The sequence below is a fragment of the Stomoxys calcitrans genome, chromosome 4 (genome assembly GCF_963082655.1).
Source record: "Stomoxys calcitrans chromosome 4, idStoCalc2.1, whole genome shotgun sequence".
NCBI lineage: Eukaryota > Metazoa > Arthropoda > Insecta > Diptera > Muscidae > Stomoxys > Stomoxys calcitrans.
The window spans coordinates 20480937-20592839 of record NC_081555.1 but is presented as its reverse complement, the minus strand read 5'-3'; the positions used below and the strand labels follow the sequence as shown (position 1 = coordinate 20592839).

The 111903-nt window shown below is 39.3% G+C and overlaps 2 protein-coding genes across 2 annotated transcripts in view; one reads left to right on the top strand and one right to left on the bottom strand.

The window, feature by feature from the left end:
• Positions 1-962: 962 nt before the first annotated feature.
• On the top strand, positions 963-95649 carry LOC106089444 (synaptotagmin-like protein 5). Its single transcript, XM_013255294.2, has 4 exons — positions 963-1254; positions 87900-89304; positions 92024-92238; positions 92324-95649. The coding sequence occupies exons 1-4, from the start codon at positions 1163-1165 to the stop codon at positions 92625-92627; spliced, it is 2016 nt and encodes a 671-aa protein (XP_013110748.2). The 5' UTR covers positions 963-1162; the 3' UTR covers positions 92628-95649.
• Positions 95650-103924: 8275 nt separating this feature from the next.
• Positions 103925-111903, bottom strand: part of LOC106089447 (vacuole membrane protein 1) — a 36928-nt gene continuing 28949 nt past the window's right edge. The window contains exons 2-5 of the mRNA XM_013255298.2: positions 109249-110166; positions 108888-109169; positions 105159-105465; positions 103925-105090 (exon numbers count right to left, since the gene is read on the bottom strand). Coding sequence (XP_013110752.2) covers positions 104584-105090; positions 105159-105465; positions 108888-109169; positions 109249-109655 — 1503 coding nt within the window. The 5' untranslated portion in view covers positions 109656-110166 and the 3' untranslated portion in view covers positions 103925-104583. The remainder of the gene's footprint in view (positions 105091-105158; positions 105466-108887; positions 109170-109248; positions 110167-111903) is intronic.

The following is a 111903-nucleotide window of genomic DNA, read 5'->3' as shown; positions in this document are numbered from 1 at the left end:
CGCGTTCGACCGCTTTCGTGATTTCGACAGACGTAAGGGTGGGCGGACATGGCTAAATCGAGACGATCCAGAATATATATATCGTATTTTGCACAGACCAAAAAAAAAACAAGGTTAATAAAGTCAATTGAAAGTCATGAGAGAAATCATTGTACTAAACGTTGCAATGTATCTTAAAGAATACATTCAGTGTCGGATTGCTTATTTTTGTTTAGTTAAAAAAAAAAAATGCGATAGTATCCATCGGCTGAATATCCATCAATATCAAAAGATGGTATCGATAGTGCCATCGATAGTTTGCTAGGGCATAACCACCGCTGAAAATTGTTTTCTGATGTTCCCGCCAGGATTTGAACCCAGATGTTCTGTCATGCTAACCTCTACGCCACGGTGGCCTCCTCTGAGTAGTCTTCCGAATTTTATTTTAGTTTTGACCTTTCTTTGACATTTTTAAAACTTCTTTTGAAACTTCTTTTTTTCCATGTTTCGTTTGTGTGTGTTGGCAACACTGTTTTTGTTACTGTTATCATCATTTGGGGGGGTGTGAGTAAGGAGGGGGCATTGTTGTGGAGAAAACGGATTTTTTTTGTGTGCAGACAGACGGCTGTAACTACCAAGCAGCAACAGGCAGAATTTTGTGATTTTCAGTCTGAAATCAACCATTAAACAGGGCGTAACATGCCATGTAGATACGCGGCATTAAAAAATCGAAAAAAAAAACAACAACGCTAAGCCAATTTTTTTTATCTCCCAGAGTTTAAGCTTCTGAAAGCAGTGAAATATATTTAATATCAGTTTTGGAAAAAAGTGTAGTTTGTTTATATGCTCCAAAACCAAAGCATTATAGCCTATCAAGTTGTTAAGCCTAAAAATAGGCTTTAAATTACCACAGTTGTAATATTAAACCTAAAAATATGTTAATCTATAGTCAAGTTTCATGTGAAATATATTTCGTATAAATTGAATTTGATATTTTTTTTGTGCTCGCCACAAATCATAATAGAATTATTACACCAATAAATTCTTATTAAACTCTAAATTATCTTTGACTGATAATTTTACGGTGTTTGTGTATGTTCGTAAGTTTGAGTGTGTAAGTGTCAGTGAGTGTTTGTTTGGAGTAAATTTTGCCTTTGTTGACTTCTGGCTACTGCATTTGGCCATGGATTTTCGAAGCCTTAACAATGGTGTCGGCGGCAGCAGTGGAAACAGATTTGTCTGTCCCAGCGATAGACAATTGGCATTGAGAGCAAAGTAAATATAAGCAAAAACAAAAACAAAATTATGAACCATATTTCTATATATACATATGTATGTTTATATCTTCATACTCGTATTCCTGTATGCATTATTGCATATGTTATACACTTACCACAGAAAGTTTACGTTAAATGAGGAGTTGCAAACAAAAAACTAAACTAATTGTTATTACACAGAATTCGCATAAAATTTAATAATAAACTTGGTCCTAGTACCAATTGGTGGTCTACACTGAAAGAAATTAGCTGGTAAATAGTTCATATATGTCTTATCAGTGGCCAATAATAAGACTTGTGGGATTTTTTATTACTTTTAGGAAAGAAATACTTTTAAATTTATTTTAAAACTGATAGGTTTTCAGAAACTTTGAAAACATAGTCTTATTAAGTTTGGGGACATGTATTAGTTTCACATTTTGGGGACCTACATTTTAAGATAGGTTTAAAATACCCTTAACTTTTAAGAGCTATAGGAAAGTTTGGGGACATGCATTAGTTTTACATTTTGGGGACCTACATGTTAAGATAGGTTTAAAATACCCTTAACAACAGATTTTGATAATTTTGAAATATTTTGATGAGAATATTTTTTTTCTAAATAAGATGGGGAAAATACTTACAATTTTGTTCGGGTTTGACGGCTTAGAATTTATTTTAAACGATTACTTATATTCTCACAATCTGTAGAGTTTGGGGACATCATTCAATTTGAACGATTTTGGGGACATGTTTAAAGGCTGTGAGCTTAGCCATAAACTGTTCTGCCAAAATGACTTTTTAAGTCCCTAAAGGGCGCAACCGCTATATTAAAGGTAATTTTGCACAATGACAATTAATATAGCTTCTAAAGGGTGATTTTTTAAGAGCTATAGGAAAGTTTGGGGACATGTATTAGTTTCACATTTTGGGGACCTACATGTTAAGATAGGTTAAAAATACCCTTAACAGATTTTGATAATTTTGAAATATTTTGATGAAAATATTTTTTATCTAAATAAGAAGGGGAAAATACTTACAATTTTGTTCCGGTTTGATGGCTCAGAATTTATTTTAAACGATTACTTATATTCTCATAATCTGTTGAGTTTGGGGACATCATTCAATTTGAACGATTTTGGGGACATGTTTAAAGGCTTTAAGCTTAGCCTAAACTGATCTGCCGATATGACTTTTTAAGTCCCTAAAGGGCGTAAACGCTATATTAAAGGTCATTTTGCACAATAACCATTAATATAGCTTCTAAAGGGTGATTTTTTAAGAGCTATAGGAAAGTTTAAAAAAAAAAAAAAGTTTTTACAGGGCATTTTGGGGACATGTTTAAAGGCTGTAAGCTTAGCCATAAACTGATCTGGCGATATGACTTTTTAAGTCCCCAAAGTGCGCAACCGCTTTATTAAAGATCATTTTGCGCAATGACCATTAATATAGCTTCTAAAGGGCGATTTTTTAAGAGCTATAGTAAAGTTTTTCAAAAAAAAAAAGTTTTTACATGGCATAGTACCTCACAAACGTTAGGAGGGGAAAACCACAGCTGAACATTTTTTCTGATGTTCTCGCTAGGATTCTAAACCACTTGTTCAGGTGTTCTATAGTCTCTTCTTCTTCGATGTCCTCACAGCTTCTGCAAAAGTCGTTGCTGGCAAACTTCAGTCTGTCAGCATGTTTTCCGATTAGACAGTGAGCTGTCATCACGGACGCCATGACTGAGACGTCTGTTCTAGCCAATGGTAGCAAAGCGGCAGACCCCTTCAAGTCTAGTCTCAAGGCCACATAGTTTTGGAATGCTCGCAGCCCCCTTTGGGACCATCTATTGTTCGTTACCCTTGGGGCCAGATCCTTTAAACTTAGCTTACATGTCCCTAGAGGCATACCCATAGATTCCAGTTTCCCTGGAATGTGTAAGGTTGTTCATAGTCTCGCATGCTTGTCCGTCTTAAAAATCCCTGGGATGGCCCGATACCCAAAACAATTGAATTTTGAACCGTTCAGCCATCTCGTTAAGAGATCTGAGACAGCCGAGGGTGATTTTTGTGTTCAGATATAGGTTCTTCAGGGATTTAATGGCTGCATGGCTGTTTGAGAAAATATTTATGCCAATCGTCCTTATGACATTATATCTTAGCCATTTCGCTTTTTCCTTATGCAAGGATCTCCGCTTGATACACACTGCAGTGGTCGGGTAATCTTTTCGATTTGACCATTTCTAGATCTTTAGAGTACACCCCAAAGCCCACCTGGTCGTCTAGTTTGGAACCATCCGTATAAAAGTCCACGTAACTTCTATTACCAGGGATACCGTAGTTCCAATCGGTTCTACCAGGAATAGTGGTAGAGTACTTTTTTATCAAAAAGCGGCTCAGGCAGGGTGTAATCCACACTGCCTGGAACATCTGACATTGTATCAAGGATAACACAGTGCCGTAGTCGCCACATGACCAAAGAGAAAATTCTCTTAGACTCACGGCAGTGGTCGCTGCAATTTATCTAGTTACAATGTCCAGAGGCATTAGATGTAGCCTTAAATTCAGTGCATCAAATCTATTCCTTGGATCGGGTTGAGTATTGAACAGTAGGTGGACTTTTGAAGCGCCAGACCACAACACTATATAGCATTGTGGGCCTGACAACTGCAGTATATTCGGTCTAAACCCCCAACCTCAAGGGGCTCAGAATGTCAAATTGGGAGATCGGTTTTTATGGCAGCTACATCAAGTTGTGAACTGATTTAGACCATACTTGGTACAGTTGTTGGAAGTCATAACAAAACACCTCACGCAAATTTTTAACCACATTGGATAACAATTGCGCCCTCTAGGGGCTCAAGAAGACAAATAAGGAGGTCGGTTTATATGGCGGCTTAATCAGGATATGGACCGATTTAGACCATACTTCACACAGTTGTTGGAAGTCATACCAAAACGATATGTGTAAAATTTCAACCAAATCGGTTAAGAAGTGCGCCCTCTAGAAGCTCAAAAAGTAAAATCGGGAGATCGGTTTATATGGCGGCTATATCGGGTTATGGACTGATTTAGACCATACATAGCACAGTTGTTGGAAGTCATACCAAAATGATATATGCAAAATTTCAACCAAATCGGTTAAGAATTGCGCCCTATAGAATCTCAAGAAGTATAATCGGGAGATCGGTTTATATGGCGGCTATATCAGGTTATGGGCTGAATTAATCCATACTTAGCATAGTTGTTGGAGGTCAAAACAAAACACGTCATGCTAAATTTCAGCCAAATCGGATAAGAATTGCGTCCTCTAGAAGCTCAAGAAGTCAAGACCCCAGATGGGTTTATATGACAGCTATATCAGGTTAAGGACCGATTTCCACCATACTTAGCACAGTTTTTAGAAATCATAACAAACCACCTCATGCAAAATTTCAACCAAAATTTATGAGAATTGCGACCTCTAGTGGCTCAAAAAGTCAAGGTCCAAGATAGGTTTATATGATAGGTATATCAAAACATGGACCGATATGGCCCATTTAGAATTCGAACCGACCTACATTAATAAAAAGTGTTCGTGCAAAATTTCAAGTTGCTGGTTTTAGCGTGCTATCGACAGACAGATGGACGGACATGACTAAAGGGTGATTTTTTTGAGGTTAGGATTTTTATGCATTAGTATTTGACAGATCACGTGGGATTTCAGACATGGTGTCAAAGAGAAAGATGCTCAGTATGCTTTGACATTTCATCATGAATAGACTTACTAACGAGCAACGCTTGCAAATCATTGAATTTTATTACCAAAATCAGTGTTCGGTTCGAAATGTGTTCATTCACCGTAACGTTGCGTCCAACAGCATCTTTGAAAAAATACGGTCCAATGATCCCACCAGCGTACAAACCACACCAAACAGTGCATTTTTCGGGATGCATGGGCAGTTCTTGAACGGCTTCTGGTTGCTCTTCACTCCAAATGCGGCAATTTTGCTTATTTACGTAGCCATTAAACCAGAAATGAGCCTCATCGCTGAACAAAATTTGTCAAAATTTGAACACATTTCGAACCGAACACTGATTTTGGTAATAAAATTCAATGATTTGCAAGCGTTGCTCGTTAGTAAGTCTATTCATGATGAAATGTCAAAGCATACTGAGCATCTTTCTCTTTGACACCATGTCTGAAATCCCACGTGATCTGTCAAATACTAATGCATGAAAATCCTAACCTCAAAAAAATCACCCTTTAGATCGACTTAAAATGCCATGATGATCCAAAATATATACAGTTTATGGGGTCTTAGACGCATATTTCGAGGTGTTACAAACGGAATGGGGAGGCCACCGTGGCGCAGAGGTCCGCCTATGACGCTGAACGCCTAGGTTCGAATCCTGGCGAGACCATCAGAAAATATTCTAATGCTGGCAACATTTGTGAGGTACTATGCCATGTAAAACTTCTCTCCAAAGAGGTGTCGTACTGCGGCACGTCGTTCGGACTCGGCTATAAAAAGGGGCCCCTTATCATTGTGCTTTAACTTGAATCGGACTGCACTCATTGATATGTGAGAAGTTTGCTCCTGTTCCTTAGTGGAATGTTCATGGGCAAAATTAGCATTTTACAAACGGAATGACGAAATTAGTATACCCCCATCCTAAGGTGGACGATATAAAAATGAAACAACATCTGAAATGGTTCGGCGAGTTATGGCTCGAAATCGTAGCTGTAGTGGCAATAAATTTCCGGTGAATTTTCATACATCGTGTTTTCTAACGAGAAAAATTTCCCAATTGAGAAATTCGTTTAACTCAAAAATAATGTTGTGTTTACTTAATCGAGCGTACGAACGAGAATTCGAGCCCACGAACGGCCACACGAAGTAATTTTCCACCACAGAGTCTAAGAGTCATGGGATTTTCATGCCGCTTGCCTCTGACGCTGGCGTCAGCAGTTTTATGGCTCCCATATGAAATGTATGTAAGCAAATTGACGCTGACTCTCGACTGTTTGATTGGGTTTAGACTCTCAGGTGATGGTATGGGCAACTGTGACCTCCGATGGCTGCTCTCTATCCGTTTTTTTTTCGCCTGGCGTCATAGTAAATGCGACATTTTTGAAGCTGCCTTGGAATCGAGGGCATGCAAAAATTTCGCTTGTACAACATGGACGTACCAACAAGACTCTACATCGACACATAAGTCAAGAATGGCTAAAAAAATCATGTTTCTCACTTTGTTTTGTGGCTGTCCAATTCGCCAAATTTCAATGCGATTGTCTTTTCCATGTGGGCCATTTTAGAGAGCAAAGTAGGTTAGGTTAGACGTTTTCGTTCATTGTGATACTACAGTAACAGAAGAAAGAAGATGCCTTCTAGTTCTTACCGTGTAACCATCCAAATCGCTTTAAAAAGCCCAACAACTTGCAAAATTTTGGATTTGAGATTCAGTTTCCTGTGCAGCATGACGTCCAGGTATTTTGCGCTTTCTGTAAATGGAACATTCCCTCCTGCCAAGCAAAAAGTTGCCACTGTAGATAACTTGTATTGAAAAGAACGGATTTACACCTAGACCACTTTCGGTAGTCGCGTAGAGCAAGGCAAGAACCAAGGAGCAAGTTAAGAACTTAACAAGTAAAAAGGCGTTAAATTCGGCCGGGCCGAACTTTGGATACCCACCATCTCGGGTATATATGTGAACCACATTTCGTCAAAATCCAGTGAAAAATGCATACCTTATGCCCCAGATATCATCCGATTTACACCAAATGCTTATAAGTACAAGTCATTGTGCAACCGAGAGATCGGTCTATATGGCAGCTATGTCCAAATCTGGACCGATCTGAGCCAAATTGAAGACAAATATCGAAGGGCCCAACACAACTCATTGTCCCAAATTTCGGCGATATCGGACAATAAATGCGCTTTTTATGGGCCCAAAACCTTAAATCGAGAGATCGGTCTACATGGCAGCTATATCCAAATCTGAACCGATCAGGGCCAAATAGAAGAAAGATGTCGAAGGGCCTAAGGCAACTCACTGTCCCAAATTTCAGCAAAATCGGATAATAAATGTGGCTTTTATGGGCCTATGACCATAAATCGGAGGATCGGTCTATATGGCAGCTATATCCAAATTTGGACCGATCTGAGCAAAATTGACGAAGGATGTCGAAGGGCTCAACGCAACTCACTGTCTCAAATTTCAGCAAATTCGGATAATAAATGTGGCTTTTATGGGCCTAAGACCATAAATCGGAGGATCGGTCTATATGGCAGCTATATCCAAATTTCGACCGATCTGGACCAAATTGACGAAGGATGTCGAAGGGCTCAACGCAACTCACTGTCTCAAATTTCAGCAAAATCGGATAATAAATGTGGCTTTTATGGGCCTAAGACCATAAATCGGAGGATCGGTCTATATGGCAGCTACATCCAAATTTTGACCGATCTGGGCCAAATTGACGAAGGATGTCGAAGGGCTCAACGCAACTCACTGTCCCAAATTTCAGCAAAATCGGATAATAAATGTGGCTTTTATGGGCCTAAGACCATAAATCGGAGGATCGGTCTATATGGCAGCTATATCCAAATTTGGACCGATCTGGGCCAAATTGACGAAGAATGTTGAAGGGCCTAACACAACTCACTGTGGCAAATTTCAGCAAAATCGGATAATAAATGTGCCTTTTATGGACCTAAGACCGTAAATCGGCGGATCGGTTTATATGGGGGCTATATCAAGATATAGTCCGATATATCCCATCTTCGAACTTAACCTGCTTATGGACAAAAAAAAGAATGACCAAGAATATATATATTTTATGGGGTCGGAAATGGATATTTCGATGTGTTGCAAACGGAATGACAAAATGAATATACCCCCATCCTTCGGTGGTGGGTATAAAAATGTGCCAGTATGGATGCGCTGAAGAAAGCCATTTTACGGAAATGGCTAAGTTATAATGGTCCAAAATACCGGCAGATTTGTAATTAATTTTTTGACTGATATTTAAAGAAAAAGGGAATTTAGATTCCTTTCACAGATTTTTATCATTTGAATCAATAAAAATTTTTTTCCAAAAAAAATTTTGGTCCTTTGCATTGGTAATTCTTTGTGTCAGCTACCTCGTATGTACCAATATTTCGAAGTTAGTAAACCACCTTCCTATAGTAGAGGGTATAAAAAGTGCAACCAAATACATTCATACATCTACATGCTCTTAATGTTCATGTTCACTTTCTGCCCTTATGAAAGCGGTTAAATGTAACATTGTCTGGCATAGACGGCTACATTAGAATTTACCATTAAATAAACTCATATTGCAACTTAATACCCTCTTTCTCTCTCTCTCTGTCTCTCCCTCACCAAGAAATCCCCTTCGCAATATCGCAACAAGCAATCAAATCACAATCACACACATATTTACATATGCATGAGATGAAGTCGATGTGACGACAATTCACACAATCGCTTGTTGTTGGTAGTATGCATGTAAATAAAGACGCACACATTTAAATTCATACATTCTTACCTACAGACATACCTTACGATACAAGTATGGGCAGACGTTTGTAGCTACAACAACATGTAAGGGATTGTAGGAAATATGTACATACTTGAACTTCAACTTCAGTACTCAATGCAGCGGCAAACGAATAACGAACGATAACAAGCGAAAGAAATAGCCGCAAATATTATTACGGTTATTTTCAAAAATGTTTGGCTTGCAGAAAACAAAATTATGTGTTGTGGTCTCACATCCATGGTGGGTTGGTTTGTCCATACATACAGGGGCAGAGAACAAACATATTTTTTTCAATGTATATTAAGGTGGTTCGAGTTCTTTCATGGTGATATATAAGTGTGTGTAGTAATATATTGAAGTAAAACCATAAAAAGGTGTGTGTGTTTGGTATGAGTGTTGCGTGCAAGTTTTGTGGTTTTATGAGCCGAACAATCATCTAAGTTTTAATTGCAAGCAACTAAAGCAATTTCGGCTTTTACTAAGGAAGGTGTGGAAAATCTTCAAACTTTTTTTTTCCTTACGCTCCCATATAAACACACAAACACACCCAGGCTTTCCCAGAAAATTCAACGGCTTAACGTACAATAAAAAAAGCCATGCACATACATTTCTTTTTATGTTTTTTTTTTGTAATAACAAACACATGTGTGTGTGTGTGTCTGATGCATGCATAATTTGGTTTTAGCCTCAACTCTCTCACACACACACAAACCAGGATTATTTCATTAACATTGAATACAAACTCTGACACACACACACACATTCCCCTACACTGGAATTTCTTATGAAATAATCATAACGGTGGAAGTACACCATGGCTTAATGTCGGCCATAGCATGTGGTTTTGCTGAGTGTGACAATTTGGTTAAAGTCCACAGTCACTCACGTGTTGCGCTTGCATTTAAAGGTCCCATCGAGGTTTTGTTCGAATGCTAGTTGTAGGAAGTTAAAAATGTAAATGGCCATAATATGAGGAAATGGTAAGCAAATGGTTTTGGTAACATTGAAATTATACAAATTAAAAATTGTTATACGAAAAAAACTTTAATAGAGTTGTAAAAATTAAAAAAATAATGGTAAACAGAACCTATAATCTATTAAACGAGGACACTGTGAAACAAAAACAAGTAAAAGCGTGCTATGTTCGGCAGAGGAACCCACCACCATGGATTCTGCTAAACTATGGGAGCTATATCTGATTATAGACCCATTTGGACCGTACTTGGCACAGTTGTAGAGAGTCATAACATAAAATTTCAGACAATTTGGATAAAAATCGCTGCTTGTAAGGGCTCAAGAAGTCAAATCGGGCGATCGGTTAATATGGGAGCTATATCATGTTCTTGACCGATTTGGACCGTACTTGGCACAGCTGTTGGGAATCATAACAGAACACTATGTGCCAAATTGGACAAAAATTGCGGCTTCCAGGTGCTCAAGAAGTGAAAGCGGGAGATCGGCTTATATGGGAGCTATATCAGGATGTAAACTGATTTAAACCGTACTTGGCACAGTTGTTGTAAGTCATAACAGAACACCACATGCAAAAATTCAGCTAATTTAGATGAAAATTAAGGCTTTCAGAGGCTCAAGAAGTCAAATCAGGAGATCGGTTAATATGGGAGCTATATAAGTTTATTGGCCGATTCTAACCGTACTTGGCACAGTTGCGGGAAGTCATAACAGAACACCGCATGCAAATTTTCAGCGTAATCAGATGAAAATTGAGGTTTCCAGGGGCTCAAGAAGTCAATGTATCGACCGATTTGCATTTAAATGGCCGTAGTGGCTATAATTTTCTATCGATCTGCACAAAATATGGCACGGACTGTTTTGTTACTGATCTTAAAATATGTGCAAGATTTCATCAAAATCGGTTCAGATTTATATATAGCTCCCATGTATATGTAGCTCCCATATATACGTATCGCCCGATTTGCACTTAAATGGCTGTAGTACCTAAAATTTTCAACCGATCTGCATAAAGTTTGGCACGAATTGTTTTGCTACCGATCTTAACATATCTGCGACATTTCATCAATATAGGTTCAGATTTGGATATAGCTCCCATATATATTTATAGCCGGATTTGCACTTACATGGCCGTAGTTATAACAATTATCAAACGATCTGTTCGAAAAAGTTGGGTTAGTTTTAGACATAGCTCTAATATACATATATCTATTGCCCTAATTGATTGAATTGAATATTGAAGGGTAGGTGTAGGGTATTATATAGTCGGTGCCGCCCGACTTTTGCCTTTCCTTACTGGTTGTACAATGGAATTCTTCAGCGCATTCATATTGGCATATTTTTGTACCCCCCACCGTAGGATGGGGGTATACTTATTTCGTCATTCGATGTCTAACACCTTGAAATATTCGTTTAAGACCTCATAAAGTACATATAGTCCATGTTTTGATGTAGCTGCTATATGAACTGATCTTAGGTATTGACTTTTTGAGCTTCTAGAGGGCGAAATTCTTATCCGATTTAGCTGAAATTGAAATTAACAATGATGTGTTTTGTGTTGACTTCCAACAACTGTGCTAAGTATGGCTCAAATCTGTCTAAAACCTGATATAGCAGCCATATAAACCGATCTTGAATTCTTGAGCCTGTAGAGGGCTCAATTCTTATCCGAATTGGCTGAAATTTTGCATGAAGTGTTTTGTTATGACTTCCAACAATTGTGCTATGGATGATTCAAATCGGTGTATAACCTGGTATAGCTGCCATATAAACCGATTTTGGATCTTGACTTCTTAAGCCACTAGAGGGCGCAATTCTCATCCGATTTGGCCGAAACTTTGCTTGAAGTGTTTTGTTATGACTGCCAACAATTGTGCTAAGGATGATTCAAATCGGTACATATCTTGATATAGCTGTTATGTAAACCAAACTGGGATCTTGACTTCTTGAGCCACTAGTGGGCGCAATTTTCATCCAATTTGGCTGAAATTGTGCATGAAGTGTTTTATGGTTCAAATCGGTGCATAACTTGATATAGCCAATAAACCGATCTTGGATCTTGACTTCTTGAGCCTCTAGAGGGCGCAATTTTCATCCGATTTGGCTAAAGTTTTCTACAACGGCTTCTTACGTGACCTTCAACATGCGTGTTCAAAATGGTCTGAATCGATCTATAGCCTAATACAGCTCCCATATAAACTGATTTCCCGATTATGCTTCTTAAGCCCCTACAAGGCGCAATTCTTATCTGAATGGACTAAAATATTACCCAATGACTTCTACTATGATCTTCAACATTCAATTCATTTATGATGCCAATCGGACTTAAACTTGATATAACTCCAATAGCATAACAGTTCTTATCCATTATTCTTTGTTTGCCTGAAGAGAGTTATCGTGAAATACTATCCATGGTGGATGGTATATAAGATTCGGCCCGGCCGAAGTTAGCACGCTCTTACTTGTTAAGTCCTTACCTTGCTCTCTAAAATACCGCATTAGAAAAGCCCATCCGATTGACATTTGGCGCATAGAGCAGCCTCCGTGTGGACATAATAGAATGTGGAACATGATTTTTTAGCCATTTACACGTGCTTTATGTGATGTGGCTATGTGTTGTTGGTACATATATGGTCTACGACCTAAATGTTTTAGTGTCCACGGCTTCAAAACAGATCCCAAAATATTTTCCCTATAATAAGTCAGATTTTATATGACTCTAGGCTCGGTGAAAACCATTGAAGAGCGGCCATGGGTGGTTACAGCTGGCAATATCATCACTTGAGTAGAAAAATTATTACCTACGCTCAGTTTTGGTAGTTTACGAATTGCTCAATTGGTAAATTTTTCTCGTCAGAGAAACCCAATATTCGGAAATTTCCAGGGCAGCAACTCCTTTGTTATTTGAAGTTTTTCTCTTTTTGTCAAAATTTTATGTTTATAGAAAATTTTGTAAAAAAAAAGTGAATTCTATATATAAGATTTAGGTCAAAATTTTTCTTCTAAAGAAAATTTTGTCAAAATTTTATTTTTTTCTTTGTAAAATTTTGTCTTCACAAAAAATTTTTTGAAAACCATGTACTAAAATTTAAAAGATCCACTTTAATTGTTTTTTTTTAATTTTTTTGAAAAATATTCTATTAAACTTTTTTTCTATTATATTGAGTTTCAAGTTTCCATTTGGCTTTTCAAATGATTTATTATAGCAATTCCATCCGTGCGTATGATTACTATTAACTGTTATTGATTGATGGGACCATGTTGCGTATGATTGCTATAAACTGTAAATGGGCTGTTGATTATCAACTGGTTGCTTCTATTTGTGCGTTTAAGTTTCAATTATCTGGTGAAAAATGAATCGCATTAATTCAGATTCACTAAGTGATACAATCATTTGTGCGTTTTATTACAATTAAGTGTTGATTGATAGAACTAAGCAAGCTCCATAGCTATTAAATTGAAAAAAATATAGGCCACACACAGTGAAATAGAGTCGAAAAAAAACTGGTAAAAAATCTGACGTTTGAGAATGGCTAGATAGATCTAGCCATTTTGAAATTTTTAAATGATTAGAGCTGTTAGGAGATCATATGCAAAATGTCAAGGATTTAGATGATCCAGGCGCCTCTTGTGAGGCCCCTAAAGTTGGTCACCTCGGTATTTCGAAAAGTTGTTTGGGCTGCCAAATCTTTCTTTTTTGATTATTAAAATCCGATTTTCAAAATTCTTTTTTGTTTTTGTTGGATAGCTCTCAAAAATCCCTGCAAAAATATCGGATGAGGTCTAAAATATCTATTGTGGTCTCGGAGATTTGCGACTTTTATTTATTTTTTATACCCTCTACCATAGGATGGGGGGTATACTAATTTCGTCATTCTGTTTGTAACAACTCGAAATATTCGTCTGAGGCCCCATAAAGTATATATATTCTTGATCGTCGCGACATTTTATGTCGATCTAGCCATGTCCGTCCGTCTGTCCGTCCATCCGTCCGTCTGTCTGTCGAAAGCACGCTAACTTCCGAAGGATTAAAACTAGCCGCTTGAAATTTTGTAAAAATACTTCTTATTAGTGTAGGTCGGTTGGAATTGTAAATGGGCCATATCGGTCCATGTTTTGATATAGCTGTCATATAAACCGATCTTGGGTCTTGACTTCTTGAGCCTCTAGAGGGCGCAATTCTTATCCGATTGGAATGAAATTGTGCTCGACGTGTTTTGTTATGATATCCAACAACTGTGCCAAGTAGGGTTCAAATCGGTTCATAACCTGATATAGCTGTCATATAAACCGGTCTGGGATCTTGACTTCTTGAGCCTCTAAAGTGCGCAATTCTTATCAGATTGGAATGAAATTTTGCACGATGTGTTTTGTTATGATATCCAATAACTGTGCCAAGTATGGTTCAAATCGGTCCATAACCCGATATAGGTGTCATCTAAACCTATCTTGGGTCTTGACTTCTTGAGCCTCTAGAGGGCGCAATTCTTATCCGATTTGAATGAAATTTTGCATGTAGTATTTTGTTATGATATCCAACAACTGTGCCAAGTATGGTTCAAATCGGTTCATCACCTGATATAGCTGTCATATAAACCGGTCTGGGATCTTGACTTCTTGAGCCTCTAGAGGACGCAATTATTATTCGATTTGCCTGAAATTTTGTACGACGGATTCTCTCATGACCATCAACATACGTGTTTATTATGGTCTGAATCGGTCTATAGCCCGATACAGCTCCCATATAAATCGATCTCTCTATTTTACTTTTTGAGCCCCCAAAGGGTGCAATTCTTATTCGAATCGGCTGACATTTTACACAGGTCTCCAAAATATAATTTAATTGTGATCCAAACCGGACCATATCTTGATATCGCTCTAATAGCAGAGCAAATCTTTTCTTATATCCTTTTTTTTGCCTAAGAAGAGATGCCGGGAAAAAAACTCGACAAATGCGGTCCATGGTGGAGGGTATATAAGATTCGGCCCGGCCGAACTTAGCACGCTTACACTATTTTTTTTTTTTGAAATTTGACCGAGATAGTCTTTGTATTTTACAAAGGCAGTTGTGTGTTTGAATTTCGACTTTTGTTGTACTATATTTCGATATAGCTGCCATATAGACCGACCTCTTAATTTAGGGTATTGTTCGGTTTCTTGAAGTTTGGTATGTCGAATTGTGTTATGCTCCTCGACATCCCTCTTCAATACGGTCCAGATCGCTCCAGATTTGGATATACACTTATGGAGATCGGACTATATCTAGATATAGCTGCTGTGGATTCATAAAAGATGCATTTTTCATCGCATTATGACGAAAGGTGGTTAGTATATATCTTTATCCGAGTTGGTGGGTATCCAATGTTCGGCCCGGCGGAACTCACTAATTTCGTCATTCCGTTTGTAACTCCTCGATATATTCGTCTAAGATCCCATAAGGTATATATATTCTTGATCGGCATGACATTATAAGTCGATCTAGCCATGTCTGTCCGTCTGTCTTTCGAAAGCACGCTAACATTCGAAGGAGTAAAGCTAGCCGCATGAAATTTTACACAAATACTTCTCATTAGTGTAGTGCCGGTGGGGATTGTCAATGGGCCTTATCGGTCCTTGTTTTGATATAGCTGCCATATAAATGATCTTGGATCTATATTTCTTGAGCCAATGAAGGGCGCAATTCTTATCCGATTTGGCTGACATTTTGCACGAAATGTTTCGTCATGACTTCCAACAACTCTGTCAAGAAAGGCTCAAATCGGTTCATAACCTGATAAAGCTGTCATATTAAACGATCTTTGATCTTGGCTTCTTCAGTTTTTAGAGGGCGCAATTCGTTTCCGATTTGGCTGTAATTTTGCACGTGGTATTTTGGTGTCACTTCCAACCACTGTGCTAAGTACGACTTAAATCGGATAATAAACTGGCATAGCTGCCATATAAACCGATCTGGACTTCTTGAGCCGCTAGAGGGCGCATTTCTCATCCGATTTGGTTGAAATTTTGCATGAGATGCTTTGCTATGACATCCAACAACTGTGCTAAGTATGGCGCAAATCAATACATAACCAGATATAGCTGCCATATAAACCCATCTGGGATCATGACTTCTTGAGAGCCTCTTTTGATTTTGAACATCGGCTTCTCCCATGACCTTCAGCATACATGTTAAATATGGTCTGAATCGCTTTATAGCTTGATACAACTCCCATATAAACCGATCTTCCGATTTTGCTTCTTGAGCCCCTACAAGGTGCAATTCTCAGTCGGTAGGACGGTGAAAATCCTATGGGTTGATCTGGATCGTGAGAGGACGTAGCAATTAATTTTTTTCACGAAACCAACACGCAGGGGATGTCCCCTACATAAGCAGTGCATTGCGTTGGCAGTTAGGAAAGTTAAGGGTTGGAGGGGGGATAGAGAGAGTAGTGTTTATTGATATTAGTCTTAAATTTCTGAACGTCAATGTCGGTGAGAAAGGCATTAGCCGGAAGTGGATTCCACATACGAATGGTTCGGGCGAAAAATAAATTTTCTCGGTAATGCACTGACCAATCAATTACAAACGGGTGTGAGTTCCTGGCAAATCTTGTATTCCCGGTAAACATCCTAACGTCAGGGATATGTAGACGAATATCCTTGGAGCACACGCCATGAAAGTAACGATACAGCAATACAACGCTTCCCACATTTCGACGAAGTTCAAGAGAAGCAATAGAGTTGGATAATCCACTGTTCTCAATCAACACCATAGCTGGCCGTTGAACCCGGTCGAGTAGCTCAAAGGATGACTTTTGCAGCTCCTGCCCATGTATGAGATGTAGGTAGTATAGATATTAAGAAGATCAGAAGAGGTGAAATACTTCTAGCACTGCTTAAGAAAATCCAAACACTTGAATGCTTCTTTCGACACTTCGAATATGTGTTTTTACCAACGGACATCACATTGTGTGTTCATGCCCAGAACATCAAGAGCATCTGACTGCTCAATATCTATAGCGTCGATAGATATCGACGATTGTAGTGGGTCAGTGAATCGTTTGTGAGACAAGAAACAGCACTGCGTCTTATGTTCGTTAAAGTCTACTCTGATCATACTACCTCACTCGGAAATGACCAACAAATCCTGGGAGAGCATCTGAACCATAATGCGCCCCCTGCCCCACAATTTCTTGAGGACTGGGCCTTTTGTCGAATGAATATGAATGACTCAGACTACTGTCATCGGCAAATGAGTAGACTGATTTAAAAGTCTGACTCAATAAATCGTCAAAGAAAATAAGTTAAAGGGAAGGGGAAAGGACAGAGCCTTGTGGCACACCCTCGGTCAATTTATACTCATCGGTTGAGAACCCATCTATTACAACAACTCGTATAGTGCGATCTCTGAGAAAGCTCGATATAAATCGATCGAAGTTATTACCGACTCAAAAAGCGACAAGCTTTGATTAAAGTGCACCGTTCCAGACCCTGTCAAATGTCTTGGAGATATCCAGAGCCATGACCTTACTCTCACCAAACTGGTGGAAAGAGCGACTTCAATGTTCCAACAAAAAAGCCATTAGATCTCCCATAGAGCGATTTCTGCGGAACCCATACTGTCTATCGCCAAGTATCTCACAAGATGATGGTCAAACATACTCTCCATATCCTTGGAGAGCTAGGAGCATATCACAATTTGCCGCAAAATTCGCAGGGTTGTTCGCACCACCCTTTTTGGGGATGGGCTGAACGTTCGCAACCATCCAACGTGCCGCGAAATCTCCCGCACGGTAGGCAAGTTTGAAAAGGTTGCGTAGTGGACGAGTAAGCGTCGAAAAACATTTACAAAGGACAAGTGTTGATATACCACCCGGGCTTGGAGATTTAGTAACGATCTGGGATCTTGACTTTTTTGGCCACTAGAGGGCGCCATTCTTATCCAATTTGGCTGAAATTTTGCATGAGGTATTTCGTTATGCCTTCCAACAACTGTGTCAAATATAGTCTGAATCGGTCCATAAACTGATATAGCTGCCATATAAACTGATCCAAGATCTTGACTTCTTGACCCTCTAGAGGGCGCAATTACTATCCGATATGGCTGAAAATTTGTACAACGTCTTCTCTCATAACCTTCAACTTACGTGTCAAATATGGTCTGAGTCGGTCTATAGCCTGATACAGATCCCATAAAAACCGGGAAGACCAGAAGCCCAATGGCTTTTGGTGTCGGAGATTTTAGAATGAGCGCAGAAAATTGAGGCGCTTGGAACGCTATTCTACGTTCAGCAAAGTAAGTAAGTAACCAGCAAAAAAAAAGAATTTTAGAACTTGGACCACAAATGAAGTTTTGGCAGCCCGCACAAGTTTTTGAAATGCGGAGGTTCCCAAATTAAGGGGCCTGCCAAAAAGCGCCTGGACCACCAAGGGTCTTTAAATGTTGCTTATGGTATCTTTATTACCTCAGCTCTTACCATTTAAAATTTCAAAGAGATATAGCTACCCATTCTGAAACGGCAGTTTTTTTTCTCGCTTTTTTCGTTTATATGCCATAGTGTAATGGTTCCCAACTTAAGGGGCCTGTCAAAAAGCGCCTGGACCATCAAGGGTCTTTAAATTTTGCTTATGCTCTCTTTATTACCTCAGCTCTTACCATTTAAAATTTGAAAGAGACATAGCTACCCATTGTGAAACGGCAGATTGTTTTTACTGGCTTTTTTCGTTTATATGCCATAGTGCAATGGATTATTCCTTGAGATTTGGAAAATAAAGCATATTTATATGACTTTTGCTAAAGAAAATCTTTTAATGGGTTTTTTTTAAAAGATTTTTATTTACCAAAATTACTTAGAAACTTTCCTCTATTTGCACATATTAATGGAGAGTAAAGAGTGAGAGAGTGAGAGAGACAGCCTGTTGCCTCAAATGGGGTCACTAATTAAGCAAACATTCACATTTTCACTTACTCACACCAGAGGCAAAACAGCAAAGAAAACATGACTCTAGTCCTCTCATCTTTTGCACATACATACATACACACACACACACATAACCACATACAGCTACACTGTGCTGCTGTCATTGCTGAATGTAGGATGCGATAAAGACGACGCCATTATAGTCGTCAATGACGGGGATGCTGATGCGGTCACTGACGCTGTGTTTAGCAACAACAACAACAACATTGTTGTTGTTATTATGTTTTTGTCGCCGTTACCCATTGTGTAATGGGCGAGTTGTCGTTGTCTAATGTTAGTTGTTGTTGTTGTTGATAGCCATTGATTTTGGCTTATTTAATGCCAGCATTATGGACACTCTAACCTCCTTGGGTGGCTGCGTGGGTGGTTGTGTGTTTATGTTTGCCTTCTTATATTTCTGTTATTAACAGACCTTTGGCATTTTTATATTCAATAACTTTTAATTGTATTTTTGTTGATGTTTTCCTTTCTTTGCCCATTGCGAAACAAAAGAGAAGAAGTTGCTGTTGCTCTGTTTATCTCTTGAGCACCATAAACAGTTTACAATCTTCAATTAACATCATTAGTAATTAATTAGAATTTAATTAGCCACAACTATGTGGAGAAAATATTGTAATAGCAGGGGTGGGAAAGAGCTCTTAAATATGACATTAATACCATTAATGAAGCAACATGTTTTACACTGGGAAGAAAAAGAATAAAAATGACATAAATACCCATTTAGAAGGGAAAATGTTTTACGCTCAAAATATAAATAAAAATAATAAAAAAAAAATTATTCAAAAATGTTTAACGCTCAAAATATAAATAAAAATAATAAAAAAAAAATTATTCAAAAATGTTTTACGCTCAAAATATAAATAAAAATAATAAAAAAAAATTATTTTATCTGATCCCTATACTGGCACGGTCAGGAAAAAAGTCCTTTTTGGGGGTGTTCGATATTTCAGATATTTCGCCTCAAAGTGTGGATATCATATTGGTGTTCTACTCTCAAATTCCCTTCATTTGAGCCTTATATTGGTGTTTGAGCTGGTACACCATGTATCAGATTCGTGCTCTAGTCTCAAATATCTTTCATTTGAACCCAATATTGTCATTATTGATTTAAATTTCCATTTGGCGGGCTTTGGAGATGGGGCGGTCGCCCCAATTTTTGAGTTATTATAAATGTACTAAATTTCGCGTAAATCGCCCCATCCATCTCCGAGATCTGGCGCTTTTGAAAAAAGGGTAAGGGTAGGGTCGGCCCATTAAAGTTTGGATGTTAGATCTACTTCATTCGCTTGGTTTTGGTGGTGGATTGGAGAAGATAAACCCTTTGCCCCGAAAGTGGATATCATATTCATACTCTACTCCCAAAACACCACATTTGAGATATATAGCTCAAATGTGGTGTTGTTATAGTCGGTATATATGAGTGATTGAAGGGGAGTTTATGAGATGAATCGTCCCTGAAACATTTGGCCTTAAAACGGATATCAGATTTGAACCCAGTCCAGTTTGAGGGGTAAGCAGATTTGGGGAGCCACCCACACACTTAGCCCTGAAAAAATATCAGCATCAGCCATGCCCTTTTTGGGGGTTTTTGGGGTTGGATAGGCCCCGTTGGAGAGGCACCTTGGACGGAATTCTTATAACAGATGTGTACTCAAGTTTCAAACACCTTTCATGTGATACCCATATTGTCCGATTCGGGAAATATGTCCTATTGAGGGTTTTTTGGGGGTGGGGGGGCACCTCAGACACCAAGGAATACATTTTTATATTAGCTTTTTATATCCACCACCTATGGATGAGGTCATATTCATGTTGTCATTCCCTTTGCAACACAGCGAAATATCCATTTCCGGCCCTATATATTCTTGATCACCTTAAAAATCTAAGACGATCTAGCCATGTCCGTCCGTCTGTCTGTTGAAAACACGCTACAGTCTTTAAAAATAGAGATATTGAGCTGAAACTTTGCACAGATTCTTTTTTTTTTGTCCTTAAACAGGTTAAGTTCGAAGATGGACTATATCGGATTATATCTTGATATAGCCCCCATATAGACCGATCCGCCGATTTAGGGTTTTAGATCCATAAAAGCCACATTTATTATCGGATTTAGCTGAAATTTGTCACAGTGAGTTAAGTAAGGACGCTCTACATTTTTCTGCAATATGACCTACATCGGTCCAGATTTGGACTTAACTGCCATATAGACCGATCTCCCGATTTAAGGTTTTCGACCCATAATAGGCGCATTTATTGTTCGATGTCGCTGAAATGTAAGACAGCAAATTAAGTTAAGACCCTCGATATCTTTTTGCAATATGACCTACAACGGTCCAGATTTGGATATAGCTGCCATATAGACCGATCTCTCGATTTAATGTCTTGGGCCGATAAAAGGCGCATTTATTGTCCAATTTTGCCAAAATTTAGGACAGTGAGTTGTGTTAGGCCCCTCGACATCCTTCTTCAATTTGATTGAGATCGGTCCAGATTTGGATATAGCTGCTATATAGACCGATCTCTCGATTTAAGGTCTTGGCCCCATAAAAGGCGCATTTATTGTCCGATTTTGCCAGTGAGCTTTGTTAGCCCACTCGAAATTCTTCTTCAATTTGGCCCAGATCGGTCCAGATTTGGATCTTTCAATTTAAGGTTTTCGACCCATAAAAGGCGCATTTATTGTTCGATGTCGCTGAAATTTAAAACAGTGAGTTAGGTTAGGACCCTCGACATTTTTCTGCAATATGGCCTAGATCGGTCCAGATTTGGCTATAGCTGCCATATAGACAGATCTCTCCATTTAAGGTTTTGGGCCCATAAAAGGCGCATTTATCGTCCGATATCGCCGAAATTTGGGACAGTAAGTTGTGTAAGGCCCATCGACATCCCTCTTCAATTTGGCCTAGATCGGTTTAGAATTGGATATAGCTGTCATATAGACCTATCTCTCGATTTAAAGTCTTGGCCCCATAAAAGGCACATTTATAATCGATTTCGCTGAAGTTTGACACAGTGACTTATGTTAGGCTTTTCGACATCCGTGTCGTAAATGTTTTAGATCGGCCTATATTTGGATATGGCTACCAAAAATACCAATATTTTGTTCTATAAGGAGTGCATTTTTATGTCAGATTTGTACTCTACTTTTAAATACCTTTCATTTGATACCCATTTTGCCCAAAGCGGTACAAGTGTTCTGTTGGGAGGTGTTTTTAGGAGTGCGGGACCCCCCGACACTAATGGTGAAATTTGTATGCCAAGTTCGTACTCTACTCTTTAATACCTTTCATTTGATATCCATATTGTCCCAATCGGTAAACATGTCCGTTCGGGTGGGTTTTGAGATGGGGCGAACCCCTCCAGGGTAGTTGACCCCAAACTTTTATAACAATATCGTGTTTTTGGGTTACCATGAGGTGGCATACCAAATTTTGCTTAAATCGGTTTACGCAGAGATCTGTAGTTTTTGAAAAATGGCGTAAGGGGGAGGGTCCGCTCCCTTCGGATATCAAAAATTTATTACCCTATTTTCACCAGAGGCTCAACCTCTACCATCTGTGAAAATTTCATGAAAATCGGTTCAGCCGTTCTTGAGCCTATACGGAACAGATAAACTAAAAAAACAAACAAACAAAGCGCAATAATTTCATTTTTATATAATAGACTAGCTGAGCCCGTGCCGCTCTACTGCGCCCGATAATGCTATGTTGGAGAGGAGTACTCCTAATTTGGAAATCTCTGCCTAATATCAGATGAAAATGTGTTCCAATTTTCCTGTGGATTTTTCTACACTCAAATACCTCTTAAACCTCAATAAGTGAAAGTCCTGTTTAAGGGTTTGGTAGATCCCAGAGACTTGGTCTCAAAAGTGAAAGTCAATTTCGTGCTCTACTCCCAAAGACCTTTCATTTAAGATCCGTACTGCCATGGTCGATAAATATGTCCGAATTGAGGGGTGGGGTGACCCACGAAACAATTAGTCCCACAATTGGATATCAGATTTGCTTAATACTTTCAAATACCTTTAATTTGATACCTATTGGGTTGCCCAAAAAGTAATTGCGGATTTTTTAAAGAAAGTAAATGCATTTTTAGTAAAATTTAGAATGAACTTTAATCAAATAAACTTTTTTTACACTTTTTTTCTAAAGCAAGCTAAAAGTAACAGCTGATAACTGACAGAAGAAAGAATGCAATTACAGAGTCACAAGCTGTGAAAAAATTTGTCAACGCCGACTATATGAAAAATCCGCAATAACTTTTTGGACAAACCTCTATATTCTGGTGATTGGTCTATAAATCCGTTTGGCGGGTTTTGGGGGTGGGCGGCCCTCCTAGGCGTCCCACCTCAGATTCTAATACCAAATTTTTGATGTTAGGTTAATGTAAGTGTGCCAACAAAATTTCACTTAAATCGCCCTACCCATCTCCGAGATCTGGTGTTTTTGAACATTTTTGTAAGGCCCATCTTAGTGGGGGGAAATTAAAAAATAATACCGCAAACAACCGCAACCGAAGTCATAGCGAAGATAACTGCTGTATGATCAATTTTGACCACTCTGCCCTCTTTCTGTTCATGTTGGCTTCTCCAAATTAGCGCCATTTACTGGCTTTTTTTCAAATGGGTCAATTAAATCCAGCCTTTGAAAACAGTCGGTAGATGGCGCTAACTTAAATGTTAGTGCTACTACTCACTTGGAGTGGCTCAACGCCTATAACTTTGATCATCATGTGGTAGTTGTCTCTAAGTGACCATATGACTTCCTATTAAATGGTCATCATTTGGTATTTTTTTTAATCAAATCAAACTGCCATATTAAATGATTTTCTGTGGTAAACATCAAATTTGCCAGTCTATATATTTGGTGCGGTGGCTATAGTTCTTACCTGTAAAACTTAAACCCTGTAAAACTTTTGGATAAAAAAGTGTTGCCCAGCAGCACGTCGTTGCAATCTTAATGTTAAGGTTTGCAACTCCTCCTATCACGGCGAACGTCATAATTTTTGGGGTATGGCGGCCTACATTTATTTGTGTCCCCTGTTAAACTTTTGGATAAAAAAGTGTTGCCCAACAGCACGTCGTTTGGTCTTGTCTATCGATGAGCTAAAAATGGTTGCAATCTTAACGTTAAGGTTTGCAACTCCTCCCAACACTCTGAACGTCATAATTTTTGGGGTATGACGGCCTACATTTATTTGTGTCCCCACACATTAATTAAATCACACAGTGTTCTGTTAGATTATGGGGTGAGGTGGTCCGCTAGATATGTGAAGATATCAGATTCGCAGTCCACAACCTTATACCTTTAATTTAACCCCATAGTGTCACGATTGGTGTAAACAGTCGTTTGTTGGAGGGTGTCTATATGAGGGTTGTACGCCACACTCTATCTGCCACTTGAACACATTTGAATGACGCACTCTACTCAAAAATATCTATCATTTGATCCTCCGTTGTTTTAATTGGTCAACTAATCTTTTGGAGGCGATTTTTGGAGGTAAAACGCCACCTAATTCTTGGACACAAAGTTTAATTCGTAATCAACTCTCAAATACCTTTCATTTGAGTCTTATATGGCTCTGATTGAATGAAATTCCCATTTGAGGGGCCCGCAAATACTTAGCCATAATTTTTTATGTCATATTCATAATCTTCTCCCGAATACCTTTCATTTGAGTCCCATATTGATATGTACGTCCAATATGTTTGTTTGGGGAATTTTTGGGGTTGGAGTAGCCTTTTGGTTCCTTGAAACCCATACCGTTATTTGTTATTTGAAACCCATACCGTCCTGATCGGTCACCCTTAATTTTGGGTGGTGTTTTTGGGGTAACGGAGGAGGGTGCGCACCCTTCCAATATTAACAAATTATATAGCCTATTCCTCTTTCCTGACCATATTCGTAATCTATTTCCGGATACCTTTCATTCGAGTCCCATATTGTCAGTATCGTTCAATATGCGTATTTGAAGGGGTTTTGGAGTTGGGGCAGCTCCCTAGGTACTTGGACCAAAATTTTAATGTCAAATTTGTATTCTAATCCCGAATGCCTTTCATTTGAGTCCCATATTGACCCGATCGGTCCACTTTTATTTTTGGGCGGTACTTTTGAGGTAAGGGGGAAGGGTCCGCCCCTTTGGGTAAGGGGAGGGTCCGCCCCCAAAAAATTATATAGCCGCTTGCTCCTTCTGGACTACCCCCCCACAATCTGTGAAAATTGAAAAAAATCTGTGAAAATTTAAGTAAACGGTTCAGCCGTTTTTGAGTCTATAAGGAACAAACAAATTTACAAACCCACAAACAAACAAACATACAAACAAACAAACAATCAAACAAACAAACATACAAACAATCAAACAAACAAACATACAAACAAACTTATATAGAAAGAAACAAACACAAATTCATTATATATAAATATAGATGGATAGATATATTGGGTTGCCCAAAAAGTAATTGCGGATTTTTTCAAAGAAAGTAAATGCATTTTTAATAAAACTTAGAATGAACTTTAATCAAATATACTTTTTTTACACTTTTTTTCTAAAGCAAGCTAAAGTAACAGCTGATAACTGACAGAAGAAAAATTGCAATTACAGAGTCACAAGCTGTGAAAAAATTTGTCAACGCCGACTATATGAAAAATCCGCAATTACTTTTTGGGCAACCCATAGTTACCTTCAATGACTACTACCAACGAAAATATTTTGAAAAGCTTAGTCATAAATAACTTTTGGCTTTTTTTGCCCGCACATTCAAGAAATTGGCCCAAGCCAAGGATTTAAACAGCATCAATTTCCTCTATATTTAGAAATAGTTTTTGTGTATCCTCTTTTCCCCCAGTGTATGCCAACCCACATTGTTAAAATATTGCCCTTATTAAAATTTTTCAATTTCACCAAATTTTCCAAAAGGTTAAAGTAGCATACCACTTAAGCCCTCATTTCCTTATTACTCTCAATTAAAAGTTGTAACTGCTAGCTGTCCCTGCCCCACCTCCCACCTTGTCGACCATTAAGCCCACGTTTTCATTTGTTTAGGTACATATTTTCTTTTCAATTTCGGGGAATTTTATTATATTATTTGTCACCTGTGCTTTCCTACAGGATGTTCGTTCTTCTCAAAGGATTGATATTCCATGTTCCAAATACCACCATCTCAGCAGATGGGACTTGAAGTTAATTTGCATATTATTCTCTCAAAGGAAATGTCGTTTATATTTGGCAAGGCTTTTAAGGGTGTTTGGGAAAAATGCTGTCATTTATCAATGAAAGATTTGAATAAATAACACATACATACACATACACACACGCACATATACAGTGCAACATTTAAGCAGACTTAAGTACTTCTGGGAAAATGGAGACAATATTTATTGTTTATGGTCCTAAGTAAATCGTACTCTTGGCGGAATAAGAAGGAAGGGCGTAAAAATATTTTAAGCAATCAAAATAGAATTTTTAAGTGATTTAATATTTTAAACCTATATAGAAAAAAAATCAAAAAGCAGTAATCTGACAAACGAAATCACTTGGAGCGAAGATAAGCCAACCAATATGGAACTTTTTTTTATAAGAAAATCCAGTCACAATTTAGACTCCATAGAAAACGTTGTCAACATTTTTTTCTTTAGAAAAGGATGACAGGGTATCCAGGAACTTCCCGGTGTCTATTATAACTAGGTCGTCAGCATAAGCGCATACCTTGACCCATAGGGACAGAATCTCGTGGACCACAAAAATTCATAGCAGTGAAGAAATAACCCCACCCTGTGGCGTACCCATGGTCGCATTCACCTTCACCGAAGTAGCCCCAATGCTGGCTGTGATCTCTCTATGCAGAAGCATACTCTTTATCCACCCAGTAATTCCATTCTCCAAACCCGCATTCACCTTCACTGAAGTGGCCCCAGTGCTGGCCGTGATCTCCCTATGCAGAAGCATACTCTTTATCCATACAGTAAAACCATTCACCACACCCGCATTACTAAGGGCCGCTCCTATGGCAGACGGATGAACATATTGGGTTGCCCAAAAAGTAATTGCGGATTTTTTAAAAGAAAGTAAATGCATTTTTAATAAAACTTAGAATGTACTTTAATCAAATATACTTTTTTTACACTTTTTTTCTAAAGCAAGCTAAAAGTAGCAGCTGATAACTGACAGAAGAAAAAATGCAATTACAGAGTCACAAGCTGTGAAAAAAATTGTCAACGCCGACTTTATGAAAAATCCGCAATTACTTTTTGGGCAACCCAATAGTTAAACGCCCTTTCCATAACCAGAAACGTCGCCAATACAAGAGAGTTTTCTCCAGATGATGCCCGACACTTTGAAGTGCAGTATCAACCGACCTGCCCTTAGTAAAAGCATGCTGACACCTGGAAGAGAAATCTCCTCCTAGCCTATACCATATGTGGAAGTCAAGAATTCTCTCTAACGTCTTCACGAAGAAACAAGAGAGACTAATCGGCCTTAAATCCTTGACTAAAATCCACTGCAACTTCCCAATCCTCGGTATAAATACCACTCTTACCCTCCTCCACATACGAATACCTGATACATGCCCGAAACAATGCGACGTACCTGTCTACTAGACAGTCATAGCCCACCAAACACAAATTTTATATGTATATGAAAACGTGGTTGCCCAAAAAGTAATTGCGGATTTTTTAAAAGAAAGTAAATGCATTTTTAATAAAACTTAGAATGAACTTCAAATATATAATTGTCATTTTGTTCGATCCCTTTTGCCATCTTCCTGGCAAATTTAGTATTCCACGCTCATAAAACTTCTGGCCTTTATCTGCAAAAAACTGAACCAAGTGCGATTTTATAGCCTCATCATTGCCGAAAGTTTTACCATTTAAGGAGTTCTGCAAAGATCGAAATAAATGGTAGTCTGATGGTGCAAGGTCAGGGCTATATGGTGGATGCATCAAAAGTTCCCAGCCAAGCTCACTCAGTTTTTGGCGAGTGACCAAAGATGTGTGTGGTCTAGCGTTGTCCTGGTAGAATGTGACACCTTTACGATTGACCAATTCTGGTCGCTTCTCCTTGATGGCTGTATTCAATTTGTCCAATTGTTGACAGTAAACATCCGAATTAATCGTTTGGTTCCTTGGAAGCAGCTCAAAATATACCACACCCTTCCAGTCCCACCAAACATACAGCATATCAGCCTTTGAAGTGGTTTGAGCTGGTTCACCATGCTTGGACCATGATCGTTTTCGACTAACGTTGTTGTAAACAATCCATTTTTCATCTCCAGTTATGATTCGTTTTAAAAACGGATCGAATTCATTGCGTTTAAGGTGCATATCACAAGCGTTGATTCGGTTTGTTAAATGAATTTCTTTCAAAAGCAACCTGCTCCGCGCTCACTTTTTCCTTAACGGAAATAATAAAGTAGAATATGACGAAAATGAAAAATCGACTATATGAAAAATCCGCAATTACTTTTTGGGCAACCATCTGGACCCAAAGACTTATACGGTTCAAATGTGCCCAATGCTCAAAGAACACTCTAATGGGACATCAAATCCTCAGCCAAGGCGGCTAAGCCATTGCTCTCCACCGCCTCTAGCTCCCTTCCATCCTGGCCTGTCAACATTTTCTTAACTTTTTATTTTTATAAAAATTTTTATCAATATTTCACTTTTATAGGAAATTTTTTGAAAATTTTATTGCTATACCAAGCCTTCTCAGCTCTATCAATCAACAGTTAATGGTAATAAACCGCACATAAGATTGTATCACTTTCTGTATCTGAGCTAGTGCGATTCATTTTTCACCAGATAATTGAAACTTAAGCGAAAGAACCGAAGCAACTAGTTGATAGTCAATAGCCATTTACAATTTATAACAATCATACGCAACATGGTCCCATAGAGCAACAACAGTCAATAGTAATCATACGCACTGATGGATTTGATATAATAAATCATTTGAAAGCCAAATGGTAACATGAATCTCAATATAATAAGAAAAAAAAGTAAAATGCGTGGTAAGTTCGGCCGGGCCAGAATCTTGTAAACCCTCCACCATGGATTGCATTTGTCAAATTCTTTGGCAGATATCTCTTTATAGACCAACAAAGGATAATGGATAAGAATTTCTATGCTATTTCGGCTATACCAAGTTATGAAGCGATTGGGGCCACACTTAGTTTGGCTGTTGGAGATCAAAGTGGAATTTATTGTGCAAAATTTCAGCCAAATCGGATAAGAATTGCGCCATATAGTGGCGCAAGAAATATAATGGGAGATCGGTTAACAAGAAGTCGTTGTGCAAAATTTCAGCCAAATCGGATAAAAATTGCTACCTTTAGAGGCTCCGTAAGTACAATCGGGAGATCGGTTTATATGGGAGCTGTATCAGGTTGTGAACCGATTTGGGCCATACTTGGAGGAGTTAGTGACGGTCAAACCAAAAGACATCATGCAAAATTTCAGCCAAATGGGATAATAATTGCGCCCTCTAGCGGCTGAAGAAGTCAAGATCGGAAATAAGTTTAGATGGGAGCTATATCATGTTGTGAACCAACTTGGACCATATGTAACACAGTGTTGGTAGTCAAACCAAAACACTTCATGCAAAGTTTTAGCCAAATCGGATAATATTTGCGCCCTCTAGCGGCTCAAGAAGTCAAGATCCGAAATAGGTTTACATGGGAGCTATATCAGGTTGTGAATCGGTTTGGACCATACTTCCAAAATTATTGACTGTCATACCAAAACACTTCATGCAAAGTTTCAGCCAAATCGGATAATAATTGCGCCCTCTAGCGGCTCAAAAAGTCAAGATCCGAAATCGGTTTATATTGGAGCTAGATCAGGTTACGAACCGATTTGGGCCATACTAACTGCATTGGTCGGCGGTCAAACCAAAACACTTCATACAAAGTTTCAACCAAATCGGATAATAATTGCGCCCTCTAGCGGCTCAAGAAGTCATGATCCGAAATTGGATTATATGGGATCTATACAGGTTGTGAATCGGTTTGGAACATACTTATCAAAATTATTGACGGTTATACCAGCCAACACTTCATGCACAATTTCAGCCAAATCGAATAATAATTGCGCCCTCTAGCGACTCAAGAAGTCAAGATTCGAAATCGGTTTATATGGGTTTATATCAGGATATAAACCGATTTGGACCATACGGAACACAGTGTTGAGAGTCAAACCAAAACACTTCACGCTAAATTTCAGCCAAATCGGATAATATTAGCGCCCTCTAGCGGCTCAAGAAGTCAAGATCCAAAATCGGATTATATGGGAGCTATACCAGGTTGTGAATCGGTTTGAACCATACTTCCAAAATTATTGACCGTCATACCAAAACACTTCATGCAAAGTTTCAGCCAAATCGGATAATAATTGCGCCCTCTAGCGGCTCAAAAAGGTCAAGATCCGAAATCGGTTTATATTGGAGCCAGATCAGGTTACGAACCGATTTGGCTCATACTTAATAGAGTTCTTGATAGTCAAACCAAAAGACTTCATGCAAAATTTCAGCCAAATCGGATAATATTTGCGCCCTCTAGCGGCTCAAGAAGTCAAGATCCGAATTCGGTTTATATGGGAGCTTTATCATATATATGAACCGATTTGGACCATAAGTAACAAAGCGTTGATAGTCAAACCAAAACACTTCACGCTAAATTTCACCTAAATCGGATAATAATAGCGCCCTCTAGCGGCTCAAGAAGTGAAGATTCGAAATCGGATTATTCGAAATTGGGAGCTATATCGGGTTATGCACTGATTTAGACCATACATTGCGCAGTTGTTGATAGTCAAACCAAAACACTTGGTCAAAATTTGTTCCGTATAGGTTTGTTTGTTCCGTATAGACTCGAAAACAACTGAACCGATTACCTCGAAAATTTCACAGATTATGTAGGTTGGTCTTGAAGGAAACATAGGCTATATAATTTTTTGATATCTAAACATCCTATCAATATGGGACTCAAATGAAAAGTATTTGGCAGTAGAACAATTATGGCATAAAAATTAGGGTCCAAATAATGGGATATTAAATGCCCTAAATTGAAAAATCGGTCTATATGGCAGCTATATCTATATAGTCTGATTGACTCATTTTTGGGTCGGATGTCGGGAGGCTTAAAACAACTGACTATTGAAAATTTTAATGAAATCAGGTAATAAATAAAGTTTTTATGAACTTCAGACCCATAATCGGCATATTTGTCTATATGGCAGCTATATCTACAGACAGATCGACAGATCGGTCTATATGACAGATATATCTAAATATAGTCCGATCAAAACTATATTTGGGTCCTATGTTGGGGGACACAAATTACTCACAGTTTCAAATTTCAGCAAAATCGAGTAATAAATAAAGCTTTAATGGGCTTCAGACCCTTTATCGGCAGATCGGTCTATATGACAGCTATATCTAAATATAGTGCGATGTAATCCATATTTGGTCAGATGTGGGGACGCTTTAAATAACCCACTGTTTCAAATTTCATCGAAATCGGGACCGAAAAGACCCTTTATCGGCAGATCGGTCTTTATGGCAGCTATATCTAAATGTAGTCTGATCTGAACCAAATTTAGGTCGTATATCAGGAGGCCTAAAACTGTTCCCTGTTTCAAATTACAGCGAAATCAGATAAAAAATAAGACATTTGTGGGCTTCAGACCCTTTATCGCCAGATCGGTCTATATAGCAGCTATAACCAAATATGGTCCGATTTGGCCCGTTTAAGAACTTAACCAGCGTGCATCAAAAATACGTATCTGTGCCAAATTTCAGCCCGATATTCTCATGATGTCTGATTTAGTGGTGTTTTCGGGGGAGAGGTGGTGCCCCAGATACTTGGCCCTGAAAAAATATCAGCATCGTGCTCTTCTCTCAAATACCATTTATTTAAACCCCATATTGCCATTGGCTTAAGAGGAGTTTACAGGATGAGGCGTCCCTCAAACACATGACCCCAAAATAGGTTATCAAATTCGTTTTCTTCTCCCAAATATCTTAATTTGAGCCCCATATTGCGATGGTCACTAAAAAATTCCTGTTTGTGGGATATTTTGGGAAAGGGGTAGACCCCCAGAAAATTGGTCCCGAAAATGGGTATCAATTCTTGCTCTACCCTCCAATACCTTTCATTTAAGCTCCACATTGACATGGTCGGTAAATATGCCCGATTAAGGGGTGTTTTGGGCATTGGGGTGGTCCCCCACACACTAAGCCCAGAAAATATATCAGCAAGGTGCTTTATTCTCATATATCTATATATGATTTATTTGAACCCCATATTGCCATTGCCCTCAAAATTGGATATCAAATTCATTTTCTAATCTCATTTAAACTCCTTGTTGCAAAAGTTAACAAATATGTCCGGTTTGTGGTATTGGCCCTAAAAACTGTAAATATTTTGTTACACTCTCTTTAAGACCCAAATTGTCTTGGTGAGCAAATACTTCCTATTTGGGGGTTGCTATGGTGGTGGGGCGTCCCCTGGACAGTTGTTCCCTAATGTTGATATCAGATACGTGCTCTACTCCCAAATACCTTTAATTTGAGCCCCATATTCCCATAGTCGGCAAACATGACCGGCTTGGGGGGTGTTTTGGGGGATGGGAGGCCACTCAGTTGGCCTTGACAATATATATCGGATTCGTGTTATGCTCTAAAAACCTTCTTATTTGAGCCTCATATTGCAATAGTAAGCAAATACTTACTATTTGGGTGGTTTTTTGGGGTGGCCCCATAGACACTTTTCCCGAATATTGTTATCAAATTCGTGCTTTACTTCCAAAGACCTTTCATTTCAGTCCCATATTGCTATGGTCGTAAATTTGTCCCCTTTGGGGGATGTTTTTGGGGAGATGCAGCCCCCCAAACACTTGGTGCCGTATTTGGATATCAGATTCTAATTCTTCACTCAAATACCTTTTATTTAAGCCCCATATTCCCATGGTCAGTAAATAAGTCCTGTTTGGGGGGTGTTTTGGGAAAGGTGTGGACCCCCAGAAACGTGGTCCCATATTTGGATATCAGATTCGTATTCTACTTGCAAATACCTTTCATTTAAGTCCCATATTGGCATGGTCGGTAAATATATCCGATTTAGGGGTGTTTTGGGGCTTGGGGTGGTCCCCTAGCTCTTGGTTCGACAATTGGATATTAGATACGTTTTCTTATCCTAAATACCTTTCATTTGAGTCCCATATTGTCGTGATTGGTCTAAATATATGTTTGGTAGGTTTTAGGGTGGGGCGGCCCCCCCTAGGTACCCCATCTGAAATTTGGGTACCAAATTTTTATTTTTAGGGTACTATATGAGAGTGCAAAAAATTTCGCTTAAATCGCACCACCCATCTCCGAGATCTGGCGTTTCTGGAAATTAGGGTAAGGGGGAGGGTACGCCCCCCCCCCCCCCCCTTCAGAAATCCAAAAATTTAGTACCCTATTTTCACCACGGGGTCATTATGCACAATTTGTGAAAATTTCAAGAAAGGAACACACAAACATACAAACAAACAAACCTACAAACAAACACAAATTGATTTTTATACCCTCTACCATAAGAGGGGGGTATACTAATTTCGTCATTCTGTTTGTAACTACTCGAAATATTCGTCTGAGACCCTATAAAGTATATATATTCTTAATCGTCGCGACATTTTATGTCGATCTAGCCATGTCCGTCCGTCTGTCCGTCTGTCCGACCGTCCGTCCGTCTGTCTGTCGAAAGCACGCTAACTTCCGAAGGAGTAAAGCTAGCCGCTTGAAATTTTGCACAAATACTTCTTATTAATGTAGGTCGGTTGGTATTGCAAATGGGCCATATCGGTTCATGTTTTGATGTAGCTGCCATATAAACCGATCTTGGGTCTTCACTTCTTTAGCCTCTAGAATGCGCAATTCTTATCCGATTGGAATGAAATTTTGCACGACGTGTTTTGTTATGATATCCAACAACTTTGCCAAGTGTGGTTCAAATCGGTCCTTGTTTTGATATAGCTGCCATATAAACCGATCTTGGGTCTTGACTTCTTGAGCCTCTAAAGTGCGCAATTCCTTTCCGATTGGAATGAAATTTTGCACGACGTGTTTTGTTATGATATCCAACAACTTTGCCAAGTATGGTTCAAATCGGTCCATAACCTGATATAGCTGCCATATAAACCGATCTTGGGTCTTGACTTCTTGAGCCTCTAGAGTGCGCAATTCTTATCCGATTGGAATGAAATTTTGCACGACGTGTTTTGTTATAATATCCAACAACTGTGCTAAGTATGGTTCAAATCGGTCCATAACCTGATATAGCTGCCATATAAACCGATCTGGGATCTTGACTTCTTGAGCCACTAGAGGCCGCAATTCTTATCCGATTTGGCTGAAATTTTGTACAACGGCTTAAACCATGACCTTCAATATACGTGTCAAATATGGTCTGAATCGGTCTTCAGCCTCATACAGATCCCCTATAAACCGATCTCCCTATTTTAATTTTTGAGCCCCTAAAAAGCCCAATTCTTTTTCGATTTCGCTGAAATTTTACACATAGACTTCTACTAAGGTCTCCAACACTCTATTCAATTAGCATAGCAATCATTTTCTTTTATCCTTTGTTTGTCTAAAAAGAGATACCGGGAAAGAACTCGTCAAATGCGATCAATGGTGGAGGGTATATAAGATTCGGCCCGGTCGAACTTAGCACGCACAAAAAACCTACCAACCTACCAAGAGAATAAAACCCTACCAAAAACGCCAACACTGCTCTTAACAGTGTTTTTGTTGTTTTGTTTTGAAATAGAAGCAAGAAATTGAAACAAATTGGTCTAAGCTGGTTAATCCTACAACAAAATGAAAATTTTCCAAAATTTAATTTTTTTTTTAATTTTTTCCAAAATTGTATTTTTACAAAATGTTTCAAAATTTTATTTCTCTAGAAAATGTTTAATATTTATAGAATATTTTTTAGAAAATGTATTAAAAATATTTAAAATTTATTTTTAAAGAAAAATTACAATGTGACAAAATTTTATAAAAAATTTTCAATCGAAATAAAATTTTGACAAAATTTTCTATAGAAATAAAATTTTGACAAAATTTTCTATAGAAATAAAAGAAAGTTTTCTCAAAAAAAAATTTTAAAAAAATTTATTTCTCCAAAAAGTTAAATAAAATTTTTTTTTAATAAAATTTTGTAAATTTTTTTTTTAATTTTGTCAAAATTTTATTTTTAATAAAAGTTTTGTTAAAATTATATTTGTATAGAAAATTTTGTTAAAATTTTATTTCAATAGAAATTTTTTTAAAATTTTTTTCTACAGAAAATTTTGTTCGAATTTTTTTTTACAGAAAATTTTTTCCAAATTTTATTCTATAGAAAATGTTTTCAAAATTTTATAACTATAGAAGAGTATGTCATAAATTTTAAAAAATTTCATTTGTCAAATGTTTTAAGTGTTTATCATGGTTAATTGTTATATGATATTGATATTTGTTTCCCCACACAGGGGAATACGCATTGCTTTCCCTCCCTTAGGAAAAGAAAAATATAAAATTTTCAATGTCAGCTTCAGTTGAAGCCTTAAGCGGCAATTCATTCGTTTTTGTTTAGATTGTGCCTATATAGGCTTTGAAGTCTTTACCTTTCAGAAACAAAATTAAAAATTATTATGTTACATATTTAATTTTTGTACCCAACAACTTGGCATTTTAATAACGTTTTTCTGGCGTTTTGTATTTTTTTTTTGCGTAAACTTCAAACAGGCCGTGGTTCTTCGTGCAAATTAAACAAATATACAAACACAACCAAAAAACGATACGAAAACCATTCACTTTACAAAACTCCCCGGGGAACATGATGGAGTTTCCCCCACGCCACACTTTCTTTAGTTGAGAGACTGTGGAATTTTGATTTCATTTCGTTACGGAACAAATCTGCTCTGCAATAAGAAATTTTTGTTTTTTGCTTCTCAAATATTTGCAGGGGATTCTTTTGGGTGATGTTTGTTTTTTTTTTTATCATGTAGACGGTAAGCTTTAGATTCCAATGTGAATAACAAATCAAAAAAAAAAAAAAAGATACGAAAATTCTTTGGAATGTAATGCGAAGCGGTTAATATAAACTGGCAGACCGGCTGAGAAATAAATCTTCATGCATTTATATATAAAGGAGGCTTATTTTATTTTAAGCAAAAAAAAAAGAAAAACCTTAAGGGTGAAGTAAAACCTTAAAATTTTGGTTTTTTATAGAATGAAATAAAGATTTAACAAAAAGGTGTATAGAAATATAGGTTAGGCTAGGTTAAAGTGGCAGTCTGCCATCAGACTCACTTAGACATTTTCGTCCATTGTGATATCACAGGAACAGAAGAAGGAAGATGCCTTCCAGTTTCTACCGTTGAACCATCCAGATTGCCTAAAAAAGTCCAATAACTTGCGAATGTTCACATTCGCCAAATCAGACAGGTGCTCAAAGAAATGTGAACCTCCTTCTGACTGCTAGTGCGGGACACCCACACAAAAGGTGTTCTCTAGTCTATTCTTCTTCGATGTCCTCACGGCTTCTGCAAAAGTCGTTGCTGGCAACCTTCAGTCTGTCAGCATGTTTTCCGATAAGACAGTGACCTGTCATGACGGACACAATGACTGAGACGTCTGTTCTAGCTAATGACAGCAAAGCAGTACACCACATAATTTTGGAATGCTCACAGTCCCCTCATTGTGACCATTTATCATTCGTTGCCCTTAGGGCCTGAGCCTGAAAACTTAGTTTACATGTCTCTAGAGGCATACCCATAGATTCCACTTTCCCTGAAATGTCAATGACTGAGACATCTGTTCCAGCCAGTGACAGCAAAGCGGTAGACCTATTCAAGTCTGGATTAGGCCACAGCCCCCTCATTGTGCCCATTTATCATTCGTTGCCCTTAGGGACTGATCCTGAAAACTTAGTTTACATGTCGCTAGAGGCATACCCATAGATTCCACTTTTCCTGAAATGTCAATGACTGAGACCTCTGTTCTAGCCAATGACGGCAAAGCAGTAGACCTCTTCAAGTCTGGATTAGGCCACAGGTCTTGGAATGATCACAGCCCCCTATTTGTAACCATCTATCATTCGTTGCCCTAAGGGCCTGATCCTTAAAACTTAGCTTACATGTCGCTAGAGGCATACCCATAGATTCCACTTTCTCCGAAATGTCAATGACTGAGACATCTGTTCCAGCCTGTGACAGCAAAGCAGTAGACCTCTTCAATTCTAGATTAGGCCACATAATTTTGGAATGCTCACGGCCCCCTCATTGTGACCATTTATCATTCGCTGTCCTTCGGGCCTGATCCGGAAAACTTAGCTTACATGTCGCTAGAGGCATACCCATAGATTCCACTTTCCCTGAAATGTCAATGACTGAGACATCTGTTCCAGCCAGTGACAGCAAAGCGGTAGACCTATTCAAGTCTGGATTAGGCCACAGGTCTTGGAATGCTCACAGCCCCCTCTTTGTGACCATCTATCATTCGTTGTCCTTCGGGCCAGATCCTGAAAACTTAGTTTACATGTCGCTAGAGGCATACCCATAGATTCCACTTTCCCTGAAATGTCAATGACTGAGACGTCTGTTCTAGCCAATTAGCCTGGATTAGACCACAGGTCTTGGAATGCTCACAGCCCCCTCTTTGTGACCATCTATCATTCGTTGTCCTTCGGGCCTGGTCCTGAAAACTTAGCTTACTTGTTGCTAGAGGCATACGCACAGATTCCCGTATCCCGGGAATGAGTAGGGTAGTTCCTAGTCTCGCAAGCTCGTCCGCTTTACAATTCCCTGGAATATCTCTGTGGCCCGGTACCCATTCAGCCATCTCGTTGAGAGATCTGCAACAATCGACAGCGGTTTTGTGTTCAGAAAAACGTTCTCCAGGGATTTAATGGCTGCCTGGCTATCTGAGAAGATGTTTATGCCAATCGTCGTTATGACATTAAATCTTAGCCATTCCCCACCATTTCTTAATTGCAAGGATCTCCGCTTGATACACGCTGCAGCGGTCGGGTAACCTTTTCGCTATGACCAGTTCTATATCTTTAGAGTACACCCCATAGCTTAGCTGGTCGTCTAGTTCAGAACCATCCGTATAGAAGTCTATGTAACTTCTGTTACCAAGGGTATCGTAGTTCCAATCGGTTCTATCAGCTGGTCGTCTAGTTTGTAACCATCCGTATAGAAGTCCATATAACTTCTGTTACCAGGTATAGCGTACTTCCAATCGGTTCTATCAGGAATAGTGGTACAGTACTTTTTTATTAAAAAGCGGCTCAGGCAGGCTCACTGCCTGGAACATGCGATATTATATCAAGGATAACACAGTGTCCGTAGCCGCCACATGACCAAAGAGAAAGCTCCTTTAACCTCACGGCAGTGGTCGCTGCAATTTGGGTAGCCACAATGTCCAGAGGCATTAGATGTAGCATTAAATTCAGTGCATCAGATGGTGTCGTCCTCAGTGCGGCTGTGATGCACAAGCAAGCCACCCTTTGGATCCGGTTAATATTGAGCAGTAGGTGGATTTTTGAAGCGCAGTTCACCAGACCACAGCACCATATAGCACAATAGGTCTGACAACTGCAGTATATACCCAATGCATGACACGTGGTCTAAATCCCCTACTTTTGCCAATGGCTCTCTTGTAGGTGTATAGGGCAGGAGTTGCCTTTCTTGCCCTTTCCAAAATGTTGGATTTGAAGTTAAATTTCCTGTCCAGCCAAACAACCACGTGTATTGCGCTTTCTGTAAATAGAACATTCTCTCCACCCAAGATCACTGTAGGCAACTTGTATCTCCTGCTGAAAAGAACTACTTCTGTCTTGCACGGATTTATACCCAGACTACTTTCGGTAGCCCACTGGAGGTCACCGCAGCGCAGAGCTTAGCATGTCCGCCTATGACGCAGAACGCCTGGGTTCGAATCCTGGCGAAACCATCAAATTTCAGCGGTGGTTTTCCCCTCCTCATGCTGGCAACATTTGTGAGGTACTATGCCATGTAAAACTTCTCTCCAAAGAGGTTTCGCACTGCGGCACGCCTTTCGGACTCGGCTATAAAAAAGGAGGCCCCTTATCATTGAGCTTAAACTTGAATCGGACTGCACTCATTGATATAGGAGAAGTTTACCCCTGTTCCTTAGTGAAATGTTCATGGAAAAAATTTGCAAAATTTCCGGTAGCCCACTTTGCTGTTGCACGTAGAGAATCCTGAAGTATATCTCTTAGAGTGCTGGGAAACTTTCCCCTAACCCCAATTGCCACATCATCAGCATACGCCACCACTTTAAACCTTTTTCTTCCAGAGACAATACTATATCATTAATGGCTATATTCCAAAGTAGAGGAAACAGTACACCTCCCGGAGGAGTTCCTCTGCTGACCCATCTTTTTAGGTCCCAAGCCTGCCGTAATGCTTCTTTTGGCAAGTAAGTTATAAATAAACCTTCTTACGATAGAGTTGATGCCTAGAAACTCCAACTCCTTCATGATTGACGTCAGTTTTACATTATTGAAAGCACCTTCAATGTCAAGAAATGCTACCATTGTATATTCCTTGACAGCGAGAGAACCCTCTATGTAGCCGACTAGGTAGTGAAGGGCTGTTTCAGGGGATTTGCCTTTACTATATGCATGCTGCTGCCGCGACAGGCGATCTCCAGGGATATTTGCCCTAAGTTATGTTTCTATCAACCTCTCAAGAGTCTTCAGGATAAAGGATAACAGACTAAAAGGACGAAAATCTTTCGCCCTCGTGTGGTAGGGTTTTCCTGCTTTCGAAATGAAAATTACCTTCGTGTCATTCCATCCCACAGCAGAGTATATCTCCCTAAGCTCCCTATCAGACAAAGCTTGTAATTCAACCGGTGATACATCATCAGGGCCTGACGACTTAGAGAAGTCGTAACTTTGTATCGCCCGAAGGATTTTCGGCTCGGACATAATTTCCCTAATAACCTTCGACGAATGCGTTCCAGTGACAACCTCTTCTGTGAAATGTATATCAACGAGTAGTTCTAGTATTTCCTCGCTAGACATTGTCCATACATTCTCTGACTTCTGGTTATACCCCACCGTAATAGGTCTCGAGGACGGAATCTTCTTTAGCCTAGAAGCCTCAGATATATCCTCCAGGGAGCTGCAGAATTCTACCCAGGATTTGTTCTGAGCTTTTCTCAGCTCGTCCTTCTATTTTCCTAGCTCAGCCTTTAAGAAGTCCCAATCGTGTGGTGCTCTTATGGTTTTCGCTCTGTTGAAGAGTTCTCTGCGGTCCTTCCTTAGATCCACCAGCTCTGGGATCCACCATGGTGGTCGCTGTTTGCCCCTTGGCTTGGCACTAGGACATGCTGACACAAGCGAGTCATTTAGGGCCTTCGTGATTAGCTTGGCCACCATGTCTATATCCTCCGCAGTTTCCACTTCTTTTTCTGGTCTAGAAGGGATAGACGTGCAAAATTTGTGCCGAAATTTATACCAATCCGCTGAAACTAAATTTTCTCCAAGGCTGAAACTAATATAACGATGATCAGAGAAGCTGACCATAGAACCATAGTAAGGATTCAGAACTTCCACCACTGTTGCGTTAGCCTCGTCTTCTGATTCCCCCTGGAGTTATTTTCACAAGATTCGTTAGATCTTGTCATGATGAGCTTCCGTACGCATCCAGGGTCAGGTGAGAAAGCAGTGGAACCACTCTTCCTCAGGACACTAAATACTTGCGGTGTGAACGATTCCTCCTTAGATGTCGAAGTACTTTTTGAGTTCCTGTCGAAGTACTTTTTGAGTTCCGTTCTTCCCCGCTGGCGTACACCTTGTGCCAAGTCTAACTGGATGACCCACTCATGCCTTCCTTTCCTGTTTCGATCGTGGCAGGGGGATTTTCAGTCTCCTGCATTCCGCCAGACTTTAGCGATGCGGTCGATAGTTCCTCAGGCAAGTGGTCCTCTGGCAAGTGATCATCTCCAGATTCCCACCGCTTCTACAGACCTGCAGTTTCAACTTGTTGAATCCGTAGGATACAACTCCTTCAGGCCTGTCGAGGTCTTCGAGACAACCGGAGTTTAGTACGAATACTGAATGTCTCCGGTCACCATCAGCCTCGTTCAATCTACCAATCTTCCAGTCGGTGGTTGAAAGATTGGGAGTACATTCCCTTAGTCTTCCAAGAACCCTGGTATCCAACCATGTGCCATTGGTCCAGACGGATTATCTTCCTTCTTGACTAAATCTAGTGCTGCGCCTGGCCAGATCTCATCAATTGAGCATTGATCCCCGAAGGCAATTAGTCTGTGTCGGCCCCGATACCTGCCTGCATCGTCACAAACTGGAGGAGATCCAGAAAATTCCATAAGAACATCAGAGTATACCGATGACAGTCCGTTGACTATCCCACTCCAATTATTCCTAGGTAAGCAGCCCTGTTCTTCTCCCTTGTCGACAACTGCCACAACCAAACTGTCCCTAGCGACATTAGCATAGGTTCTTGGACCCATCTTACTATTGTTCGCCCTAGTTGTTTTAGGCATGGGAAGCCTTCCAGGTGACCGCAGCCTTTTACCTGACTACGGTGCAGTTTCTGAATCTAGACGTGTAATCTTTTGGGGTAGCCTATACAGCGAATCCCTGAGCCCAATTTTGGTAGTCTCTCTCCCTTTTAGTGAGAGTTTTAGGATCATTCGCATCATGCCTCTCAATAAACCTGAGAGCGATGCGCTTCCTATTATTCCAACCTCTTAAAGTGGGTGTTGGTTTGCGGGGAAAGCCGATGGCCTAGGCAATTTATAGGTATGCGAAGAAAGAATAGGTTCGGCCTTGCTCTTGAGACTCGAACCAGGTGTCTTCGTCAAAAGCCCCTGCTCATCAGTCGTCTGTCGGCTAGTGGAGCCTGAAGCAACCGCTCCATCAGTCGAAGTTTCAGTAGCAGACAATATGCTGCGGTCTGATACCACCACCGCGGCTATTGGGTCCATTCTAAGCCTACTCCCGGGTTCTAGTTCCGCCGCTCCGCTCCCGCAGATCACCAACCACCTAATGGATACAACTATCGCAGCTATCCTTGAGTGACTTAAATTTTTCTTCCCAAAATTAATGACCTATTACGAGTTACAGGAAAATTCTTGCGGAGTGAAATAACAAAACGTCCTCCCCACTCTACGGTTCAAAAAAAAAAATTCGTCCATATAATTTAGAGTTTGAAGATTGTTTCATGTAAATGTTGACCGTGAGTGCGCCTCAAATGGTCCATCCGCTTAGTCCAATTTTCCAACATTTCGGCCGGTATCCAACGAATAAATGCTTCAATTTCGTCTTCCGCCCCACTCAACGGTTCAAACAAGAATTCGTCCATATAATTTAGAGTTTGAAGATTGTTTCATGCAAATGTTGACCGTGACTGCGCCTCAAACGGCCCATCCGCTTAGTCCAATTTTCCAACATTTCGGCCGGTATCCAAAAAATATTTCGTCTTCCAATGCTTCAATTGAAGCGGGCTTGTCTGTATAGACATGAGCTTTAACATCGCCCCAGAAAAAATAGTCTAAAGGCGTTAAATCGCACGATCTAGGCTGCCAATTGTCCGGTCCCCAACGTGGATAAAATGTTCACCGAACTCGCATCTCAATAAATCCATTGTTACACATGCTATGTGGCATCGTCTTGTTAAAACCATATGTCATACAAGTTAAGCTCTTGCATTTTGGGCAAAAAAAAAATTGGATATCATCTCACGATAGCGCTCACCATTCACAGTTACGTTACGATGCGCATCATCTTTGAAGAAGTACGGTCCAATGATGCCACCAGCCTATAAACCGCACCAAATTGTAACTTTTTCTGGATGTATTGGTAGCTCTGGCAATGCTTCTGGCTGATGTTCACTCCAAAATCGACAATTCTGCTTATTTACGTACCCATTGAGCCAAAAATGAGCTACGTCCTAAAATGGAAGAAGCGCGCGATGAACTTTCGCAACAGAGCACGCATTTTGATAATAAAATTCAATAATTTGCAAGCGTTGTTAGTTTGTAAAACAATTTATGGTTAAATTATAGATCAAACCAGTGTTGCCAAAGAGATAATTGCTTAAAAAACACCCTTTATAATGGCATGACACGATATATAAATTTTTTTCACTTATTTTATTGGGTTGCCCAAAAAGTAATTGCGGATTTTTTAAAAGAAAGTAAATGCATTTTTAATAAAACTTAGAATGAACTTTACTCAAATATACATTTTTTACACTTTTTTTCTAAAGCAAGCTTAAAGTAACAGCTGATAACTGACAAAAGAAAGAATGCAATTACAGAGTCACAAGCTGTGAAAAAATTTGTCAACGCCGACTATATGAAAAATCCGCAATTACTTTTTGGGCAACCCAATATATCCTTTTTATTTTTTCATTTTATTACCCCTCATAGACGATATCTTTAAACACCCAAACTTAAATATAATTATAGATTTTCAAAAGTCTTAACTCTTGCGCCTACGCCTTAATAATTGCAAATTTTTTAAGCTATTGAAAAATTTTAGAAGAAAACTGTTTTGTCCTCCCTGATCATTACAAAGCAACTTATTAATATTAATCATACGCTTAGACTTCCTACATAACATTATCGTTTATCACACGCCAACGCCCCCTCCCCCTCAACTATAAGATTGTTTTATTTATGTTAATTGTTTTCAATTCATTGGAAAATTTATTTTGCCTTTTTGGGGAAAAGCAAAGTTTAGAATTCTATGTTCGATTTTCCAAGAATTCCATAAAAACTTTATGACTTACAAACAGAAACCGCAAAATATCATATTTCAATATATGCTGTTGTTCAGTGCTGCTGTTATTTTTAGCCATTGGGGAAGTTATTAAAGTTGTAGCATATTTTCCTACAAGGATTTCTCCTTGCCGATTACTTGCATAGGCCATGTTGCTAAAAAAAAGGAAAAAAGAAACATCACCCATTTCCCATAAATAATCATCCTTGGTCAATATGCCACAAAGTTGGCCTTGGGAGTGTGTCAAGGGGCTTTAAGGCAACAAGGTTCAATTGCTTAGCTCTAGGAATGAGAGGATAATAACGTTGTCTCTGGATGCTGTCAAACCTTGAACATCTGTGATTTATAATGAAATTAATAAAACAACAACCAGAAGAATAAAGTAAAACGGAAAAGGAAATGAAAGCCCAAGGTTTTTTTTAAGTGATTTTAGACACAGCTGGAATTCTTTTTATTTCTCTCTGTGACACACCCCTTCAAAACTCTGTGAATGTCATTTTGTTGTTTGTGATTAAAGATAAACAAATGGACTGCTTAGCTTTCTGGCATTGATGATATTTAGGTTGCATTTATCAGCATGCATTTATGTTTGTTTACCTTGAGTTGTCTACTCGAAGCTTTAAAGCGTCCAAAAAATTTGATTGTTTTCGCATTTCCCCAAGAAAGAGAATCGTTGCTGAATACCTTACAGCCATTTGGTTATCAATGTCTGTGTCACAAAATATTTCAACTGTCCATTATCCATAAGAATCGGTTGTAATGGCGCTACTACATAGATAATTTATATTTTGTGGAAGAATTGGTTGAGATGAGCTTAGATTTACTTTGTTTTTTATGAATATGCGACCATTTTTCAGAAGAATCTTAAAATAAAATCATTTGATTAAATATTTATTTAGAAAATTTCAAAAGAAAGTTCAATTAAAGCAAGTAATAGCAGATGAGTGCTAGAGTCGCTTAACGGTAAACTGACTCAATGAGAGAGAGAAAGAGGGACGAGGGTAACCGAACACAGTTATAGGAAATGCAGAAGCCAAACCTTTTATGACGTTGTGTTACATAGAGGCCTGTCAATTAACTGATTTAAGGAGATAGAAAGAGAGAGAGAATGTAAAAGATCTCAGTTCTAGTGAGTGGTGAAGTAGAGAGAAGAAGAAGAGAAAGAGAGAGAGAGTAAAAGATCTCAGTAGTAGTAAGTGGTGAAGAGTGTTGATGGTTGTGTATTAGTAGAGATGGGAGATGGGTAAATACCCAAAAGGTATTTACCCGGTAAGTTGGGTAAATACCCGGGTATTAACCCATTTATACCCAAAAGCTGGGTTTATATAATTTTGCAGATATCTTGAGTGAAGTAGAGAGAAGAAGAAGAGAAAGAGAGAGAGAGTAAAAGATCTCAGTAGTAGTAAGTGGTAAAGAGTGTTGATGGTTGTGTATTAGTAGAGATGGGCGATGGGTAAATACCCAAAAGGTATTTACCCGGTAAGTTGGGTAAATACCCGGGTATTTACCCATTTATACCCAAAAGCTGGGTTTATATAATTTTGCAGATATCTTGAGTATAAAAAGATTTTCCAAACAATTTTTGAAGATTTCGAATACTTTGTACATAAATCTGATCTTCTGATCTCATTAAATCGAATTTTAGTTATATATAGCTGCTATATAGACCGATCTTCAGATTTAAAGTCTTGAGGCAGTAAATTGGTAATTTTTCATACGATTTCGATAAAATTTGACATAGTGAGTTCGGTAGACCTATATCCATTTCTGTGAAGTGCAGTTCAGGTCGGACTACGTTTGGATATAGTTGCCCTATAGACCGACCGTCCGATCTCCCGAAATATGGTATTGAGGCCATAAAAGATACATTTATTACCCAAATTCGATGAAATTGGCACAGTGTGTTCTGGTAGACCCCTACCCATTCTTGTCAAATGTGGTCCAGATCGGACCATATCTAGATATAGCTGCCATATAGACCGATCTATCAGGATATAGTGTATAAAACGAGCATTTTTCATCCGTTTTGGATGAAACTTGAAACAGTACGTTCTGGTACCCCTCTAAACCTTTTTTTTAATATCGTCGAGATTGGACCATATTTGGATAAAGCTGCCATAAAGACCGATCTCCCGATATAGAGTATTGAGCTCATAAAAGGAGCATTTTTCATTCGATTTTGATTAAATTTGAAACAGTGCGTTCTGATACCCCTCTAAACCTTTTTGTTGAATATCGCTCAGATCGAAATCGGATGAAAAATTACCAATTTATTGCCTCAAGACTAAGTTCGGAGATCGATCTATATAGCGGCTATATATAACTAAAATCCGATTTTATAAGATTAGAAGGACAGATTTATATATCAAAAATTGTTTGAAAAATGTTTTTATACCGCAAATATCTGCAAAATTATAAATACCCAAACAAATACCCAAACAAATACCCAAAAAAGGTTTCTTTTTGGGAGCTAGAGTCGCTTAATGATAACATTAAGCTGACTCAATGTGTGAGAGAGAGAGAGAAAGAGGGTATCCGAACACAGCTATAGTAAATGGAGAAGCCTTACCTTTTATGACGTTCTGTTACATAGAGGTCTGTCAATTAACTGATTTAGGGGGATAGAGAGAGAGAGAGAGAGAGTAAAAGATCTCAGTTTCAGTGAGTGGTGAAGAAGAGAGAAGAAGAAGAGAGAGAGTAAAACAATCTCAGTTCAAGTAAGTGGTGAAAAGTGTTAATGGTTGTTTTTTACTTCTTCTTCTTAATAAAAGGTGACTGATCCACCAGATCCATGATGCCACCTTTTCTGGGATTTATAGTTGGGGAGGTTGTGTATTATATAGAATGTTCCAATTGTTTTCAAAAGACAATTTGCCCATGGACATTTCATTAAGAAACAGCGGTAAACTTCTTACATATCATTGAGTGCTTTCCGATTCATGTTTAAGTTCAATGATAAGGGGCTTAGAAAGTCATCCTTATTTTGTTAACAAAAATAATAGCCGTCGCTCTTCGTCGTTTTGGCGAAGTATGACTGTCCAGGGTTAAAAGCCGGGTCCGAATGACGTGCCGCAGTGCGACATCTTTGGAGAGAAGTCTTACCGTTGAAAATTTTTTTCCTGGCGCTCAGCATCATAGGCAAACATCCTAACCTCTGTAATACGACCTCTGTGTAGCTTAATCACTTCGCTTTTCTTTTGGTTGACGTAAGTCATTCAGTGGACGAAGCTTTATTATTATTGGAAGGTGGTCTGAAGAGAGGGAGAAATTCGTTCGTTTATCAGACCTGCCCCGACTATAATGCTGTAAGGCGAACCCGAGCAAAGTGCCATTAACCTGATTGAGGTGTCGTCATTTAACGTACAGAAAGTGGAGTCGTCTTTTTGTTCTGTTAGTGATGCGCCTATTTCGTCGTGCCGTAGTCCATGATGAGCTCTGATGAGCGACACCACTTAGTAGAGAAATATTTTACATTGCAGGATAACTCATAGCTAATTAAAGTAAGTAAAGTAAAGTAAGGATACCTCATAAATGTAGCCAGCACTAGTAAGGGAATAACCACAGACGAAAAATTTTCTATGTTCACGCCGGAATTTGGACCCAGGCTTCGTTCGTCTTCACAGGCGGACATGCTAACCTCTATGCCACGGTGTCAATTAGTCTCTCCAAAGTCTTAAAAATTAAGAATGAGATGCTTATTGGCCTGTAGTCCTTGGTAGAGAATGGCTAGGTTTTCCCGCTTTCGGGATAAAAATCACCTCGCGCCATTCAGTCGGTACAAAGCCCAGCAAAACGCAGCTCTTATAATCATCTCAAGAAATGGTGTGACAATCGGTACTGCCCTTTGCATCATACGCCATCCGGTCCCATTGACTTTTAGGGTTCAAACGAATTCCCCGCCTATTCTAGTCTTTCCCTTCGTTATCATGTCCTCAATCAAGGACAGTGACTCGGCACTATGTTGTATCACAGGGACATTGATACTATCTGGGTTAAATGAACTACTGGCCACGTACGAGCATTCCTGTCACCTGATTCGCTATCAATTCAAGCTCCTTTTTAACACTTAGCAGTAAGGTGCTTATAGCCCGAAGTTTTGTTTCAACGCTCTTCACATAGCGGTCTTAGTTGGGTTTTTCTGAGGTTCCTGTATGGTGGGTATACTAATCTAGTCATTCCGTTGGTAACACCTCGAAATATTGATCTAGGACCCCATTAAGCATATACATTCTTGATCGTCCCGAAATTCTGATTCCAACTAGCCATGTCCGTCCTTCTGTCGAAATCACGATAGCGGTCGAACGCGTAGAGCTAGCCGCTTGAAATTTTGCACAGATACTTTATATTGATGTAGGTCGTTGGGGATTGCAAATGGGCCATATCGTTTCAGATTTGGATATAGCTCCCATATAAACCGATCTACCGATTTGTCCAATTTTGCTGAAATTTTGCATGGGGTGTTCTGTTATGACTAACAACAACTGTGCCAAGTACGATCCAAATCGGTCAAGAACCTGATATAGCTCCCATATAAACCGATCTCCCGATTTGACTTCTTGAGCCCCTGGAAGCCGCAATTTTCATCCGATTTGGCTGCAATTTTGTACATAGTGTTCTTTTATGACTTTCAACAAATGTGCTGAGTACCATTCAAATCGGTTTATAACCTGATATAACTCCCATATACACCGATCTCCCAATTTGAATTTCTGAGCCCCTGGAAGCCCCAATTTTCATCCGATTCGGCAGAAATTTTGTACATGGTTTTATGTTTTAACTCTTAACAACTGTGCCAAGTACGGTCCAAATCGGTCAAGAACCTGATATAGCTCCCATATAAACCAGTCTCCCGATTTAACTTTCTGAGCCCCTGGAAGCCGCAATTTTCATCCGATTTGGCTGAAATGTTGCATGCGGTGTTCTGTTATGACTTCCAACAACTGTGCCAAGTATCGTTCAAATCGGTCAATAACCTGATATAGCTCGCATATAAACCGATCCCCCGATTTGACATCTTGAGCCCCTGGAAGCCCCAATTTTCATCCGATTCGGCAGAAATTTTGTACATGGTTTTCTGTTTTAACTCTTAACAACTGTGCCAAGTACGGTCCAAATCGGTCAAGAACCTGATATAGCTCCCATATAAACCGATCCCCCAGTTTGACTTCTTGAGCCCCTGGAAGCCTCAATTTTTGTCCGATTTGGCTGAAATTTTTCAAATAGTGTTCTTTTATGACTCTCAACAACTGTGCTGAGTACCGTTCAAATCGGTTTATAACCTGATATAGCTCCCATATAAACCGATCTCCCGATATGACTTTCTGAGCCCCTGGAAGCCGCAATTTTCATCCGTTTTGGCTGAAATTTTGCACATGGTGTTCTGTTATGACTCTCAACAACTGCGCCAAGTACGGTCCAATGCGATCTATAACTAGCTATAGCTCCCATATTTTAGCTGAATCCATGGTGGTGGGTTCCCAAGATTCGGTCCGGCCGAACTTAGCACGCTTTTACTCGTTATCATTCCTTTAATGTCATTGGCTTAAGGCATTTTAATTACTTTACATATTTTACATTTATAATTTGTGTTATAAGGCGTTTGACAGATGCCCAAGTGCAAAGAGAAACAGAATATCAGTCCTTACGTTTATCTCTTCTAATAACAAAAGATATAAAACATTACTATTATCATAGCAAAGTCCCTTTATCGGTATGAACATTACATACAAATATTTCTGACGCATTCGTTGAGCACATTTTATACCCACACACACACACACACACACACTTACGCAAAATAAAGAGAGGACACAGCACAGAAAAAATAAAACAACCAACAACAAAAAGGCACCACATCGTTGTGAACACAAATGAATATTCCTGACAATTTAATGACAGTTTACAGTTGAGAACATTTCAACAGACTCACGTGTTTTTATCATAAGACAAGTGGCAGTGGATGTAGCAGTGGAAGTTAAGTGAAAGGAAATGGAAATGTTGTAGAATGAGCACAAGAATCAGTATGGTAATGATATGGACAAAATCTTTACCATAACATCTATGCTAAAGCATAAAAAAGAATGCTGAGAATGAAAAGGATTGGAGAAAACCCAAGATATAATTACAGTTTAAAAAGATATTCGGAATGTGCCAAGGATAATGGATGCTAAGTCTAAAGGTTTTATAATTTAAATGAAGATAGACAATGAGTTATATGGACAATATGGCCATAGCAGCCAGATTTCTGTAAAATAAACTAGAGAATATTTGTATGAGTCGCAAAACAGAATGAAAATCCGGTTGAAAAACGATTCTTACAAAGCTAAAATATAAAATCCTTGCATGAACATAATCTTACCTTTGTGTAGAGTGGAAAAAGTAAGAAATTAACCTAAAACAAGTTCTTTCAATAAATTCTCATATTAGGAAATTTTATTTATAATAATTGAGCATCCTAGAGGCTCAAGAAGCCAAATCGGGTGATCGGTTTATATGGGAGCTATATCTAGTGGCTCTGGATGCCATCATATGGCAGAGGTTAGATTCGAATCCTGGCGAGCATCGTCAAATGCTGGCGATATTTGAGGGGTACAATGCCATGTAAAAACTTCGCCCAAAGAGGTGTTGCATTGCGGCACGCCGTTCGGTCTCGGCTATATTTCCGTTTTCAACACATTGAAATATCCATTTCTGACCCTATAAAGTATATATAGTCGTGATCAGCGTAAAAATCTAAGACGATCTAACCATGTCCGTACGTCTGTTCGTCTGTCCGTCTAAATCTGAACCGATATGAACCGAAATTCATAGCATTTGTCTTTGTGATATGTGCAAATTTTCATGATGATTGGATAATAAATGCGATCTCTACCTTAATTAAAGAGGGTAAAAGCATTCTAAGTTCGGCCGAGCCGAATCTTGGGACCGTTCTTAGTACAGTTGTTAGATTTGGACCGTTCTTAGTACAGTTGTTAGAAGTCATAACAGAACACTTTGTGCAAAATTTCAGCCAAATCTGATGGAAATTGAGGCTTCCAGGGGCTCAAGAAGTAAAATCGGGTAGATCGGTTTATATGGGAGCTATATCAGGTTATATACCGATTCGGACCTTACTTGTCTCAGTTGTTAGAAGTCGCAGCAGAAAACTATGTGCAAAATTTCAGCCAATTTGGATGAAAGTTGAGGCTTCCAGAGTCTCAAGTAATCAAATTGGGAGATCGGTTTATATGGGTGCTATATCAGGTTATAGACCGATTCGGTTCGTACTTGGCATAATTGTTAAAAGTCATAACAGAACACTGTGTGCAAAATTTCAGCGAAATCGGACAGAAATTGTGGCTTCCAGGGGCTCAAGAAGTCGAAACGGAAGATCGGTTTATATGGGAGCTATACCAGGTTATAGACCGATTTGGACCGTACTTGGCACAATTGTTGAAAGTCATAACAGAACACTGTGTGCAAAATTTCAGCCAAATCGGACAAAAATTGCGGTTTCCAGGGGCTCAAGAAGTCAAAACGGGAGATCGGTTTATATGGGAGCTATATCAGGTTATTGACCGATTCGGGGCATACTTGGCACAGTTGTTAAAAGTCATAACAGAACACTGTGTGCAAAATTTCAGCGAAATCGGACAAAAATTGCGGTTTCCAGGGGCTCAAGAAGTCAAAACGGGAGATCGGTTTATATGGGTGCTATATCAGGTTATAGTCTGATTTGAACCGTACTTGGCACAATTGTTGGAAGTCATAATAAAACACTACGTGCAAAATTTTAGCCAAATCGAACAGTAATTAGGACCTTCAGAGGCTAAAGAAGTCAATTTGGGAGATCGGTTTATATGGGAGCTATACCAGGTTATAGTCCGATTTGGACCATACTTGGTACAGTTGTTGAAAGTCTTAATAGATCATCACATGCAAAATTTCAGCCAAATCGGACAAAAATTGCGGCTTCCAGGGGCTTAACAAGTCAAATCGGGAGATCGGTTAAGATGGGGGCTATATCAGGTTTTTGACCGAGTTGGACCATACTTGGCAAATATGTTTCAGCCAAAGATGTTTGCGGCTTCCAGGGGCTCAAGAAGTCAAATCGGGAGATCGGTTTAGATGGGGTCTATATCAGGTTATTGACCGTACTTGACAAAGTTGTTTCAGCCAAATGAGATAAAAATTACGACTTCCAGGGACTCAAGAAATCAAATCGGGAGATCGGTTTATATGGAGGCTATATCCAAATCTGAACCGATATGGCCCATTTGCAATCACCAACGACCTACATCAATATAAAGTATCTGTGCAAAATTTCAAGCGGCTAGCTTTACGTGTTCGACCGCAATCGTTATTTCAACGGACGGATGGACGGACATGGCTAGATCAAATCAGAATGTCGAGAGGATCCAGAATATATATAATTTATGGGGTCGCATATCAATATTTCGAGGTGTTACCAACGGAATGACTAGATTAGTATATCCCCATCCTATGGTGGTGGGTATAACAAAATGAAATATTTTAGGGGTGTGCGGCCAAAAATGATTTTTTAAACCACCCTAATGTATACGCATGTACGCTTCTGTATGCCTCTTAAAAGGCCAGGAATAGTTTTTGGATTCAGTTAAATCCAGATCATACAAATTTTAATGTAAACCTGCTATTAGTGGCCTATCGTTTGTTTGTCCATAATCGTCTGGTTCTAAATTTCCCATGAATATTTCTTTAAGGAAAAGGGGCAAACTTCTTACTTATCAACGAGTGCTGTCCGATTAAATTTTAGTTCAATGACAAGGGAGGTACCACTTTTTTACAGCCTATTCAGAACGGCATGCTGCGATGCGACACCTCTTTGGGGAGAAGTTTTTACATGGATAGTATCTCACAAATGTCGCCAGCATCAAGAGAGGATAACATCCGCTGAAATTTTTTTCTGGTGGTCTCGTCAGGATTCGCAGACAGGCGCACAGAGTCATAGGCGGATATTGTAAAATCTGGCTTTGCTGGGTTGTCATAGGGTTTTATAGTGGACACCGCCCGGCTTTGGCCTTTTCTTACTTGTGTGAGTTATTTCTGGCATTTAAGTAAAGTTTTGAGTGTTGATACATTCAAGGACCCAAAGTAAAATTTTATGGGAAAGATTTTTTGTAGAATATTTTGTTCTGCTGCAGTGCCATATTAAAGGAGTTTTTAGACCTTTTTAGGGTTAAACAAAAATATATTTGACAGTTTTACGAGTACTATAGGCAAAGTTACTATGTGCCTATAATGCCATGTTTCCGAGAAATCTTAAGCCGAATATTTACAAACATTTGCAATGGGAAACAAAATTCCCCTCCTTTTAAGGACATTTTTGGGATGCAAACTTTTGAAACACCAAAACCTGTGGGTTTCTATTTTTAACTCCTCTGTTATAATCCTCTTAGTTTTCCTCCTTAATTTTTCAAAAAAAAAAACAGAATGTTGTTCCCCAGTGTAATTTTTTTCTGAGTGTATTGTAAAAAAATTTTAATTTTATTCATACTTTCCTCAGGTTGATTGAATACTTAGAGCATATTTCTATTTTAAACTCCTCTGTTATAATCCTCTTAGTTTTCCTTCTTAATTAAAAAAAAAAAACAGAATATTATTCCCTAGTGTAATTTTTTTTCTGAGTGTATTGTAAAAAAATTTTAATTTTATTCATACCTAAGCTTGATTGAATACTTAGAGCATATTTTCTCTTGCCTTGCCAATTATTTATTTTTTCAATTTCCTTTACTAATTTGCAATCAGTTTGATTAAGATAAAAATTATTTCACTTCCGGCCACAGAGAAAGGAAACCCCATCTACACACACACACACATACATGCATACAAAATTTTGTTTTGATTATTTTTATGTGGTTATTGGAAATGTGCAGCTATCCCGCATCGATAGATAGATAGATAGATAACTCAATGAATATTTTATGGCTGTTCATCAAACTACTTGAAATCGGCAAAGTATATTTACCTTATCCACCAGGGATGCAGGAACTATGAGTATGTATAGGGAAAAGTGGAAATGGATTACTGGCTGGTAACTCACAATGTGTTCATCAAGTGGAACAAATAACAAGTATTGCCAGTAGGGTCGTGTCTTAGGAAAATGGGCATTGAAGAAGATTTCTTTTGTTCTTTGTCAGCATTGTCTTGGGAACGAGGGAACAGTATGTGGATTGCTCTAGCTCTTAAAAATCTTATAATCAGACCGGAAACCACTATGTAGGTGAATGCCTACATTTGAATACTTCCAAAGACATTGGAAAATTATGGAAAGGCATTTCAAAAAAAAATGTTAAAGACTTTAGAAATGATGTTTATATGATGCAGCGTATCTAGCCTATCATAGCTAATATTCTATGCCATAGGAATTCAATGAAAGTTTTCTATTACAATATATTCTACGAGTATAAACCTCCACCATGGATCGCATTAGAATATTGAATAAGAATATGCTATTGTGTAATATTTCAGTTCATTCGGATAAGAATTGGGCCTTGTAGGGGCTCAAGAAGCAAAATCGGGAGATCGGTTTATATGGGAGCTGTATCAAGCTATTGATCGATTCAGACCATATTAGACACGTATGTTGAAGGTTTTGAGAGAAAACGTTGTACAAAATTTCTTCCAAATCGTATGAGAATTGCGCCCTCTAGAGGCTCAAGAAGTCAAGATCACAGATCGGTTTATATGGCAGCTATATCGTACCGATTTGCGTCATACTTAGCACAGTTATTGAAAGTCATAACAAAACACCTCATGCTAAATTTCAGTCAAATCAGATGAGAATTGCGCCCTCTAGAGGCTCAAGAAGTCAAGACCCAAGATCGGTTTATATGGCAGCTATATCAAAACATGGACCGATTTGAACCATACTTAGCGCAGTTGTTGGGAGTGATACCAAAACACCACATGCAAAATTTCAGTCAAATCGGACGACAATCGCGCCCTCTAGAGGCTCCAGAAGTCAAGACCCAAGATCGGTTTATATGGCAGCTATATCAAAACATGGACCGATTTAAGCCATACTTAGCGCAGTTGTTGGAAGTTATACCAAAACACTACGTGCAAAATTTCAGCCAAATCGGATGAGAATTTCGCCCTCTAGAGGCTCCAGAAGTCAAGACCCAAGATCGGTTTATATGGCAGCTATATAAAAATATGGACCGATTTGAAACATACTTAGCGCAGTTATTGGAAGTGATACCAAAACACCAGGTGCAAAATTTCAGTCAAATCGGATGAGAATTGCGCCCTCTAGAGGCTCAAGAAGTCAAGATCACAGATCGGTTTATATGACAGCTATATCAGATTATGTACCGAATTGAATCATACTTAACACAGTTATTGGAAAAGATACCAAAACACAAGGTGCAAAATTTCAAATCGGACTAGAATTGCGCCCTCTAGAGGCTAAAGAAGTCAAGACCCATGATCGAATTATATGGCAGCTATATCAAAACATGGACCGATTTGAACCATACCTGGCGCAGTTGTTGGAAGTAATACCAAAACACCAGGTGCAAAATTTCAATCAAATCGGACAAGAATTGCGCCCTCTAGAGGCTGAAGAAGTCAAGACCCAAGATCGGTTTATATGGCAGCTATATCAAAACATGAACCGATTTGAACCATACTTAACACAGTTATTGGAAAAGATACCAAAACACCAGGTGCAAAATTTCAATCAAATCGGACGAGAATTGCGCCCTCTAGAAGCTCAAGAAGTCAAGACCCAAGATCGAATTATATGGCAGCTATATCAAAACATGGACCGATTTGAACCATACTTAGCGCAGTTATTGGAAGTGATACCAAAACACCACGTGCAAAATTTCAATCAAATCGGACAAGAATTGCGCCCTCTAGAGGCTGAAGAAGTCAAGACCCAAGATCGGTTTATATGGCAGCTATATCAAAACATGAACCGATTTGAACCATACTTAACACAGTTATTGGAAAAGATACCAAAATACCACGTGCAAAATTTCAATCAAATCGGACAAGAATTGCGCCCTCTAGAGGCTGAAGAAGTCAAGACCCAAGATCGAATTATATGGCAGTTATATCAAAACATTGACCGATTTGAACCATACTTAGCGCAGTTGTTGGAAGTGATACCAAAACGCCAGGTGCAAAATTTCAGTTAAATCGGACAAGAATTGCGCCCTCTAGAGGCTCAAAAAGTCAAGACCCAAGATCGGTTTATATGGCAGCTATATCAAAACATGGGCCAATTTCGCCCATTTACAATCCCAATCCACCTACACTAATAAAAAGTATTTGTGAAAAATTTCAAGCGGCTAGCTTAACTCCTTCGAAAGTTAGCGTGTTTTCGACAAACAGACGGACGGACGGACGGACAGACAGACGGATGGACGGACGGACGGACATGGCTAGATCAACTTAAAGTGACATGACGATCAAGAATATATACACTTTATGGGGTCTCAGAAGCATATTTCAAGGTGTCATTCAAACGGAATGACGAAATTAGTACACCCCCCATCCTATGGTGGTGGGTATAAAAACAAAAAAGGCAACCCTAGACCCCCTTGCCAGTACGGGGGTTAATGGCTTTGCCTTGTTATTTTCCACTTACACCAAGATACCCATAACTCATCTAACCGAGAAGCATACGGAGTTTGAGCATTTAGGTAAGTGGGAAGCTGTAGCAAGAACAAGAAAAAAATGCAAAAAAGGGATGATGACAACATGTCTAGAAGATAGAAAAAAAAGAGAAGCCACTTACACACACACTCACCTAAATACATGGCACATGATATCCTTAGGCTTTTAGTTCCTACTCGTTATACTTGTCATAAAAACTCTGCCAAAGGATAAGAAAAGGACAGTTGTTTTTGTACACTACACCAAAGAGTGGGTATATGCTGAAGTCATCGTGGAGCGTGGAACAATTCAAAAATTGTTTGCCCACTGTATGGGCTTGCAACTTCCACGAAAAGGATAGGAGACGGCTTCGTCGTGTCAGGAACCAGGACGAGTTTTTTGCCCTAACGCAACGAAGTGACGGCACAGAAGTGCAGTGGGTTCAGTCTAGTGATGAGGAAGAGTTGGATTTCAGCAAGAAGATGGTGTGAGCCGAGGTCAACCCATTACAAATTTTCTTAAAAAAAAAAAAATTTTTTTTTTTAAAAAATGTACTACGTTAATATAAATGCTCTATAACGAAGGGTATCAAGGTCAGGCGCTAAGGGTGGCCTGCGGGAGCACGGCGTTGAAAATAATGATCGACTTCGCAGCCTGTGGTCGACTTCGCACTGTGACACATGGATAAAGCTCACGCGAATGGAGATAACAGAGAGGGAGAGAGAGAGAGAGGGAGAGGGAGAGGGAGAGAGAGAGAGAGGGAGAGAGAGAGAGAGAGAGAAACAGAAACGAAACGTCGGCCCACTAACATAGTAATTGACATAGAAACTGAAAAACCGCATATACGGTAGTTCCGCCATAATAATGATTCAGGCTAAAGGCAAGTGTCTCTTACGGCGTATATTAGGATGGAAGGCACTGGCGATTCATAATTACAACAGGCACGAACACGAAGGCGAATATTGTTCTCGGTCACAGAAGGCTTGCGTAAGCATACCGGAGAACGTAGTGCATTTTGTATAGCAGCGTGATCACTGTGAGCCACTGTAAAAAGAATGTTGTGTACCAAAGCCCCTAGTGGGCTGTGTAAGGATACTGGTAAAAAAAGCATGCTTTACGAAATGTCAAACTTATAGGGATTCACGATCACGGCGAGTCACAGGTATGGTCAAGAAGGCATACATAAATCACTGTTGGCTGTTAGTGGGGTCACGGTCACGAAGATGGACGTTTACCGGGTCAAGGTGATACACAATCACTGCCAATCAAGAGAATGGCTTGTATTGAAGGTACTTGTGGACAGCGTATGACACAGGTGAAAAAAGCACTGCTGGCTGTTAGTGGGGTCACGGCAAATCACGGCCACGAAGGTGGAAGTTTACCGAATCAAGGTGATTCACGTTCACGGCCAATCACGGTCATGACGTTCACTCACGAGAATGGAATGTATTGAAGCCACTGGTGGACTGTGCAGGGACACCGATGAAAAAAGCATGCTTTACAAAATCGCAAACTCATAGGGACTCACGATCACGGCGAGTCACAGTAACTGCTGGCGTTTAGTGGGGTCACGGCGAGACACAGTCACTTAGGTTAACCTTTACCGAGTCAAGGCGATTCACGTTCATGGCTATCACGGTACGAGAATGACGTCTATTGAAGCCACTTGTGGGCTGCGTATGACACTGGTGAAAAAAGCACCGGCGGCTGTTAGTGAGGTCACAGCGCGTAAGGACACTGGTGAAAACATCGTGGGGGTTTACAATCATAATCAGCCAGCAGTGTCCGGGACACAAATCTCGGACCCTGCTGGCTGTTAGCGAGCGGGTTGACGGTGATTCCCGTTCACTGCAAGTCACAGGCAATAAAAAAAAAATAAGACAAAAAAGGAGGTCAATCACGATCATTGGGGTCATGTCGGTCACAGTCACGAGAATGACGTGTATTAAAGCCACTGGTAGACTGCTTACAAAATTGCTAAAAAAAAAGCATGCTTTAAGAAACCACAAAATTGTGGGAATTCACGATCACTGCGATTCATGATCACGAAGTCAGACATGAATAACGGTCACTGCTGAACGGTAGCGGGGTCCCACTGATTCACGTTCACGGCGAGTCACAGCCATGAAGGTGTATGTTAACCGCGTCCATGTTATTCATGTTCATGGCGTTGACTGTCTTGAAAATGGAGTCTATCGAAGCCACTGGTGGGCTCGTAAGGACACTGGTGAAAAAAACATGGCTAACAAAACTTTAATGTCATGGGGATTCACGAATCACGCGGAGTCACGGAATTTCACGTTCACAACGAGTCACAGCCACGTAGGAAAACGTCTACCGGGTGAATGACTTTTTCGATGCTGATGATGAAAAAAGCGGGTGGGATTCAAGATCACGGCAAATCACTGTCACGAACGCGGACTTGAATCCCGGTCACTGCTGGCTGATAGCGGGCTCACGATGATTCATCTTCATGACGAGTCACCATCAAGAAGGTTGACTTTACCAGGTCAAGGCGATTAACGGTCAATCATGATTGCGAGGGTCACGTCGGTCCCCACTGGTGGGCACGTAAGGACACTGGTGAAAAAAAGCATTCCTTACGTCAAACCCATAAGGATTCACGGCAAGTCACGGTTATGAAGGCGGACATGAATCGCAGTCACTGCTGCCTGGTGGTGGCCTACTGTGACTCACACTCATGACGAGTCATGGTCACGAAGCACAGTGGGACAAAATCGAAAAAACTGCTAAAAAATATGTCCCACTGTGCTAAGATGGTTAGAGCTTTTAAAAAAAAAATTAAAAGAAGTATCCCAATAATTATTTTTTAATTTCGAAATATTGGGTTGCCCAAAAGATAATTGCGGATTTTTCATATAGTCGGCGTTGACAATTTTTTTCGCAGCTTGTGACTCTGTAATTGCATTCTTTCTTCTGTCAGTTATCAGCTGTTACTTTTAGCTTGCTTTAGAAAAAAAGTGTAAAAAAAAGTATATTTGATTAAAGTTCATTCTAAGTTTTATTAAAAATGCATTTACTTTCTTTTAAAAAATCCGCAATTACTTTTTGGGCAACCCAATATATATGTCTTTAAAAAAGCAAAAATAAATTCTGGCCGAGTTTTTTTTACAAAAATCCCCAAAATACCCCCTTCGGGCAAAGATGGTTTCAAAATCGGAATTTTTTTGTAAATTTGCTGTGAAGGCTTCAAATATTGTTAGGTGCAAAAGATTTTTTCATGGATTTTGGTGGCATATGGGGTAAACCATATGACACTCGAGGGGTTTTTCCAATTTTTTAATAAAAAATTGCCTATTTTGAAGTACATATAGCGACCGTTTAAGTTGACATATTTAGTTCAAATTTTACTTAAAAATCATCGACAGTACATCCTCTTCACAAACAAAAAAGAAAAACTTAAGGTATAAAACCATTTTTTTTTATGAAAATCAATGAAAATAAATTTTTTGACCAAAAAATTCAAAAATTCGCTTTTTTCACCTCTTTTATCTTTCAAACTGTAGAACTTTTAACGGAGTTATCAGATGTGGACACTTTTTGAATTTTCTTACGATTCCAAATCATGCATTAAAATGAAAATCGAACCACAATTGCCTTCGCAAATTGCAAAATACCAAGCCAATCTCGGCCAAAATTTCAACAAATAAAAACTTAAACTCACATATCCCCTAAACCAGTGGAGATATAGTACACCACATGCGGACTTGAAGGGATTTTTGAGCACTATTCAGAAAAAGAATTTTGAAAATCATATCACAAATAAAGATTTGGCAGCGCAAACAATTTTTCGAAATACCGAAGTGACCAACTTTGGGTGTCTGCCAAGAGGGGCCGGGACCACCTATGCCCTTGAAATTTTGCACATGACCTTGATGACACCTTAGATTTAACCATCCCATGTCTCAAGTCTCTCAGCCATAATACCCATCAGTACTCCATGTAGGCCCAAAAGCCTAAAAGCATTGTTATCACCCAGTTTATGCCTACATAACTCAATCTCCAGGGTCACCTGTTGAATTTGACTTGAAGTGAAGGATGTTTAATATTCTCCTTAACCGAAGATGTATGGGTTTGTTCTTATTTCTATCTTCTGTTTCCACTTCATCTTGGTTTTTTGCCATCTGCCTGCAAAATTAAGTTAGTTTGATTTTTCTAAGAAAGACTAGCAGGTAGATAGGCCGACGTATAGTCATTCAACCTGCAAGCCTAAGCAAATACAGGTAGAAAACTGTAGGCAGGACAAAGGAAAAACATTTTCATTTTCCAGACAAGGAAATGAGCAAAGTTTTTCCTTGTGAATACTTGCTGCAGAACTCCATTCGCCAAGTGGCTATGGCGGAACAACACCCTCAAAGAGGGTAAAGTTGAAGCAATGCAAAGCGAAGCGTAAATGAAAACTTTATGCCAGCCTTAATGCCTTGGGGAGGTGAATTGAGCATTGAGAAGTATGATAAAGAAGTGCTTGTAAAAATTCTGAAGTTGAACGATGTATAAAATGACAATTTCATTTGGTATTTCCACGTCTGTTGGCATTTATCCATAACGAACTATGAGACTCTGAGGTAGGATTACGGGGCGTCTGTCTTGGTATAAGTTTTGATTGCTGGGCTTATTTAAATTTCAAATATTGTGTGAATTTGAGAACTTTTTTTTTGAAGGGGAAGAGAGTGGGTTATAGAGAAGGTGAGAAGAGGGTAAGAAAGGAAGTGTAGCCAGTTGATTGACCAGTAGGTTGATTTAGTTTGGTAGGAGTAAGTAGTAAAAAACTTAGCTTTCATTTGATGACTTAGTGTAGTTTTCGTTTCGCCTTGTCTTTGCTTCTTGCAGTGATGATAGCGGCTGTCAACTGCACAGACCGTCATGAAAAGTTTTTTATAGATCGAATAGAAATCGGGGCTAAAATTTGCATAAACGGGTATATATAAGGCTATATGGGAGCAATATCTACATATGAACCGATTTTGTTGAAATTTTGCACACGATCAGAGCAAAAATGTGGCAAGTATAGCCATTATAGCTCATATCGGATGAAAGATATATATGGGAGCTACATCTAAATATGAACGGATTTTATTTAAATTTTGCAAACAAGTTGGGATATCAGAAAGAACAGCTTGTGTAAAATTTCGTAAAGGTCGGAGCAAATTTGTGGGGTCTGCAGCCACAATAAGACATATCGGATGAAAGATATATATGGGAGCTATATCTAAACCTTGACCGATTTTTATGAAATTTTGCACACATTTTGGAGTACCAAAAAGAACAGATTGTGCAAAATTTTGTAAACGTTCGAGCAAAATTATGACTACCGCAGCCACAATAGGGCATATCGGATAAAGATATATATGGGAGCTATATCTAAACCTTGACCGATTTTTATGAAATTTTGCACGCATGTTGGAGCACCAAAAATAATAACTTGTGCAAAATTTTGTAAACGTTCGAGTAAAATTATGGCTACCGCAGCCACAATAGGGCATATCGGATGAAAGATATATATGGGAGCTATATCTAAACCTTGACCGATTTTCATGAAATTTTTCACACATGTTGGAGCACCAAAAAGAACAGCTTGTGCAAAATTTTGTAAAGGTTGGAGCAGATTTGAGGCGTCAGCAGCCATAATAGGTCATATCGGTTAAAAGATATATATGAGAGCTATATCTAAACCTTGACCGATTTTTATGAAATTTTGCACACATGTTGGAGCACCAAAAAGAACAGCTTGTGCAAAATTATGTAAACGTTCGAGCAAAATTATGGCTACCGCAGCCACAATAGGGCATATCGGATAAAAAATATATATTGGAGCTATACCTAAAATTTGACGGATTTTTATGAAATTTTTCACACATGTTGAAGCACCAAAAAGAACAGCTTGTGCAAAATTTTGTAAACGTTCGAGCAAAATTATGGCTACCGCAGCCACAATAGGGCATATCGGATAAAAGATATATATGGGAGCTATACCTAAAATTTGACCGATTTTTATGAAATTTGCCAACCATGTTGCGATATTAGAAAGAACAGCTTTTGCAAAATTTGGTAAAAAACTGAACAAAATTGGGGCGTCCGCAGCCACAATAGGGCATATCGGATGAAAGATATATATGGGAGCGATATCTACATCCAAACCGATTTTGATGAAATTTTGCCCACGTTCTGCAACATCAAAAATAACATATTGTGCAAAATTTCGTAAAGGTCGGAGCAAATTTATGGCGTCTGCAGCCATAATAGGGCATATCGGATAAAAGATATATATGGGAGCTATATCAAAATCTTGATCTAGTTTTACGAAATTTTGCACACATGTTGGGGCATCAAAAAGAACAGCTTGTGCAAAATATTGTAAACGTTCGAGCAAAATTATGCCTACCGCAGCCACAATAGGGCATATCGGATAAAAGATATATATGGGAGCTATATCTACATCTAAACCAATTTTGATGAAATTTTGCACACGTTCTGAAACACCAAAAAGAACAAATAGGGAAAATTTTTGTAAAGATCGGAGTAAGTTTGTGGCGTCTGCAGCCATAATAGGGCATATCGGATGAAAGATATATATGGGAGCTATATCTAAAGCTTGACCGATTTTTATGAAATTTTGCAATCATGTCGGGACATAAAAAAGAACAGCTTGTGCAAAATTTTGTAAACATCTGAACAAAATTGTGGCTACCGCATCCACTATAGGGCAAATCGGATAAAAGATATATTGGAGCTTTATCTTAGGTTAGGTAAGGTTAGGTTGAGTGGGTTGCCCACCAATGGTGAGTTCACTCGGAGGCCAGTTAAAGGGCCATTGTGGTACCCTAGAAGTAAAGGGAAGAGAAAGAAGATGTGAGACCTCGAACTAGTGGTTAGTTATACACGAATAAAAGTAGAACAGGAGGAATAGAACCCGTGCGGGGGGGTAAAGAGTGCCCATCCCCACACAAGGACGGATGTACCTATGCTGGAGCTTAAGGCAACCCCCGTCGAAAACATTCTGTTCCATCAACAAATCTCAGGAGACCTACCAGAGGAACGCTCACAAGTTAACCCAGATCGCTGAAGAAACGGCTCGCTCAATAGTCTACTGCTCATCCTTATCGAGGCAACTCCTGCTGAAGTCATTGTGTGGTATTTCCATGCAAGCCGCCATACGGCCTATGATACAGGAGAATTACCAGAGGTACGCTCGCAAGTTAACCCAGATCGCAGAAGAAATGGCTCCCCAGAAAGGAGAGCCTGCGTCTCTGCAGACTCAAACATGAACACAGCAAGTGCTCAATAGTCTCCTCCTCATCTACATCGAGCAACTCCTACCAAGTCATTGTGTGGTATTTCCATGCAAGCCGCCATACGGCCTATGACACAGTGCCCGGTTATGATCCCTGTTAAGGTACTCGTCAACCTCTTATCGAAAGCCAGCAATTCCCTTGTCCTCCTCCGGTCGATGACAGGCTTGACAGGCAACCATCCACCGGGTCCTATCTTTCCACCGACAGGGATGGAAAATACAAATTATAAAATGGTACTAAAAAGGTACTTTTTGGACCGAGAGAGTACTTTTTGCGTAATGGTTTCAGTAAGTCAAATAAGGCGACTTGTGCATGAGGCATATGTTTCTAAATATTACCCATGATATGGCCCTTACAATCTCCAAGCGATTTGCTTGGCTAACAATTGAATATCCCTATTTTATCGTGGCAAATTTCTTTATGTGAGAAATTCTCGCCTCTTTGCCAAAAAAGGTTCGAAAACATACGAACTGTTTGAAAAATTTTTGTGCTTGAAAAGGTACTCAATCCGGCGCGGGGGTAGTACGGTACTCCACGGGTGGAAAAAGTACTGAAGAAAGTACTAAAGTACTGACTTTTCCATCCCTGGCCACCGACTCCGCCCTGGCCATACCCTCTTCTGTGTTCAGTAGGTCCACAAATGGCACATAGGCAAGACCGGTGGCGCACTCGTCCGCTTTCTCATTCCCTGGAATCCCCTCATGTCCAGGAACCCATGTCAGCGTCACATCGTGGACCCGGAGCCTATCCAGGGACTCCAAACAATCCGCCACGCATCTCGACCTCACCATCTTCGACCCCAAGGCCTAGAGTGCCCCCATACTGTCCACATACATCATGAGTTTTGAGGGCGGTAATTCCCTTACCAGAATTTCTCTTGCGGCTACTTTAATGACACAGACCTCTGCCTAAAAGACCGTACACTTGTCTGGCAGTCTCAGAGACATACCTATATTAGATGCGTCAGAGTAGACTCCCAATCCAGTCCCTGACTCCATCTTGGAGCCATCGATTATAGATTGATGTCTCATTCTCTTCAACTACAACATTCCCTTTCTATTCATCTCTCCCAGGAAAACGATTCGCGAAAGCCCTCACCCCAGTCGGCACTGGTGCCCAGTAGTCTGAGATCCTTCTCAGTCTACTCTCCGCATCCCTCACACCCGGAATCGAACTGTGGCCTCAAACGTCCTTCCTCAGCATGCCGAGCTCATTTAGGTCGCCAAAGTATACTCTTTCTGTCGGAGAGATGTCTCGACCTCCTGTACCACCTCGTGATGGGCCGTCTCCACCAAACTGCCTTTGAGGTATGCGAGTTGTGTTCCACTGAAGTTTTCTGGCGTGAGTCCCCCTCTCACCATAGGGTCAATCAGTGTTTTCAGCAAAAACGATGATAAACTCGTAGGCCTATAATCCATCGTCGTAATTGGAAATTTGCCCAAGAACTTTCCACTAAGGAACTGGGGCAAACTTCCCACATATCATTGAGTGTTGTCCGATTCAAATTTTAAGCTCAATGATAGGGGGCTTTCTTTTTATAGCCGGGCCCGAACAACGTGCCGCAATGCGAAACCTTTTTTGGGGAGAAGTTTTAACATGGCATAGTACCTCACAAATGTCGCCAGCGTTAAGAGGGGATAATCACCGATGAAATTTTTTTCTGATGTTCTTGCCAGGATTCGACCCCAGTCGTTCAGCGTCATAGGTGGACATGGAGATAAAGGCCATCTTGACCTCCTCCCTACATGCCCTTGTTATGTAGGATCCTGCCAGGCTCGCTCAGAAAATCCGCTCAAGCCAGAGCAGGGTGACTTCAAGGGACTCTTGCAGCTGTGCAGGGATAAGTCCGCCAGACTTAAATGGTCGGAAAGTGCGGACTACCCACACTTGGGTTAAAAAAATGACTTCTAGCTCTTCTCCTTCTTAGTTAGAATAATAACAAGTAACCGTTGAGTGGACCGGACTATTTTCATTTCGTAATCGATTACTGGCTTAGGCATCCATCCGCACCCTCTTTTCAACCTCACCTACGCAAAAAAAAATGTCTGTATCCCGGAATAGGTACTACGTATTACGCAAAAAATGTTAAAGCCATAAGACCGTAGCATATTGTCCGCCCCTCCTATAGGTGTTGGTGCTTTGGCTCTAAGCGCACAACCAGTCGTCTGACTAACAAATGAGGAGAAGACGGATAAACCAATGGGATGCGTAGTTCGGCCCCAGCCTTTAAGTAAAGTTGGTGTTTCCGATTCAGATTCAGACAGTGACTGTGTCAATGACAACAGTCATCGCAGCCGAATCGAGAGATGAGGTCAACGGGATGACGGCAATAGTAGGCGAGAGCTTCACTAAGCTCACAAGAAGACCGGGAGTATGCACCGGCAGCGCATTCGGGAGAAAGTGCAGAATGATGGTAGGTATAGAAATGCCATTCCAAGCACTTCTACGAAAGCTGGAAAGAGAATCAGTTGTCCTGAAGAGCATAACACTGCTAAAATGCTGAAAAAGAAAAAAGAGCTCTCCGCTTTCAAGTACTTTGGGAAGACCAAGCCTTCCCTCCCTGCGGGGGGTGACAAAGTTGAACCAGGATCGAAGGGAGCGCGCACGGCCCCTAAGTCTTCATGGAGGACTGTGACTTTCAAAAGGACGGCACAGCCCTCACGGAAAGGGAAGATGGTCGCTGAGAATGGTAAGGAGCCGCCCCCTTAAGCCAGAGTTGCAGGGAAGCACAACAGAGACGAGCTGATGTCTAAGTCAGGAATTCCATGCTAATTTCAAAATTCCTAATGGTTTTTTTTTGCTACGAATAGCATAGGTGTTGCCAAAAACTTCAACTGAAAAGGCTTGAGCCTTCGTCCTTGAGCTTCCCCTGTAAACAAGTTTTAATTATTGACACTTCAAATTGGTTTGAATCTTTCGCTCACCTACATCTATGGACCAAATCTTCAATTACTTAGGACGTTTGCAATAACCAACCGCCCATGCCAGAACATAAACTACACATTCATTAATTTTTCCCCACACACATTAAGGCAAACACAAAAAGGAAAACCATTAGTGGCAACTATTGGGTTGCCCAAAAAGTAATTGCGGATTTTTCATATTGTCGGCGTTGACAAATTTTTTCACAGCTTGTGACTCTGTAATTGCTTTCTCTCTTTTGTCAGTTATCAGCTGTTACTTTTAGCCTGCTTTAGAAAAAAAGTGTAAAAAAAGTATATTTGATTAAAGTTCATTCTAAGTTTTATTAAAAATGCATTTACTTTCTTTTAAAAAATCCGCAATTACTTTTTGGGCAACCCATACTTCTTAACGAAAATAAACAAAATCATTTAGTTATGCATAAGAGCTACCCATCTCGTTCTCTTCATCTTTCTCTCTCTCAATCGCCCCCCCAGCCTTTAGATCTTCATTTGGTGTAAACCTTGGTTAAGATATGACGACTTTGAGGTTTTTTTTTTTCCTAATGGCATCCATCATATGCATGCCATCGTTTTCGCAAACACTTCTTGATTGTTTTCCATATTTTTTGCCTTTGCCCTGGCTTTGATATACCCATACTCTTATGTATGTACTTTGTATCTATGAGTTGGATGTGGATGCATACCAGGGATTTTGGGCTTCAGCATAGGTGTGCGCTTTTTCTTTCTTTTGGATGTATGGCTGTTTTTTTTTATGATGACTACTCAGCAATAATGGCCACGTTTTGCCATTTGTTGAAGGACCACTGAAGTGTTGGAAGTTTATGTTCATCAGCATAAGTTTCATGACTGACAAGCAGACATATATATAGAGACAGACAGATGAGAGCTCTGGATTATACGCCCTCACACATACATGTGTACATGGAGGTGCTTTGTGCGTTGCCTTTAAAGGTGAAAAGTTGTTATACTGCCGCTTGGTTTAAGGTCGTTCGTTGATAGCTGGTGTTGTTGTTTGGCCTAAGGTAGCTACTTGGAGGAGGGGTAGAGGTAAAGTGTATGTTGTTGCCTTTTGTTTGCTTTTACTTACTTACACACATGTCTGTATGAACAGGCATGTATGTGTATCTAATAAAATGATGGCTTACAACTGTTGCTGTTTACCTAACCTTTATGTGCCGTTATCATCAATTTAAATTTTTGAAAACAAAGAAACTTTTGCCAACAAAAAGAAAAAAACACACACACACGCGCGCTCACACACATTGACACCCACAAAGCACTGAAATGAATTAATTAAGTTTGATATACTCTCACTGGCAATGGTGGCAGCAAAAAAAAAAAAAAAAAGCAAAAACAATCAAACACGTGTGCTTTGTGTATTATCCATTTTGGTGTTATTGATGGGAAAATACTTTGCATGCCCTCTTTGCCAAAGTGTTTAAGCCAAAACAAAAGTCCCCAAAGTCCACTTTAATCAACTTAAATGTTTGACTTCTTTTAAGTGATTTGTCATTATTGTAGGGTTGTCGTATACAGATACCAGAAGGTAGTTTAGGGATGCCAGTAACACAACGTTTGCTCCATTATCGATGAATGGGTAGAAAAATACCCTGCAAAACAGCTGTCTTACAAAAACTCTATTTCGAGTTAGAAAAGAGTTAGTTTAGGGATGCCAGTAACACAACGTTTGCTCCATTATCGACGAATGAGTAGAAAAATACCCTACAAAACAGCTGTCTTACAAAAACCCTATTTCGAGTTAGAAAAGAGTTATCCTAATGAAATTTGGATTGACGTATAGTAGACGAATGAATCTTGCTAAAACAAAATGTTGTCTTCACCTAAGGTCATGTTTTGGGAAAAAATTGGAGGCCACCGTAGCGCAGAGGTTAGCATGTCCGCCTATGACACTGAACGCCTGGGTTCGAATCCTGACGAGACCATCAGAAAAAATTTTCAGCAATGGTTTTCCCCTCCCAATGCTGGCAACATTTGTGAGGTACTATGCCATGTATTGAATTGCCTAAGAAGTAATTGCGGATTTTTTAAAAGAAAGTAAATGGATTTTTAATAAAACTTAGAATGAACTTTAATCAAATATACTTTTTTTACACTTTTTTTCTAAAGCAAGCTAAAAGTAACAGCTGATAACTGACAGAAGAAAGAATGCAATTACAGAGTCACAAGCTGTGAAAAAATTTGTCAACGCCGACTATATGAAAAATCCGCAATTACTTTTTGGGCAACCCAAAAAAACTTCTCTCCAAAGAGGTGTCGCACTGTGGCACGCCGTTCGGACTCGGCTATAAAAAGTAGGCCCTTGTCATTGAGCTTAAACTTGAATCGGACTGCACTCAGAAGTTTGCCGTTCCCTAGTGGAATGTTCATGGGCAAAATTTGCTTTTTTTTTTCAAAGAAATTGGGTTGTTAAAATTCGGCAATTTTTTATATCCAAAAAAAAAAGCAAACAAAATAGTTTTCTTTAAATTCCAAGGGGTGAGGTCTGGAAACCTTTTTAGTTGTTGTTGTTGTAGCAATTTGTTGTGTTCTATCTTTCGTTTGCTTCATTGTGTTGAGTGTCCAGATCGAGGAACTCTTCCACTAAGATGGGGTGCATCCAGAGGGATCTGGGTCTAAGTCGAGTGGGTCTGGCTGTGCAGTTAAACAGGTGCCTTGTGTCGTGTGATCCCTGGTAACGATCGGGACATACATCTCTCACGTCGGCCTCAATCCTTGACTGTAGGAGTTGCGGCGGCTGCATCTGCCGGAACGTAATTGAGCCAGAATCACTCTGGTTTGCTGGGGGAGGTCAATCTCTTCAGGTGCAATGGGAGGCGGTCGCCCTCCAAGGACTACATTCAACCGGTAGCTATTTACCGCATCTGCCATCGTGTCGGCATGAATGTTGTCTAGACCCGCTTGATCTAGAGGTTCTCTCTTGTAGCGCTGAACCTCATGCTCTAGATCATGTAGATCTACCTTAAGGCTTCTGGGCGGTGGATACCTATCCACAAGATGATGATTTGGATGGTCTCTGCGATAACAGCCCAAAAGCTATTGCATAGACAGCATGTATTGGTTGCCCAAAAAGTAATTGCGGATTTTTCATATAGTCAGCGTTGACAAATTTTTTCACAGCTTGTGACTCTGTAATTGCATTCTTTTTTCTGTCAGTTATCAGCTGCAACTTTGACTTGCTTTAGAAAAAAGTGTAAAAGAAGTATATTTAATTAAAGTTCATTCTAAGTAATATTAAAAATGCATTTACTTTCTTTTAAAAAATCCGCAATTACTTTTTGGGCAACCCAATAGTTATGTCTTTGCACTGGTAAGATCTTTGTCTCCTGATGGATGTGGTCCACATGAGAACTGAGTAGATAGCCCTTTGCATTTTAAAGGGCGGCATTCTGACAGATCTGAATATTATTCCACTGCGTGTCACAGAAGTGACGAGACCACACGGCAAGGTGTCTCCCACCACTTAATCTTTCCATCGGGCTTTTGGTCGCCCCGATTTGCGGGTACCACCGTGATTGTCTTTAAAAGACTTTTTTGCTGGAGCTTCTTCATCCGTTCTGACAACATGACCTAGCTAACGCAGCCGTTGTATTTTGATACGTGTAACTATGCTATCGTCGTCATACAGCTCATCCAGCTCGTGGTTCATACGATTCTCCATTAACGCAAACTGGTCCATATATTTGACCAAGAATCTTTTTCTCAAACACTCCAAGCACTGCCTCGTTTGCTATCACAAGTTTCAGTGTCTTGTATAGTGTAATCTTCGTCTGTCAAGAGGTGGCCTTGTTTCTAAACTGCCTACTTAATCCAAAGAAGCATCCGTTTGCCAATATTACTCTTCGATTTATTTCAAAACTGGTGTCATTCGTTTCTGACTATCTCAAACCTGTGGTTCCCAATTTTCTCCATTTTCTTTATCTGATCGGTTGCAGAGGGCGTTTTGGGATATCATCCATTTCGTTTTATCTCCATTTACTGCCAGACCCATTTTCACTGACTCTGTTTCGATGCTTTCAAAGGCTGCAGTTACTACTTCCGGTGACCGACCTATGATATCGATGTCGTCGGCATAGGCGAGTAGCATGTGATCCATATCTATTCATATCTGCATCTCATGTAATCTTCTCCAGCAGCATATAAGTTGTCTTCTTGTCTGAAACCTCGTTTGGTATTGAATGGTCCGGAGAGATTTTTTCTTGTTCTTACTGAGGAAAGTGCATCAGCAAGTGCCATCCTGCAGAGTCCTATTAATTTTGCAGGGATACCAAACTCAGACATGGCTTAAAATACCTTTGAACGTAAAGGGGTATCAAAAGCGGCTTTGTAGTCAACAAAGTGATGGTAGGTGTTGATTTGTCCTTCTCGGGTCTTTTCCTGGATTTGACGCAGTGTGAATATCTGGTCTAGGATGGATTTACCAGTTCTAAAGCCGCATTGATAGGACTCAATTATCGCATTGACTTTAGGTTTTAATCTTTCACACAGTACGCTTGAGGGTATCTTGTACTATGCTATGGGGAGGAGACTTATTCCTCTGTATTTGGCACATTCAGTCTTGTCACCTTTCTTTTGTAGGGGACATAGTATGCTGAGCTTACAATCATCGGATATGCGTTCTTCTAGCAAGATCGCGCAAACAAACTGATGCATACGCCATTTGGCGTATTTTGGTCTTAAATAGTTCAGCGGGCAACCCGTCGGCTCCTGCTGCCTTGTTGTTCTCCAGCCGGGTGACAGCTAATTGGACCTCATTCTGACTAGAAGAGAAACATTCTATATCACCATCAGAGATTGGTTCTGCGGCATTCTCTTCGCCGCCAACGTCGAAAACTTGCAGTTGGGTAAAATGTTCTTTCCATATCCTCAGCATGCTATCTGTGCCAGTTACCAGATTTTCTTCTTTGTCTCTGCAGGAGAATGTGACTGCACCAAAGCCATTGGTTTGATGTTTAATTCTTTGGTACAATTTTTGGAATTCATTCTGACTCTTGTACATCTCAATTCGCTCACACTCACGTCTTTCCATTTCCTTTTTCTTTCTGCGGAATAGACGTTTCTCTTCTATCCTTTTCTCCCAATACCTCTTCTTCTTCGTTGCTACTGATTGCAGGGTTGCTCTATATGCTGCATTCTTGGCTTCAGTGGCATCTCGATACACTTGGTCGTACCATGGGTTTCTTGGTGGAGGCTTCCGGTACCCAAGTACAGATTTCGCGGCATTCTCTATGGAGTGGACAATGGTTTGCCACTGTGCCTTAATATCATTGGGTGAATCAGTGTGAATCCTTGGATTTTGAAATCTGATGCTGCTAACTGCCATGTTCTTTGCCGAGTCGAAATCTATTACCATCAATCCATTATGGGAAGTTTCTTCGAGTAGGCTTAACCTTTCCGACTGTTGGACCAAGGATATTTTTCTTCCCTATCTTTGCATTGAAATCTCCCAGAACGGTTTTTAATATCATGTGCGGCAAACCGGTCATATTCTCTCTCTAGGCGCTCATAGAAAATATCCTTGGTCTCCTCGTCCTTGTGGTTCGTAAGGGCATGGCCACAAAAAAGGCTAATGTTGAAGAATTTGGCTTTTATGCGAATTGTGGCTAGCCTCTCATCCTACTAAATTTCCCGTGCACATTCCAATAGGGAACAGGGAATACTTCTCTCATATTAATGAGGGCAGTCTGATTCAAGTTTAAACTTAATGATAAGGGGCCTCCTTTTTTATGCCGAGTCCGAACGGCGTGCCGCGACACCACTTGGTAGAGCAGTTTTAACATGCCAGGATAACTCACAAATGTAGCCAGCATTAGGAAGGCGATAACCACCGCTGAAAATGTTTTGATGTTCACGCCGGGATTTGAACCCAGGCGTTCAGCGTCATAGGCGGACATGCTAACCTTTGGGCCACGGTGGCCTCCATCCACTGGAGTAAAACTGGATGTAATGTTTTTCAGTCTCCGACTAACTACAAATCCACAGCCAAATTCCTGCCTCTAGTTATGGCAGCTATAATACAGCTCGTCACCATTTGGTGTGGTGGTGACGTCATTTCCGGTCCCTAGCACTTCCTGTAAGGCCGTAATATCTGCCTTGTACTTCACTAATACATCCGCCAGTGCGTATACTGCACCTTTTCTATAAAGAGTGCGGACATTCCAGGTGCAAATCCGCAAATCATGGTCCTTTTTTGTTTGCGTGAGTCGTCAACGTTGGGGGGTCCATTTTTTCTATTATTTCGGTTCTCAGAGTATTATTAATTTCACCCGGAGGGGTTACTGGCCCAGCGCCCCGCATGGGTTTTATGGTATCGCACATGCATCCCTGGGTATCGCAAGCCGTTTGCTCCAAATCCGACGCTCGCCTCCAGCCTCCCCTAACCTGGGAACAGACGCTGATGTTGGCTATTGGTTATTTGGAGGCGCCAATAACTCGCCTTGTCTTCTCGAGCATAATGGGCATTCAGTATTTAATTAAGAGCCAGTGCCACCTGACCCCTCTCTGAGACTCTCCTCTCGAAAATCGCTGACTGCCCGCGGCCGCATTTGCAGTTACTCCGCATAAAAACGAAGCTTTCCACTATCCGCATCCTGTGGACGCACGCGGTAGCTTTTAGCTAAGCTTCCTGTGATAACGATGGACACCACACAAGTCGGAGCTCAAAGTTCCAGCCTGTGTGGTGCTCATAGTTATCCCGTGTCGGCCGGACCCTACGAACATTAAGCAATTTAATTGTGAATTTTTACTTTGACACACACTTAGTGCTATTCGTGGGAATATGCCATGTTGCTTGTCCCCCTACCAAAAAACGTTTAAACTAAAAAGTCCCCAAAAGTCTATTTTAATGCATGCATATCAGTGTTTGTAATTGTTGTAGGGATGCCATACATGGAAAATGTTTGTCATTGCCAATCATCGGATATGCGTTCTTCTAGCCAGATCGCGCAGCAAACAGATGCATACGCCTTATCAGCGTATCGCCTCCGGTCTTAAATAGTTTAGCGGGTAACCCGTCGGCTCCTGCTGCCTTGTTGTTCTTCAGTCGGGTCACAGCTACTTGGACCTCATTCTGACTAGAAGGGAAATATTTTATATCACCAGCAGGGATTGGTTCGGCGGCATTCTCTTCGCCGCCAAAGTCGAAAACTTGCAGTTGGGTAAAATGTTCTTTCCATATCCTCAACATGCTATATGAATTAGTTACCAGATTTCCTTCTTTGTCTCTGCAGGAGACGTCTTTTCATTTCCTTTTTCTTTCTGCGGAATTGACGTTTCTCTTCTCTCCTTTTCTCCCGATACCTCTCCCGTTGCATTGCGACTGACTGCTTGTCCCCCTACCAAAAAACGTTTAAACTAAAAAGTCCCCAAAGTCTATTTTAATGCATGCATATCAGTGTTTGTAATTGTTGTAGGGATGCCATACATGGAAAATGTTTGTCATTGCTATCGATCTCCCGATTTTAGGTCTTGGGCCTATGAAAGGTGGATTTTTTTTTAATTTTGGTGAAATTTGGCACAATAGTCAATTTTTACTTTGACACACACTTAGTGCTATTTGTGGGAATATACCATGTTGCTTGTCCTCCTACCAAAAAACGTTTAAACTAAAAAGTCCCCAAAGTCTATTTTAATGCATGCATATCAGTGTTTGTAATTGTTGTAGGGATGCCATACATGGAAAATGTTTGTCATAACTACCGATCTCCCCATAGGGGTCTTGGATGGTGGATTTTTTTTCCAATTTTGGTGAAATTTGGCACAATGAGTTGTGTTAGACCTTTTGACATGTAAAAATGGGACAATATTTGGATATGGCTGTCATATGTACCAATCTCCCGATTTAAGGCCTGGGGCGTATAAAATGTGGATTTATTATCCAATTTCGGTGAAATTTAGCACAATGTGGCATGTTAGGCTTTTCGACGTTCGTACCTAGTATGGTAAAGATCGGATAATATATGGATATAGATATCGGGAGATCGGTCTATATGGCAGCTATATCCAAATATGGTCCGATCTGGACCATATTTTACAAAAGGATTAAGAGAGGTACTAGAACTCGCTGTGCTAAATTTCATCGAAATAGGATGAAAAATTCTTCTTTTATAGGCTCATTACACTATATCGGGAGATCAGTATATATGACAGCTATATCCAAATATGGCCCGATCTGAACCACATTTGACAGGAATGGGTTGGGGTCTACCAGAACAAACTGTACCAAATTTCATTGAATTCGGGTAATAAATGGATTTTTTTTTTGGACTCAATACCCTATATCGGAGAAAGGGTGGTCGGTCTATGGGGCAGCTAGATCCAAATATAGTCCGATCTTAACCACACTTCACAGAAATGAAGCGGGGTCTAACAGAACTAACTGTGCCAAATTTCATCGAATCCAGGTGAAATATTACCAATTTATTGCCTCAAGACTTTAAGTCTGGAGATCGGTCTATATATATATATAAATATATAACTAAAATCCAATTTTATGAGTTCAAAAGGTCAGGTTTATATACAAAAAATACGAAATCATCAAAAATTGTTTGGAAAATGTTTTAATACCCAAGATATCTGCAAAATTATAAATTCCCAGCTTTGGAGTATAGATGGGTGGGTAAACCCGATAAATTGGGTAAATACCCGGTAAATAGCGGACGGTTTCAATACGAGGGGTTTGAAACCGACTGCTATGTTATAATACTTCTTAAGGGTAAGGATCCGAACCAGCTATGCTGAAAGGCCGAAAAGGTCTTGCCTATGGCATATGACTAGGCTAGACCCAGAGGTCTCAATGTTAACCCAGAGAACACTGAAAGCCTGTTCACGAGGAAGACGAAGGTGGGCCAATTTAACGCACCACTTTTCCTCAGTAAGACGATTTCAAATACTTAGGTGTGATCTTGGACAGGAAACTGAATTGGAAGTGTCACATTCAGGAGCTTACTGAAAAGGCTCACAGAGCACTATGTAGAAGCGCCGCAAGCTCGAAATGGGGCCTGAACCGAGGATAGTTCACTGGCTCTACAGGAGTGTGATTAGACCAATACTTACTAACGCCTGAGTAGTTTGGTGAACTACTATGGAGAAACAGTGCAACATAAGAACCATACAAGGCGTTCAGAGTACATGCTGTCTTGTCATAGGCGGAGCGATGAGGACCACTCCCACTAGGGCGTGGGAGACTTTTCTACATATCCAACCCATTGACATACAGATTTAGTGTGAAGCAGCCCCTGCGGCTATGAGACTTAAGGCGATGGGAGAATGGATTGAGGATAGACAGCTCATACCCTCGCGGTATAATCGAGGCAACGATAGGAAACCTGGAAGGAATGGAAGAGGTTTCTGATCGAATGCCTGAGATGAACCTTGAGGTCGAGTGTGAGGCACTGCTGCCATCGGCACAGTTTTGGATTGACGGAACCCTAGTATTGCCATCAGGAAGATCATGTTGCACGGATGTATCAAAGCTAGAGGACAGAGTGGGCCTGGGGGTTTACATTAAGAACCCAGGGACTAAGATCTGTTTTGGACTGCCTGACCATAATAGGGTCCTACAGGAGGAGATCTGGGCGATCACGAAATACGGGAGGTGGTGTGGTGCTAACGTGAGGACGTCAAGTGTGAACATTTTGCCATATGAGCAAAAACAACCAGGATAGTAAGGTCACGAACAGTCTTGCAGTGTAAGAAGGAGATTAACGCCTTCTCGGAGGATGGCAAAATCCGCATCGTTTGGATGCCGGGCCATAACGGAGTAAGGTGGAATGTAAGAAGCAGACGATTTGGCTGTGAAGGCCAGAGAACTGCCGTCAATAAACTTGGTTAACCCGAAACCTTTCGGATCGAGGACGTCGAGTGTGAACAACAGTCTTGCAGTGTAAGAAGGAGACTTTCCTACCACTGTCACACTGTCACACTGCCTGATGTCATCGTTTTTTGGTTTTTTGCCTAGTCTAGTCTTCCGACGCTTTATAAAGTCGGTAATGGTTGCATCATCGGCTCCCTGTTTGTTAAGCTGTATTGGTCTTCCATTCCCTGTACTACCTGATGTTCCAATACTAGGATCTTTGCCTATCTTAGTCTTCCAAATCTTAAGTAAATGGACTTCTTGGGAGTAGGTATGGATGGTACCATCATCGGCTCCCTGCTTGTTGGGTTGCATTGAATCTCCTGTCGCTGCGCCGCCTAATGTTTCAATATTAGGATCTTTACCTATACCAGTATTCCGAATCTTTAAGTCGGTGACGGGTCTGTCGTCGGGTTCCTGTTTTTAGGCTGTGTGGGGTCTCTCGCCACTGCACTACCTGATATTTTAGTATTAGGGTCTTTGTCCGAGTTGAGGGTGTGTGCGATGAATGCGCATGCGCAACCCTGTGGAACATCGAAACGGTCGCTGGGATGGCGAAAATCTTATGGGGAGATCCAGATCATGAGAAGATGAGCCTATTACTGAATGGAAGTAAGCAGGAGGTCAGTATGGCTTTCGGTATCATAACGGGACACATAGGACTACGAGCTCACTTAGGCAAAATTGGTGCGACAAGTGATAGCATATGTAGGGCATGTGGGGAAGATCCCCCGCAGTTTCTACTTCCTTTTCAGATCTAAAGGAGATAGTCGCAGGAGATGTGTGCGGGAACTTATCCCAATCCACTTTTCATTTGTTCAGACGTGGGACTACTTCGGCAGTATTTTCTCCAAGAATGAAGTCAACAGGTGTTGGAGCATTTCCTATGTCATTACCAGGCTTTCGCGACTAAAAGACACCGGTACTTAGGTGGGGCCACCACACCAGAAATGAACCAACTTAGAGGCGTGTCATGGAAAACAATTAAGGATGTTGTAAATAGCACCGAGATTCTAACTTAGATTTTCTTTTTCGAGGCTCCTTTTTATGTGCTAACACAACAAGCCGATTACTGGCTTAGGTATATGTCATTAGGGGCATGGGACAGATTAATATCCGCACCCTCTTTACAACTTAACCTAATCTTACGTGGGCTTTTCGACATCACTGCCATATTCGGTTCAGATCGGTCTATATATGGATGTAGTTGCCATATATACGGATCTCCCGATTTAAGTTCTCGGGCCTATAAAATGCCCATTTATTTTCCGATTTCGCTGAAATTTGGAGTAGTATAAGATGCTTACATATCCTTCCCGAATATTGTGGAGTTTTGACGATATTTAGATGTATGGGTTGCCCAAAAAGTAATTGCGGATTTTTAATATAGTCGGCGATGACAAATTTTTTCAACGGCTTGTGACTCTGTGATTGCATTCTTTCTTCTGTCAGTTATCAGCTGTTACTTTTAGCTTGCTTTAGAAGAAAAGTGCGCGAAATTTTGTTTACATTTGTTTGTTGGCGTCAATTTTAATATGGAGCCCACAAAGGAGCATTTTCGTCATATTTTACTTTATTATTTCCGTAAAGGAAAAAACGCGGAGCAGGTTGCTAAAAAGTTACGAGATGTGTATGGTGATAAAGCCTTAAAAGGAAGACAGTGTCAAAATTGGTTTCGCAAATTCCGTTCTGGAGATTTTTCACTTAAAGATGAGCCACGTTCAGGTCGGCCAAATGAAGTTGATGATGACCAAATCAAAGCATTAATCGAATTGGATCGTCATGTAACTGAGCGTGAGATAGGAGAGAAGTTAAATATACCAAAATCAACCGTTCATTATCACATGAAAAGTCTTGGACTGGTGAAAAAGCTTGATATTTGGGTACCACATGTATTGAAAGAAATTCATTTAACAAACCGAATCAACGCTTGTGATATGCACCTTAAACGCAATGAATTCGATCCGCTTTTAAAACGAATCATAACTGGAGATGAAAAATGGATTGTTTACAACAACGTTAGTCGAAAACGATCATGGTCCAAGCATGGTGAACCAGCTCAAACCACTTCAAAGGCTGATATCCACCAAAAGAAGGTTATGCTGTCTGTTTGGTGGGATTGGAAGGGTGTGGTATATTTTGAGCTGCTTCCAAGGAACCAAACGATTAATTCGGATGTTTACTGTCAACAATTGGACAAATTGAATACAGCCATCAAGGAGAAGCCACCAGAATTGGTCAATCGTAAAGGTGTCATATTCCACCAGGACAACGTTAGATCGCACACATCTTTGGTCACTCGCCAAAAACTGAGTGTGCTTGGCTGGGAACTTTTGATGCATCCACCATATAGCCCTGACCTTGCACCATCAGACTACCATTTATTTCGATCTTTGCAGAACTCCTTAAATGGTAAAACTTTCGGCAATGATGAGGCTATAAAATCGCACTTGGTTCAGTTTTTTTGCAGATAAAGGCCACAAGTTCTATGAGCGTGGAATACTAAATTTGCCAGGAAGATGGCAAAAGGTTATCGAACAAAATGGCAATTATATATTTGATTAAAGTTCATTCTAAGTTTTATTAAAAATGCATTTACTTTTTTTTAAAAATCCGCAATTACTTTTTGGGCAACCCATAGCTGCTATACAGATCAATATTCTTTTTTACCGTCTTGAACAGAGAATTGTATTAGACCCCTAAGAGTCCGTGCCAAGTTTGGTCAAAAACTAATCATATATCATATATAGCTGCTATGGGTTCATTATGCATTTTTCACCGAATTATGACGAAAGGTGGTTAATATATATTTCTGAGATGCTGGGTATCCTGATCGAATTTAATCCCTTTTTACTTGTTTCATTCTTCGCATGGCCTTCTCTATTTCAAGCCAATGGCTGCTTTAGTGTAAATCATTCTACCACCATAGAAGAGCATGGATTGTGTATCCAAAGTTAATTGTACCCAATGTTACCATAAGGCAAGACAATAAGAATATAGCACTTTAGTTGCTCACTAAATTTATTTATCTTTACAACACACCAACAGCTACTTCAACCACTTTAAGCTTAACACCCTGACCATTCCCAATTTGGCTTTTATTATGTTGCTAACATCCTTGGTGGCAGTAATAAAGAGAAAACCAAAAACAAAAACATCTACAACAAGTAACGCAAGTACATTTTGAGTAGGCCCCTCTTGCTGAGCGCGCAATTTACTGTAATACATATTTGTTTCTGCCGCCTCCTTGCTCCATCGTCTCCGCTGTGGTTTTGGCAAAGTTCAGTGTGTCTGCGAAATGGTAGAATATATGATTTAGGCGCCGCAGTCTGTTTTTCTTTGCGGATAATATTTTTTGGTAAACTTGTACTCAATTTGTTTAATGCCATGGTTGGGGCGGAATTGTGTTTTGTTGTTTAATAGGCTGCATTTATTTATACTGCACAAGAAGGATTTCTTACGCGTTGGTGTATGATCTTAACTAAAGTTTTTTTTTATACCCTCCACCATAGGATGGGGGGTATACTAATTTCGTCATTTTGTTTGTAACACCTCGAAATATGCGTCTGAGACTCCATAAAGTATATATTGGGTTGCCCAAAAAGTAATTGCGGATTTTTCATATAGTCGGCGTTGACAAATTTTTTCACAGCTTTTGACTCTGTAATTGCATTCTTTCTTCTGTCAGTTATCAGCTGTTACTTTTAGCTTGCTTTAGAAAAAAAGTGTAAAAAAATTATATTTGATTAAAGTTCATTCTAAGTTTTATTAAAAATGCATTTACTTTCTTTTAAAAAATCCGCAATTACTTTTTGGGCAACCCAATATTTATACTGCACAAGGAGGATTTCTTAATTAAAGTTTTTTTTATACCCTCCGCCATAGGATGGGGGTATACTAACTTCGTCATTCTGTTTGTAACACCTCGAAATATGCGTCTGAGACCCCATAGAGTATATATTGGGTTGCCCAAAAAGTAATTGTCGGTAATATAGTAGTAATATAGTCGGCGTTGACAAATTTTTTCAACGGCTTGTGACTCTGTAATTGCATTCTGTCTTCTGTCAGTTATCAGCTGTTACTTTTAGCTTGCTTTAGAAAAAAAGTGCGCGAAATTTTGTTTAAATTTATTTTTTTGGCGTCAATTTTAATATGGGTACCCCATGTATTGAAAGAAATTCATTTAACAAACCGAATCAACGCTTGTGATATGCACCTTAAACGCAATGAATTCAATCCGTTTTTAAAACGAATCATAACTGGAGATGAAAATTGGATTGTTTACAACAACGTTAGTCGAAAACGATCATGGTCCAAGCATGGTGAACCAGCTCAAACCACTTCAAAGGCTGATATCCACCAAAAGAAGGTTATGCTGTCTGTTTGGTGGGATTGAAAGGGTGTGGTATATTTTGAGCTGCTTCCAACGAACCAAACGATTAATTCGGATGTTTACTGTCAACAATTGGACAAATTGAATACAGCCATCAAGGAGAAGCGACCAGAGTTGGTCAATCGTAAAGGTGTCATATTCCACCAGGACAACGCTAGACCGCACACATCTTTGGTCACTCGCCAAAAACTGAGTGAGCTTGGCTGGGAACTTTTGATGCATCCACCATATAGCCCTGACCTTGCACCATCAGACTACCATTTATTTCTCTCTTTGCAGAACTCCTTAAATGGTAAAACTTTCGGCAATGATGAGGCTATAAAATCGCACTTGGTTCAGTTTTTTGCAGATAAAGGCCAGAAGTTCTAGGAGCGTGGAATACTAAATTTGCCAGGAAGATGGCAAAAGGTTATCGAACAAAATGGCAATTATATATTTAAAGTTAAAGTTCATTCTAAGTTTTATTAAAAATGCATTTACTTTCTTTTAAAAAATCCGCAATTACTTTTTGGGCAACCCAATATATTCTTGATCGTCATGTCATCTTAAGTCGATCTAGCCATGTCCGTCCGTTTGCCGTCCGTCCGTCTGTCTGTCGAAGGAGTAAAGCTAGCCGCTTGAAATTATGCATAAATACTTCTTATTAGTGTAGGTCGGTAGGTTTTGTAAATGGGCCATATCGGTCCATGTTTTGATATAGCTGCCATATAAACCGATCTTGGGTCTTGACTTCTTGAGCCTATAGAGGGCGCAATTCTTATCCGATTTGAATGAAAATTTGCATGAAGTATTTTGTTATGATATCCAACAACTGTGCTAAGTATGGTTCAAATCGGTCCATAACCTGATATAGCTGTCATATAAACCGATCTTGGGTCTTGACTTCTTGAGCCTCTAGAGTGCGCAATTCTTATCCGATTGGAATGAAATTTTGCAAGGCGTGTTTTGTTATGATATCCAACAACTGTGCCAAGTGTGGTTCAAATCGGTTCATAACCTGATATAGCTGCCATATAAACCGATCTTGGGTCTTGACTTCTTGAGCCTCTAGAGGTCGCAATTCCTATCCGATTTGAATGAATTTTTGCACGAAGTATTTTGTTATGATATCCAACAACTGTGCCAAGTATGGTACAAATCGGTCCATGTTTTGATCTAGCTGCCATATAAACCGATCTTGGGTCTTGACTTCTTGAGCCTATAGAGAGCGCAATTCTTATCCGATTGGAATGAAATTTTGCACGAAGTATTTTGTTATGATATCCAACAACTGTGCCAAGTGTGGTTCGAATCGGTTCATAACCTGATATTGCTGTCATATAAACCGATCTTGGGTCTTGACTTCTTGAGCCTCTAGAGTGTGCAATTCATATCCGATTAGAATAAAATTTTGCACGACATGTTTTGTTATGATATCCAACAACTGTGCCAAGTATGGTTCAAATCGGTCCATAACCTGATATAGCTGTCATATAAACCGATCTTGGGTCTTAACTTCTTGAGCCTCTAGAGGGCGCAATTCTTATCCGATTGGAATGAAATTCTGCAAAGCGTGTTTTGTTATGATATCCAACAACTGTGCTAAGTATGGTTCAAATCGGTCCATAACCTGATATTGCTGTCATATAAACCGATCTTGGGTCTTGACTTCTTGAACCTCTAGAGTACGCAATTCTTATCCGATTGGAATGAAATTTTGCACGACATGTTTTGTTATGATATCCAACAACTGTGCCAAGTATGGTTCAAATCGGTCCATGTTTTGATCTAGCTGCCATATAAACCGATCTTGGGTCTTGACTTCTTGAGCCTATAGAGGGCGCAATTCTTATCCGATTGGAATGAAATTTTGCACGACGTGGTTTGTTATGATATTCAACAACTGTGCCAAGTATGGTTCAAATCGGTCCATAACCTGATATAGCTGCCATATAAACCGATCTTGAGTCTTGACTTCTTGAGCCTCTAGAGGTCGCAATTCCTATCCGATTTGAATGAATTTTTGCACGAAGTATTTTGTTATGATATCCAACAACTGTGTCAAGTATGGTTCAAATCGGTCCATAACCTGATATAGCTGCCATATAAACCGATCTTGGGTCTTGACTTCTTGAGCCTATAGAGGGCGCAATTCATATCCGATTGGAATAAAATTTTGCACGACGTATTTTGTTATGATATCCAACAACTGTGCCAAGTATGGTTCAAATCGGTCCATGTTTTGATCTAGCTGCCATATAAACCGATCTTGGGTCTTGATTTCTTGAGCCTATAAAGGGCGCAATTCTTATCCGATTTGCCTGAAATTTTGAACGACGAATCCTCTCATGACCATCAACATACGTGTTTATTATGGTCTGAATCGGTCTATTGCCTGATACAGCTCCCATATAAATCGATCTCTCTATTTAACTTTTTGAGCCCCCTAAAGGGTGCAATTCTTATTCGAATTGGCTGACATTTTACACAGGTCTCCAACATATAATTTAATTGTGGTCCAAACCGGACCATATCTTGATATCGCTCTAATAGCAGAGCAAATCTTTCCTGTTATTCTTTTTTTGCCTAAGAAGAGATGCCGGGAAAAGAACTCGACAAATGCGATCCATGGTGGAGAGTATATGAGATTCGGCCTGGCCGAACTTAGCACGCTTTAATTGTTTTGAACATCTTTATGATTGAACATCTTTTTCAAAAAACTTTAAAGTTAGGAACAAAATCATGTCAACTATAGCCATAACAGCTTACATCGGGTGAAAGATATATATGGTACCTATATCTTAATCTGAACCAGTTTTGGTGAAATTTTGCGCACATTATAGGACATCAAATAGTACGTCTTGCGTAAACTTTTGTAAAGATAGCAAGAAAATTGTGGCTACAATAACTTAAATTTCTGTTTGTTTCTCTTTAAAGACGAGCTCAATGATCGGAGATATTCTTTGGAAATGGAAGAGGAAAGCCAGAGATCGCAACACACACCAACCACTATGGGACGCGTTTCGTCTTTGGTTAGAAGACTTTTCAACCATACTAGGTGTGATGGCTTCAAAAACCGTGCGTTGGTATGTTGTGTTTGAATCTATGATACAAACACAACATACCACATTAACCACGCTCGACAACCCTGTCTATTAGCTGTACTTTTCCCCAATGCATGTGTATTTGAAAAATTACAGACTTTTTTTCTGCGACAATGGCACATCTTCCGGTAGTACACATGATTCTGTGCATCTGTTGGAAGTTGTATTAATGGCTTCGCGAGATAGTTCATTTCGAATGAAAGAAAGATATTGAAGTTATGTCTAAATCTGAACGGAAAAAAGTAAGGTGGTATATTGAATCTATGATACAAACACAACATACCACATTAACCACGCTCGACAACCCTGTCTATTAGCTGTACTTTTCCCCAATGCATGTGTATTTGAAAAATGACAGACTTTTTTTCTGTGACAATTGCACTTCTTCCGCAGTACACATGATTCTGTGCATCTGTTGGAAGTTGTATTAATGGATTCGCGAGATAGTTCATATCGAATGAAAGAAAGATATGGAAGTTTTGTCTAAATCTGAACTGAACAAAGGTAAGGTTAGGTTGAATGGGTTGCCCAATATAGGTGAATTCACTCGGAGGCCAGCTTGGCCCATTGTGACACCCTAGAAAGAAAGAGAAGAGAATGAATATGTGAAACCTCGGACCTCGGCATTACAGAAACAGGAGGAATAGAATGGAGGAGGCCACCGTAGCGCAGAGGTTAGCATGTCCGCCTATGACGCTGAACGCCAGGGTTCCAATCCTGGCGAGACCATCAGAAAAAATTTTCAGCGATGGTTTTCCCCTCCTAATGCTGGCAACATTTGTGAGGTACTATGCCATGTAAAACTTATCTCCAAAGAGGTGTCGCACTGCGGCACGCCGTTCGGACTCGACTATGAAAAGGAGGCCCCTTATCATTGAGCTTAAACTTGAATCAGACTGCACTAATTGATATGTGCGAAGTTTGCCCCTGTTCCTAAGTGGAATATTAATGGGCAAAATTCGCATTCGGAGGAATGGAGAAACAGAGTGGCGTTGAAACGCCTATCCAAGTAGGTATGAGCCTTCGCCGAAGCTTATGGCACCCTCTGTCGAAAACATCTCGTCCCATTGACAAATCTCAGTAGACCTCCCAGAGATGTGTTCGCTAGATCACCCAGATCGCAGAAGAAACACCTCACCAGAGAGGACAGCTCGGCCATGAACAAAACAAGTGCTTGATTAAATCCTCCCCATCCTCATCGAGACAACTCTTGCAGAAGTCATTGTGTGGTATTCCCATACGCGCAGCCATGCTGCCTATGGCGCAGTGTCCGATTATGACCCCTGTTAAAGTACTCCGCGAACTCTTATGGAACGCCAGTAACTCCTTCGTCCTCTTCTGGTCCATGACAAACCAGAGAGCCCTAGCGGTCAAACAATCATCCGAGGAGTCCCATATTGTCATCCAGATTGCAGAAGAGCCACCTCACCAGAAAGGAGAATCTACGTCCCTGCAGACCCTGACATGAAAACAGCAAGTACTCCATAGTCTTATCCTCCTCAAGACAACTACTGCAAAAATCATTGTGCGGTATTCCCATTCGCTCCTCCATGCGGTCTAAGGCACAGTGTCTGGTTATGATCACTGTTGAGGTGCTCAGCGGCCTCTAATCGAACGCTAGTAACTCCTTCGTCCTCCTTTGGTCGATGGCAGGCCAGAGAGCCCTAGCAACTATCCGTCGAGTCACATATTGCCACCTATGCCGCACTGGTTATCTCTTCTACTATGTTCAGTAGCTTGACAAATGGTACGTAGGCCAAACCGGTGATTAGTTTTCCCGGCGCCATCCGGTTATGATCGCTTTTAAGATACTCAGCGACTTCCTATCGAACGCCAGTAACTTCTTCGTCCTCCTCCGGTCAATGGCAGGCCAGAGAGCCCTAGCGGTCTAGCAACCATAAGCGGAGTCGCATCTTGCCACCTATGCCGCACTGCCTATCTCTTCTACTATGTTCAGTAGCTCGACAAATGGCACGTAGGCAAAACCGGTGACTAGTTCGACCTGGCGCCGTCCGGTTATGATCCCTGTTAAGGTACTCAGCGACCTCGTATCAAACGAACGCCAGTAACTTCTTCGCCCTCCTCCGGTCAATGGCAAGCCAGAGCGTCCTAGCGTTCCAGCAACCATCCGCCGAGTCGCATCTTGCCACCTATGCCGCACTGGCTATCTCTTCTACTATGTTCAGTAGCTCGACAAATGGTACGTAGGCCAAACCGGTGATTAGTTTTCCCGGCGCCGTCCGGTTATGATCCCTGTTAAGGTACTCAGCGACCTCGTATCAAACGAACGCCAGTAACTTCTTCGCCCTCCTCCGGTCAATGGCAAGCCAGAGCGTCCTAGCGTTCCAGCAACCATCCGCCGAGTCGCATCTTGCCACCTATGCCGCACTGGCTATCTATGTTCTACTATGTTCAGTAGCTCGACAAATGGTACGTAGGCCAAACCGGTGATTAGTTTTCCCGGCGCCGTCCGGTTATGATCCCTGTTAAGGTACTCAGCGACCTCTTATCAAACGCCAGTAACTTCTTCGTCCTCCTCCGGTCAATGGCAGGCCAGAGAGCCCTAGCGGTCTGGCAACCATAAGCGGAGTCGCATCTTGCCACCTATAACGCACTGCCTATCTCTTCTACTATGTTCAGTAGCTCGACAAATGGCACGTAGGCAAAACCGGTGACTAGTTCGCCCGGCGCCGTTTGGTTATGATCCCTGTCAAAGTACTCAGCGACCTCCTATCAAACGCCGGTAACTTCTTCGTCCTCCTCCGGTCAATGGCAAGGCAGAACGCCCTAGCGGTCCGGCAACCATACGCCGAGTCGCATCTTGCCACCTATGCCGCGTAGGCAAAACCGGTGACGAGTTCGCCCGGCACAGACGAACTAGCCATGTCTGTCCGTCCGTCTGTCGAAATCACGATAGCGGTCGAACGCATAAAGGTAACCGCTTGCAATTTTTAACAGATGCTTCTTATTGATGGGGGGTCGTTGGGGATTGCAAATGGGCTATATCGGTTCAGATTTGCATATAGCCCCCATATAAACCGATCCCCGGATTTAACTTCTCAAGCCCTTAGAAGCCTCAATTTTCAACCGTTCTGGCCGAAATTTAGAACAAAGACTTGAGTTATGACTTCCAATATCTATGCCAAGTATGCTTCGAATTAGTCTATAAACAGATATGGCGCCCATATAAACCGATCCCCGGATTTAAGTTCTTGAGCCCTAATAAGCCTCTATTTTTATCCGGTTTGGATGAAATTTGAAACAAAGACTTGAGTTATGATTTCCAACAGCGATGCCAAGTATGACGCGATTCGGCCTATAAACAGATATAGCCCCCATATAAACCGATCCACGGATTTAACTTCTCGAGCCCTTAGAAGCCTCCATTTTCGCCTGATTTGGCTAAAATTTGGAACAATGACTTGAGTTATGACTTTCAACATCCATGCCAAGTATGATTCGAAACGGTCTATAAACGGATATAGCCCCCAAAAAAAAATAGGGAAACCCCCTCAAGTTCTCAAAACGCAAAGCCCATCCGGGCTTATGTTTTTCTATTTCATATGTCCTCTAACCACAGGCAAAAACTTTTTTGCGCCAAACAATATTTGTAGCCTCCACAACAAATTTATTAAAAAATGCCGATTTTGAAATCCTCTTTGTCCGAAAAGGGTAATTTGGGGATTTTTGTAAAAAAAAAATCGGACAGAGTTTATTTTATCTGCAAAAATTCAAAAAAGTTATTAAAATATCTTTATTCGTTATTTCTTAAAATTTTCCATTCTTTGCAAGTTCTTCGCAAAATCCCTCTGTAAATGTGCCATGGTGGCGTATGACTATTACTAGTGCTGATTACATTCATCATACGCAGTGGAGCACCAAACATTCACATGTCTGACAAAAGCAGACAAAAATACCACTGATAAGGCAAATGTCTGAGAAAATATTTTGATAAACAACACTGTGATAATGCAGCGAACAATCCCGCTTAATATTTATAGGCTAAATGAATGAGTCCGTCTAATGACGTTGGCTATTTGTTCACTACCACATCACGTTTTCAAGATAAAAAAAACTTTGTATTTCTCTGGGCAAATTCTCGTACGCCCAACAAAAGCGTAGAAGAGGAAAGGAAACAATTCTTATATAAATATTTTTTTTTCATTTGAAATCTTAGATTCATATTTTCCTCCCTTTCTTACAGATTACGTGCCGGCTGGAATAGTTCCCAGGTCCATGAACCCTTGCGACCTGAAGAACAGGCTGCCATTATCTCTGTTATACAACGCAATGAAGAAATCGAAACGGCAGAACGTCAAAGAGTGGGTCGCCTGGTGGATCGTGTGGAGAAAATCAAATCAAGGGCTGTGGAAAAAGGTCCCAATTGTTGTCGTTTATGTGGTGATGCTTTTGGCATTCTCAGAGCTCAACGCATAATTTGTGAAGATTGCAAAAAGTCAGTCTGTCCCAAATGCAGTCTGGACATTAGCATACGTTACCATACTGTCGAAAAATCCAAAGAAATTTGGCTATGTCGCATATGCTCAGAGACCCGAGAAATGTGGAAAAAATCTGGTGCATGGTTTTTCAAAGGTCTTCCCAAATATGAGATACCCACCTCAACAACATCGACACCTACCCGTAGTACAGCCTCAACCTTAGCCACAGAGGCTTTGATGGCTCAACGTAAGGCGCTTAGTTGCCAGACTACTCCAACACGTAATGTGCGCATCAAAAAGCTAACCATAAGAGTAGCAGATTCCAGTAGTTCCGAGGAAGAGGAAAATGCCGAAGGCAAAGATGTGCTGGATGGGGCGGGCAATGCCATGAATCAATTGGTCATTGGCTCGAAGCTTAATACCAACACCAGTCCCACCACCAGCACTGATATCAGCCCCAGCAAACTGCAGCGTGAAGACAGTTTTCGCATGCGTACTTTTGGCTCCATACGCAGTTTTATTGATGGCTCCGCTGCCGGAGGGGAGAGAAAGCTGTCGAATGCCTTTTTCTTCAACAATCGCTCAAGTTGCCGCAATGAGGGTAATGGACAACCAGAATATGATACCATATCCACAGCTTCCACAGTATTGACCTCAGCTTCCCACTCAAACAATCGCAGAGAGAGTAATACCAATTATAGCTCAAATCATAGGCGAAGTTCTGTGTCCTCTTCGTGGTCCATAAGTGATAGTTCTTCGGGCACCTCGGCCACCACAGGCTCCATGTCGGGGGGAGCCAATCACATAAATGCCCATTGCAGAGATCCTTTGCTGGGCTGGTTGGAAGTTTCCATATGTTATAGGGAAAATTATCATGCGCTAGATGCTTGTGTGGTAAGAGCCAGAGATTTGCCACCCATGGATGCGGCGGGTCTAACAGATCCCTATTGTAAGTTGAATATAATAACGGCAGAGGGTACTGCAAAGTATTTACGCTGGTCAAAAACCAAATGTGTGCATAAAACCAGAAATCCAGAATTTAATGATACGCTGCAATTTGTGGGTGTGGAACCCGAGGAGCTGGGTAATGCCTTGTTGTATGTGGCCATATTTGATGAGGATAAATATGGTCATGATTTTTTGGGAGCAGCAAAAATTTGTCTATCAACGGTAAGAAAATGTGAAAGAGGAGGGCTTACAAAAAAAAATTAAATTCTTAATTTTAAGCAGTTGTTTAACAAAACTTCTTAGGAGAGAACATGTAAAAGGGTGTTAAGGAAATCTTAGACTAGATGTTGGAGGTCATAGAAAAAGTAATTAATAACCCTGTCATTAAGCATATTATAAGTCCACTGAAAGATTGCATTTTGCCCATGAACATTCCACTAAGGGACAGAGGCAAACTTCTTACATGCCAGTACGAGTACAGTACGATTCAAGTTTAAGCTCAATGATAAGGGGCCTCATTTTAAGGCCGAGTCCGAACGGCGTGCTACTGTGTGTTGACCTGATTGGAGAGAAGTTTTTACATGGCATATTACCTCACAAAAGTTGCCAGCATTAGGAGGGGAAAATCACCGCTGAGAAATTTTCAAATGATCTCGCCAGGATTCGAACCCAGGGGTTTAGCATCATTTGTGGACATGCTAAACTCTGCGCCAAGGTGTCCATCTCCACCATGTCCATTTGGTGGTGGTTTTTGGATTGGGGTGGCCCCGCTAGGTCTTGACCCCAAAGTTTTGTATAAGTTTCATATTTTACTTTCAATTACCTTGATAATTTTTTGGGCAGGTTTTGGGGGTGGGGCCGTCCCCCAGACACTGGGGGTCAAATTATTATTTCAAATTCGTTCTCTACTCTTAAATACCTTTCATTTGATGCCTATATTGTTCCAATCGGCAAACATGCCCGTTTTGATGGATTTTGGGGTAGGGCGTCCCCCACGGTTATACCAATTTTGTGTTTTTGGATTACCATACAATACAAAATTTCGCTTAAATCGATGCAACCATCTCCGAGATCTGTCGTTTTTGAAAATTGGGGTTAGGGGTAGGGTGCGCCCCCTGGCGGTTATCACAAAATTAAGTCAATCCCATGACAGCCGGTTGTACGTAACGGATTGACCTCTTCATGTGTACAACACAGTGCTACAACAACAACAAAGTGAAGTACCCTATATTAACTAAGGAGCCAAAATTTACTACCCTTGAAAATTTTATGAATCGGTTCAGCCGTTTTTGAGTGTATTCGGCACAAACAAACAAAGCGCAGCACTTTCATTTTCATATAAAGATCTTTATCTAAATATGGACCGATGCGGCCTATTTATAATCGCATCTGACCTACATTCATCAAAATTATTTGTGGAAATTTCGAGTGGCTAGCTAAAATCTTTCCAATGTTGGCGAGCTTTCGAAAGACGGATGGGCGGACAGATGGACGTAACTAAATCGACTTCAATTGTCATGGCTATCCAACGCTCTTTTCCCATTATGAAATCGGTTGATTTTAACGAAGCGAACGAAAACGCAATCCTATTAAGTAACAAAATTAAAATGTAAATCCAAACAAAGAGTCAGCGTCAATTTTTATACCCTCCACCATAGGATGGGGGTGTAATAATTTTGTCATTCTGTTCATCTCAGACCCCATATTCTTGATCGTCATGACATTTTATGTAGATCTACCATAGCCTGATATAGCTGTCATATAAACCGATCTGGGATCTTGACTTCTTGAGCCTCTATAGGGCGCAATTATTATCTAATTTGGGTGAAATTTTGTTCAACAGCTTCTCCTATGACCTTCCACATGCGTGTCAAATATGGTCCGAATCGGCCTATAACCTAATACAGCTCCCCTATGAAACGATCACCTATTTTACCTTTTGAGCTCCTAATGAGCGAATTCTATATTCGATTTGGCTGAAATTTTACACAATGACTTCAACATTCATTTCATTATGGCCCGCATCGGACCATAAATTGATATAGCTCCAATAGCATAACAATTCATTCTTTTATTCCCTTTTTTCCTTTGTTTGCCTCAAAAGAGACACAGTGAAAAGATCTCGACAAATGCGATCCTTGGTATAAAAGATTCGGCCCGGCCGAACTTAGCACCCTTATACTTGTTTTCACAAATATTTTATATGGGAAAACAAAAAACCGCTAACGCTTGCTATAGAGGCCAGCGACATGATAGTCCCATTAGTAATGCTTCAAAAACAGCAATGTCCAGATATAGCTGCCCTATAAAGCAATCTTGGGTCTTGACTACTTGAGTCTCTATAGAGCGCAATTCCTATCCGACTTGGCTGAAATTTGGCATGACGTGTTTCGTTATGACATTTAACAACTGCGCCAAATAGGGTTCAAATCGGTCCATAACCTGATATAGCTGCCATATAAACCGATGTGGAATCTCGACTTCTTGGGCATCTAGAGGTTGTAATTATTATCCGATTTGGCTGAAACGACTTCTCCCATAAACTTCAACATACGTGTCAATTATGGTTTGAAAAGGTCTATAGTGCATACAGTCACATTTTCATTTTTAACATCCCTGTTTTTCAATAAAATGATTTGACGACGACTTCTGACTCTTTGATTGTGTTTAGAATCTTAGTGGAACTTGTTATTTGTGTTTTTGGCTGTTATAAAAACCCGTGATTACTTTCTCTCTATCTCTTTCTCTTTTATCCCCCCTCTCTCTTCCCAATGGTAATGGCAGTTGTGAGTAATTTAGTTTGAAACTTTTCTCATTTAGGAAATTTTCTTAAACTGCTGCTTAATGGTGAGAATTTTTCGACTACTTTCTGTCATTTGGGGGGGAAAGGAATTATGGTTTGACTTGGTGCTTTTGTTTAATATTTATTTTTAACTTACAGGTGCATAATACCAATTTGTATAGAATTTCGGTACCCTTGGGTCCAGAAGATCAATATAGCAATGCAGCAGAAATGTCCCAGGAATGGCCACATGGTAAAATGCTGATATCCTTGTGCTATAATACCAAGAAAAGAGCTTTGACTGTCAATGTTAAACAATGCATTGAATTAATACCCATGGATAATAATGGTTCATCGGATCCCTTTGTGAAAGTGTAAGTATAAAAGAGGGAACTACAAAAACTCTGCTAACATTTAAAATTTTTGAATTTTCTCTCCCTCTCTCTCTCGCCCTTGTAGGCAAATGAAACCCGATTGTCATCGCAATAAGAAATGCAAGACCAGTGTCAAATGGCGAACCTTGAATCCCATCTATAATGAGGAATTCAATTTCGAGGCTGGACCCCATGATCTGAATAAACAATCATTGATTCTCACCGTTTGGGATAAGGATTTGGGCAAAAGTAATGATTTTCTGGGCAGTTTGGTCATAGGCCATAACAGCAAAGGTGAAAGATTGCAGCAGTGGTTGGATTGCATACGTTTGCCAGATCATTATCATGAAAAATGGCATTGTTTGGCTGGTGATAATCCTTTGCATTAGAAAGGGGTTTTTTAAAATTAAAGTAGCAAGTGAGAGAGTCAAAGCAGTGAATTAAATTCCTTTTTATATTGACTATTTAAGTTAAGAAAAGAAGAAAACATATTTGTTAGCATCTGAAAACATCTTCACTCAGATGTCTTGGTTGCAGCATTAATCAAAGCAACCTTTGCAAATAGAGTAACAAAATATGACACAGAGCGCCACAAAGACAAACAACAACAATCACAATGAATGCGTAATTCACAATAACAGTGTTTGCTTTAATTGAGAGTCTTTCATATTTGACACAGTCATCATGGATTAACAATGGATGCGTAATTCACAATAACGGTTTTTGCTTTAATTGAGAGTCGTTCATATGTGACACAGTCATTATGTATTTACTCTCTCACAGTCATTATGTATATGCTCTCTTTTAAGGTGAGAGCTTACATTGAATATGAGAGGCCTATGGGTTTGTATTGGGTTGCCCAAAAAGTAATTGCGGATTTTTTAAAAGAAAGTAAATGCATTTTTAATAAAACTTAGAATGAACTTTAATCAAATATACTTTTTTTACACTTTTTTTCTAAAGCAAGCTAAAAGTAACAGCTGATAACTGACAGAAGAAAGAATGCAATTACAGAGTCACAAGCTGTGAAAAAATTTGTCAACGCCGACTATATGAAAAATCCGCAATTACTTTTTGGGCAACCCAATAGCATTTCATCATTTGTTTAAGTGTGTGCCAATATTCATTGTTAGGGCCCAGAAGTTGTATTGGTAAAAAGAGTAAAAGAGCATGTTACATCCAGATAAAGAGATCACCCAAAAACTTGCAGCAACAACCACGTGGAGAATAGTTGGTTTGGGACACAGAACCTTAAGGGGTTTGTTGTAATGCTTTCTACAGAATAATGGGTAATATTGGACTCCTCATCTTCCACTCAACATTTTTCTCGGTCACACGCACTCTCCCGTTGTCTTCTGCTGGCAAACAAAATACGCGAACGACAAACACACTTTTAATTTTAAAGCTCCTGAATTTTAGCCTGAAGCCCGTTTAGACTGCTCACTAAATCCGGATTTAAGGCTCTCGCCAGCTGATGTCATGGAGGGAAAACAGATGATCAAGGCATTAAATCTGAATTTAAAGAGCAGTCTAAACGGGCTTAAGGCTAACATTCAGGAACTTTAAAATTAATCAGACCAATCTCACCTTATCTCACCAGTACCCAAGACGCTTGTCCCTCTTCTACCGTGCCTCGTTGGAGAATTTCCACTCGCAGAGCATCAGCATTGATTTCGAAGACTGTTCAAAACAACAACTGCCTTGCATGCTATAGAGTTCCCCAAGGCGGGGTGACAACACCGGCACTCTTTAAACCGTTACATATTTCACCCCTCCAAACTGCATAGAGATTGTATCATATGCGGACGACTGTACGTTCATCAAGCGACATCTGCTCGAGGATGTCAAATGTGAACATCTTTACGAAAAGTAAACAGGCCATAGGAGCAATAACAACCAGGACGGTCATGTCATATTCATACCACTGGCCGGCTGTTCTCAAGGCCCCTTAGGTCCTCCCCGGGTCCAATTTTTAGACATGTTTTTGCACCACTTCCACTTCCCCCCAAGGGGATTATGAGAGAGAAGAGATTATGGCTCCTAGGGGAACCAGGAGCCTCTGCTCCATAAACACAACTCACTGCTACAACAACAAACAAAAAAACTGTCATGTTCATACCGTAAAACTGGCCAGCTGTTCTCAAGACCCCTTAGGTCTTTCCCGGGCCCAATTTTTAGACATGTTTTTGCATAATCTATTCGATACCCATATTTCGTAGGCTGGACCACTCCCCCCTCCCCAAAGGGGAGATTATGGCCCATAAGCGGACCAGGAGCCTTTGCCCCAAAAACGGATTTCATATTCGTGTTCCTGGGATCAACATTATAGGGGGTGCAAACATTAAAAAAAATTCGGGAGTGAGCCCTGTAAAATGCATTTTTTCCGACCACAACACACTCCTACAACAACAGCTACAACAACAAACAAAGAATTGTCATCTTACCACTTAGGTCCTTCCCGGGTCCAATTTTTAGACATGTTTTTTTATAACCTATTCGATACCCATATTTTCTAGGCCCATAAGGGGACCAGCCTTGTCCCAAAAACGGATTTCATATTCGTGTTCCTGGGTTCAACATTAGAGGGGGTGCAAACATTGAAAAAATCGAGAGTGAGCCCTGTAAAATGCATTTTTTCCGAACACAACACACTGCTACAACAACAACAAACAAAGAATTGTCATCTTCATACCGTAAAACTGGCCGGCTGTTTTAGCTGTTCGCGTGAGACCTACATTTTAAATCCACCTTGGGGACCATCAAAGACAAGACAAAGTAGTACCCGCAAATGGCTTTGATTTTGCAACAAAAGGTTTTTTTTTGATAGCGAGATAAGTGTGCCGTACTTTTATTCTTCCTTCTTCTGTCTCATTGGATAATTTTTAGGGCTTTAATGTTTGCACTTCTTAAATATAAAAATGTAGGCCGGTATTTACAAACTTAACGTAGATTTGAAATAGGTTTATTTGACACAACTGTCATATAGAACTGTCAAATAAACCTACTTAAAAACTTCATTAAGTCTTGTGAATAAGGCCGTTAAAATCTGAAACTCCCCAACTAGTCATTGCAAAATCCTTTGTGTCTTTTAATCTGAACAATTTTGTTACTCTATTTTTTCTATTATAAACAGTAAGCTTTAGAATTTATAAAGCTTTTTCTACTCTCTCTCTCTCTCTCTCTCTCGCTTTCGCTCTCGCCCCATGCAGTTTATAAACAACAAGCTTTCATAGAAAACCCCACAACAAAAGAAAATCTCCGATCATGGAGCTCGTCTCTAAAAAGAAACACACAAAAAGCCAATTTTATTGAAGCATTTAGCAATCAAAATAACAAGAATGTCTATGTTCTCCTTTTTTTTACTTGCATACATTCTTGCATAAAAATATACATTCATATACATACATACATACACATATACATATATATAATATCTATTTCTTGATACAACTTTTTTAAGTGTCCTTAAAAGGCTTTAGTTTAAATGAAAAAAACACAAAAAAGATCATTAAAGACAAGAATTAATCATATTAAATTATTTAAAAAATATGAAACTTCCATAACAATACCAATAAAATAAGAAAATTTGCAAAACAAAAAGATATGAGTGTTTTTTTTATAATTTTGGTTGGTAGCTTAAGATTTGGCATAACAATTAAATGTTGTTAAAACAAAAACCATTAAGAAATGGCAAAAGTCGGGCGGTGCCAACTATATAATACCCTACATGGTAGGTGTATAAGTACAATGTGGGAGCTATATCCAATTCTGAACCAATGTTGATGGACTTTGGCGGATTTTTTCGGATGGCTTATTCAACAATCCGTATCAAATTTCGAGCAAATATGTTTAAACTGTAATAACTACGATTGACAAATGACAACATTATTAGAAATTAGCAAAAATTTGACGAACAAATATATGGGCGCTATATCTAATTCTGAAACGATTTCGAGCAAACTTCCCAGATAATGTGGTAGTGGTCGGGGAAAGCGTTGTACAACATTTTGGCAAAACGGATCGAAAAATGAGCTTGCAGTGGCTCTTGGAGTCGAAATCGGGCGATATACATATATGACAGCCATATTTAAATCTGAGCCGATTTGTATGAAATTCACCAGTAATGTCGAGAGTCATAAGAAAATCCTTCCTGCCAAATTGCATAAGAAAATCGGGTAACAAATGACCATTTTATTGCATTATTACTGCAAATCGGACGAACATATATATGGGAGCTATATCCAAATCTGAACCGATTTTTTCCAATTTCAATAGACTTCGTCTCTAAGCCGAAAAACATGCCCATACCTAATTTGAAGGCGATCGGGTGAAAATTGCGACCTGTACTTTGTACAAAAACTAACATGGACAGACGGAGAGACAAACAGACGGACATAGCTAAATCGAATCAGAAAGTAATTCTAAGTCGATCAGTATACTTATCAATGGGTCTATCTCTCTTCCTTCTGGGTCTTACAAACAAATGCACAAGTTATAATACCCTGTACTACAGTGGTGATGTAGGGTTTAAATAAGGAGAGAAAGAAATTATATGAGACAGTGGTGCACTAAAGGCTACATGAGCCACTGTAATTATATGTAAAAATTTAATTGTTCTGAAATAAACAACTTCCCCAAGCAAACGGGTTCCCAAACTACCCTTTCCCAATTTTACTCCGATTTTCATCAAAATTTTTAATTTTTTGAGGTGATCAAGTATTAAACTTACTTTTGTTATACGAGGCTAAGTTAAGGAGATATGGCCATTTTAAGTTTTGGAAGGGAAAAATGCATTTTTTGGTCGATTTTTTAAGAAAATTTTGATAATTTGAAAGTGATCATTAATTAGCCGTAATATGAAAATTTTAAATTGATTTTTTGGTCGATTTTTTTATTAAAATTTTGAATATTTGGAAGTTATCACGAATTAACCCTACTTTTGCTCTGCGATGCTTAGTTAAGAAGACATGACGACAAGACAAGAAGTGATCACAAATTATCCCTAATTTTACTCTATGATGCTTAGTTAAGGAGATATGAACATTTTATGTTTTGGAAGGAAAAATTCTTTTTTTGGTCCATTTTCATCAAAATTCCCAATTTTTGGAAGTGATCACGAATTAACCTCACTTTTGCTGTACGAGGCTTAGTTAAGGAGATATGACTATTTTAAGTTTTGGAAGGGAAAACTTGATTTTTGGTTGATTTTTAGTAGATTTTTATAAATATTCCCAATTTTTGGAAGTTATCATGAATTAACCTTAATTTTGCTCTACGAGGCTTAGTTAAGGAGATATGGCCTTTAAGTTTTGGAAGGGAAAAATTCATTTTTTGGTAGATTTTTATTAAAATTTTCAATATTTGGAAGTTATCACGAATTAACCGTAATTTTGTTCTACGATGCTTAGTTAAGGAGATATGACCATGGAAGGGAAACTTGATTTTTGGTTGATTTTTATAAATATTCCCAATTTTTGGAAGTGATCACGAATTAACCTCACTTTTGCTGTACAAGGCTTAGTTAAGGAGTTATGGCCATTTTAGGTTTTGGAAGGCAAAAATTCTTTTTTTAGGCCAATTTTCTTTTTGAATTTTTGGAAGTGATTATTTGGAAGTAATTATTTAAGGATGCAAACGTAGCGCAGATATTAGCATGCCTACCTTTGACGCTAAACGCCAGGGTTCAAATCCCTGCGAGACCATCAGAAAGAAAAGTTTTTAGCGGTGATTCACCCCTCCTAATGCTGGCGTCATATGTGAGGTACTATGCCATGTAAAACTTCTCTCCAAACGAGGTGTCGCACGCCGTTCGGACTCGTCTATAAAAAGGACGTCCCTTATCATTGAGCTTAAAACTTGAATTGGGCTGCACTCATTGATAAGTGAGAAGTTTGCTCCTGTTCCTTAGTAGAATGTTCATATGCAAAACTTGCATTTGGTTATTTAAAGAATTATGTTTTTTTACCTTGATTTTTTACCATTTTACGGATATAAATTATTAGCCATTTTGAGCTCATTTTTTGAAGAAAAAAACATAGGAGTTGCACTAAACCGATTTTTTTGCCTTAATCTTCAATACTGTATACTCAACTCGAAAAATTTTTTCGCATCAAAAATTGAAAATTTTCATAAGGGGTTAGCCTTTGCTAAAAAAATACAAAAAAATAAAATGTGAAATTTCAAGTAATTTTGTTGATTGTTCGAATCGTTTTCGAATTTCGAACTGCGGAATGCTGGAAAATTTCCGAAATTTGAAAAAATGAAGGAGTAACAGCGTTTTTAACCGTGAAAATGACCTTGAATTTTTACCCCAAAAAATATTTGGTTTTTGCGATGTTTTTCATAGAAAACTTTACGTTATTGCTTCATCTAGCACCACTACGAAAAGAAATTTTCCTCACGAATCCAACGGTGTCTGAAAAATTGTGAAGATTGCAAAACTAAAGATGTCACAGAATTTTAAAATCACGTTGATTTTTTTGCATTTTTCGGATATTGATTATGCGATTTTGAGCTTGTTTTTTGAAGAAAACACATAGGAGTTGCACTAATCCGAATTTTTTGCTATTATCTTCAATACTGTATACTCAACTCGAAAAATTTTTTCGCATCAAAAATTGCAAAATTTTCATAAGGGGTTAGCCTTTGCTAAAAAAAAATGCGAAAAAATAAAATGTGAAATTTCAAGTAATTTTGTTTATTGTTCGAATCGTTTTCGAATTTCGAACTGCGGAATGCTGGAAAATAATCGAAATTCGAAAAAATAAAGGAGTTACAGCGTTTTTGACCTTTAAAATGACTTTGAATTTTTACGCCAAAAACGATTTGGATTTTGCGATGTTTTCATAGAAAACTTTGCATTATTGCTGCTTCTAGCACCACTACGGAAAGAGATTTTCCCCACGAATCCAACGGTGTCCTCAGAATTTTGAAATTCACAAAACTAAAGACATTACAGCAATTTCAAACTCACCTCGACTTTTTTACCATTTTTCGGATATTAATTTAGCAATTTTGAGCTTGTTTTTTGAAGAAAACACACAGGAGTTGCACTAATCCGAATTTTTTGCTATTATTTTCAATACTGTATACTCAACTCGAAAAATTTTTTCGCATCAAAAATTGCAAAATTTTCATAAGGGGTTAGCCTTTGCTAAAAAAAATGCGAAAAAATAAAATGTGAAATTTTAAGTAATTCTGTTTATTATACGAATCGTCTTCGAATTTCGAACTGCGGAATGCTTGAAAATTTTCAAAATTCAAAAAAATGAACGAGTTACAGCGTTTTAGGCCTTTAAAACGACTTTGAAATTTCGCACCTAACAAACGTTGGTTTTGGCTATTTTTTGCATAGAAAACTTTACAGTATTGCTTCATCCAGCACCACTATGGAAAGAGATTTTCTTCACGAATCCAACGGTGTACTCTGAATTTTGAAGTTCGCAAAACTGAGGAAGTTATGGCAGTTTGAAAGACACGTCGATTTTTTTGCATTTTTTGGGCGTCAATTTTGCGATTTTGAGCTTGTTTTTTGTAGAAAAGTCGTAGGAGTTGCACTAAACCGAATTATTTGCCACAATCTTCAATACTGCATACTCAACTCAAAAAAAAATTTCGCATCAAAAATTTAAAATTTTCATAAGGGGGTAGCCTTTGCTAAAAAAATGCAAAAAAAAAAAAATGTGAAATTTGACGTAATTTTGTTTATTGTACGAATCGTCTTCGAATTTCGAACTGCGGAATGCTGGAAAATGGAAATTCGAAAAAATGAAGGAGTTACAGCGTTTTTGACCTTAAAAATGACTTTGAATTTTTACGCCAAAAAAGATTTGGATTTTGCGATGTTTTCATGGAAAACTTTACACTATTCCTTCATCAAGCACCACTACGGAAAGAGATTTTCCTCACGAATCCAACGGTGTCCTCATAATTTTGAAATTGTAATTTCAAACTCACCTCGACTTTTTTACCATTTTTCGGATATTAATTTTGCAATTTTGAGCTTGTTTTTTGAAGAAAACACATAGGAGTTGCACTAATACGATTTTTTTGCCATAATCTTCAATACTGTATACTCAACTCGCATTTTTTCGCATCAAAAATTGAAAATTTCATAAGGCCAATAGTAAACGGTACAAAACTCCTTTTTTCCAAAGGAAGGGGATTTAAACTACCCTTTCGCAAAAGAAGGTATACCAAACCTACCCATTTCCAAAGGAAAGGGTACTAAAACTACCCTTCCCCAAAGGAAAAGGTACTAAACCTACTCTTTCCCAAAGGAAAGTGTACTAAAACTACTCTTTCCCAAAGGAAAAGGTACTTAAACTACCCTTTCCCAAAGAAAAGTGTACTAAAACTAAATTTTCCCAAAAGAAAATGTACTTAAACTATTTTTTCCCAAAAGAGAGTGTAATAAAACTATACTTTCCCAAAGCAAAAAGGTACTAAAATTGCATTTTCCCAAAGGATAACGTACTATAACTACCTTTTCCCAAAGGAATGTGTACTTAAACTACCGTTCCCAGACGAAAGTGTACCAAAACTACATTTTCCCAAAGATTGTTATAGAACTACCTTTTCCCAAGGGAAAGTGTACTAAAACTTCCCTTTATCTAAAGAAAGTGCACTAAAATTTTATTTTCCCAAAGGAAAGTGTAGTAAAATTGCATTTTCCTAATGGAAGGAGTACTAAAACTGCCTTTTCCCAAAGGAAAGTGTACTAAAATTACCTTTTCCCAAAGGGAAGTGTATTTCTACTCACCTTTGTAAAGCTTTTGTAACATTTTCCCGAAGGAAAGTGTACTTAAACTAACTTTTTCCAAATGAAAGTGTACTAAAATTAAGTTTTCCCAAAGGAAAGTGTACTAAAACCACCCTTTCCCAAAGGAAGGTATACCAAACCCACACTGTCCCAAAGAAAAGGGTACTAAAATTACCTTTTCCGAAAGGAAAGTATACTAAAACTATCCTTTACCAAAGGAAAAGCTACTAAAACAACCCTTTTCCCAAAAGAAAGTGTACGAAAACTGCATTTTCCCATAGTAATGTGTACTAAAACTACCCTTTCCCAGTAAAGAAAGTGTACTAAAATTTCATTTTCCCAAAGGAAAGTGTAGTAAAATTGCATTTTCCTAATGGAAGGAGTACTAAAACTGCCTTTTCCCAAGGAAAGTGTACTAAAACTATCCCTTTCCCATAGGAAAGTGTACTAAATCTACCTTTTCCAAAGGAAAATGTACTAAAATTACATTTTCCCAATGGAAAGTGTACTAAACTACCTATTCCCAAAGGAAAGAGTACTCAAACTAACTTTCCCAAAAGAAATTGTACTAAATCTACATTTTCATAAAGGAAAGTGTACTAAAACAACCTTTTACCAAAGGAAAGTGTACTAAAACTATATTTTCCCAAAGCAAAAGAGACCCGAAAATTACATTTTCCCAAAGAAAAGTGTACTGAAACTACCTTTTCCCAAAGGAAAATGTACTAAAATTACTTTTTCCCAAAGGGAAGTGTATTTCTACTCACCTTTGTAAAGCTTTTGTAACTTTTTCTCGAAGGAAAGTGTACTTAAACTAACTTTTCCCAAATGAAAGTTTACTTAAATTAAGTTTTCCCAAAGGAAAGTGTACTAAAACCACCCTTTCCCAAAGGAAGGTATACCAAACCCACACTGTTCCAAAGAAAAGGGTACTAAAACTACCTTTTCCGAAAGGAAAGCATACCAAAACTACCCTTTACCAAAGGAAAAGGTACTAAAACTACCCTTTTCAAAGGAAAGTGTAGTAAAACTACCCTTTTCCAAAGGAAAGTGTACTAAAACTACCTTTTCCCAAAAGAAAGTGTACGAAAACTGCATTTTCCCATAGTAATGTGTACTAAAACTACCCTTTCCCAGTAAAGAAAGTGTACTAAAATTTCATTTTCCCAAAGGAAAGTGTAGTAAAATTGCATTTTCCTAATGGAAGGAGTACTAAAACTGCCTTTTCCCAAGGAAAGTGTACTAAAACTATCCCTTTCCCATAGGAAAGTGTACTACATCTACCTTTTCCAAAGGAAAATGTACTAAAATTACATTTTCCCAATGGAAAGTGTACTAAACTACCTATTCCCAAAGGAAAGAGTACTCAAACTAACTTTCCCAAAAGAAATTGTACTAAATCTACATTTTCATAAAGGAAAGTGTACTAAAACAACCTTTTACCAAAGGAAAGTGTACTAAAACTATATTTTCCCAAAGCAAAAGAGAGCCGAAAATTACATTTTCCCAAAGCAAAGTGTACTGAAGCTACCTTTTCCCAAAGGAAAGTGTATTAAAATTACCTTTTCCCAAAGGGAAGTGCATTTCTACTCACCTTTGTAAAGCTTTTGTAACTTTTTCTCGAAGGAAAGTGCACTTAAACTAACTTTTCCCAAATAAAAGTGTACTAAAATTAAGTTTTCCCAAAGGAAAGTGTACTAAAACCACCCTTTCCCAAAGGAAGGTATACCAAACCCACACTGTCCCAAAGAAAAGGGTACTAAAATTACCTTTTCCGAAAGGAAAGTATACTAAAACTACCCTTTACCAAAGGAAAAGGTACTAAAACTACCCTTTTCAAATGAAAGTGTACTAAAACTACCCTTTTCCAAAGGAAAGTGTACTAAAACAATCTATTCCCAAAAGAAAGTGTACTGATACTACCTTTTCCCAAAAGAAAATGTACGAAAACTGCATTTTCCCAAAGTCAAGAGTACTAAAACTACCCTTTCCCAAAGAGAAGTTTACTAAAACTACCCTTTTCTAAAGGTAAGTGTACTAAAACTACCTTTACCCAAACGTAGTATACCTTCCTTTGTCCAAAGGAAGGTATACTTAAACTACCATTCCTACCAAGGGTACTAAAACTACCCTTTACCAAAGGAAAAGGTACTAAAACTACCCTTTCCAAAGGAAAGTGTACTAAAACTACCCTTTTCCAAAGGAAAGTGTACTAAAACTACCTTTTCCCAAAAGAAAGTGTACGAAAACTGCATGTACTAAAACTACCTTTACCCAAACGTAGTATACCTTCCTTTGTCCAAAGGAAGGTATACTTAAACTACCATTCCTACCAAGGGTACTAAAACTACCCTTTACCAAAGGAAAAGGTACTAAAACTACCCTTTCCAAAGGAAAGTGTACTAAAACTACCCTATCCCAAAGGAAAGAGTACTAAAACTACCCTTTTTCCCAAGGAAAGGGTACTACGGCTTAAGGAAAATATACTAAACCTTGCCTTTTCTAAAGGGAAGGGTACTAAAACTACCTTTTGCTTCTTACAGGGTGTTTACGGATGATACTCGTCGTTTATGTTCCTTTTGCAGATTGTAGCGACACGGATGCCATTCATATACATGAATGGCGTTATCTCCTCTGTCTTATTCCAGAGGCTCCGCACTCAAAATGATTAAAAACAGACTATTGTCTGGCAACAACAAATGTTATTTGTAACTATCGGCCACATGCCACTCTGTGGCCTTAATCTAAATTAAATTAAATAAAAAATTACAAAACCACGTCTTTTTAAATTCGTTAAAAAATATTGTTAATCCACCTAAAGCTACTTACTTTCGTCAAAATCAAACTAATTTTTTTAAGTTTTGATATAATTTTCAATTTTTTATTTATTTTGACTTTATTTCTTATTTTAATCGGATTTAATCATTTTGTTTTTTTGTTTTCGTTTGTATTTAAATTTTTTTTTTGTTCTGTGTAAACTTTTGTCTTTTTTCAATTTCTTCACGTTGTTGTATTATAATAGTGTTTGTTGATTTCATTATGCATTATTGTTTTTTGTTGAATGCTTAGTATTTTTTAAGATATCGTAATTTTTATGTGTATATATATATATGTATATTAAGACTAGCCTTCATTTATAAATTATTACTTAGTTTTTTTGTTTTTGTTCTGTTTTACTTTATTTCATTAACACAATAAATCTACTACACATCATGCCCACCATCATGCTTTTACTCAATCAGTCTGTGTCAGCAAATGACGCGACTCAATTCTCTAACGTTCTTTTTGTTTTTGGGGATATCCTTAAAAAAATTACATAGGAATAGAAGAATAAATTTGCTAAAGGAAATTAAATTTTTGTTTATAAATACAAAAAAAAAAAATACGGGCTGCAGATGATTGCCGCCTGCCTTGCCAGATGAACGATATTGGAAACAAAACAATAACGTTTTCCCTTGTGGACATGGAAAGGGAAACGGAAACGGAAAGTACCATTTAACACTTAAGATTATATTCCGGTGGAAACCAACGTAAAACTCTCAAATTTGGTAAAAGAAAAGAGGACAACAACAAAACCCAAGAAATTATTCCCTCAGAGCGGCCTTTTTGGATTTCTTTGTGTTAGCACTGTGTGTGGTGTTGCTGGTAGTGGGGCTGGTGGCTGAGGGTGTGCTGCTATTGCTGTTGGTCTTGTGCTTGTGCAAACGTTTATGATAGCTTTGGGCCAGTGAATTTACAATGGAGAGCACAAAGTAGCACACCATACAAATAACAAAGGTCTCAAAGATTTTCGAAAGCAAATTACCAGCTTCCGCTGGTGTGGCATTACGTTGACGATGCAAGCGTTGTTTTTGGTTGTTTAGGAAACCCTTGAAGGGCTCCTGCAGTTTTTTGCCAATCACAGGAATAGCCGATAAAGTATCGACGGCTTTTTCAATGAGCGTCTCATTAAAGGCAATGATAACAAAGACTTTTTGTATGTGCATTTTCACTATGGCTTTGCCAATTAAAGTGGCGCCAAAGAAGGTCCAGAATGGCACTAGGAAGTGGCCGCAGGTAATGCCTGCCAAATCGAACAAGGGATTTGGTATCTGTCATAAATGAAGAAAAAAATTGTAATACAAGTTTATCTTTTTAAAAGATTAAATTTTTTACTTACACTGGCACAAGCCAAAATGCCAAAGAAACCTATGCGTTCCACCACACGTTCCATAAATAATTTTCCCCTATCCATTAGACTTAAATCCTTTTGATTTCTTTTGGCTTTTAAGGCTTCGAATTCAGCCAATTCTTCAGCATCGTCAGGATCATAGCCAGACAAACGTGCGGCCTTAGCCATGAAATAGGGTGGCAATTCTCCTAGGGCTGTACCAGCACCCCATAGGAAAGCTTCAAGCCGCACTTTGGACATAATACTCCATATATTTGGCACTCTCTTGTCATAGGGTTCATCCGGACAAATGATGCTGAAATGGAAGAAAGAGAAAAAACATAACTATGAGCACCACACAGGTTGGAACTTTGAGCTTTGATCTGTGGCTTGATCCGAGCTTTGATCCGGGCGCAGCTGATTTTTTTAATTATTGGTTACCGACAACCTGAAATTCTCTCCATACATGTGACTTTGCCTGTATAGGTCTAAACTAATATAAGGCAATATCGTTGTTGTAGCCATATATGCTGTAAGCATACAGATTAATTCTTTCTAAGATAGCAAAGCTTTGGAAACCTTTCCTTTGAGAAAATGTAGTTTTAGAACCCTTTCCTTTGAAAAGGGTAGTTTTGGTACCCTTTCCTTTGGAAAAGGGTAGTTTTAGCACCCCTTCCTTGGGTAAAGGGCAGTTTTAGTACCCTTTCCTTTGAGATGGGGGAGATTTAGATTTCCTTTAAGAAAGGCTAGTTTTAGTAACCTTTTCCTTAAGAAAGGGTATTTTTAGAAACATTTCCTTTGAGGAAATGTAGTTTAAGAACCCCTTCCATTGGAAAAGGGTAGTTTTAAAACCTTCTCCTTTGGAAAGGGTAGAAATGGTAGTTTTAGTACCCTTTCCTTTAAGAAAGGGTAGTTCTAGGACCCTTTCCTTCGGAAAAGTGTAGTTTTAGTACCCTTTTCTTTGCGAAAAGGCAGTTTTAGAACCCCTTCCTTTGGAAAAAGGTAATTTTAATACCCTCTCCTTTAAGAAAGGGTAGTTTAAGTACGCTTTCCTTTAAGAAAGGGTAGTTCTAGTAAACTTCTCTTTAGGAAAGGGTAGTTTTAGTACCCTTTCTTTTCCGAAAGGGTAGTTTTAGTACCCTTTCCTTCGGCAAAGGTAATGTATTGTAATGTAATACTAATGTTATGTTTAGTACCCTTTCCTTTGGGAAAGGGCGGTTTTAGTACTCTTTCCTTTAAGAAAGGGTAGTTTTGGCACCTTTTCGCTTAAGAAGGGTGGTTTTAGTACACTTTCCTTTGGGAAAGGGTAGTTTTAATACCCTTTGTTTTGGGAAAGGGTAGTTTTAGTACTCTTTCCTTTAAGAAAGGGTAGTTTTGGCACCTTTTCGCTTAAGAAGGGTGGTTTTAGTACACTTTCCGTTTGGAAAGTGTAGTTTTAGTACCCTTTACTTTGGGAAAGGGTAGTTTTAGTACACTTTTTTTAGGAGAGGGTAGTTTTAGTACACTTTTCTTTGGGAGAGAGTAGTTTTAGTACTCCTTTTTTTTGGGAAAGGGTACACTTTTCATTGGGAAGGGGTAGCTTTAGTGCACATTTCTTTAGGAAAGGTAGTTTTATAACACTCTCCTTTAGTAAAAGGTAGTTTTAGTACACTGTCTTTGTGAAAGGGTAGTTTTAGCAAACTCTCCTTTGGAAAAATGTAGTTTTAGTACATTCTTGGGAAAGGGTAATTTTACTACCCTTTTGCTTTGGGAAATTCTAGTTTTAGTACCCTTTCCTTTGCGAAAGGGGAGTTTTAGTACTCTTTCCGTTGAGAAAGGGTAGCTCTAGTACCCTTTCTTTTGCGAAAGGGCAGTTTTATTACCCTTTCCTTTGGTGCCCTTTCCTTTCAGAAGGGGTAATTTTAGTACCCCTTTCTTTGAGAAAAGGTAGTTTTATTTCCCATTCTTTTGGGAAAGGGAAAATGTACTAAAGCTACCTTTTAACAATGGAAAGTGTTCTAAAATACATTTTCCAAAGGAAAGAGTACTAAATCTACATTTTCCTAAAGGAACATGTACTAAAACTACCTTTTTCCAAAGGAAAGTGTTCTGAAATAACTTTTCCCAAAGGAAAGTGTATCAAAACTACCCTTTCCCAAAGGAAGTGATACTAAAACTTCCCTTTCCAAAGGAAAATGTACTATAACTACCTTTCCCCAAAGGAAAGTGTACTAAAACTAAATTTTTCCAAAGCAAGAGGGTATTAAAATTACATTTTCTCAAAGGAAAGTGTACTAAAAATACATTTTCCTAAAGGAAAGTGTACTAAAACTACATTTTCCTAAAGGAAAATGTACTAAAACTTTCTTTTCTCAAAGAGAGTGTTCTAAAATAACTTTTCCTAAAGGAAAGTGTATAAAACTACCATTTCCAAAAAGAAACTGTACATTTTCCCAAAGCAAAAGGGTAGTAAAATTACATTTTACTAAAGAAAACTGTATTAAATTACCTTTTTCTAACGGAAAGTGTTCTAAAATACCTCTTCCCAAAAGAAAGTATACTAAATCTCCATTTTCCCAAAGAAAGTGTACTAAAACTACCTTCTCCCAAATGAAAGTGTACTAAAACTACATTTTCCCAAAGGAAAGTGTACTAAAACTGCATTTTCCCAAAGCAAAAGGGTAGTAAACCTAAATTTTCTCAAAGGATAATAAGGTAAGGTAACAAAAGTACCTTTTACTCCCCTTTGGCAAAGGAAAGTGTACTAAAAGTACAATTTCCCAAAGCAAAGCAAAGCAGCCTTTCTTAAACGAAAAGGTGGCAAAACTACCCTTTCCAAAAGGAAAGGGATCTAGAACTACCCTTGCTTAAAGGGTACTAAAACTACCCTTTCCTTAAGAAAATGGTCCTACAACTACTCTTTCCTAAAAGAAAGGGTACTAAAAACACCCTTTCCCAAAGGAAAGGGTACTACATTACCTTTCGCGAAGGAAAGGGTACTAAAACTACCCTTTAAGAAAAGGGTACTAAAACTACCCTTTTCCAAATAATAGGATACTAGAACTACCCTTTCTTAAAGGAAAGGGTACTTAAACTACTTTTTCTTAAATGACAGGGTACTACACGTTACCGAATGAAATGGTACTAAAAGGGTAGTTTTAATACTTTTTCCTTTGGGAATGGATAGTGGTAGTACTCTTTCCTTTGGAAAATGTAGTTTTAGTACCCTTTCCTTTGGAAAATGGTAGTTTTAGCACCATTTCCTTTGGGAAAGGGTTGTTTTAGCACCATTTCCTTTGGGAAAAGGGAGTTTTAGTACAATTTCCTTTGGGGGAGGCTAGTTTTAGTACCATTTCTTTTGCGAAAGGGTAGTTTTAGTACGCTTTCCTTTGAGTAACGATAGTTTTAGTACCCTTTCTTCTTGGGAAGGGTAGTTTCAGTACCCTTTCCTTTGGAGAAGTGTAGTTTTAATAACCCTTCCTTTGGAAAAGGGTATTTGTAGTACCCTTTCCTTTGGAAAAGGCTAGTTTTAGTACCATTTCCTTTGGGAAAGGGTTGTTTTAGTACCATTTCCTTTGGGATAGGGTAGTTTTAGTACCCTTTCCTTTGGGTACGCATGATATTTTGTTACCTAACCTGGGACCTTTACATCATAATGAAGGTGTAAAATTCTTTTTGTCCCTCTGTTTTTACTCCAAGAATAGCTGTATCTCTATACAGCCTTATTAACTAATCTTATTCTGTTCATGTTTTACTTACTCATCTGGATATGGTGGCTTGGGGAAATTCAATGAATTGCATTCATAGGCAGCCAATGTCACACTGGCTATGTGTGGGCCCAAATACAGTAAGAACGTGTGCAGGCCAGTGCCCAAACCCACCGATGAGAGGATACCCAAGCCAGTCCAATAAACCACAAACCATGTGTTTTGCTTAAGAAACTCCACCAGCACTTGATGGGGTCCCGGTAATTGATAAAATATAGCTATAAAACTAGCTAAAATTGCATATACACAAATCCAAATTTTTCTTTCTAATAATCTGAAAGAAAAAGCCAAGAAAAAAGGGAGAAAATGTGAAATTAGATTTAACATCGTATTATGTCATCGCATTGACTTACTTTCGTCCTAAAGTCTTAACAAGTTCAATTATTTCTAAACTACAGTATGACAATGTTTTTATTGGATGTCTCCATAATACTAAAGCTTCTCGTTCGGCTTTGAGTTTCTCCTTTTGTTGTTTGTTCAAGGGTTTCGTTTGTTTCATATTCAATGCTAGATTTCCGTTATTAACTTTCTTGTGGTGTTGCTGTTTATCCGCTGAGTTTGAGGCCGAGGATGATGATGATGTGGATGTGGATGGCGGTGTCTTGGACTTTGTGGCGGTTGGCGATTCTTTCTTAGAGGACTTATTGGAGGTGGGAGACAAGGAGCTATTGTTGGAGGTCTTTTGCTTATGAGAATTCTCTACATTTTTCCTCTGTCGCGCATTGTTTGCTTCTTTGTCCTTCTTTGTATGCTGTGACATTTAGAAGCTGAATTACTAAGGTTTCAACGTTAGCTAGTTGCTATTGGGGATTTCAGTTGTTTGTTGTTTTGTCCTTTGACAAATGCCTAAGTAGACGACTTTGTCCTCACCTTTGTGTCGTTGCCGACGCCGCCGCCGCTGACGTTTCCTTAAGCTTTAAGTTTCTCTTGCAAAATTAAAAAAAAATGTTCCTGCTATTGCTGTGGTTTGGTCTCGTTTTTGGATGTTGTGGAATTGCTTTAGTTTTTTTCTTTGTTTTTATTTTGTTTGATTTTGATTTGGCGTATAAAAACTCTTATAATATGCTTATCATGTAGAATGGTAGTTGGTGTGCTGCTGGTGATGGTGTTATCGTGCTGAAGCTACTTCTTATGGTGTTGCCGTGGTTTCCCTTGGTTTGGTTTTTGGTGGTGCTGGTGGTTTTAGTGTTGGCGGCGGTGTGTTAGTTGTGGTTTCTATTCTTTGTCTTAAGGATGCCAGCTTAAATCCTGCTTTAGTTTAACTAATGAGCCTGCAAAGAAAAGCAAAACTGCGGATTAGTTATGGTAAATGATAATGGCATTTAGTATGCTTGGGGGAATGGTGGGAAATGTTGGTAATAATTGCGATAGGCATTAAGTATACCATTTAAAAAATTTGGTCCAAATGGCATTTCCATGAAAATCCATTGACTTGTCAACATTTAATTTTTATATATAAGACTAGCTGTACCATATAAAAGACTAAATCTCAGCCCTATATTCGCATGGTGTCCTTTTTAACGGTGTATTCGGGGGTGAGGTGGTCACACAGACATTTGCCCCTGAAAAAAACAATCAGCATCGTGGTCTTCTCTCAAATACCAAATTTTTAAACCCCCATATTGCCATCGGTTTAAGGAGAGTTTATAGTGAACAATTTGAGAGTTGGTGGTGGGACGTCCCCTAGACATTTGATCCCGAATGTTGATATCAGCTTCGTGGTCTACTCCCAGATACCTTTCACTTGAGTCCCATATTTCCATAGTCGGCAAACATGATCGGTATAGGGGTGTTTTGGGGGATGGGAGGCCACTCAGTGAGTTGGCCTTCAAAATATATGTCGGATTCATGCTCTACTCTAAAAACCCTCTTATTTGAGTCTCATATTGCAATAGTAAGCAAATACTTCCTATTTGGGTGGTGTGTGGGGGTGGGGTGGCCCAATAGACACTTTTTCCCGAATATTCATATCAGATGCGTGCTTTACTCCCAAAGACCTCTTATTTGAGCCCCATATTGCTATGGTCGTAAATTTGTCCCCTTTGGGGAACTTTTTGGTGAGAGGCCTCCACCCAAACACTTGGTCCCATATTTGGATATCAGATTTGTATTCTACATTCAAATGCATTTTATTTAAGCCCCATATGCCCATGGTCAGTAAATGAGTCCAGTTTGGGGGGTGTTTTGGGGAAGGTGTGGATCCCCAGAAACGTGGTCCCACATTTGGATATCATATTCGTATTCTACTCGCAAATACCTTTCATTTGAGTCCCATATTGCCATGGTCGGTAAATATGTCCGATTTAGGGGTGTTTTGGGGGTTGGGGTAGTCTCCCAAACACTTCGTCCGACAATTGGATATCAGTTTACGTTTTCTAATTTTAAATACCTTTCATTTAAGTCTCATATTGTCGTGATTGGTCTATGTATATATAATGTGTAGGTTTTGGGGGTGGGGCGTCCCCCTAGGTACCCCATCCGAAATTTAGATGCACAATTTTTTTTTTTTTTGGTTACTATAAGAGACCACACAAAATGTCGCTAAAATCGCACCACCCATCTCCGAGATCTGGCGTATCTGAAAATAAGGGTAAGGGGGAGGGTCCGCCCCCCTTCAGATATCAAAAAATGTAGTACCCTATTTTCACCACGGGGTCATTATGCAACAATTTTAATTTTTTAAGAAAATTTTGTCAACATTTAATTTTTATAGAAAATTTTGTCAAAATTTTATTTTTATAGAAAATTTTGTCAACATTTTATTTTTATAGAAAATTTTGTCCAAATTTTATTTTTATAGAAAATTTTATTTTTTGTTCAGACTATTTCATTTATAGAAAATTTTGTCAAAATTTTATTTTTATAGAAAATTTTGTCAAAAATTTATTTTTATAGAAAATTTTGTCAAAATTTTTTTTCATAGAATATCTTTTTTTTTGTCCAGACTATTTTATTTATAGAAAATTTTGTAAAATTTTATTTTTATGGAAAATTTTGTCAAAATTTTA

Excerpts from the sequence above, each read along its gene's own strand:
- LOC106089444 (XM_013255294.2), top strand. The coding sequence starts at position 1,163 with ATGGATTTTCGAAGCCTTAACAATGGTGTCGGCGGCAGCAGTGGAAAC. Across the intron at positions 1,255-87,899 it reads CAATTGGCATTGAGAGCAAA|ATTACGTGCCGGCTGGAATA; the intron begins GTAAATATAAGC and ends CCTTTCTTACAG. Across the intron at positions 92,239-92,323 it reads TCGGATCCCTTTGTGAAAGT|GCAAATGAAACCCGATTGTC; the intron begins GTAAGTATAAAA and ends TCGCCCTTGTAG.